Source organism: Conger conger, chromosome 9, assembly GCF_963514075.1.
Source record: "Conger conger chromosome 9, fConCon1.1, whole genome shotgun sequence".
NCBI classification, from domain to species: domain Eukaryota; kingdom Metazoa; phylum Chordata; class Actinopteri; order Anguilliformes; family Congridae; genus Conger; species Conger conger.
In genome coordinates, this window is record NC_083768.1 from 5,007,236 (window position 1) to 5,131,465 (window position 124,230).

Sequence of the window (124,230 nt, forward strand, 5' to 3'; positions counted from 1 at the left end):
AAAGTCGCGTGCCATTCCACAGCGCTGAGCTGCTGAGGAGGAGGAAACTGACGTCATTCCAAACGGTCGAAATGTCGGAATACCCAGTAACAGCGAATAACAGTCGAAGGTCCTGTATTGTACACATTTCCACCGTTTAATTCTAGCTCCTGATATAACAAGATGTTTGTGTCATTTTAAGTTCCAAAACTATCTCTATATAGCTTTACATGTGAATTTGCAGTGTTACAGCCCATCTCCTCCAGTCTGGGCCAGTGGTGCCCAAACGTCTCCTCAGGGACCCAGCTGGACACAGGTATGGGGTAGGCTCCATCTCAAGCACACCTAGTACTGATTGTCAAGGGTTCAAAGCAGTGGAGGCTGGTGACTTCCAGAATTGAGGAGGCCATTTTTTTCCGCTTGCTCACTTCACTCGCGATGGAATGTTCCCTGTTCTCTTATCTGTCTTTGTGCTGGCCAAAGGCATACTATTTGGAGTGTAAGCTACAGTCAGAAAGTTCTGGCTGATGAAATTCATTGTGCAGAGCTTAGCCTTGTGCCTTCCTGAAGAAATGACATTGCTGTAAGTCTATGAGCCTGCCTGATAATTAAGCTGAGAAATGACATTTGGATGTAATATAAATGCCAAGTGAACATGTGTAAAAGGCAGGAATTTTAATTATGTAGTTAAAAACAATTTTGTTTAGCTTACATTTTTCATTCTTCTACAGCTTCAACATGTAATCACCAATTTAATCAAGTTTAGCATATAAAAAAGATAAGATAACACTTTATCATATGTAGTTTTATTCAATATATTTAATATAAAATATGTAAAAATATGGTTCCAGTTGGCTTTATCTAACGTTAACGTTATCCACTAGAGGGCAGCACTCTATTCGTATTTAGAGTGAATTTCCTCACAGAGCAACAATTCGGTAATTTGATATGGAAGATTATTAAATTGACTTGTAATAAAACGAAATGGACTACATTAAAAATAAAACTGTTCAATAAATCCCAAATGGTGTCTAACATGACCTATTGAATTCATTCTCACTCCCTAGTATCTGGAATCTGCATATCTCCAGCCCAAGATCTCAAATTGCGCTAGAATCTTGCCGACTTCCGAGGTAGTTTTAAGCAAAAGTGTTTGGCCAAATGAGCTATAAACTCCAGGGTTCTCTAAATTTCCTGAAAAGCACAAGTTGATAGGACACTCGTAGCCACTATGGCGTTTGTTTGTTTGACTGAAGTGTCTAGCGAATTCTCAAAATGGCTTCTGTGTTGAATAGGAAAGGAAAGGATAGTTGATTCCAAATGAACCAGTAGCATGTGATTGGACGAACAAAATGTCAATCTTTCAGCCCTGGACACAATGCATGGTGAGGCCAGGCCTCCGTTGCCCACCCATTTTCAGTGATCTGGCCAATCACATATTGGCATGAAAAAAAATGCATTACATTGACTTCTATGAGAATCTCATTTCCAAGGGGAGGCCTGGCCTCCCTTAATACAAACTGATAGGGAAATCTGGCCTGTTGCTTTACAATTGCAATATTGGGTTTTAGCCATGGGAAAATTTAGATTTATGAACAAAACTAAAATAATATGAATATAAAAAATAAAAAATATGTTTTTTGTTAAAATAAATAAATAAAATAAATATATTTATTGTTTTTTTTAAATCTCTCTCTTCTCTCAAATTATTGGGGAGGCCAGGCCTCCTCCACCTCTATGGAGGAGCCTCCACTGGTTCAAAGTGTGTGTGCATGTGTGCGCTCCATCTCAAGCACACCTAGTACTGATAGTCAAGGGTTCAAAGTGTGTGTGTGTGTGTGTGTGTGTGTGTGTGCGTGCGTGCGCGCGTGCGTGCGTGCGTGCGTGCGTGCGCTCGCGCGCGCGTGTGCGCTCCATCTCAAGCACACCTAGTTCTGATAATCAAGGGTTCAAAGTGTGTGTGTGTGTGTGTGTGCATGTGTGTGAGTGTGTGTGTGTGCATGTGCATGCTCCATCTCAAGCACAACTGGTACTGATAATCACAGGTTCAAGGTCTGTGTGTGTGTGAGTGTGTGTCTATCTGTGTGCGTGTCTGTGCGTGTGTGTGTGTGTGTGCGTGCGTGCGTGCGTGCGTGCGTGCGTGCGTGCGTGCGTGCGTGTGCAGGTGTGTCTCTGCGTGTGTGTGTTAGGTGGAACACAGAACACACCCCTGACATGGCTGGATGGGGAGCCTGAGGAGCGTTGTGAGAGATAGAGAGCACAGAACCTACTGCTGCGGGAGGCCTGGTCCTGAGAACCCACAGGGCCTGTGCTTATAACACGGTGCAATAACAGGGCTCAAAAAATACAACAAACATATCCATCCATAAATAACCATAATAAGAGCGTTTGTCTTTGGTTGTTGTTCAGATAAATGAAATAAAGCAAACGGGCAGATAAAATGACCACAGTGTACTTTATTAAATTAATTTGGTACCTTGTGTTGCAATAAAATGAAATAAAAATTTACAAAACTCCCAATATATACAAAATTGTAAGATTCTGTAGTTTCACGCATAATATTTACAATAAAATCAAGTACCCAATTAAGTGTTTTTTAAGCACTTCAAACTTCTGTCACACAGTGCAACTCACTCAAAAGACCAAAAAATAAACATGATTTTTTTTTTTTTTTTGCTAATTATTTTTTAAATCTTTTTATACATCACATACACCACACTAGATTATTCAGCACTATAGCCTGTTTAGCTGCCATCTTCTGGCACTGACCTCTATTCAAAAACACATCCATTTCCCCCACAATCAGGACTCAACGCAGGAATGTTGTTTAAACGTGGTCATTTGCATACATTTATGTACAGTTAAAGTATCTTTTTTTTCCCCCCTCTCCTTCTCGTCATAAACTTTCATTGGAGATGAAATCAGTGAGCGCGTTTGTACAGTGTGTATGTTGGCGTTGAGTGGCTTCGGACGTTTTTCGTGTTTATGGTGCCGTCTTTTTCTCGGGTGTTCGTTGGTGGTTGGATAGTTGGTTGTGGTCCGGACTTAACTTTGCTAGTTTAGAATTCAAACAAATAATGTGATAAATTAGGGGCATGTGAAATGAGCTTTGATTCGGCCCTCATAAGAATCCATAAGATTTCACCCTACCCTGACCAGACCAGATCCGCCGCTCACTGTTAGCGTGATTACGAAGCGACGCAGTTCTGTCAATCTGTACGGTTACGTCTGTAACTGCTCGTGACTAACGGAAAGAAGACTATGTCTGTTAAGGTCAGTTTGTGGCAATAATCTCCAATTTGCTGGGAACAACAAAACCACACACCGTGCACTGACGCATAATGAAGGGTAGCCTGCTTCCTCTTACACACACACAAAGAAAATGATTCCTTACGAGGCAGAAAAAAAAGAGGACAAGAGCTTTGTTTTTTTAAGGCAGAAATGAAATGTAACATGAAGCAGTTTATAACGTGAACACACGGCCAGCCTGTTCCCCGTCCCCTCCCAGAGTAAGAATCCATTTTGATGTCAATTACAGCTTTCCTATTCTTGCTCCGTGTCGTGCTGCAGTTAGCGGGTAAATCGAGGCGAAGCTCCCCCCGCAATCGCAGCGGTCTGCCGTTAGCGCTCCATGCTAACGAGGCGCCATCTCGCCAGGAACGCGCAGAGCATGTCTGCAAACAGCGAGCAGAAAATAGACAATACCTGTGCGATCTGCAAAGAGGGGTTAAGTTCAGCACGTCAAGCAGAGGTAGTCGGATGTACATTTAAAAAAACTTTTAATTAATTTTAAAAAAGCGAAATGAGATGACCGAGGCTAATTCTGTACAGCAGGGATCGTCAACGGCTGGGAGTCGGGTGTGAAGACAGTCTGGCCAATCACCAGCACTAATTGTTCAGCTAATTACCCAGGAGAAAAGAAAACCAGCGTGGATTTGCATTTGAGGGTCAGGTTTTATGATACCTGCTGTCCTCAAACTCAAACTAGGTTTTGGTCAGCAGGCTGACCAGCTCATACCCAGCTAGACCAGTTTATGACCAGCTCATACCCAGCTAGACCAGTTTATGACCAGCTCATACCCAGCTAGACCAGCTTATGACCAGCTCATACCCAGCTAGACCAGTTTATGACCAGCTCATACCCAGCTAGACCAGCTTATGACCAGCTCATACCCAGCTAGACCAGTTTATGACCAGCTCATACCCAGCTAGACCAGTTTATGACCAGCTCATACCCAGCTTGACCAGTTCATGACCAGCTCAATTTTCAAGCTGGTCAAGCTGGCATAGCTGGATTTTGTAGCAGGGATGCTTGTCTGTTCTCTCATGAGGCTGCTGCTGCTGACGATGATGATGATGGTAATGATGATGATGATGATGATGATGATGAATATGACCAACTTTCCCAACTGAAAAAAGCTAAGTTAAGCATTAAAATGGGGAAGCCTGTAGCCTATTGGATAAGGTGGTTCAAGCATCGGTGTAGCCACAATAAGATCCACACAGCTGTTGGGCCCTTGTGAACTTAACCCCAAATTGCTCCAGGTGGGATTGTGTATATGTATGTGTGTAAGTGTGAATGTGTGAGTATGTTTGTGTGAGTGTGTCTATGCATGTGTGTGTGTGTGTGTGTATATGTATTTGTATGTGTGTGTGTATGTGTGTATATGTGTGTATGTGTGTGTGTGTGTGAGTGTGTGTGTGCGTGTATGTGTGTGTGTATGTGTGTATATGTGTGTATGTGTGTGTGTGTGTGAGAGTGTGTGTGTGTATGTGTATGTGTGTGCGTGTATGTGTGTGTGTATATGTGTGTATGTGTGTGTGTATGTGTGTGTGTGTGTGTGTGATGTCTCCACGGTGAGCTAGCTTATACAGACCGTTGGGAGACTGACAGGTTTACAGCTTCCTGGTCCCAGGCTCTGTGGTGTGTTCAGGGGCCTGTGAGTGGGAGGAAATGCCAGTGAGGGGATCTGGAAAGGTCATGGGGTCGTAGGTCACAGGGGGGGTCACAGGGTTGATGGGGTCACAAGGTTGAGCAGTGTTTTGGGTCTGGCTAATTAACATCTGCTGGTTTAGATTTAGGACATTTGGGGGGTTGGGGGGGTGGGTTAATGTTCTGAGGTATGATGTGAACCGTGTTAACCCCACAGTGATGGGACTAGGCCCTTAACGCTGCATTGCTCCAGGGGGGGATTGTTGATCACTTAGTCTAATCAACTGTAAGTTGCGTAGGATAAAAGTGTCAGCTAAATAAGAAACACAGGAGAGCTCTGGAGGCAGCGTCCTCTATCTGTGCTTCAGGCGAACAGGAGCCGATGTTTGACTCAAATCGCATTAAAGGCCCACAAGTATATTCTTATTCCTGTTTTTAATCTTTTCATATCATCCTGGAACGTCCCTGTTGTGTTCCATACTGATTCAAGTAAAACAATTGCAATTTTGGTCGAAGTTGTATGTATATTTTAGACCCTAGCTGCTATTTCTCAGACGATTTCCCACGTGACATGATGTGAGTTTTGGCTTAATTATCGGGATGACGTTGCTAAATGTTAACACAGCTGACCACAGGAAGCGGAGGTGGGGGGGGGGAGTTGGGCTCTGGGGTGGGGGTTAGGGACCTTTTAAAAAAGCCTTTGTCACTGCTCTTTGAGAGAGCTGTATGTGTGTTTTAGCCACTGAAACCAGGAAGAGAAGGCTGCTGTGTGTGTGAGCGAGGCAGCAGCAGGGCTTCCCTCTACGGGGTAATAAAAATGAATGTGGTCGTCTCATATTGATTAGCTTCACTTCATAACCGACTGGCCTCACTTTGCTGCTTTAATGGAAGTGATTTCCATCAAAGAGAGCACCCCCCTTTTTCTGCCAAACACGGCCAATACGGCCATTCACAAATCCTGCACCAATCATAGAGCCACGATGCGGCCATTCACAAATCCTGCACCAATCACAGAGCCACAATGCGGCCATTCGCAAATCCTGCACCAATCACAGAGCCACAATACGGCCATTCGCAAATCCTGCACCAATCACAGAGCCACAATACGGCCATTCGCTAATCCTGCACCGATCACAGAGCACGACCTATCACCCATCGCCTCATTCGCCGGCCATCGCAGAGAACAGCCAATGACATCGCCTTGTCTGGCTCCAGTAAACGGTCCGGCCAATCACACAGCCTGATTCTGCTTCACTCTCACAGCACAGCCACTGTTCTCCAGCCTCGTTTAAAAACGAAACACAAACTGCCAAAACTATAATTAGCCAGGTGAAACCAGCAAACAGTGAGAGTTGTGACCCTGAATGCGGACTGTATTTGTAGGGTAAAGGGCCTTGGTCTTTTGTCAATAAATCAAGATGTGTGCTTTCAGAAAGTTTACAAAAGAAGTGGTGAGTTAATTTTGCTTTTTAAATCTTCATTTTTTGTGCTTCAATTTAATCAATATGACAAAAGTCGATTATTTTTTAAAAAACCTATTTGCATGGATACAGATTAAACTGCAACACTTAACTTTATTGTCACGGTGTGCTGTTACTACACATCTTCATGGTACGTGAGTCAAAGGACTCGTGAGGAATTCTACTAAGCGACAGCAGCTTCATCTCCTTTCAACTAAAGGGGGAAATTAAATCCAATACAAAATACCTGAATGTAGCTACCTAGCACAAGTCATGCACTGCACTTATTTTATATTAAAGCAAGCTGTGTGAAAGAGAGGCGAGACTGGGCAGATTTTCAGTGAGCGCACAAGTGGCAGTGGTGGAATTTAACTGTGAAAGGGGGGCGAATAGTGCTCGGTTTAAACTTGTGTTTTGTGCTTCGGGCTCGTTAAACCAGAGGAGGAGGAAATGGACAGCTAGGAAATCCAAATCGACACAGAAATGTGTGTTTGCGTGTTGTATGAAACGCTGGTTGCTCATCTGTCTCAGCCGCAATGCAATCCCCATCACTTTGATTGTACTCCATACATACATTTAATTGGCGGCCATTTTGTTTGGTTTTTTGTAACCATAGTAAATTGCGTAGTTGTCAACTCTGATAGAGCATGTCTTCCTCCCGTGTGGATTCAGTCTAAGGTCCAGAAGCTCGATCATCTCTCAGGCTACGGTTTGTGAGACTGGTTTCCTGACCGGGCGGTTGGACAAATCTGATCGGCTTCGACCAGGGCCGCCCAACCCTGTTCAATCTACCATCCTGTATGTTTTCACTCCAACCCTAACAAAGCCCACCTCATTCAACAGCTAGAGCAGCTGCCCAAACCTGGAACAGGAGACCCATTCCTGTTATCCATTTCTTGTTTTTGTTTTCGCCAAATACCCCGTGTCCGATTGGCTAATTAGTGGTAAGCACCAGTGCTGGCCCACCCACAGGTTAGACCACAGTTCACTGTTTCATACAGGGAGACTTCTGCTGCCATTCTCCAGCTTATCAATAAAATACATTAAATGTATGTCAGATGGTGTAACTGATGGGCTAATTAAGTCATTAAGAGCATACGTTAGCATCCTGCAGTCCTGAAATGGACACTGCCATCCAGGAACAGGCTCATCAGCTATATAAGCCACTTTTGATTGGCCAGATACGGGGCTCTTCTGATTGGGCAGATACAGGGCTCGTCTGATTGGGCAGATACAGGGCTCTTCTGATTGGGCAGATACAGGGCTCTTCTGATTGGCCAGATATGGGGCTCTTCTGATTGGGCAGATATAGGGCTCTTCTGATTGGGCAGATACGGGGCTCTTCTGATTGGGCAGATATGGGGCTCTTCTGATTGGGCAGATACGGGGCTCTTCTGATTGGGCAGATACAGGGCTCTTCTGATTGGCCATATATAGGGCTCGTCTGATTGGGCAGATACGGGGCTCTTCCCAATCGCTTGTTTTTCCAACTCCTCTCGTCTTGTTCTCTGCCTGACCTGGAAATCGCCCGGGGTCCAGCATCTTTAAGGAAATTCCAGCCTGTTAAACGCTCTTTCTAAGACAGTGGTAACCCATCCTGTAGGGTTTCACTTCAACTGTAATCTGGCACACCTGACTCCACTAATTAGCAGCTCAACCGGATCTCTCTGGCTGTTGAATGAGGTGTGCTTTGCTGTTTGTTGGAGTGAAGACCTACAGGACACTGTAGATCTCCAGGAACGGGGCTGGTTACCACTGTTCTGAGCGACAGAAGCTGAAGTTAGTCGGCTCCCGAAGTTTTCTTGAGCAAGAAGGGCGTGAGCGCATCCATTTTTTGCGGAAGCGTTTTCTCGGAATCCGTCGGGATGCGCGCGGAACGATGTGGATCTAACGTTTGAGGAGCAAGGACGTTCCGTAATTCACGACTTTTTGATTTCCGTCTTCACCTCCTTTTCTGGCTTCCTTATTTTCCACTTTCAGGAAGCGGACAACAAGCGACTGGAAAGAGCCCTCTGTCTCTGTGTGTTGCCATGGTGATATTAACGTTGTTTTTTTCCCCCCCTTGTCTGAATGACAGCTGAGACACAGATCACGAAATGAAAAAACGCACTAGCCTATGAACCCGTGTTCACACACTTGCACAAAACACGTGTACATCATCATCATCATCATCATCATCATCATCAACAAAGTGTCCAAGAAGGAACGTTGCCTCTTCCTACCCCTCTCGGCTGGGACGGAGACCTGCCATCGCCTGGGCCTGGCGAAGCGGCTTCACCGACCCCACCCTCCACTTCCCGTTGCCGGTGAGCTTTCTGATTGGCTTTGTGCTGTCCTCTTCCTGTTTCCTGTGCCAATCAGATCTCCAGAGGCGGCCCATCAGACTGCAGCACCACAGACATTCCATAGCCTCTTATCGAAGGTGCCGCGAGGACTGACTTGCCTCTGACTGGCTTTTCCAGTTGAAATATTGTAATGAGGTCCACTCCCAGCCCTGCCCCCCAACCCCGTCCGGTAATAAACAGTCGTATGGCACCTTCCCAAGCACAGCGACCACCTGTCTTCGTCTGTATATTTTTGTATATACAATTTATACTTTACATATTTTTAAATTCAAGTAAGTAACAATTGACCGCTGTATTTGTTCTGTGCTTAGCAGCGACCTATGTTATAAGAACTTTGTGGGTCCGTGATTGGACCTTTTGGCACAAGGAGAACTCGTCTGATTGGGGGGGGGGGGGGGGGGGGTCACACAGCAAGGACAGAATTCCGTGGCCTTTGTGACATCATAAGGCGTGGCCTTCACCTATTGGTTCCTCTTTTGGGAAGCAGGATTGCAGTATGTTCCCATCTGCTGGTTGTTTTGTTGTAAGTAACACACTTCTGGGGATTTTAGGAGCGTGTGTATGTGTGTATGTGTGTGCATACATGCATGTGTGTGTGTGTGTCTGTGCGTGTGTTTGTGGGTATGTGCTTGTGTGTGTGTGTGTTTGTGTGTCTTTGTCTGTGTGTGCGTGCATGTGTGTGTGTTTGTCTGTGCGTGCGTTTGTGTGTATGTGCTTGTGTGTGTGTGTGCGTGTGTTTGTGTGTGTGTGTGTGTGTGTCTGTGTCTGTGTGATCTTGTATGTATGACTGATATAATGTAAACAGGGCTTCAGTATTGGCAGGTTTCCTTGGGTGTCTGTGTGTCAGACATCAGTAAAAAAAATAAAACGGAAAAAAAAATCAAATGGCTTTAAAAACGTTGATCAATCAATAAAACCTTACTTCTTCTTCTTTGTTTTCAAGCCTGTGACAGAATCACCATCAGGTTGAAACTATGTACACTGGGGAGGGTGCTGGTTTATTGCCTTGTCCTTGTCTGCTGTGGGAAACCCTCTCTCTCTCTCTCTCTCTCTCCCTCTCTCTCGCCCCTCCCTCTCTCTCTCCCTCTCTCTCCCTCCCCCCCTCTCTCTCTCTCCCCCTCTCTCTCTCCCTCTCACTCTCTCACTGTCCCTCTCTCTCCCTCCCTCTCACTCTCCCTCTCCCTCTCTCTCCCTCCCTCTCTCTCTCCCTCTCCCTCCCTCTCTCTCCCTATGTCTCTCACTCCCTCTCTCTCACTCCCTCTCCCTGTCCCTCTTTCTACCCCCTCTCTCTCTCTCCCTCTCCTTGTCCCTCTCTCTCCCCCTCCCTCTCTCCCTCTCCCCCTCTCCCTCCCTCTCTCTCCCCCTCCCTCTCTCCCCCTCTCTCTCCCTCCCTCTCTCACTCCCTCTCTCCCCCTCTCTCCCTCCCTCTCTCACTCCCTCTCTCCCTCCCTTTCTCTCTCTCCCTCTTCCTCTCTCTCCCTCTCTCTCACTCCCTCTCTCTCTCACTCCCTCTCCCTCCCTCTCTCTCCCCCGCCCTCTCTCTCCCTCTCACTCTCTCACTCTCACTCCCTCTCTCTCCCCCTCTCCCTCCCTCTCTCTCCCTCTCTCCCTCCCTCTCTCTCACTCCCTCTCACTCTCTCACTCTCCCTCTCCCTCTCACTCTCTCTCACTCCCTCTCTCTCCCCCTCTCCCTCCCTCTCTCTCAGTGCTGCCCCCTACAGGGTGGTCTCGTACTCCAGGCGCTCCTGCATCAACGCGTCGTCCTTGTACTGCAGGCGGGGGGGCGTGGCCCCGCTCTCGGCCGCCAGCACGGCCTTCCGGATGCTTCTGTCCAGCAGGTGGCGCTCCCAGGCGGGGTACCTGTTCCTGCACAGGTCGATCCTCAGCACGGCCCCGGGGCCCCGCGGGGCCCGGCAGGAGGACGGCGTGGAGGGGGCGGTGGGCCGCACCTGGAACACGGGCGCGAATCCGTCCCTCTCCGAGACCCCCCCCCCCGCGCCCGCGCCCGCGCCCGCCCCCGCCCCGCCCCGGTTGGAGCGCAGCGAGTTGGTGGCGCCCTCCGGCGGCAGGGTGAAGCTGCCGGACGCGGGGTCGTCCAGCGCCAGGCTGCCGGAGCGGCCGAAGCGGGCGCCGTTGGGGTGGAAGAAGGCGTAGTACATGAGCATGAACAGCACGCCCGTCAGGAAGCTGCTGAAGATGACGCACAGCGCGGGCACGGCGAAGGCCTCCGTGTCGGCCGGCTGGCGGTGCAGGTACCACAGCGCGCTCAGCGCCGCGTTCTCCAGCAGCACCGCCGCGTAGTACGCCAGCAGCCGCCAGCGCGTGCGCCCCTCCTTCACGTTGAACCAGCTGAAGATGTACACCACGCCCGCCACCATGTCGAACACGATCTCCTCCCACTTGCTGACGCAGAACTCGGTCTCGCAGTGCACGATCCAGAAGGTCATGGCGCACCAGTGCAGCACGATGAACACGGCGAAGTACAGCTGGAACACGGAGGCGAAGAGGGCGAAGGTCACCACGCGCGCCGCCACCGTGAAGAAGTGCCAGCAGAACTGCAGCAGCACCGCCAGGTGGCTGAGGGGCCGCTTGTCCTCCCGGCTGTCTCTCAGCGCCTTCTGGTACGAGGCCAGCGCCCAGGCCAACGACACCAGGGACGCGGCCGCGGTCATGCCTGCAGGAACACACACGCCGTCAGAGTCCTGTGTGTGTTACTGCGACTATTACAGTCTCCTGTGTGTTACTGCGACTATTACAGTCTCCTGTGTGTGTTACTGCGACTATCATAGTCTTCTGTGTGTTACTGTGACTATCAGAGTGTTCTGTGTGTTACTGCGACTATCAGAGTCTTCTGTGTGTTACTGCAACTATCAGAGTCCTCTGTGTGTGTTACTGCGACTATCAGAGTCTTCTGTGTGTTACTGTGTGTGCTCTGTGTGTGTTACTGTGACTATTACAGTCTCCTGTGTGTGTTACTGTGACTATCAGAGTGTTCTGTGTGTTACTGTGACTATCAGAGTCTTCTGTGTATGTTACTGTAACTATCAGAGTCCTCTGTGTGTTACTGCGACTATCACAGTCTTCTGTGTGTTACTGTAACTATCAGAGTCTTGTGTGTGCGTTACTGTAACTATCAGACTCTTCTGTGGGTCACTGTAACTATCAGACTCTTCTGTGTGTGTTACTGTGACTATTACAGTCTTCTGTGTGTGTTCCAGTCAGTAACAGGATGTTGTGTATGTTACGCTACTGTAACGAACAGTATGTTGTTTGTGTGTTTCATAAACTACATGCCTTTTCTCTGTTAGTTTTGTCAGTGGAGTGTCTTCACTGTCATCTCTGCCGGCTGATTACACACTTCGGGTTTTTTTCCCCCAGTATGGACACACACGTTGCCGTGGAGACCTTTCTGGCCCTGGCTGCTGAATGGAATTGTGGGAAGGACTCTGAGTCAGCGCGGCGCTGATTTTCACACGGCCGTCATCTCTCAGCGCCAGGGCTCCTGAGCCTTAAATCCTGAAGGGCTTACCGGCGCTCTGAAACACCGCGTCCCACGCGGCCTTTTGTTTTCGCTCTTTGGCAGGAGCGCAATAAAGGCCTGGGTTCGACAGACCGCTGAGAGTCCTGCCCGGAGAAGCCCTGCAACGCTGCCTTTCTGTGATGGAGGCTGGCTGCCTCTCTACTCCTTTCGTTTATTTATGATATCATCGAAAAAAAATGGCTTTTAAAAGTGTGGAAATTACGAAAGACGGCCTGGCAGCCTTCCAAGCAAAACAGACTTTTTGCAGACGACGCGAGGCCGCTTAATACGTGACCCCTGTCGAGCGGATGTGTCTGCACACGGGCCCTCCGTGCCCTGCGACGGATCTGCACAGAGACTTTGCGAGCGGAAGATGAGCCTCTCTGGCTGGTAATTGGGGGAGTGATAAAAACTCAGCGCCCTCTTGTTTTACCATTTGCATAATTACTCGCTCTGCGTGTCTGTGTGTACTGCCCTGCGAGTCTGTGGAAACACCAGGCAGTTTGCCACACGGGCGCCGAGTCGGTATTTATCCGGCGAATCTTAAAAGCGGGGGAGTGCTGCCCTCTGCCATCAGGGGCAAAACGCTCCATTACGCTCAAACACACAGACGGCCGGCCTGCCCGTTAATTACCGGCGCTGGAAAGCGTGCTTCCGCGAAACCGCAGACGGTAACGTCGAAGGGACGCATTAAGAGCCGTCGTTGTTTCGACTGCGGCACGAGAACATCGGGGAGTGGAGAGAACGAGAGCTAGGATCGCACTTCACCGCGGAACGCTGCGTCTGCCTTTTGTCCTCTGCCACTTCCTGTACTTCACACTCCTGTAAGAGAGTGGAGATGAGCTGATGATGTCACAAAGGGACTGACACGGGAGAAGAGCATTGTGGGACATAATTACTGGGCACTGCTGAGTTTTACTGCAGCTCGTGAAATCGGAAACCCACGTTTGCGTCGGACTCTGTAAACAGGATATTTTTACACTCTTTATCCCCAGTATGAATGAAAAATACTATACGATGGGTGAGTGTGGCTATATATGTTACCTTTTTTCAAGTACCAATGGAGCTGATAATTCTAGAACTACCAGCCAGGACGTATGGGCGTGGCAACAGGGACAATGTATTTCATTGGACAGCTTTATTTAGCTAGGTGCCCAATGTGGGGCAGAACATTCCCACCCAAGTTTGGAATATCCAATTAACTGCTTGTAGGCGTGATCTCCATTGCCGGTTTGGGGAGGAGATGACACCCACAGTTCTCCTCCAGAACACATGGCAACCTGGGCATAGAGGTATTTTCTGAACGCAAAAAAAAAAAAAACAGCTCAAACTAGGTTTTGAAACAGCTGCTAGCTGGTCATTTGAAGCTGGTCTTAGGTGGGATTCAGGCGTTCAAGTCTGATATGGTCAACTCCATCTGCCTTAAAAATAAGAACTTTCCAGGCCAACTGACCCGTCATTAGCATTCAGGAAATGACCTCATAGGTGTCTCACGCATCACGCGTGAGCGCCCGGTCCCTCGGAATGTGAAGCTCAGCGTTTCCACGGCGACGCTTTGACAGAACACCCGCATTGTGACGCCTCAGTGTTCCACCTGACTCCATCACGGGCGGCCATTTTAGGAGTTCAGACTCGCCTGGCTCTCGCGCGCGAAAAGGTCAGTTAATTAGCGACTGTTATCCTCCCGCATCCCGGCTGGAAAGCACACACTGCGCTTCGGAGCGATTAAAAGGGATTAAATTATTAAAAAGATCAGAGATTAGATTAGACCGCGGTGGGAGGCGTCCCCTCTGTGTGGCTGCACGGCTGTGTCTCTGAAGTTAAGTTCTACAGACCTAATGAGGTCACGGAGAAGAGATATTGTCAGAAGACATTAACCCGGAAGAAGGAAAATCCCGAGATCCTACTTCTCTCTGTTGTGATCATGTTTCTGTCATGATCTCATCATTGATCTCTCTCTCTCTCTCTCTCTCCCTTGTATTCAGGTTGTGGTGTATAATGCAGTTTTGTTCACTTGCCGATTAGGAGTGCTTATGAATGCTTATAGCCATTAGTGTGTAGGATGGAAGATGCATTCACACTGGCCAGGACGCACTTGAGTGTGAAAGCACCTATTGATCTACCTCCTTATCTCCACTGTTTATTTCTCTTAACATAATTTGTTTCTTTATTTAACTCTTTATTTTACTCAATGAGTAGAATTTAAAAAAAACTTGATTGTGTGTATGTGTATAGTGTGTGCATTTGTGTGCGTTTGTGCGTGTATAGTGTGTGTGTGTGTGTGTGTGTGTGTATAGGGTGTATAGTGAGTGTGCGTGTGTGTATAGGGTGTATAGTGAGTGTGTGTGTGTGTGTGTATAGTGAGTGTGTGTGTGTGAGTGAGTGTGTGTGTGTGTGTGTGTGTGTGTGTGTGTATAGGGTGTATAGTGTGTATAGTGAGTGTGTGTGTGTGTGTGTGTGTGTATACTCACCCTGCAGCGCCTGCAGTGTGTGTGTCCGGATGATGATGCAGAGCTGCAGCACCAGCTGGGGGGCGCTCTCCAGGAAGGTGGCGAGCAGGTGCAGCATGCTGACGTCGGCGTACTCGTACACCATCCTCCAGTGGTAGCGCCAGCGCTCCTGCTCCCCGCTGCGCCGGCTCCGCACCCCCAGGTACAGCGTGTGGAAGTACCTGTGCGCCCGGAAACCACGTCAGCACACCGCCCGAAACACGTCACACACCACCCAAACATCTCAGCACACCGCCCGAAACACGTCATACACCACCCAAACATCTCAGCACACCGCCCGGAACACGTCATACACCACCCAAACATCTCAGCACACCACCCAAACATCTCAGCACACCGCCCCAAACATGTCCAAACACCACCCAAACATCTCAGTACACCGCCAAAAACACGTCAAAACACCACCCAAACATCTCAGCACACCGCCCAAAACACGTCATACACCACCCAAACATCTCAGTACACCACCCAAAACATGTCCAAACACCACCCAAACATCTCAGTACACCACCCAAAACATGTCCAAACACCACCCAAACATCTCAGCACACCGCCCAAAACACGTCATACACCACCCAAAAAATGTCAGTACATCCAAACAGTACACAACCCAAACAACAGTACACAACCCAAACAACAGTATACCCTCTCTCTACACCCACACCTTTACAGAATCTCTTTCTATCCAGACAAACGCACCAGGAAACATTTTAAATCATACACACTCTCCACACAAAAACATCAGTACCCTGCTGAAAAAAACAGCTCAAACTAGGTTTTGAAACAGCAGTTAGCCAATACACCAGACACACTCTCTACCCAAGCACACTAGTACACAACCCAATCCAATACACACACACACACACACACACACACTCTGTACCCAAACACAACGTTTGCAGTCCTTTTACAGCAAACACACACATTTTCCACCCAGATGAAGGCACCTGTTCATAAACCGCGGTGAAAGTGACAGAGTTAATTAACTTAACGAGCGCTAACGAGAGACGCTTCCTGCTCCCTGCACCACCTCGGCGCACATGATCACTTATTCCCATCCGGAATATCGGGAGCGTCGCTGCACGAGGGTGGAGAGATTCAGCCGGATATATTCCCAGGGAAACTCAAGAGAGCGTGAGTTTAAAAACCCATTAAATATTTCACGATAAAAAAAAAGATATATTTGTGCAAAAATCAGCAGCTGTCTGGAGCTGATCCGGTGCTAAGTCAGTGTAATCACGCTAAAGCCGGGCCCCGGGGCCCCTTAGCCAGCGTTACAGACCCCGATCCCGGCTCCAGCTCTGAGTGGGCCCAGCTGAAGCCCTGGGGTGGAGCCACTGGGCCTTGTTCTAGAGTCACTGGGCCTTGTTCCAGAGTCACTGGGCCTTGTTCTAGAGTCACTGGGCCTTGTTCTAGAGTCACTGGGCCTTGTTCTAGAGTCACTGGGCCTCGTTCCAGAGTCACTGGGCCTTGTTCTAGAGTCACTGGGCCTCGTTCTAGAGTCACTGGGCCTCATCCAGAGTCACTGGGCCTTGTTCTAGAGTCACTGGGCCTCGTTCCCACCACGCTTTTCCTTTCCTCGCTCCTGACCCGGAAATCGATCAGAATCCGCCGCCTTTAAGGACGTTCCGACCCCTTAAACGTTCCTTCTAGGAGACGGAGGTACAAGTCAGGAACTCCCAATCTTTCCTTTGAACATCCTTTGCAGAAGAATTTTTCCGGAAATGTAAATGATCGACCCGTGTGTCCACCTCTCTGTGTCTGCCACGTCTGTAACTGACACGGCTTCGAACTGACGTTTGAAGGAGCGAGGACATTCCATTTGCCTAATTCATGTTTTCTTGATTTCCCCATTTTTACTTATTATTCTTTCATCTTTTCCTAGCCTCTCGTGACGGCCTGTAGCCGGTGTAGCCACAATAAGATCCGCACGGCCGCTGGGCCCTTGAGCAAGGCCCTTAATCCTGCATTGCTCCAGGGGACCATTGTCTCCTGCTTAGTCAAATCAACTGTAAGTCGCTTTGGATGAAAGCGTCAACCAAATGACATGTAATGTAATGTAGAGTGTTTGTACTGGCTGCCATGGTGACTGTGTCTTCAGGAATGAACACATGAATAAGTGTGTGAATGTGCTTGTGGTATTTATTAATCAGCCCACTGTATTGTTCCAGGTGTTTATTGCCTTGTCCAAGGTACAGGCCTGTGAGCTGCTGTAGTGTGTTTAGTGTGTGTGTAATGTGTGTTTAGTGTGTGTGTAATGTGTGTGTAATGTGTGTAATGTGTGTGTAATGTGTTTAGTGTGTGTATGGTGTGTTTTCGGCTGAACTGAAGAATGTGATTTGAATACAAAGTGGAATGGCTGCAGACAGGGGGCCCTTATGGTGAGGTGGGGGGGGGGGGGGGGTTTGGGTGGTTCCAGGGGCCCTCCACCTCACTTAGCCTAACCCCACCCCCCCACCCCGCCACCCCCAGCCCACACACACACTCACACGCTCAGTCACTCACACTGACACAGACACACTCACACACACACACACACACACACACACACGCTCAGTCACTCACACTGACACAGACACACTCACACACACACATTCCCGGGGCAGGCATCTTTTTTTACATTTTTTTCGTAGCATCCTTTTAAGCGCTGCTAGCTGTTTCGGGGCTAATCATCCACATCTATATTTATCGTTTTTTAATTCCCCGCGCGAGGCGGTGTGGCGGGTTCTCCGCCCGTACTCCTCCGGTGAGGAAGAGGAGGAGGAGGAGGAGCCGCACGCAGCACGCCGTGCGGACGTGCGGGAAAATAACGACCGCCTGGGCGGACCTCCGAATATAACCCGCTGAGCACGCGCCCCGTTCCCACGGCAACCTGGCCGCGCGAACGGCCACCCCCCGCCTGCAGTAACCGCGCGCTCCGGCACGCTCCCGACGCCAGCGCCCCGACGCCAAATCAGCCCCTCTGTCGTTAGGGCGGCTGTTTGCGCTCGTCTTTCCGCCGTTCTCCGGAGCGCGAGCTGGTTTCACGCCCACTCTGGTGCCTTTTACTGGAAGCGTGCAGGGATTTAAAATCTCCTTCCTCCACACCACCGCCCTGTGCTCTGTCCTTCACTGGCTAAAGAGTCAACACACCTTGTTCTCACGACCTTATCAGCCAAATAACGTATCAGCCAGCTTGAGCTGGTCAAGAGGTAAACCTGCAGACATTCTGACCCTCCAGGACTGGAGTTAAACCTGCACACACTGCGGCCCTCCAGGACTGGAGTTAAACCTGCAGACACTGCGCCCCTCCAGGACTGGAGTTAAACCTGCAGACACTGCGGCCCTCCAGGACTGGAGTTAAACCTGCAGACACTGCGGCCCTCCAGGACTGGAGTTAGACCTGCAGACACTGCGGCCCTCCAGGACTGGAGTTAGACCTGCAGACACTGCGGCCCTCCAGGACTGGAGTTAAACCTGCAGACACTGCGGCCCTCCAGGACTGGAGTTAAACCTGCAGACACAGCGGCCCCTCCAGGACTGGAGTTAAACCTGCAGACACAGCGGCCCCTCCAGGACTGTGTGAGTGCGTGCATGTGTGTGCGTGTGTGTGTGTGTGCATGCATGCGTGTGTGTGTGAGTGTTTATAACACACACCAAACACAGGAAACCCTAGTGGTCTGTAACAGAATGGAGTAAGCACAGTCCTGTGACAGTGCCACAAGCCAGTGAGCAGCACATTAATGACAGGAGCTAAGAACCACTAATGCAGTCCAGATCAACCAATCGCAGGCACAGAACCAGAACCTAACACTGCCACTTCCTGGACGCGGAAAACACATACATGATGAGTCACAAACCACGGAGCCGGGCCAACCAATCAGTAACCGCTGACCGTGTATGACATCACAATGAGTAGAGTGCTCCCAGACTCTAACCAGAGAGGAAGACCTGGAGCGAGAGGCTGCACTCCGGGGCTGAACTGCCTACACTGGGACTTCATCTGACAGACAACGGGCGCTCACAGAATGAATGGAGATCAATGGAGTTTTGTCAAGACAGTTCGACAAACAAGTCATTTCTAGGAAGACAAAATAAAAAAATATTCCCTTTTCTCACAGATTATGCATGGGTAGGTTGTCAGGACCCAGTACAATTACACGTAACCCGTAATTGTTTTTCATAATCTGACGAAAATCAACTTTTAATCAGACTAGCGCCGGTCAAATGCAAACCACTCTTAGCACAATGTGTAATGTTAGCAGCTAAGCTAATGTTAGGCAGTAATGTCAGTTAGTTAGTCAGCTAGATTAGGTTTAGGTATAGATTAGGTAACCTGTTACATTAGCCAGCTATGTAGTTATAGCTAATGTTGCATTTGCTAACTATAGGTTATTATAGTTATCGAGTGCTTTAAGGTTAGCTTATGTCACGACCATTACTGGTTGGTGAAAAGCGTTACTGCATATGCCTGCTCACTTCCTGTTGTGCGGACAAAAACAAAACTACGGTGAAAGGTGCCAGTTCGGCATCTTCCTGTCCTATACAATCTTTGCTCTTTGCTTTGCTGCTCTTTTCCCCCCTGCAGGTAGACCACTGTACTGCAGTCATCCCTGCTCCTGGGCTTACCCACAGATACAGATTCAAAGCCCAGGGGAGACTGATCTGGGATCGGTTTCTGCCCCTCAGGGGGGGGTGTCAGGTGATGGATGGGCCCCTGGCTCAGCCCACCCTAAATCAGGGGAAGCTCATTATTCAGTCATTACTTTGGGTTCTCTGTGTGATATGGGGGGGGGGGGGGATATAAGGGTCAAAGGGGCAGGGGGGTTGTAAATATAACCCGTCGCATACAAACACGCGATAAACACGCACTAAATCACTGAACCTGTCACCGGTCCCCAAGACAGCTGTGTGTAAGCTCGGGCAGAGCCCTCTGGGGTCCACGGCGTGTTCACACAGCGTTATCCGGGCAGACCTGCGCCCGGCCGATCCCCAGGCCTGAGGCTCAGACAGGTGAGCAGCACCGCCCCAGACTTCCAGGTCTGCAGCTTTTTTAACGGAATGAAAGCGAGAGGTTTCAGACTTCGGCTGACAGGAGTGTTGAGACGTTGATGTTCCAAGACGGATAATACCGCATTGAGGTTGGAGTTCAACGTGTTTCACTTGATACTTGGAACCTTCTGCGTTTGTTAGTGACAATCTGCTGTTGCCAAGATCACGTGCGTGATCAGGTGTGTAATCAGGTGTGAGATCAGCTGTGTGATCTCTGTGTGTGATCAGGTGTGTGATCTCTGTGTGTGATCAGGTGTGTGATCTCTGTGTGTAATCACGTGTGTGATCAAGTGTGTGATCTCTGTGTGTAATCAGGTGTGTGATCTCTGTGTGTAATCAGGTGTGTGATCTCTGTGTGTAATCAGGTGTGTGATCAGGTGTGTAATCAGGTGTGTGATAAGGTGTGTGATCTCTGTGTGTGATCAGGTGTGTGATCAGGTGTGTGATCTCTGTGTGATCAGGTGTGTGATCAGGTGTGTAAGCTGAGAACATTCTAGTCACATATTTGTGATCTTAAAGGGTGTTTAAAATAAATTCATAAAAAAATTAAAATAATAATACAGTTCAGCGTACAGGCCAGTACTATAAAATAATGAACCCCCGTCTGTGTAGCTCATAGCCTCCAGACTGGCACTTCATCCCTGGCTCAGAGAGCAGGATGGGGGGGCGGGGGGGCGGGGGTAAGGGACAATATGGCCGCCTGGAAGAAGAGCCAGGACGGACAGCCAAAGCGGTGGCACACAACCATCACTCACTCACACACACGGCATTCATACATTATCCTTCATCGCCATACAGAAACGTCAGTGACCTCAGAAGCCGTGCCAGCTCTTCAGTGTGATGCTGATAAAGTGGAGACTAATAACATAACGACACAGGCCGCCCGGCCCTGCGCGTCTGGTCCCCCGGAGAACGTGGGCACTAATGCAGGGCCTGAGTCATGACTGGCCTTGCCAACAGTCTCGGAACGACCGCATTTTAGCCAAAAGCAGCTCGCTCTTTGACCTGAATTAACTGCTGTGTTTCTGCTGAAGAATAACTTGTCAAACCCAGGCCGCTATGTGGTCGCCGAAACCGACTAAATTCTCACCTGACGCTAGAAATCTCAGCACCCACACAACGGCTGCGGAGGTATTTTTAGTTCGCACAACGCACAGGTTTGTCCTCGTTCCCGCACAGCTAGAGAGAGAGAGTTCTCGGAGAGCACAGGTTTGTGTTGTTCCCGCACAGCTAGAGTCCACAGTGCACACAGGTTTGTGTTCCAGCACAGCTAGAGAGAGACAGGTTTTATTAACCCTGCAATCAGAGGAGCTGTGATGTTATGAGCTGTCAATCACTGACTCATTTGGACCAATCAAACGAGATTTCCCTCCAGCAAAAGCACAGTGATTGGCTCAGGTCAGTGAGTGATTAAAAGCATACTGTACAGTATGTTGCCCTGCCCACTCAAGTAAAGAAACAGCACTGAACTGTACCTGAAGTATACAATTTTATACTTGAAATACAATTAAAGTTTATATGAATATGTGCTTAATACGGGCATTTTCACTCTCCCCTATAACTCCCGTGAATCTCGATCGTCAAAGGCCCGCTGGTATCCAACGGTAACGGCACTGTACACTTACGCTATAGCACTGCTGTGAACTCCATTAGCAGAGGTTAAAGGTCAGCCTCTCTATGGTAACCCTGTCTGAAGCTCTGAAGCAGCGGAGCTGACCTGTCTGAAGTTCTGGAGCAGCAGAGCTGAACTGTCTGAAGTTCTGGAGCAGCAGAGCTGAACTGTCTGAAGTTGTGAAGCAGCACAGCTGAACTGTCTGAAGTTGTGGAGCAGCACAGCTGAACTGTCTGACGCTCTGGAGCTGAATAACCCGGAGAAGGCCCGCTGTGGGAATGACGACAGCACAGCGTTGGCCAGGCTGTGGCCTCCTGGTGAATAATGAATGATGTAATGCAACGCTGCCCCCCTCCCCCGCCGGGACACGGTGAAGCCCTGGGCGCAGAAGGGGATTGTGGGTAAATAAACATGGGCTGATGTCAGCTCGGCCTTTTCCCAAGTCACAGAGCCGCGATGGTGTTCAGGGGATACAGGGAAATACACCTCACAGGGAAATACACCTCACAGGGAAATACACCTCACAGGGAAATACACCTCACAGGTAAATACACCACACAGATAAATACAGCACACAGGTAAATACACCTCACAGGTAAATACACCTCACAGATAAATACACCTCACAGGTAAATACACCACACAGGTAAATACACCTCACAGGTAAATACACTGAAGTAAATACACCTCACAGGTAAATACACTGAAGTAAATACACCTCACAGGTAAATACACCTCACAGGTAAATACACCACACAGGTAAATACACTGAAGTAAATACACCTCACAGGTAAATACACCTGTCTGCACTCGCAGGTGAATAGACCACATAGTTAAATACAGCAGTCTGTACTCACAAGTAAATACACCTGCACTCACAGGTAAGTTTACCCAGGTATTTCACCTTTAAACCTTTGACTACTGAAGTGAGAATTATTTTTTCATATTATTGGGCTCACCAACAATATATCAACATATCATCCACAGGCCTGATTATGCTTGACATTCTCTGACGCAGGTGGGGTTATCTATTAGATACACCTGTTTAATCTGTAAATAATAGATTTTAAGAGACGGAGGGCGAGTTATGTCGTTTCACACTGCCATTCTTCCTTCTTCATGTCTTATAAAGACAGGTAAATAAAGTAAAGTAAAAATAAAGTAAATAAAGAGGAATGCGAGTCGCTGTTATTCCATCCATATAACCTGCTGAAGCACAGTATGGCCCGTTAGAGAGACGGACACGTTTGTGGTCGCCTGCTGATTCCCATAATCCCACAGTGTGTACGCATCATCTCTCTGCGTGTTTGCCGCTGTTTCACTGGAAGTCCAGGCATAAGCAGGGCGACTGCCGTGAGCTTAGAGCCCCCCGGTCCAGTCAGGGGAACACCAGACCGGTCCAGTCAGGAGGAACGCCAGACCGGTCCAGTCAGGGGAACGCCAGACCGGTCCAGTCAGGGGGAACGCCAGACCGGTCCAGTCAGGGGGAACGCCAGACCGGTCCAGTCAGGGGGAACGCCAGACCGGTCCAGTCAGGGGGAACGCCAGACCGGTCCAGTCAGGGGGAACGCCAGACCGGTCCAGTCAGGAGGAACGCCAGACCGGTCCAGTCAGGGGAACGCCAGACCGGTTCAGTCAGGGGAACGCCAGACCGGTCCAGTCAGGGGAACGCCAGACCGGTTCAGTCAGGGGAACGCCAGACCGGTCCAGACTGTCTGCTGCTAGACTTCCACACCAGTCTGTATCACACAGAAAGTGCACCATCTTCCAGAACAAATATGCACTCATATCCACAGCACAGCTGGGTTAAATACATCATTGTTTTTTCATTCAAATACTTTCCTACACTTTAATGAGCTTGTCTGGCGTATTTGAACTGATGAAATTCGCCCAAAAAGTGCAAACCTCGCCCTCTGGTCATCTTGGTTGCCAGAAATGGCACCAGGCAAGATCAATCGATCACAGAACCAAACAGCAAATCGGTTTTGCTTTTTAGATATTAATGAGATATTAATTTGCTTGTTAGATTAATTAGATTAATTAGCCAGTCTCTCCTCCCTCTCTTCCCTCTCTCCTCTCTCTCATCCCTCTCCTTCTCTCCTCTCTGTCTCTCCTCTCCTCCGGTCCTCCCTATCTCCTCCTCTCCTCTCTCATCCCTCTCTCCTGCCTCCAGTCTAGCTCCACTGAGTACAGCCATCAGAAAACACCCGACTGCTGATGTCATGTGTCCTTCCGTTGTCACGGCAACTGTTCCCCCAGCGGGAGGGAGGATTAAGAGCTGAAGTGGAGCTCTGAGCGGCAAACCACATCAGTCCCGCTCCCTCCCTCCATCTCTCCCTCCCTCCCTCCCTCTCTCCATCTCTCCCTCTCTCTCCATCTCTCCCTCTCACTCCCTCATCTCTCCCTCCCTGCCTCCCTCACCACATCAGTCCCGCTCCCTCCCTCCATCTCTCCCTCTCTCTCCCTCCCTCTCTCCCTCCCTCCATCTCTCCATCTCTCTCCCTCCCTCTCTCCCTCCCTCCATCTCTCCCTCTCTCTCCATCTCTCCCTCTCACTCCCTCATCTCTCCCTCCCTCTCTCTCCCTCCCTCCATCTCTCCCGCTCTCTCTCCCTCTCTCTCTCTCCCTCCATCTCTCCCTCACCACATCAGCACAGCTCCCTCCCTCCCTCCATCTCTCTCCATCTATCCCTCTCTCTCCCCCTCTCCCTCTCCATCTCTCCCTCTTTCCATCTCTCTCCCTCCATCTATCTTCATCTCTCTCCATCTCTCTGTCTCTCTCTCCCTCTCCATCTCTCCCTCTCTCAATCTCTCTCTCTCTCTCTCTCTTCCTCCCTCTCGCTCTCCATCACTCCCTCTCTCTCCATCTCTCTCTTCCTCCCTCTCTCCATCCCTCCCTCACTCCCCCTCTCTCCATCTCTCCCTCTCTCTCTCTCCCTCTTTCCCTCTAACTGTCCATCTCTCCCTCACGGTACAGTTTATATTTTGCCTGTGATGTCGTTGTCACTTTCTCTCTCTCCTCCCTCGGCCCTGTCTCCGATGCCGAGCCGCACACGGTGCATTGTGGGTAGGCACAGCAGTGTACAGCTGGGCGGATCTTCAGTCTGAAGTTGTTTGTTTGTTTAATGGGAGATTCAGCCCGTTAATAATTATAATGGCAGACATTAGCCGAGGAGGAGACGTGTAAATTACAGTGCTGGCCAGGGACACGGCACTCTGCGCGTACACAGTAATCATCGCCAGACCTTGTGTCAGCGCCTTCCTGCGTGGGCGGAGCTTGGGGCAGGGCAGAATGTCCCAGCATGCTCTCTGTGCCGCCCGGCGCGTGTCCGTTACACACCGCCAGCAATGGCCTCCGCTCACACGTCACAAACTGGACCGGCGCGGACACACCGCGCTTTGTTAGAAAAGGACACGTATTTACCCCAAAGGAAGAGAGACTCAGTCCTTTTATCGGTTAGCAGGATAGATGTGGGGCGACATTGCTCAGGCAGTGAGAGCAGTCGTCTGGCAGTCGGAGGGTTGCCGGTTCGATCCCCCGCCCGGGCTGTGTCGAAGTGTCCGTGAGCAAGACACCTAACCCCCACATACTCCTGACGAGCTGGTCAGGGGCTTCCATGGCAGCCAATCGCCGTCAGTGTGTGAGTGTGTGTATGAATGGGTGAATGAGAAGCATCAATTGTACAGCGCATTGGATAAAGGCGCTATATAAAAGCCAACCATTTACCATTTACCATTTAGAAAGGTCTTGGCCGGTTAGTGGTTGTTAATGACTCAAGCACTTGGCCTGTCTACTGTGGAGAAATCAGTCAAGCTGGACAGGTTTACTTTAATCTCAGGTGTGTGTGTGTGTGTGTGTGTCTGTCTGAGTGTGTGGGTGTCTTATTATCCTGTCTGTATCCTCAGGTGTATTTGGCCAGGTGTATGTGTGTGTGTGTGTGTGGGGGGGGGGGAGTTCTCATGTGTCTCCCAGGTGTGTGTTTGTGTGTGTGTGTGTGTGTGTGTGTGTGTATTGTATGTGTGCGTGTATGTGTGCTCTCAGGTGTGTGTGTGTGTGTGCTATCAGGTGTGTGTGTGTATTGTATGTGTTTGTGCGTGTATGTGTGCTCTCAGGTGTGGGTGTGTGTGTGTGTGAGTGAGTGAGTGTGTGTGTGTGTGTGTGTGTGTGTGCACATCTCTGAGGTGTGCTCAGGCACTTGTTCTCATTCTTAATCTGTGACCTACGGAGGTGTGGGTGGTAACAGAGAGACACAGAAAACCCTGGAGCATTGTGGGTAATTCACTCCCCCGTACACACACCTCACTGGGGACTGTGAATCCCGCTCCCTCCACGGCGGGTCTGTGGGTATCTGGGATTGGCTGCGGAACGCGAGTGATCCACTGTAACCGGGGGTAACACTCGTCTTCCGACAGCACGTCTCTCACGGCGACCGTTCATCGCCCTGGTTACGGCCCTGCCTGGCGCCACACTGCTCACACTGATCAGCTTCACTCATTATGTCACCGTGACAATAAGGCTGACGTCACTCAAAGAGCTGGGTCCTGAAGTTCAATATTCAAATCATTTTTCAAAGTTTTTTTCCTTTGTCCTGTGTGGGAAGGAACGGTCTGTTCCCAAAAATCGTGACGGTACAGAAACGGTATCTGTTCTGTATCAGTTCTTAAAGATCAATAGGCGTTGTCATCGTACGGTTTAAATAAAGTTTTCTCTGTGTGTCACTGTGGGTTGTAAGACTGCTTTATAATTTGATTTTCCATTGGATGAACACGAGAAGTGTACTTCGTGCAGCAGGCCAACGGTGTTTCAAGTCTGCCGCAAAATGAACAACTAATTAACGTATTTCCCTCTCCAGTATCCCCTGAACTCGCAGCTGAATCATCGCTCAGAAATGTCTTCTGACAGCGCCTCGCTTTCTCACACATAGCCTCTTATTTTTAACCTGCAAACAGCGCAGCGAGCAGCCTCGTTTTTTAACCGCACGGATTCCCGAGATTAAAGTTTCACATCCTGCTGAAATACGACATAACGGCTCCACATTTACCGCTTTTCAGCATACACTCTTTTTTTCCTCTTCAGAAATGATAAAGCTGTGAATATCAGACGGTGTCGGCGTGATGGATTACTCCGGGAATATGAATAATTAATTCATATCGCTTTGCTGAATCAGTTGTTGAATCGCCGCATGTTCGTGAATCAACCCGGACTCACGGTGCGTGGATGGAGCGCCACTGTGTGTGTAAGAGAGAGAGAGAGTGGGGTTAACAGGACCGTAATATGGGGCCTGTTTCACGCAGCAGGATTACTGTGATTCTCAGGTATGGTAATGGGGGAACTGGATGACTGTGAGATGAAATGTGAATCAGTGTGGGCCCTGGATTGCCAGTTTCCACTTGGCAATGGGGAAAATAATGTAAGTAATGAAAAATAGGATTGAAGTGCATTTTCAAGTTCAAGTTCAAGTGATGAACGCCGAAAGCATGGTTCGTGCTTGATCCGTACGGCGGTTCCGGAGATCCCGGTCCTATAGTGGAGGGGTCCGTACGGAGCAAATACACCCGCATCGGCAAAAATATTTTAACAGCGTGCTCCGTATTGATCCGGATTGTCAAACAACGCTATGATATCGCCGGAACGGACTGAAACGACTGGAACTATGAATGCAACCCCCGTACGGAGTCTCTGGGCAGGACCGTACGAACCCTCCACACGGAGGCTGCCGGATCCAGCAGAAATCAGACGTGAGACGGATGCGTCACTCAGAGTTCCCTGACTTCTTCCTTCACTCTGCCGACCAATAGTCTTTCTTCCACACTGCGGTGCAGCCAATCAGGCGAAGCCTGAGAGTATAACCCCACCAGACCTGGGGAGGACGTGTTCAAAAACGCTTGTTTGGCGGCGAGGAGAGACGTTGAAGTTAGATCCTCAGACATCAAACCAAACACAAACCCCTCGCGTCGCGCTCTATGACTCAGCTTCCATCCGTCTGACTGCGTGCCACTGATGAAATCGCGTGGAAACAGAGCCAGCCCTCCTCACCGCTTCCTCTCGGCCTCATAAAGCGCTTACGGATCGGGAGCCCGCGGTGTTTTTCCTCACAATCACACTTCGATTTAAGAGTTTAAAAGCAATTACGGCAACAACGGGGGAAATGCAATTAGGTTATCATTAATGTACAGCAAAGTGGTGTGTCATTTCCAGGCAGAGATATTTTGTGTTATTTATGTCGCTTCTTGGGTGGTTAGAGCAAAATTATACTCCAGGATACAGTGTGTAAAACCATTCTGCCGGATATTTATAGATCTGCAATTAAGCTGTAGAACAACCTGGGCCACTTTACTGGATGCCAATGCATGTGAACACTGCTAACAGCAAACTTGTGCCAGGTGTTTGTGGCACCAGCTGTATGTAGGTGGTGTTTGGGGCACAGCTGTATGTAGGTGGTGTTTTGGGGGCACACCTGTATGTAGGTGGTGTTGGGGGCACACCTGTATGTAGGTGGTGTTTGGGGGCACCAGCTGTATGTAGGTGGTGTTTGGGGCACAGCTGTATGTAGGTGGTGTTTGGGGGCACAGCTGTATGTAGGTGGTGTTTGGGGCACAGCTGTATGTAGGTGGTGTTTGGGGGCACAGCTGTATGTAGGTGGTGTTTGGGGCACAGCTGTATGTAGGTGGTGTTTGTGGCACCAGCTGTATGTAGGTGGTGTTTGGGGCACAGCTGTATGTAGGTGGTGTTTGGGGGCACAGCTGTATGTAGGTGGTGTTTGGGGCACAGCTGTATGTAGGTGGTGTTTGGGGGCACAGCTGTATGTAGGTGGTGTTGGGGGCACAGCTGTATGTAGGTGGTGTTTGGGGGCACCAGCTGTATGTAGGTGGTGTTTGTGGCACCAGCTGTATGTAGGTGGTGTTTGGGGCACAGCTGTATGTAGGTGGTGTTGGGGGCACAGCTGTATGTAGGTGGTGTTTTGGGGGCACAGGTGCCCTTATAAAAGCAGGGAGGCACGGAGGCACGGTTAGCTGGGAGAGGATCTGATTCTCTCTCTGGTTTTAGTTTGTCTTTGTTAAAGTGACTGGAGTGCAGCAGTGCTTCTCTTGGTGTTCCCGTTCCCGGCTGATGTGTGAATTTGTGCTATTTTCCGGTCCGCTGGCATGACCGAGCGGGAGACTGCTGGCTGACGGGGCTGCAGCAGACCTGAGGCTCCAGCAGGCCTGGGCATCCCGCCTGTGGGGGGGACGCACAGTTTCAGACGCAGCCCTACTCTCTGGTGCACGGAGAGCCCAGCAGTGACATGCTGGCTACATGGAAGACCCGCACCGGGTCCGAACCCGGATCCGGATCCAGTCAGGCCTCAGTGGGCATAGTGGTGTGTGTCATGGGTGCTCACCCCCCCCTCTTTTCCTATTGTTCCCCCTTCTTTGATTGGGGGTATAAGAGGTGTAGCGGGGGCAGGGGGCAGGGGGGTGGTCCAAGTGCAGGGGGGGGTTGGTGGTAGACTGAATCAGTGCATTCTTATTTCATTCATTCATTCATTCATTATCCTAATCCGCTTATCCTGAACAGGGTCGCAGGGGGGCTGGAGCCTATCCCAGCATACATTGGGCGAAAGGCAGGAATACACCCTGGACAGGTCGCCAGTCCATCGCAGGACACACACACCATTCACTCACACACTCATACCTACGGGCAATTTAGACTCTCCAATCAGCCTAACCTGCATGTCTTTGGACTGTGGGAGGAAACCGGAGAACCCGGAGGAAACCCACGCAGACACGGGGAGAACATGCAAACTCCGCACAGAGAGTTGAATTGATTCGAACCAAGGACCTCCTTGCTGTGAGACGGCAGTGCTACCCACTGCACCATCCGTGCCGCCTCATTCTTATTTCATGCACCCTAATTTAATTGAAAATAAAATTAATTTAATTAAAAATTAAATTAGTAATTTTAGACAAAGCTACAATTACCCCTGGAGCAATGTGCAACCTTCCGGGTCCTTGTCAGGCACCTCAGCCACTAGGCTATGAGCTGATACCCTGTATGAAGTGCTTTGAGCTGAACCTCCATGATCTGCGGCGAGCTCCTGCCCTTAAACCCAGTCCCCTCAGACTCTGACACCAGCTCTCAGCTGCGCGCGTCGCGTGCCACACACACACCCTCAGAAACACAGGCGCGGCTGCGGAGGAACGTTTCTGTTCTTCACAGAACAAATTTCCCAGATGGACCCTGAAAAGTTCAATGTTCTTCGGGTTTGCTCAGGTACGTTTTTACAAGAAAAAGAAGGTACAGATGAATGATTGAATCCGTGACTAGTATCACTTCATGTGCCTATAGGGTGTTACCCCAGTGGCAGGCATGCCTTTTAAGGCGTACGTTATTTTTTTCTGGGACTGTAGGCCTTCCCGTAATGGGAGAGGCTTCGTGAATGTGTGGCGCTGTGATGTGTCATCAATGCTGTCCTTTCATTGGCTGATAAGAGTCGGCGTTTGACACTAACGGTGCGTTCACGGCGCCTCGGAAATCGGCAGTCTTCCGACAGTCCAATCGGGAAGAGCCCTACTGAACTGGGAATAAGTGTCATCGTTCCGAGGAGGGATCTCAGGCCCCTGGGATGAGGGCAGGAGTGTAACAGCTGAAGCACGTCAGTCAGAGCTGAGGATTGTGGGAGGTTTTGTTTGGTGACACCCAGTACTCCGAGCATGCATGAACGTGGTGTGGTCGGAGTGGCGTTAATGCCTCGCCCTTTTGTCCCAGTCCTTCCGACGCGAGCAGAGAGCACAGCATCATTACATTACATTACATTAATGGCATTTGGCGGACGCTCTTATCCAGAGCGACGTACAGTTGATTAGACTAAGCAGGAGACAGTCCTCCCCTGGAGCAATGCAGGGTTAAGGGCCTTGCTCAAGGGCCCAACGGCTGTGCGGAGCTTATTGTGGCTAAATGGGGATTAGAACCACCACCTTGCGGGTTCCAGTCATGTACCTTAACCACTACGCTACAGGGTCATGTATCTTAACCACTACACTACAGTCATGTACCTTAACCACTACGCTACAGGGTCATGTATCTTAACCACTACACTACAGTCATGTACCTTAACCACTACGCTACAGGGTCATGTACCTTAACCACTACACTACAGGGTCATGTACCTTAACCACTACGCTACAGGGTCATGTACCTTAACCACTACGCTACAGGGTCATGTACCTTAACCACTACGCTACAGGGTCATGTACCTTAACCACTACGCTACAGGGTCATGTACCTTAACCACTACACTACAGGGTCATGTACCTTAACCACTACGCTACAGGGTCATGTACCTTAACCACTACACTACAGGGTCATGTACCTTAACCACTACGCTACAGGGTCATGTACCTTAACCACTACGCTACAGGGTCATGTACCTTAACCACTACACTACAGGCTGCCCATAAGCACCGGCCCTGCCTCTCAGTGCAGCCGGACTCCACAGACACTGGATTCACTGCTGCTTCAACTCACGAACTAATCCTGCTCTTCAAGCTTGATTAGGCGCAGCATCATGTGTCTTAGAGTCGAGAACATGAACCCACAGCCACAGCCACACTGGTCCTGTTTCAGGAGAAACGGGCCTCTCCTGCATCCCGCCTTCCCAATCACAGGGAATTTCCCGTGCTTCCAAACTCAAAACCGCACCGTCCTCGGTCACAACGCCACCCCGTGATACAATTTTAGAAGTGTGAAATTTCATGTTTTAGGTGCGGAATGGAAGCGTGGCTCGACTTTAAATCTTGAGAACAGGAAGGCGTCGCTGAGTATCTGGTGGGCCTGACTTTCAGACCAGAGCAGTGGCACCCCGAGCACAGATGTGTTCCCCCATCGGCTTCAAAACCTCATACTAAGCATACTAGTCATTCTACATTTGAAATGAAAATCAGCCTGAAATTTAGTATGAGGAGTATAGTATAGAGTAGTATGCAAGTATGCGGGTTTGAACACAGCCCTAGGCTTAGGTCTACATGGCCCCTGAGTTTCAGACAAAAGCAGTCGAGCGCAGATGTGCTCCATCATTACCTTAGACCTACACAGTCTCTGCCTTTCAGACCAGAGCAGCTGCCCTCCGAGCCCAGATCCCCACAGATCCCCGTCATTCACAGCGTTAATATTTCATCTGGGTGAGGACAGCGATGCAGGCGTGTGTGCGCTGACTCTGTCTCTCCCACGGGCTCTCGGTGCCCGGCGTTACTCACCCAAAGCACAGCCGTGTCCGACACACCGCATAAACACAGTTACCAATGCCCGCGAACCCGCAGTTCAAAGCCGGGCTCCGAAATTGTTTTAAAACAGCATTGTTCCGCGAGAAGTAGGAGTGGATACGTACACTTTGCTGGAGGCAAGCATCTATGAATTAATCTTCCCAGTATAATTGCGCCCATATTCCTGGCGCTAGGCTGTACGTTCAACTAAATCTGTTCCCTGTGGTTCCCGATAGCCACTGGCTTTACCCAGCTAATGAATTAAGTTCAAGACCCAGAGTCGTATGTGTTTGATGATAGCAGATGGTTACCTGGGGAACAGCGCGGGTACAATCTTTCAGGTTATAATGGAATTGCGATGTTATGGCTAAACAGTCCTCTGCATAAGGATTTGCGGTTCTTGGTTGGTAAAGTTAACGTGTGTGGTCTAGGGGCTTAGTAACTTGCTGAGGCAATTGAAAATCACGGTTTCTAGACTAAAATAAAATTTAAAAAAGAACGTTTCAAAATGACCTTGGATTCTGTTTGTGCTGCCAATTATCTTACCAGCTGAACAGACTTCACAATGCAAAGTCGACGTGTGTCTTCTCTGTCTAAAAATATGTACCACAGCTTTGAAATACAATTCTGAATTCATCCACGGATACAGGCGGGTTGCTACTAAATGTCAGACCCTGCAACGGAATTGTCTATTGATTAGGCTATGTCAAAACTGCATGAACATTGCATCGGTTTAAATGCCACCACTTCACAGCGAAATGTTGAGTATAAAATTAACTCTGCGTCGTTTTAAATCCAACGAGGTCAGTACGCCTACTCTAGACTTCCCACAAACTATGTTACAACAGGCAAGTTACACTCTATGTCAGGAAATGTGTTCTTGTTGGCTTGATTATTACAACGTGTTATTTATTTATTTTTTAAAAACTGGTTGTCATAATAGGTTTTCATTATGTTGCTGCGATTTCCGACAAATGACTCGGTTTTCTGAAGTGTGGCAGAAATGCGAGCAGATTAGCCTTTTAAGACGCAGCTATTTTTAACCGGCGGCTTGGTGTGACATTTTCCGCGCGCACTCGCATTGTTTCGTCAAACCCCCATCTGCTCCCTGGGCGGGTTTGTTCTGGACCACCGAACCAATGACGTAACGACGATTAGGACAGCCGATCAGACTGCCGATCAAAAACAGCAAGGCATGTGCTCTGTTTCATATTTCCATGTGAAAGATTTGACTGGTGCCACTTCCGGTCCAAGTAATGATTGCAGTGGGGAAAAAAAGAACGCTATAGTAGAATTGAATATCACGCGCGTTTCCCAGATACCTCGGTTTTTAAAAGCACGAGCTCCAGATTGACCCCAATAAAATCATCAGTTGCAGAAGCTATTTTATCAGGTTATCTTTCACCCACTGAGCCAAGCCTTAAACTATAGTTTCATAGGCCTCCCTAAATAGGTTTATAACATTAGCCACATCTGTCCAACACTACAGAGACGCACCTTTTCAAGGCGTTCTGTGTGCAAATCATTCAGTAGAGACTACAATCAAGAGATAGACGAAAACCCCTAATACTTTACTGGGAATGTACAGTAGCCTACAATGAAAAGTTCCTATGTTATCCTATCCTATGTTATTCCTATGTTCATATGTTATCTTAACAGTCCGTGTGTAACCCCGTGCGCCTCCTATACTTACTATGCCACGAATAACACGCAATTCCCCGTTGGCTCGATCTGATTCGATATCAACTTTGCATAATAGACTACAATCCCCATAACGCCAGCACATCACATGCGCTGAACATAACACCGTACACTCAGTGAGCAATTTATTCGGTAGACCTGTACACCAGCTTGTTAATGCAAATATTTAATCAGCTAATCATGTGGCAGCAACTAAATGCATAAAAGCATGCAGACATGGTTCAGCTGTTGTTCAGATCAAGTGTTAGAATGGGATCTATGTTACTTTGACCGTGGAATGATTGTTGGTGGCAGACAGGGTGGTTTAAGTATCTCAGAAACTGCTGATCTCCTGTGATTTTCACACACAACAGTCTCTAGAGTTTGCAGAGAATGGTGGAAAAAAACAAAAAACATCCAGTGAGCAGCAGTTCTGCAGACAGAAACGCCTTGTTAATAAGAGAGATCAGTGGAAAAGAGCCAGACTGGTCAAAGCTGACAGGAAGGTGAAAGTAACACAAATAACCACACATTACAACAGTGGTATGTAGAATAGCATCTCTGAACACACAACACATCAGACCTCTAAGTGGATAGGCTACAACAGCAGAAGACCAATAAGTCTAAAAAGTAAGTCTAATGAATATCCAATAAAGTGCTCACTGAGTGTATGCATGCTGCAATGGGGGGGAGGCAGCAAACCGTTATCTTAATGCAGTATGCGAGACATAGGCCCACATATAACATTCGCTACGTCCCCGAGATGGGCAGGAGGTGCGAACGGGCCTATTTGTGGGAAGAACTTGGTATCGTTCAATCGGTGAATACAAGCATTACATTTTATCACAAGATATTGAAAGGCAAGTAAAAAAAAAAAATCCAGTGGCCTAAAAAACCAAATTCTTTGGTCCAAAGCCTATATCTCCACGCAGTGTCCAACGGTTTCAGCTCAGAGCAGGAGCCTAGGCTATCGGAGCAGCGGCAGAACGACGCGCTCCAGTACCCTCGTAGCCGAGGCCGAAAGCGAGCCACCTTTGCCCCATTAATCGCACCCACAACGAAACCACCTACCTCCATATCTGCCCCAGCTGCAGAGTGTGAATTAGCGACTGCATGAACCAGATGCAGAACGACAGGGACGTCGACCTTTTCTTAGTCCGGGTCGCGTTGGTGCTGCTGGTGCTGTTGGTGGTGGTATTGCTCTTACTGGCGGTGGACGCCTGTCTCTGGGGTGTAGACGGGTGGGCACCTACGTCCCCGTGAGACGCCGAGCCGCTCAGGAGCTTCCCGTCCAGGTGAGCGCAACCGGCGGCGCCCGCGCTCTCCTCGGTGCTGAAATCCTGGACGAACCACCGAAAGCTGAACACCTGGACCGAGAGCGAGCCGAGCGCCACGAAAAACAGCGTGAGGCCGAACCACCAGTACTCGCCGCGGAGGTAGTAGTCGACGGAGAGCCACACGTCCGTGCCCACGTCGGCCACGTAGACCGCGACCGCCGCGAGGATCCAGAGAGCGTCCCAGACCGTCCACTTCTGCTGCTCCCTGCCGAGGCGGAGACACGTCGAGGAGGAGCCGCAGCAGCGAGAGTCCGCATTCACGAAGTCCCCCTCTCCGGTCCCCGAGTCCGGCTGCGATCCCGGGTTCAGCCCCTGCACCGAGCCCGAGTGGTCCGAGTTCTGCAGCGGAGTGAACGCCACGTCGCTCCTTTTCATTTTTATAACCCCATCGGACTTGGCGGCCATTATAGTAGCCTTCCTTTTCCCCAAGCTGCGCCGTCTTTCGCCTCCCGTCTCGCTGTCTTCCTCCCCCGTCTCCTCGCGTCTGTGCGCCAGCGAGCACAGACTGGGCAGGGCGACCTCCTCTTCCGCCGGCCGCAGCGCCGCCTGTTCACAACAAAGCAACACTTCCTCTCGGCAGCGAGTCGGAGCCATATGCTCTCCCATGGCTCGACTCTAAGCTATGACATCATTGCTTTGAAAACTCGTCCCCCGTCCCCTCGCCACGATTTCCTCAGCGCCCAACCACCGCAGTATAGCCTACTAAGAGGGTTGCTACACATAATGCAACCGAGACGGTGTACTAATCTGTAAAGAGGAGGGTTTTTTTTTTTGCATATGCATATCGTAATGAATAGCCTTCGTTCGTTGCCAAATGGCCAAAGCTATAGTGGGGACTATTATGAATAAATAGACAATGCTGAAATATGAAGACAGGCTACACAATGTGTAATAGGCTACGCGTATCCTTAGGAAACCACATATATATAGCCTACTTTTTAAAACAATGTTTAAATTGATCCTCAATAATATTACACCTCTTATAGCCTTGTAGTGAATCCCCAGCCGTTTGGCCCCAAGTTTTCGAACCGGTTTCAGATCGTGGGTAAATGTAGGCTATAAAATTCAGTTCGTGGTTTATTCTGTGCATAACACAAGCGGCGTCGACAAGGGAGCAGGCCAGTGTTGGTCTCTTCCAAAGCGTTCGCAATTAACTGGAGCGAAGCATAGCTCTTCACAATGCGAGCGTCGATTTGGGCCAGTGTAGGTTAATTCGTGTTCAGCTCACAATTTAATGCCTCGTTTTGTATCGATGTGAAGTGTGTTTTAGAGCGCCGGCCCGCAACACGGATCAGCACCATGGATAGCTCTCAGTAGAAAGCATCACGGCGGGTCAAACGGAGCTTTCATCATGTTTGAGGTTTGAGGGGTACCGTGGAAATAGTATTGCTGGTATTGTGGGGTTACGGTGCACGCCACCGACGTCTACGAGGTGTTTTGACAGCAGGTGCTCATGTTCAGTTCAATGACATTGCATACGATTTTAAGGTCAGTCTTGAGTAGGCTACCGTATTATGGTCACGCCCTTCCATTGTGGTCCAAAGGAAGTGGACGATACGGTAACAAGACACAAGCATCAAACTCAACCAACCAAGCAGGTTGACCCGCAATAGCATTGGCATCCGTATTATATATTTTTGTCTTGGTTTGATGATGAGCGTTTACTGGGAAATACCACATCAATAGGTAGGACACGTAAACACCAAGGGGGGAGGCATACGATACGTGCCTCCCACCAACCGCATGAATCCGTAGGCCGAAAAACACAGCTTACGTAGCCAACAATGATCCAGTAGCTATATCACTAAACCGTCCAAATTCGAAAAGTGGTAAGGATCTGTGTCGAAATCCCGTATATGCTGCGTTGGTTGAATCGCATGCTATCGCCACAGAGTGAAATAGCGCCAACTTTTCTTTCAAGAACATCTGTTTAATTCTCTTTTGCCACCGTGAGGTGAGGTTTTCTTGTCTTGAGAAGACTGAAACTGTCGTAAATCGCGTTCAGCAGCTCAGGAGACTCGCTTCAGCCAAAGCCGCGTGAGAGACGCAGACGTACGTTGTCATAGTAACCACGCCACAAACTGAATCCAGGTTGCCCGAGACGCCCCAGGGACCTACACCTGCTGTAGTCCGTAGTTACGTCGTCTTCGGCGGAAATATAATCCGTTTTCTCCTCTTCTTCATATTATATGGCCCGGCTACTCTTCCACATTTATGCTTTGGATGGACAGACAAAGGGAGGAAGAGAGACGGAAAGCAGAAGAGAGAGGGAGAGCGATAGACAGAAACAGAGAGATATAAAGAGAGAGGGAAAGAGGGAGCGAGTGAGGCAGAGAGGGGGAGAAGGAGAGATATAGACAGATCGTTCCTTTCAGATTGAGAGATGGTATCAAAGAAAGAAATAGCATTATGAGGAGCAGTTTCCTCGTAGTTTTATAGCATTCATTTTGTATTTTTTCTTGAGCAATTTGACAACCCAATTAGAAATAGCACAATGCAACAGACGGACGAATCTGTATACTTTCAATGTATGGTTTTATTTTGAAGACAACTTTCCCCAATACTTTTAACATCGGTCATTGTAAAAATAGCAATGCGATACATGTAGTTTTTATTTGTTTAACTTTTATATCCCCAAGTGAAATGAAAAAAAAAAAAAAAAAAAAAAAAATCTTGGTAATATTAGTATCCTAAATAGTGTTGATGAGGTAGTTGAGGATACAGCATTTTGTTTTATCCAGTGCTGCCACCTAGTGGACGTTTGAGCAAAGAGCAAAGAGGGTGCGCCTCTCCTAAACAATGATGTCACCCCTTGGTGTGGAGGTTGGTGGTTCAAGCTGGTGTAGCCACAATAAGATCCGCACAGCGGAAGGCCCTTCACCCCATATTGCTCCGGGGACATTGTCCCCTGATTCGTCAAATCAACTACGATAAAATTCCCAAGTTCATATTGTGCTTGTTATGCTATATTGCAAACAACTGCATACAAACAAGTAACTTGTTAGCTGATCAAATTAACGCCTGAGGTGAATCAATATGCTCCTAGTTGTTGAAAGTGTGGACACCTGGCCACTAAAACTAACCATCAGAAAGATCATAAAAAATCCAGACAAAGAACATGATAAAGAGCCAGACTGAGATTCTGAGATTGCAATTATGGTTGGAATGAAGACCAGCATGCACAGGGGCACTGCTTGACAAGAAGGTTCCATGAATTGGCATGAACTAATGTAGTTGTTGACTAACTGCTAAAGAGAAGTCAGTCTCTACAGCTCTGTTAATGTATTTGTACATCATTGATTCACAACACATGTCAAATGGCTAATAATACATCTAATACAGTTAATGTGCAATGTTTACTCTCATGTAACAAAAATATATGTTTCCATATGGAGATCCATGTGCAGTATATTGGCATACCTGATTTGCTATATTTGTAGCAATGGAAGGCTGTTCTGATCCTATTTTCAGAAATGAACTACATGCACATATACTGACTATGTCAAGACATATATATATATATATATATATATTTTTTTTTCAGATTTTTCCCTTTTTCTCCCAATTTGGTAGCCAATTGTACCTCGTCTGATTCAATTGGAGGTAGTCGTATTAGATGTACCGCCCGCACCCCGTCCCTCGGCGGCCCGAATGAGAGCGACACGCCTTCTTCAAGCCGTCTCGTCTCGTGCCCGTTGCCGTGATTCCGAGGCGCCCGAGGTGCTTTATTGTGCGGCGATCTAATAACCCTGCCAAGTCCCTCCCTCTGGAGCAGCGAGCCAATTATTGCTGCCCCACGTGAGCCGGCCATACTTGGCTTTTTGGCAGGACCGAGAATCGAACCCGGGTCCCCGGTGTGCAACGTCAAGACATATTTGTGAAATAAGAAACTGACATTTGTAATGAAAAATATAGTAATACAAAAATATTTTTGGTCTACCAATTATTGCTATTTTGGGATATATCTTAACTAACTAACATAATGTGTTATTGAGCAAAATAGCAGAGTGCCTTCATATATCCAAATGTTTCATAAAATATTTTTTTCAATATATTTGAAATTATATGCTAACATATTTTCATTGTGTAAGGCTAGAACTTCATTAATAATATAATATTATCATAATTACGAAACAATCCTCAGAGTTGAACATTGTTCATTGTTGTTTTAGCAGGCCAACAATGGCCCCAGTCTATCTGAAGTTATGTTGTGCTGGTATCTTCAAATCATTAATATTCCCTTCAAATTAAGTATGTCGGTCAAATTCACAACAACCTGGATGCCCCATTCATTCATTATTCAAGTATAGGTGCCGTACACCACAGAACCACAGAATAAAAAAACAAGTGCTTATAATGGAGTCTGGACAAGCATTATTACAAAAGATTCACATCGACCATAAAGTCCCTTTAAACATTTCAGTTTCAGGAACCACCATCCGTTAATTCTGAAAGCCATTGAGTAAACCCAATAATATGAAGATAGCTGTGACTGTAAATTTATTTTCCAATGGTAGCCATCACATTTACTCTTAAAATGGCTGGAATTTATGCATAAAATATAAATAACTTTACCCACAGTATAAGTGTTTAGGCACCATGTGTTTATAAAATATCTCCATAGTATCTTGCAATTTAGGTTTTTAACTTTAGTGTATGTATTCCAAAATGAGAAATTACATTATTTGTATGATACATATGCATATGTGTACAAGCACCTCTCTTTTGAGCACCTTTGCCCTGTGGAGAGAAAAAACATATACCCAAAATACAAAGTACATTTGACTTTTGAAGATTTGAGCATTGAACGACAGTATGGTAGCATGTTGGATTACAATAATGCACGTTACTGGATTAAAGTGTGGTTCTAAATTGAGTCGTGCAGAGCACTGAGCTATTGGACAGCGTGGTACAGTGTCATTACGGGATGGTGAAGTGTTGGCTTTACAGTATGGGGCAGTGCTGGCCACACACCAGGTGAAGTTTATCCAGAGACTCCTGCTCTTTGAGCGTCTGGCTGGCTGTGTCCGGCGCTCCACCGGGCTGGCTCTCCCCAGGGGCGCCCCGGTGAGAAGGCCCGGCCTGGGGGTGCACCCTGTTCTCCGCCATCTTGAACTCCACGGAGGCGAAGGAAGACAGGCTGCCGCACTTCATTGCCGTCGTTTGGTGAAGCGTGTCGGAAGGGGACGCCCCCAGCTCGGTCCTCGTCCGGGTCCTGTTCCCGACGTTCCCGACGTTCCCGACGTTCCTGACGGCGCTCGTCCAGCCGCCGTCGCTCAGCTCGTCCTGGAACGGCTCGGAGTCGCTGCCGTGCGACATGTTGAAGTAAGAGCACTTGGGCATCACCGGCCTGGCGAGCTCCTCCAGCTCGGAGGACGACAGCACTGCCAGGGGCGCACGGTGGCTCCCCGGCTGGGAGTAGCAGGGAACGTCGTCGCTCCCGTCGTCCTGCGTGGTGTCCGCCGACGTGGTGTCGACGTTCCCGTACATTCCGGAAGGCACCGGCGGAGACCTCCGGATCAGGTGGTTCTCCTTCAGGAGCCACCGGCCTTTGTCTATCAGCACCCCGTCGCTGAGGTCGTCATCCGCGCAGGGAGCGGGGCGTTCCGGGGACCCGCCTCGCGCCACACCTCCCGTCTCCTCCGCCCCTCCGTCAGGGTCAGAGTCGATACTGCCGGTGGTGTATTCCTCAGCTTTCCCGGGTTCCTCCCGGCTGGCGTCACTCGCTCCCTGTAACCCATCCCGCTGAACTCCGGAACCTTCCCCGTCGCTCTCCGAGGTCAACTCCGCCGACAGCCGCGACGAGCACCCGTCGCTCTCCGACGTCTCCCTGTAGTCTGAGAGGTCCGACACGCTGGGGCTCGGCAGCTGTTTTTGCCCGTACCGGGGCGCGCCCTTCACCGGCCTGTCGCAGGGCCTCTCGGGCTCGATCCGCATGTTTCCCCGGGAGTCGTAGCTGAGCGCCAGGGAGGAGGACAGGAGGACTGAGGTTATGTACTCCAGCAGGTCCCCCGGGATCTCCAAGGAGTGAGAGAAGGTTTGAGGACTGGAGTCCTCGCATATCCCTGAACCGGTTTGGAACTTGCATATTCTCGCCCTGTCGTCAGAATCATCCATCATAGACTCCACCTCCTTCGACTGTCCAGTGGAAGAAAGTTGAAATGCTTCTGGCACTGTGCCCATTTGTGAGAAGCAAACCTCCCTTTGGATGTAGGTGACATCTTTTTCCTGCCTGACAGAGATGGCTGGCTTTCCTGTCCCACCCACCCTCCCTTCTAAGTAACCAGCTTCTTCTAAAGTTGAATGCTGGCATTGCAGAGAACCTTCATCTACACTGATGTATGAAGCGTAATTTCTGGAGATATCATGTTCCGTACTTTTGTACTCTTCAGAGCCTGATCCATCATTCAAGTCATTCTCCTGAAGAGACGGTACACGGCCACTCATATCTTTCCCCTGGGTAGACTGTGCAACGTCATCATGTTCCACTGGAACAGATTCTTCAAGATTGTCGACTTCTTTTTCCTGGACAGATTGTGAGTCATTGTCCTTTTCCTCTAAGATGGGCTCCTCTGGGGTATTGGGCTCTTGGGCTGGGGTATTGATTTCTTTCTCCTGGTCAGATTGTTTGACGTCATGGACTTCCTCTGCAATGGACTGGACAAAGCCAGTGATTTCATCCTCTATCACAGATTGTGCAAAGTCACTGGTGCCTATGCCTTGCACAGATTCCACAAAGCAATCTTCCTCAGTTGCTGAGTCAACAAAACGTTTTACCTCTTCTGACTCTTCTGTTGGTTCCTCATCCACCACCTCCCCCATAACTAAACAGGACAGTTTTTTCTGCAGGTTGCCAGAGATGCCAAGTTCCTTTATCAGCTCTTGGAATCCATACGGATATGTCTCTTGGTTGCGACAGTCTTCTAAGCTTGCCTCAGACAGATTTGGATCTTCTGAGGCACCAAAGTTCTCTTGACTGTCAGCGTGGCTCCTGAGCTCCTGGAAACTGCTCCAGCTCTTCAGTAGCTCTGACGAGGCAGATCTGTGCAAGTCCGAGAGGCCAGTCTTCAGCTCATCCGAGTTCTCTATGCTAGCTAGTTTGTGCAGAGCCATCACCATTTGCAAGGCCTCGGAGACACCCGAGTCCTTCTCGGACATCCGGTCTCCGCCCAGGTTTGCGATGGCTTCCTTCAAGGACATCACTGATAAAAATGCAATCAGCATCTTGGAGGACGACCCGAATATGGAGGCCACCTGAACGGTGAAGTCTGGCGCACTGTGGGACTTCTCAAGGCAAGGAGTGTCGGCGCACGGTGAAACCTGGTTGATCGATTGAATCGATGAGTACAGTTGCTCCAGCAAGGGTTTAATCTGGGGCTCTTGTGCAGCCTCTAAGGCTAAAGGCATTTCTGCTCCTGACTGAACAAGAGCTTCGCCGGAATTGTGCGGTTTGAATTTTGGTATTTCTGCCACTGGGTTCGGGCGGACGTGGGACTGTGATGTTCCTGCGCTCTTCATCGTGTGCTGCTCACCTTCAGTGCCCAGGTGAAGCCTTCCCTCTGTGGGGGCATGTGAGGACGGTCGGTCGGTGATGAGTTCCTTCGGGGGCGACTGAGTTCCGCACTTTGCCTCAGACTCCTCGCAGGAGTCGCTGCTGATCTGAAACTGCACCTTCGCCCCGAGTTCTGTAGCTCTCGGGTCTGTAGCTCTCGGGTCTGTAGCTCTCGGGTCCTCCGCACGGCAAGGGGCATCCTGCGATGGAATTTTCTCCAACCAATTTTCCACGTACTCGTTTACAGCGGAGGGAGAGGCGTCGAGGGCGGGCATCGACACACTCTCGCTCATCTCCTTCGTTTCCCTCGCTCCCCTTCTCTCCTCGCTCATCGACCACTGCTTCACCAGCATCTTCTGGACCAAAACGGGAGGCCGGATGTCTAACAGATCTGTCTTCGCAAATGTGCTCACGTTGAGCTTAGTCTCACTAATGGACTTCCCTTCTGTTAAATTGAGCTCTTTTGAAGATTCTCCCAGGTGCTTGATGTTCAACAACAGGGTGTGGCTTTTGGATATGTCATCTCTGTCCCTCAATGCTTTCTTTTTCTTTTTCATTTGACGAAACATTGCTTGCTCATTTTCTTCTCCCTCCTCAGCTCTGATTCCCTCTTCCTCTCTGTCCCGGGAAATGTCTGAGGTGGATTTCACAAGCCTGCCACCTTTGAGATCCCCCATCGTGCTCTCCGCCAAGGCTCCACCCGGAATCAAGGACAGGGGTGAGGCCTTCTTTTTCACTTTGAGTTTCTCTGATGGCCTCCTCTTTCCCGGTCGAAGGCCACGATTTCCGGAGCTGCCCGCATCCTGCTGGAAGACCTCAGACGGGGACCCCGTGGTGACACAGGCTTCGTTGTCCGTGCAGGACGATAGGTTGTTCCGCATCCTGTAGGAGGGGACCGCGACTTCAGATGACGTGGAGGTGCTGTCAGACTCGCTGCAGGGAGGTTCTGAGAGGACGGAGGGCCTCTCCAGTCGCCGGCCGTTGCCGTTGCCGTCGCCAGAGGAACGAGGGACGGTATCTGTGGAGAACGTCCGGCTGCACACCGCCCTGCTCACGGACTGATGCTCGCCGGCGATCTTTCCATTGCTATAGTAACTGTCGAAGCAACTCTGCTGCTCGTAGACGTGCAGCACCGCCTCCGTGACCTCCCCCCCGTTGCTCTGTATCTGCAGGACTTCCGCCGACCTGGAGGCCCGGAAAGCGGAGCGTAGCTCACTGTGACGGGCTGCCACGGCACGCCGGGGTTTGGGCACGGGCCGGCCGTGGTGCTGCTGGGTGAGACTGCCGTGCGTCTCCGCCACGGTGCCCCCTGAACTCTGTTCGATGTCCGAGCGAGAGACGCCGGCCACGTTCTCCTGAACCTCTGTGTCTGACGCAGACTGGATGCTTTCAGTGGGTGGCTGTCTCTTCCTCAGGGCCCTCGGCCCTGGGGTTTGCACCCTCCTGATTCTGGGTTTCTCTACATCGACTGCCTCTGCATCCTCACCCTCTCTTTCCTCATCAGGATCTCTCGCCACAGCCTGTGGCACGGATGGCTTTACTGTAGCAGTCCCAATCCAGCCTGCATCATCGTCATCAACAGGGTCATCTACGCGACCGTTGTTGGAGTCCAGCGATCCTCTATCCGCCAGCTCCTGTGGTGCAGGTCCCCCTCCCGGCCAGCAGGTGGTGCCGGACCTGGACAGGGTGGTGGTCCAGTGTATGGTCTCCTCCTCCTTTATCATCAGCCGGACCTTCATCTCCACCGTCATGCTGCCGTCTTGGTTTATCCGGCAGGACTTCTCGATGTCTTCGACGCCGGGGGCCGTCAGGGCCCCGCCGCCCGCACTGGAAGCCCCCTGTCCCCCGGCGCAGGCCAGGCCGCCGGTGTCCGCCGTGCTGCTGCTGCAGGCGCGGAAGAGGCCCCGGGACATGGAGCCGTGGATCCGGTTCCCCGAGAACGTCTCCGAAGAGAGGGAGAGGTTCCGGGAGCTCCTCCTGGACAGCGACTTGCTCTTCCCTTTTGAAAGCGGAGGATGTGTTGCCAGGAGGTGAACAGCGGGGGCAGGGAGCGCAGGTGAAATGAGTGGAGGTGTCCAGAAACAAAAGAAAATGAAAGAAAAGTAATTATTTGAAATTTGGAAAAGAAAAAGGTCAGGACAAAATCTACTCTCATGGTGTGCTTGTGATACATTTAACTGCTACAGGACTACGGGACTATGGGACTCTGAAACACTCTGTTAGAGGTTATTTAACAGTGGATCGTGCTATGCAGAATAGAAGTCCTGAGTTCACAGTCAAGACAAAACTGCCAGCTCACAAGACAACAGGACCTGCAGTATGTATGACATGAGCAGAATTGTATGCATCCTTCTGATTAACTATGTCCTCAACTAATCAATTAGCAGCCAGCATTGTATATTTTACTTCTTATGACCTTCACAAGCATGTATCAGATCTTATAAGATCACATGTATTGTATGTTTTGCTCTAGCTAAAATGAATTTAGGTGAAGGGGTTAAAAGTATCCTTTGGGGGCAAAAGGGCCATTTTTGATGAGTGTAGATACAGTACATTTTGAGACGCCTCGCTCTAATGAGTCAACAGAGGCAGACACACTTCCGTTTCCAGTGACCAGTTGGCTTTTGGTTGCGCAATTACTGTAGAAGCCATCGGTACGGAACTTTTAAATGTGTTTCGGGGCATCCTAGGGCTGTGGGGATCCTGTGTTAAACCACGTCACAGAACTCTCCAGAAAACAGGGTTAGATTCTGGGACTCACTGGGCCTTGGCTGCAGCCGGCCTGGCTCCGGGTGAGCCGCGCTCCGGGACGTCTGCGGGGGCTTCTGGAGGCTGTATCCGTCTGGCCTGAAGGGCTCAGCACCCGAGGATGCCACCACCGCGGAGCAGAGGAGGAGAGCTGCTAGGCCATCCACCTGCAGGGCATTACGATATATCATATTACATTACATTATATTACACCACAGTGCATTATGATATATCATATTACATTACATTACATGTATACTGTATACTGTTATAATTCTGATCATTTCTTCTTCTTTTTTTATTAATCCCCATTTCCATCATGATTTTGATGCAAATGTCGAGCAAATGTCTGGTTCATGTCAAAAGCAAATGTCCAGTTCATGTAAAGCTGCTTGGCTTCATGTTTATATTGTAATTTGGCACTGCAAAATGTGAAATTGAAATTAATAGAGCTTATATTTACTGGGGTTGTGTCTGACTGACATTAAGAATGGCATGACATTTTCCTTCTAGACTGGCCTTGAAATCACTTCCTGACTGGCTGTGAAGTCCCTTCCTGACTGGCTGGGAAGTCACTTCCTGACTGGCCCTGAAGTCACTTCCTGACTGGCTGTGAAGTCACTTCCTGACTGGCTGTAAAGTCACTTCCTGACTGGCTCTGAAATCACAACCACAGAAGAAGGGCTCCTCACCCTCCTGCCGTCGGTGGTGTAGAGCTTCAGCACTGGGAACTGCATGAGCTCAGAGATGTGCTCCAGCAGGGCCTCAAAGCTCATGGAGCCGACCCTCTGCAGCCCCACGGTGCGCATGGAGCCGGGGTCTCCGTTCCTGAAGACGGCCAGCGCTCCGGCGCTCTCCCGCTTCGCCCTGCCCGCTGCCGGCTGTGCCGCTCGGCGCCCCCCGGTGGCCTGGAGGGCCGAGTTCCACGGCACCGGCCTCTTCCTGGCCGCCTCCAGGTCTATGGGCTTCACCCTCCGGCGGTCGGAGCAGAGGTAGGACTTCCCGTCCTCCAGCTGGTCCAGGGACCGGACGGCGCGGGTCCCCTGGGGGGTGGTGATGGTGCGCACGCCGAACGGCAGGGGCACCTTCCGGGACAGGCCGTCCAGCAGGGCCTCGAAGGACTTGAAGGTGCGGCCACTGACGACCGCCCTGAAGCCCGAGAACTGGGGGTCGCCGCTCTTGTAGAAGCAGACGCGCTTGGGGGCCAGGGGGTCAGAGGTCACGGGGGGGTCAGAGGTCACGGGGGGCCCAGACGCCGCCGTTTGCCTGCCCCCCACGGTCGCATTCCGCTGGGGGGGGTCCTTGCCACTCATCATTAACAATCCCCTGAAAGAGACGAAAGACGCTGTGTGATGCATTTTAATTTTAATTTTATTTATTAACTCATCTCCTTAAAAAAAAAATTCTAAAATTCTAAAATTGCACTTACGATGACTGTCTTTTTGTTTAGAACCGCTCTTAATGAGTATTTTACTAGTTATGGATGTGATGCTTTAACTTGTGGAAGAACCTATGCACTTGTAAGTCGCTTTGGATTAAAAGCTTCTGCCAAATGACTGATGTTAAATGTAAAAATGTACACTAACATTTACTATCAACACTGATACAATGTTAAAGCAGTGCCTGCACTGCACGTGTCTTTATTGAGAAACTGTGGGAGACGTTTGCGCCTTTGTCTTGGAGTGAGGGTTTATTGGCCCAATATGAACAGCGTAGTAGAAAAGGTGAGAGTCACCTGCCTTGGTATCCTTTTGAAGCAATGCAATATATTCACCTTTATAGAGCCATTTGTTTATTTTTTTTACATTTTTGCCAATGAAATGAAAATTAATTATGCTGATATTCGGACCATATGTGGCTGTAGCTCGGTCGGTCACAAGTTTCCCTCCAAATTACTGAGCTGATGCTTTTTATCCAATGCAACTTACAGGTGACTCGACTAAGCAGGCGACAAGCCCCCCTGGATCAATGTGGGGTGAAGGGCCTCGCTCAAGGGCCCAACGGCTGCACTGATCTTATTGCAGAGCACCGGGGTGGCCTGTAGCATAGTGGTTAAGGTAAAGGACTGGGACCCGCAAGGTTAGTGGTTCTAATCCCGGTGTAGCCACAATAAGATCCGCACAGCCATTGCGCCCTTAACCCTGCATTGCTCCAGGGGAGGATTGTGTCCTGCTTAGTCTAATCAACTGTATGTCACTCTGGATAAGAGCGTCTGCCAAATGCCAATAATGTAATAATGTAATTGTGGCTACACCGGGGCTTGAACCACCAACCTTCCAGGTCCCAGTCATGCTCCCCTTAGGCACTGTGCTGCAGGCTGGCCTGTGCCCTACATTAAAAGCGTTACCTGTGCGTTTGCATCCTTCACGGTGTGAGATCACAACCATGCGATTAGAATGTTCTTGTGTGAGCGTTCTAATGCTGATGTAACAATCACGACTGGTGACTGAAAGCAATGGAGTTCAAGAACACTGACTTTCCAAAAATACTCTTCAAAAAGCTTTTGTATGTGTTCTCCTGTAAACACAGGGAATACAGTGCTTCCTGTGTGCATATGATGGCAATATTAACTAAAGCCATTCTTCAGCACCACCTGAGAGACATACGCCTATTGTGAACACGAAATACGAACGATCATTTTCGCATGACAAATCAGCCAACTGAATGGGAGTAATTTTGTTATTTATACCATTATTGAGGGACCAAAATAAGGGTGGGAAACGTACTACACCAAATAAAGGTTGACCTGACCAAAATATAATCAGATGACATCAGGTTTCACTATATTATAGTTGCAAAATATTGTTCTAATAGATTATTTTATGCAAAATCCTGAGCTCACACCTTGAATGAGAAGCAGCTATTGAGGTACTCTGGAATAAACCTGCATATTCAAACATAATATGAGTCATAATTGGAATGGAGAGAGCCAGAGAGAAACCGAGATGAGAGAGAGAGAGAGAGAGAGAGAGAGAGAGAGTAGATTCAGGTCACATTTAGAGCTTTCTTTCTGGAGATAATGTAGTGCATATTTCTTTTCTTTTCTTTTTGTTTTAGTATACTTCCAAAATAATATTAGGTATTTGTCCTTTTTTAAAGCAAAAGTAATGTCAGAGCATATAGAGTCTGTACACAATGAGGTCCAATATTAGCACCCACCAAAATCTGTCTTGTTGCTTTTGTCCATTAGGAAATATATATAATAAATATATAACTAAATAAATGAATACATTTACTTGTGTCCAAAATATTGCTTTGTCACGATTTTGTTTTATTCCGATGCTTAACAGTTGACAAGAGCATACTTTGTTATGTAGTCTCTAAAACATGAAACCAAAAGCAGAATCCAAAACAACGATAATAAACCTTGACTTCAACTGGTCCACGCAGGTATAGTTCTGTTTCGTTGATAGTAGAAAATCTTACCTGGTTTCACATTTTCGGTGAAGTAAGTGGGAAATGTGTTCACGCCGCCGGCCTACGTTCAGCAGTCCTGTTTCTGAAAGCCGCTCAGCGCGCTCCCGTGGTTATTTTTGGGACTGTCTGCATCAGCACCAATTTGCGTAATCTTTGCTCACCATTAATCAGCCCTTAAGCAGAAAATAGTGCATGAGCGCGCCACCGAGCGGCGCGATCCGGGGAAAAGCTGGGGCACGTGAGCGCGCTGCAGCAGCAGAGAGAAACGTGTATCTACTGCGCACTTGATTAGCTGTTTTTTTTTTTTAGTATTGACTTAAGTTTACAATCAAGTGAACATAGTACAAACATAAGTCGAATTTGCCCTGCTATGGTTTGTACACGATTGTTCAATAAACAAACAAACAAACAAACAAACAAAACAAAAAACACTCAAATTCAGGCTGGGGTCAAGACAACAGCCGCGGGACCACCACAGGAATATGGTTGAGATTATTTTAACTTTTATTTTGCCAATGACTGCTCAATGCTTTGTTTCTCTAGACATGAAGGATATTCTGGGGGAGGTGATTAGGAAACTTTGTACGGTTCACCACACCTTACACACGTTATTTCCCATAAACGGATGTCCACTTGGCCGTCGGTGGCTCGTGCGGCGTTCATTTTCTTGCCGTAATAAGATTTGAGCAGCCTCTGGGTGACACGGATTATCAGGTTTAGCCGTTATCTGACAGGGTGGGATGGGGGTTCCAGCGAGAGTTTAATTCACAGCAGGAGAAGGGCTCTTATTGGCTCTGACGAAATACTCAAACCCACCAAATGTGCAGCTGCGTTCGACCACAGCCTCCCGGAGGAACACCTGGAGCAGGCTTGGTGACCTTTGTCCTGTGGCGGCAAAATCGAATGAGTAGGATCCTTCATGTGTTCAAGCAGTGACAATAAATATATTAATTAACTATATTATTTATATTACATTACATTATTGCCATTTGGCAGACGCTCTTATCCAGAGCGACGTACAACAAAGTGCATACCCATAAGCGGGGATAAGTTCGCTGAAAGACCCTAGAGGGAAGTAAGTCTTGACTCATCAAGATAGTGGTTTCTTTGCTCTGTTTATATAGTAAAAATCGGCGGACACTAGCTACCAGACACCAATGGATTCGTACTTAAATGTATAAATCAGTAATGCAATTTAATGTGTATTTTTTTCCACATCGATCTAAATGCTATGCGTTCTTGCTCGATTGGTAAATCGATGATCACGATCGCCTTGTAGACTAGTCTTGCCTAGTTTTGCTGCGCCTGCGTAGCCGGCGTACAAAGGTGTTTTTTTCCCCCACTGTTCGTTTTCGTTTTTGAATCAACTTTTAAGGATTGTTTTTACGTGTTAATACAAATCAGGATGGGGAAAAAAGAAGATGAAGTCATTAGGATAGCGAAGAAGATGGATAAGATGGTGCAGAAAAAAAATGGGGTAACATCATTTTCGACATTAGCCTAGCCACTTGCAAACGTAATCATTTGCGCCTGACTGTCCTTTTGATGCCGGGCTAGTAGCAATCTAGCTAGCCTAAGTCAATTTAGCTTGACGAACGTTACTTCAGGATCTAGCCAAACTAAATAAAATATGTAGAGATGGCGTTAATAATGTGTATTGGTATTTTTAGTTAACGGAATATAAAGCCCAAGTTATCTTGTCGCGGATTGTCTTATCCTAGTATATAATTAGCTAGCTAGATAGCTAATAAGCTAATGATGGCGAGGTGAGAGCTTGCCTTGGCGTGCCCGCGTCGTACTACTTGTAACGGTATACTTCTAGAAGATCCCGCTGATTTAGAATAGAGCAAGTTAGCTAATGTTAGCGCAAAGTAGAATATACTCCAGCGTTATGAAGGGAGTGTATCCTTAAGATGCATCTAACTACGGCATTGGGGAGCTGACTTAGCTAGCTAACTTTAGCTTGTTTGCGAAAACTATAGCTAGCTAGCTAACATTTAATAACAGCCATTACAGAGTAAGGTCCTAGTTGGATCCTATTCCCTTGCATAAGTTAGGACAAAAATCTTAAAGCAAGTTAGCCCATTGCTTTACCGAGAGCCGTGTTGTCAGAACGCGCCATTTTAGATAGTCTTGCTAGTAACATTCGCTAGTTTATTCACCGCCCTGGTGTAAAATCCAGCTTGAAATACCAGCAGCCAGCTGTTTCAAACATAGCTTGAGCTGGTCAAACCTTGTTGAGTATGGAGCTGGTCTAACTGGTCGATCAGCAACCAGCTGTTTCAAAACCGTTTTTTTCCCCAGCAGGGCGATAGACTGTTGACAGTTGTACTTAGTTAACGTTAAACGTCTAATTTCACGGTGCTCTTGAGTGAAAAAAAGATGAAAGCTGAGTGGTCCGATATATAGCGAGTGGTGTTTACAGTTGTGCATACGTTAGCTGGTTATAGGAACATGTGCTGAATTAACCACCAGTACTTCTTGCAGTCGGGAGCGTTGGACCTTCTCAAGGAACTGAAGAACGTTTCCATGACGTTGGAGCTTCTGCAGGTGATGATAGCTAGCTACAAACACTAATGTCTTAACTTTCAGCATACTAGCTAATGTATGTCTTTCACTGCGATGTGACTGAGAAAACTGTTTATCATCTCCTTGCAGTCCACCCGAATCGGGATGTCCGTGAATGCCATCCGCAAGCAGAGCACGGACGATGAGGTCACGGCACTGGCGAAAGCTCTCATCAAGTCGTGGAAGAAGCTCTTGGGTTAGAACTTAAAAAAAGATTTTAATTTTTTTTAAACCGGTTCAACGGGCTAGATTTAGTAAAACAGAAAGCGGGGAGAAACTGCCGGATATGTTTTTTGTCGTAATGTTTGTATGCTTGATAATGTGTCATTACATTCAATCAAAAGGATGTTTTCCTTGACAAAACTCTTTTTGATTGATTAAAATCAGCCAGAGACAGAATACTTGTAGCACCAGACTTGACGTCCATGACGCCTTGCCCACCCTTCCCTTAATATTTGAGGACTGCTGTTTGATTGACAGACGCCCCTGCAGGAGGAGAGAAATTTTCAGAGGAGAAGAAGGAGGATGAGGCCTCGCGCCAGTCTTCAAGCCCCGCCCATTTCACAGCCACGCCCTCCCAGGACAGCCCTGAACCTCAGGAGGAGAGGTAACCGTAACCCAATCAGAAGCCTTCACCCTCTCTGTCTGAAACCTTCACCCTCTCTCTGTCTGAAACCTTCACCCTCTCTCTGTCTGAAACCTTCACCCTCTCTCTGTCTGAATCCTTCACCCTCTCTCTGTCTGAAACCTTCACCCTCTCTCTGTCTGAATCCTTCACCCTCTCTCTGTCTGAAACCTTCACCCTCTCTGCCTGAAACCTTCACCCTCTCTCTGATTGAACCCTTCACCCTCTCTGTCTGAATCCTTCACCCTCTCTCTGACTGAAACCTTCACCCTCTGTCTGAAACCTTCACCCTCTCTGTCTGAAACCTTCACCCTCTCTGTCTGAAACCTTCACTCTCTCTCTGTCTGAACCCTTCACCCTCTCTCTGTCTGAAACCTTCACCCTCTCTCTGTCTGAAACCTTCACCCTCTCTCTGTCTGAAACCTTCACCCTCTCTCTGTCTGAAACCTTCACCCTCTCTCTGTCTGAAACCTTCACCCTCTCTGTCTGAAACCTTCACCCTCTCTCTGCTTGCAACCTTCACCCTCTCTGTCTGAAACCTTCACCATCTCTCTGTCTGAAACCTTCACCCTCTCTCTGTCTGAAACCTTCACCCTCTCTCTGTCTGAAACCTTCACCCTCTCTCTGTCTGAAACCTTCACCCTCTCTCTGTCTGAAACCTTCACCCTCTCCGTCTGAAACCTTCACCCTCTCTCTGTCTGAAACCTTCACCCTCTCTCTGTCTGAAACCTTCACCCTCTCTGTCTGAAACCTTCACCCTCTCTGCTTGCAACCTTCACCCTCTCTGTCTGAAACCTTCACCCTCTCTGTCTGAAACCTTCACCATCTCTGTCTGAAACCTTCACCATCTCTCTGTCTGAAACCTTCACCATCTCTCTGTCTGAAACCTTCACCCTCTCTCTGTCTGAACCCTTCACCCTCTCTCTGTCTGAACCCTTCACCCTCTCTGTCTGAAACCTTCACCATCTCTCTGTCTGAAACCTTCACCCTCTCTCTGTCTGAATCCTTCACCCTCTCTCTGTCTGAATCCTTCACCCTCTCTCTGTCTGAAACCTTCACCCTCTCTGTCTGAAACCTTCACCCTCTCTGTCTGAAACCTTCACCATCTCTCTGTCTGAAACCTTCACCCTCTCTCTGTCTGAAACCTTCACCCTCTCTGTCTGAAACCTTCACCCTCTCTCTGTCTGAAACCTTCACCCTCTCTGTATGAAACCTTCACCCTTTCTCTGTCTGAATCCTTCACCCTCTCTGTCTGAAACCTTCACCCTCTCTCTGTCTGAAACCTTCACCCTCTCTGTCTGAAACCTTCACCCTCTCTCTGCTTGCAACCTTCACCCTCTCTCTGTCTGAAACCTTCACCCTCTCTGTCTGAAACCTTCACCATCTCTGTCTGAAACCTTCACCATCTCTCTGTCTGAAACCTTCACCCTCTCTCTGTCTGAACCCTTCACCCTCTCTCTGTCTGAATCCTTCACCATCTCTCTGTCTGAAACCTTCACCCTCTCTCTGTCTGAACCCTTCACCCTCTCTCTGTCTGAACCCTTCACCCTCTCTCTGTCTGAACCCTTCACCCTCTCTGTCTGAAACCTTCACCATCTCTCTGTCTGAAACCTTCACCCTCTCTCTGTCTGAATCCTTCACCCTCTCTCTGTCTGAAACCTTCACCCTCTCTGTCTGAAACCTTCACCCTCTCTCTGTCTGAAACCTTCACCCTCTCTCTGTCTGAAACCTTCACCCTCTCTCTGTCTGAAACCTTCACCCTCTCTGTCTGAAACCTTCACCCTCTCTCTGTCTGAAACCTTCACCCTCTCTGTATGAAACCTTCACCCTCTCTCTGTCTGAATCCTTCACCCTCTCTGTCTGAATCCTTCACCCTCTCTGTCTGAATCCTTCACACTCTCTGTCTGAATCCTTCACCCTCTCTGTCTGAAACCTTCACCCTCTCTGTCTGAAACCTTCACCCTCTCTGTCTGAAACCTTCACCCTCTCTCTGTCTGAAACCTTCACCCTCTCTGTCTGAAACCTTCACTCTCTCTCTGTCTGAACCCTTCACCCTCTCTCTGTCTGAACCCTTCACCCTCTCTCTGTCTGAACCCTTCACCCTCTCTCTGTCTGAACCCTTCACCCTCTCTCTGTCTGAAACCTTCACCCTCTCTGTATGAAACCTTCACCCTTTCTCTGTCTGAATCCTTCACCCTCTCTGTCTGAAACCTTCACCCTCTCTCTGTCTGAAACCTTCACCCTCTCTGTCTGAAACCTTCACCCTCTCTCTGCTTGCAACCTTCACCCTCTCTCTGTCTGAAACCTTCACCCTCTCTGTCTGAAACCTTCACCATCTCTGTCTGAAACCTTCACCATCTCTCTGTCTGAAACCTTCACCCTCTCTCTGTCTGAACCCTTCACCCTCTCTCTGTCTGAACCCTTCACCCTCTCTCTGTCTGAACCCTTCACCCTCTCTGTCTGAAACCTTCACCATCTCTCTGTCTGAAACCTTCACCCTCTCTCTGTCTGAATCCTTCACCCTCTCTCTGTCTGAAACCTTCACCCTCTCTGTCTGAAACCTTCACCCTCTCTCTGTCTGAAACCTTCACCCTCTCTCTGTCTGAAACCTTCACCCTCTCTCTGTCTGAAACCTTCACCCTCTCTGTCTGAAACCTTCACCCTCTCTCTGTCTGAAACCTTCACCCTCTCTGTATGAAACCTTCACCCTCTCTCTGTCTGAATCCTTCACCCTCTCTGTCTGAATCCTTCACCCTCTCTGTCTGAATCCTTCACACTCTCTGTCTGAATCCTTCACCCTCTCTGTCTGAAACCTTCACCCTCTCTGTCTGAAACCTTCACCCTCTCTCTGTCTGAAACCTTCACCCTCTCTGTCTGAAACCTTCACTCTCTCTCTGTCTGAACCCTTCACCCTCTCTCTGTCTGAACCCTTCACCCTCTCTCTGTCTGAACCCTTCACCCTCTCTCTGTCTGAACCCTTCACCCTCTCTCTGTCTGAAACCTTCACCCTCTCTCTGTCTGAAACCTTCACCATCTCTCTGTCTGAAACCTTCACCCTCTCTCTGTCTGAATCCTTCACCCTCTCTCTGTCTGAATCCTTCACCCTCTCTCTGTCTGAAACCTTCACCCTCTCTGTCTGAAACCTTCACCCTCTCTGTCTGAAACCTTCACCATCTCTCTGTCTGAAACCTTCACCCTCTCTCTGTCTGAAACCTTCACCCTCTCTGTCTGAAACCTTCACCCTCTCTCTGTCTGAAACCTTCACCCTCTCTGTATGAAACCTTCACCCTTTCTCTGTCTGAATCCTTCACCCTCTCTGTCTGAAACCTTCACCCTCTCTCTGTCTGAAACCTTCACCCTCTCTGTCTGAAACCTTCACCCTCTCTCTGTCTGAAACCTTCACCCTCTCTGTCTGAAACCTTCACCATCTCTGTCTGAAACCTTCACCATCTCTCTGTCTGAAACCTTCACCCTCTCTCTGTCTGAACCCTTCACCCTCTCTCTGTCTGAATCCTTCACCATCTCTCTGTCTGAACCCTTCACCCTCTCTCTGTCTGAACCCTTCACCCTCTCTCTGTCTGAACCCTTCACCCTCTCTCTGTCTGAACCCTTCACCCTCTCTGTCTGAAACCTTCACCATCTCTCTGTCTGAAACCTTCACCCTCTCTCTGTCTGAATCCTTCACCCTCTCTCTGTCTGAAACCTTCACCCTCTCTGTCTGAAACCTTCACCCTCTCTCTGTCTGAAACCTTCACCCTCTCTCTGTCTGAAACCTTCACCCTCTCTCTGTCTGAAACCTTCACCCTCTCTGTATGAAACCTTCACCCTCTCTCTGTCTGAATCCTTCACCCTCTCTGTCTGAATCCTTCACCCTCTCTGTCTGAATCCTTCACACTCTCTGTCTGAATCCTTCACCCTCTCTGTCTGAAACCTTCACCCTCTCTGTCTGAAACCTTCACCCTCTCTCTGTCTGAAACCTTCACCCTCTCTGTCTGAAACCTTCACTCTCTCTCTGTCTGAACCCTTCACCCTCTCTCTGTCTGAACCCTTCACCCTCTCTCTGTCTGAACCCTTCACCCTCTCTCTGTCTGAACCCTTCACCCTCTCTCTGTCTGAACCCTTCACCCTCTCTCTGTCTGAAACCTTCACCCTCTCTCTGTCTGAAACCTTTAGCCTCTCTCTGTCTGAAACCTTCACCCTCTCTCTGTCTGAAACCTTCACCCTCTCTCTGTCTGAAACCTTCACCCTCTCTCTGTCTGAAACCTTCACCCTCTCTGTATGAAACCTTCACCCTCTCTCTGTCTGAATCCTTCACCCTCTCTGTCTGAAACCTTCACCCTCTCTGTCTGAAACCTTCACCCTCTCTCTGTCTGAAACCTTCACCCTCTCTGTCTGAAACCTTCACCCTCTCTCTGTCTGAAACCTTCACCCTCTCTCTGTCTGAAACCTTCACCCTCTCTGTCTGAAACCTTCACCCTCTCTGTCTGAAACCTTCACCCTCTCTGTCTGAAACCTTTACCCTCTCTTTGTCTGAAACCTTCACCCTCTCTCTGTCTGAAACCTTCACCCTCTCTCTGTCTGAAACCTTCACCCTCTCTGTCTGAAACCTTCACCATCTCTCTGTCTGAAACCTTCACCCTCTCTGTCTGAATCCTTCACCCTCTCTCTGTCTGAATCCTTCACCCTCTCTCTGTCTGAAACCTTCACCCTCTCTCTGTCTGAAACCTTCACCCTCTCTGTCTGAAACCTTCACCCTCTCTCTGTCTGAAACCTTCACCCTCTCTCTGTCTGAAACCTTCACCCTCTCTCTGTCTGAAACCTTCACCCTCTCTCTGTCTGAAACCTTCACCCTCTCTGCTGTATCCTCAGAATGTGTGCCGTCTACTAAGCTTTGCAGTTTAGTGTGTATTGCTTAGTATGCGATGCCAGTGTGTAAAGACTCTTCTATACTATACTGGATGTTCTGCCCTGCTCGGCTGTGCTTGCTTTGCGATTGAAGGAGAATGTCACTGAAGCTGCACCTCCCTTTTAAAGTGGAGCTGTGAGTCATTCATGGGACCAGAAAGGTTGTTGACTTACTGAAAAGTATGTTCCTGAATCCACTCAGTGAAACTGGAAATAAGTCTTTCAGCTTTCTCATCCACTATACTTGATAGTGGGCGAGTGCGCTGATTTGGCCATGATCTCACCATGCCGCCATCTCCTCCTCCTCTCCCTCCTCCTCATCTTCCTCCTCCCCTTCCTCCTCTTCCTCTCCCTCTCCCTCCTCTCCCTCTTCCCCCTCCCCCTCTCCCTCCTCCTCCTCCTGCAGTAACTCAAGCAGGGGGGGTGAGGCTCTGGACGTCTCCTCCAGCGGTCTCATCACCACCTTCCCCCGGGCTCCGTCCACGTCGGACTCGGTCCGGACCAAGTGCAGGGAGCTGCTGTGTGCTGCGCTGCAGGCCGGAGGTAGATCCGTGCGCATTCTCAATGCTCACCCCCCCCCTCCTGTAATCACTGCATGGTATCTCCCTCTCCGTCACCATGGAGATTGATATTACCCACCTATGACTGCAGGTAGCTCCATACACATTTTCTATGCTCAGCCCCCCTCCGGTAATCACACCGAATGGTATCTCCCTCTCCGTCACCATGGCGATTGATAGTAACCCCCTATGACCCGGGGAAGGGTGGCTTGCCCTCTGTAACCAGGATGGTGTCGTGTTCCGCAATTTTGAGATACGTATGCACCTATTCGACAATGTGTAAAGGTGCACAGACATTCTTGTCATGACGATGGTGCCATGATAGACCAGAAAACAGCATTATATGTCTCACTGCATTTCAGTGAATATGGTAAACTCTCTCTCTCCCTCCCTCCCTCTCTCTCTCTCTCTCTCTTTCTCTCTCTCTCTCTCCCTCCCTCCCTTCCTCTCTCTCCCCCTCTCTCTCAGATGACTACATCACCATCGGCGCAGACTGTGATGAACTGGGAGCACAGATCGAGGACTATATCCTTATTTAACCCTGAAAAGGTTAAAGGTTAAAAGTTAAACCCTGCGTTTAAGCAGTAGCTGTGTCCACAAACGCCTCCCACTCACCATTTCACCCTGATCCAAATGCTTTTCTGTGCTCTGTTGATCTTGCCTGGTGCGTTTGAGCCTGCAAGGAGGAGCAGTCGTCCCGGGTTTAAACTTTTGGGATCATTTTGTTTGTGCCAATATAAAAGGCATTAGAATCGAGAACGCGTACGATTTCAACCCATGCTCTGAGGTGTAACACGCGATGATTCTCCCCGTGAACTGAGCAGGCCGAATTTCCTTGACCGACCCGCACGGATCTTCCAGGAGTTCAAACACACAGACGTGAAGTACAAGAACCGCGTGCGGAGTCGAATCGCCAACCTGAAGGACGGGAAGAACCCCAACCTGAGACGGAACGTGCTGTGCGGGAACATCATGCCCAACCGCATGGCCCGTATGACCGCGGAGGTGAGGGGTCAAAGGGCAGGGTGAGGGGGTCAGGGGTCAGTGTGCAGTCTCTGAGCGTGTTGACTTTTGAGTCACTCAGTGAGCACTTTATTAGGTTGACTTTTACGAGCAGATTGTAAGTGCAAATATTTATTCAGCCAATCATGTGGCAGCAACTAAGTGGATAAAAAGCATGCAGACGTGGTCAGGAGGTTTGGCTGTTTCTCGGGCAGACTGTCAGAATTGGGAAGAAATGTGATCTAAGTGACTTGTGACTGTGGAATGATTGTTGGTGGCAGACGGGGATCTCCTGAGATTTCCGCACACAGCAGTCTAGTGTTTGCAGTGCTGTGGCTCCTGAGTGTAAAATGGCGGTGCTGTGGCTCTGCAGGAGATGGCCAGTGACCAGCTGAAGGAGATCAGGAAGAGTCTGACGGAGGAGGCGATCCGGGAGCACCAGATGGCCCGCACTGGTGGCACCGAGACCGACCTGTTCACCTGCGGGAAGTGCAAGAAGAAGAGGTGCACCTACACACAGGTACGCTCAGTCACACCCACACACACGCGCACGCACACACACACACCCACACACACGCGCACGCACACACACACACACACACACACGCACACGCACACGCACACGCACACGCACACACACACAGGTATAGGTCCTGTCGGTCATGCGCAGACACACAGGCGTTGACTGTGTGCTCCACACTGCCCCCTGCTGTCACCAGCATGCACCAACATTGAAAAGCCCTGTTGTGCCCACATGCTCCCCGTCTGAGAACCTGAATCATTCTTAAGGCCCCGCGTTTACTCACAACATAATGTGTACATGCACATCATAAACACTGATTATGTTCTGAGTGAAAGCAGGAAGTCAAAGCTACTCCTGTCTTCTCCCCTTCATTCACTGTTGTTCCGGTCTGATCTGGTTTGTTCCGGTCTGATCCGGTCTTATCTGGTTTGTTCCGGTCTGATCCGGTCTGTTCTGGTTTGTTCCGGTCTGATCCGGTCTGTTCTGGTCTCCCCAGGTCCAGACCCGCAGCGCTGATGAACCAATGACCACGTTTGTGTTTTGTAACGATTGCGGGAACCGATGGAAGGTGAGTTCCCTCGCCGTCTTCAACGTCTGTTCATGCCGTTAAACCGTGGGTCTGATATTCTGCAAGAAATGTCTCACTAGATACTGTGAAAGTGAAGTGTCTGAGATATTCCTCCGTCTTGTTGAAGTATCCATAGCTCTATTCATGCTTAGACGAGATTAAACACACTTTATTTATCCAAGAAAATGAATGCTGGACAATCCTACGTTCATCCTTGAAATGACTGTGAAAAGGAGTGTTTTTGATCTGATCTGAGAGGAACCCTCGGTACGGTTGGTGTTCACCGCGCTGACTGAGCGCTGAGCGTAACCACGTTTCCTGTGTGTCTGTGTGTCTGTGTGTCTGTGTGTCTGCCTTTCAGTTCTGCTGAAGGTCACAGGTCACAGAGGTGGCAGCGTTGCCGTTTTTGTACCTGGAGTTATGAAACGAACAGGAACTTCACGCCCAATGAAGCCGCAGAAGAACACACCAGCATTTTACAGCAGAGCAGGGGCCCGGCCCCCCCCCAGGGCCACCCTCTGCGTCTTAACCTCGCGTTAGACCAGACTTTAATAGCTTTTAAAAAGATGACAGGACTGCCAGTGATGTTACTGTAAGATTTAGTTTCACTTTCGATTTCAGTCAGGATTTATTGTTCTAGTTTGTTGTATGTTCATTCATGTCCATTTTAATGTAATTAAGTTCCTTAGTTAAAAAAAACAAAAAAATCTCATTAAAAAAAATAAATCGACAAAATGTTTATTTGTTTGGATTGGGACCCCAGTACCCACTGACTGAGTCTGAAAACCCAAATATACGTGCATTGGTAACAGTTTGCAGTAAGGTTCCATGAATTGGCATGAACTAACGTAGTCGTTAACGAACTACTACTGAAAACTTAATAAATGCATTAACGAATGAAAACTTAATTTCATGCTTAATGTATTTGTCCGTCATTGGTTACAACAACTACAGTAGTCGCTGCGTTAAAGTGTGACCCGTGCATCTTCTCTGTGTCCCCCGTCTTGCTGTTCTGAACGGCTGTGCAAAGGGTGGATTCACTCAGTGTTCTCACCAGCGACGCAGGTGCAGTCTGAAGTTCCTCATCAGGAACAACCCAAAAAAAGTTCGATCAGCGAGGTGGGGGCTAATGAAATATTTAAGAGCAGAAGTGGTCGTGAAGTCCAGTAAAGGGTCAGGACTTGTGCTCTACTTGGTTTCACGGCAACAGACGTGGCCAGCACAGGCCATGTTCCAGTTGCGCCCCTGGTCAAAAAAACCTTTTACAATTAATATCTTGGTGAACAGAAGTGAACCTCTCTTCTAAATGGTACGAGGTTAAAAAGTTCAAATCCACACATTGGAACAGAGCCTTAACAGATACCAGATCATGGGGCCCATCCACACACTGGAGCAGAGCTTTAACAGATACCAGACCATGGGGCCCATCCACACACTGGAACAGAGCCTAACAGATACCAGACCATGGGGCCCATCCACACACTGGAGCAGAGCTTTAACAGATACCAGACCATCTCATCCACACACTGGAACAGAGCCTTAACAAATAACAGATCGTATTGATCTCATTGAAATGAAATATCTCAAAATAATGAAACCAACCAAGGGGAATGATTGTGCTTTATTATATTTTAAATATATTGAAATGCCCACTTTTTCAGTTAGTTTCCACATTAAGTAATCTACCCCCCCCCCCCCCCCATCCCCAATACTGTAAACATTAACATGTCATTAATTCAAAATATTTTTTTATTTTATTTTTAAAGTAAACTCTGAAGTCAGCTTCAAAGTAGCACGTTTTATATCTGAAATAAAGAAAAAAAAGCGTTAATAGGCAGTGTCGTCTCTCCAGACCTGTGGTTTGGGTCGTCCGAGGTTCGGGGTCAGGTGAGGTCGATCTCCCCGATTGCTCCACCAACTCAAATTGTACATACACAGCAGCACCTTTTGCTCGACGATGAAGAGCCACCCAGATCCAGGACCCCCCCCCCCCCCCCCTCTCTCTGTGGCAGGATGTGGGGGTGGTTCAGTCGTCCCTCCGTCTCAGAACCCAGACACACACCCCCCTCTCTCTCTGGCAGGATGTGGGGGTGGTTCAGTTGTCCCTCCCTCTCTCTCTGGCAGGATGTGGGGGTGGTTCAGTTGTCCCTCCCTCTCTCTCTGGCAGGATGTGGGGGTGGTTCAGTTGTCCCTCCCTCTCTCTCTGGCAGGATGTGGGGGTGGTTTTTGCAGAAGCGTGACGTTGTTTGACGCGCGTGACCTCTCTCTGTCCCGCTGCGGTTCACCGCTCCGCTCCGCTCCAACCGCCACCCTCAGAGCAGACCCGCCTACTCTTGACTCTTGATGTGATGATTGGTTACATCCCGGGAGGAGGGCGGGCTTTACCGCCCTGAACCGCACCGCATTGGCCAGGCTCATCACGGAGTGGAAGGCTGGTGACGCCACCCCCCCCCCCGTAGGTGATGCAATACCAAGGCACTTCACCAAGCGTAGGCCTCCTCTTTGAGTGACACGCACGTCAGGCAAAATGACAACAACATCAAGTAAATTAAATACATAAATAAACTTGGCAACTCCAAATTCTTTTTTGACTTCAATCCGAGATTGAGAGAATAATAAATATATATATATATATATAACAAAATATACACTTTTGAACTGAAAATGTCCTGCTTGGTGACACTTGCAGAGTTGAACAGACCATAGACTCGGACAAAACCAAAAAATTGTCAAGAAAAATATTTGTACAGCATCTCTGAAGGAATCGCACTCACCGAATATTAGCTCTTTGAGGCTGTTGGCAGGCCCATGTATCTCCGAGTTTATACAGGAACTGATCTTATGATCATAAAAATATACAGCCTCACTTAATACCCCTGCTCTGCGTGTGGTCTGCGTGCTGCGGTCACAGTGATCTTTAATCGCATCGCGTGGTTTCTACCCGGCTCGTCAGGTCTTCGAGCTTAGCGATGAGGAGCGCCCTCAAGTCCAGTGATCCAGAATGCATGTGCATATGCTCGTCTTGACTCGAATAAAAAGCCTTCCACAAATGATTCCCAAACGTGCTCTTCAGAAGGACGACCCATAAATCTGGGAGGTGAATTGGCACGGGGACACGCATCCATATTCATGAGCGATCTGAGAGTGTTCTGCGGGCTGATTTTCCCTTTGAGTGAGGTCGCTTGTTTTCTCCTGTTCCTCGCTCCTGACCTGGAAGTCGATCGTGGCCCGCCATCTTTAAGGACATTCCCACCCAGTTAAATGTTCCTTCTAGGAGCTAGAAGGAGAATCTTTCCTCTGAGGAAAAGGAAACGTCAGGGCACTGTTCTGAGACTTTGCGGAAGTATTTTTTCGGAAAGCCTGACGTATGAACGATCGACCTGTGTGTCCACCTCTCCAACTGCCACTGCCTCTGTAACTGACGCGGCTTCAAACTGACGTTTGACGGAGCGAGGACATTCCATTTGCCTAGCTCACATTTTCTCAATTTATTAAAAACCTTCATTTTCAGCCTCTCCCAATGGGTGGAGCTAGGAGCAGGAGAGGGAGAAAAAGAGAAAGAGAGTAAAAAGAATAAGCGATTGGAATGAGACGGGTTGTGAACGTAAGCCTGGTCTCCCAAGTGCAGATCCAAGATCAATTTGGCCACACAGCTAAGAAGAATTTTATTTTTTTATTAGCTTGTTTTAAGTCACTGCTTAAGAGGTGAAATTGTCATACCCCGTTGGAAACTACCTCATTCGCAATATTTTTTTTATCTGGTTTAGCAAAAAAGTAATAGAAATAAGAAATATTACGTCACGAAATAAGAGTAAAATACTTGTTATTTTTTGGTTTTTGCAATGCAAAATACAAACCTAGATTGAAATGTGAAGATACTGTAAACTGACCTGCCATGAGTGTTCAGGGAGCAGACTAGATCTGCATCAACGATCTCCAGTCTAATTATTTACACTGTCTGAGGGTCTACAGAGGCAAAACATGGACAATCCCTGTAGCCTGCTCGAACGACACGTCCAACGGGTGTCTCATCGCAAGCCTCTTTCCCGGAGCAGGTTAGAAACTTTGTCTCCTGCCCGGGACGACCTTTCCCTGCTCTTAAAATTTGGAGTTGCCGAGTGATTTCGAGTGACTCTGTAACCCAGGGTCTGTCACATACGAGCACAGCCCAGGAGTCACCAGCGCTGATTCTCATACGCGTTTCTGTGCACTTTAGCACGCGCACACACACACACACACACACCACACCACACCCCAATTAACCCTCCCCCCCGCCCTCCCTCCCAATTGCTCATATTTTTTCCTCTTTCAAGCCAAAAAATAATAGCCATTGAGGAAACAATCTACAATTTGAATTTACAGATAAAAAAAAAAAGCCCACAGGCTTTTGTCCTCTTCCTCCAACACAATAATACAAAAACATATTAATAACACAAAGACATATAAAGGTCAGACCATAACCAGTATCCTTTGGCGCTTTTCGCGGCTTTGTTGTTCCGATGGCGTTGACATTTATTTATTCTTTTTCTTTTTCTTCTGGAGCTCGCTGGATCTCCGCTGGAGACCTGAGATTCACCTGAGCTGGGACACACCTGTAGGGCGGCCCCCGCCCACTAGGGGGTGGGGTTGGGCAGGAGAGGGACTCCACGGCTCAACTGTCTGACACGCCCTGCACGAATGAAGTCACATGACTAAGGGAGGTTTTAGAGGTTTTTTACGGGGCCTGGAGGTAAGATTAAACTGTTCGGTCTCCAGCAGGGTTTTGTAGGCCGATGATTTGATGGAGCTAAGATTCAGGGGACTGTTCTGAGACCGTCTTCAGTTGGAGTTTGTTGGTCGATGAGTTGATGTAGCTAAGATTTGGGAGACTGTTCTGACACTGTTTTCAGCAGGGTTTTTTAGCCCAGCGGATTGTAGCTAAGATTCGGGGGACTGATCTGAGACCGTCTTCAGCAGGGTTTTGTAGGCAGGTGAGCTGATGTAGCGGGGATAAGAGTCTCTCTGCATCAGGGTGTAGATCTGGAGCTGAGCATCGTCGAACGTGTGCGCCGTGGCTCCTGCATGTTCCTGTTGATCACTTCTCGAACCCGTGAGTCCAGACTCACCTGGAGATTAAAAAACTAGATTCATTATAAAAGTCAGAAAGACATAACAAGACATGAAATGGTAAGAATGGAATATACTGCAATATACTCTACATAAGCAGTATCATGAAACATTTATTTCACAGCAACAGGACAGTGTCTGAGAGGCCATTATTGGTATACGTGTTACAATTAAAATACATGTATTTCAATATATTGTCAGATATATTCCCTTTCCCTGAGTGTTAAGATCCATGATGTTGCACCCAGAAGTGCATTATCTCACCAAAATAATCATCAATGCACAAAAAGGTATGTTATTCTACCCACGTTGGTCAGGAGTGAACCTGAGGATTACCGAGTTAGTTGGAGAACTGCATGGTTAACGACTGAATACTGATTAACAACTGAGACGGAGCAGAGGACGCCGGGACTGCGGAGGACTGGGGGGAGGCGCGGACCTCTTTGGGCGACAGGATGGAGATGTAGTCCTCGTAGACGACCCGGGCGCGGTCCTCCACCCCGGCCTTCCCCGCCTCGGCGCGCAGGTCCTCACAGGCCTGCCAGAACAGCATGTTCTCCTCGCTGAACTCCGTCCGCAGGAAGTCCCGGAAGGAGCACCTGCCGGCCGGGCACTCCATCAGCCTGTCGAAGGACTGGCCCCAGGAGAGCACCTCCTCCGCCGAGGGCATGGGCCTGGGGAGGGGGGATGTCCTTTTAACGACCGCACAATTCACCGCCACAGAAATGGCCAGTACAGGCCACGGTCCCAGTGGAGCGGACCACCTCAGCGGGGCGGTTTCTAGATGACGCTTAGGGACGAGCTGAAATCAGAACGTACTACGTCCTCGTTTAGTCGATTCTTCATTACCGCACGAACGAATGTCTTAAAGCATATACTCCATAATATTTATTAAATTGTAATACTTCACAACCAGTTGTTTTCACACCGAATACTTTTTCCCTGGAAGATCTGGATTGAGAGTGCGCGTCATCGTGTGCCAGTGGGCGAGAGTGTGGCTGACCTCTGGCTGCAGTCTGCGGCTCCGTCCGCCTTGGGCCTCGTAGGAGGACCTCCGGTTCCTCTCGTTCCCTCCTCGTTCCTGAGAGCGGAGCGGGCGGTAGTAAAACACGGAACCGGACCGCCGGAGCAGCATGGGCAGGGTGAGGAGTGGAGGGAGAGAAGGAGAGAGGACAGTCACTGCCAATGGGAAAGAACACTTTCCTTCCACTCTCATTCTTTTTTCTCTCCCTCTCTCATTCTTTCTCTCTCAATCACGTGCTCTCTATCTGTACCTGTTTCTCTTTCTCGCCTTCTCTTCCCCCTCCCCCATCATCCCCCTTTCCCTCTTTCTGTCTTTCTGTCTTTCTCCTGCCTTCCCTCCTCTTTCCCCCTCTCTCTTGCTCTTTCCCCCTCTTTCTCCCTGCCTCCCCCTCTCTCTCTCTCTCTCCATCTCTCTCTCTCCCCCCTCCTCTACCCCACCCCCCCTCTCTCTCCCTCTCTCCCCTCCTCTACCCCTCTCGCTCCCTCTCTCCCACCCCCCTCTCTCCCCCCCCCCCCCCCCTCTCTCCCTCCCCCCTCTCTCTCCCCCCCCCTCTCTCTCCCCCCCCCCTCTCTCTCCCTCTCTCTCCCTCTCTCCTCCCCCCCCCTCTCTCCCTCTCTCCCTCTCTCCCTCCCCCCCTCTCCCCTCCTCTACCCCACCCCCCCTCTCTCTCCCTCTCTCCCCTCCTCTACCCCCCTCCTCTCTCTCCCTCTCTCTCCCTCTCTCTCCTCCTCTACCCCACTCCCCCCCTTCTCTCTCCCTCTCTCCCCTCCTCTACCCCACTCCCCCCCTCGCTCTCCTCCTCTACCCCACTCCCCCCCCTCTCTCTCCTCCTCTACCCCACTCTCTCCCCTCCTCTACCCCACTCCCTCTCTCTCTCTCTCTCCCTCTCTCTCTCCCTCTCTCTCTCCCCCCTCTCTCTCTCCCCCTCCCTCTCTCCCCCTCTCTCCCCTCTCTCTCCCTCTCGATGGCCCTGAGCTGTAATGTATGCATCACAGCCCATTTCTACAAACAGCAGAATCCATAATTCATTTCACAAATGCAAATGGCCTCCGTGTGTTTGACGGAGAGAGCTTGTGGCAGCAGAGCCGAGCGTACAGCCCGGCGTGTGCAGGTAAAAATGGCTGCATTTATATAGCGCCTTTATCCAAGGCGCTGTACAATTAATGCTTCTCATTCACCCATTCATACACACACTCACACACCGACGGCGATTGGCTGCCATGCAAGGAGCCGACCAGCTCGTCAGGAGCATTTGGGGGTTAGGTGTCTTGCTCAGGGACACTTCGACACCACCCGGGCGGGGATCGAACCGACAACCCTCCGACTGCCAGACGACTGCTCTTACTGCCTGAGCCAATGAGACGACTGCTCTTACTGCCTGAGCCAATGAGACGACTGCTCTTACGGCCTGAGCCAATGAGACGACTGCTCTTACTGCCTGAGCCAATGAGACGACTGCTCTTACGGCCTGAGCCATGTCGCCCGCCAGGAGGTCTACCGCTTTCAACTGCCCTACTGGTAGATCTCCAGCAGCAGGGTTGGAGCTAGAGCGCCCCCTCCTGGTCAGACCTATGGCTGAGGGGCACAGAAAACAGCCCAGCGCCCCCTCCTGCTCAGACCTATGGCTGAGGGGTACAGAAACAGCACAGCGCCCCCTCCTGGCCTCCCCGCGGTCACGCACCAGGAGCAAGCTGCAGCAGCAGCACCAGCAGAAGCAGCAGGGTTGGCCCTCGGGCCCCCGGGTCGGGCGGGGCCTGCATGGAGCCCGTCGCGTCCTGCTGCCCCGTCTGCCGCTTTCGCATAGCCATCCGCTGGGATCCCATGGGCTGGAGAGACACGGAGAGAGACACTGAGAGACACTGAGAGACACGGAGAGACACTGAGATCCCATGGGCTGGAGAGACACGGAGAGAGACACGGAGAGAGACACTGAGGTCCCATGGGCTGGAGAGACACGGAGAGAGACACTGAGAGAGACACTGAGCGGGGTCCCATGGGCTGGAGAGACATGGAGAGAGACACGGAGAGAGACACGGAGAGACACGGAGAGAGACACAGAGAGACACGGAGAGACACAGAGCGGGGTCACTGAGAGACACGGAGAGAGACACAGAGAGACACGGAGAGAGACACAGAGAGACATGGAGAGAGACACGGAGAGAGACACGGAGAGACACGGAGAGAGACACAGAGAGACACGGAGAGACACAGAGCGGGGTCACTGAGAGACACGGAGAGAGACACAGAGAGACACGGAGAGAGACACAGAGAGACATGGAGAGAGACACGGAGAGAGACACGGAGAGACACGGAGAGAGACACAGAGAGACACGGAGAGACACAGAGCGGGGTCACTGAGAGACACGGAGAGAGACACAGAGAGACACGGAGAGAGACACGGAGAGACACAGAGCGGGGTCACAGAGAGACATGGAGCGCGGTCACAGAGAGACACTGAGAGACACGGAGTGGGGTCACAGAGAGAGACACGGAGCGCGGTCACAGAGAGAGACACGGAGTGGGGTCACAGAGAGAGACACGGAGCGCGGTCACAGAGAGAGACACGGAGTGGGGTCACAGAGAGAGACACGGAGCGCGGTCACAGAGAGACACGGAGCACAGTCACAGAGACGGCTAGTCGCTAAAGGCCCAGACACACCAAACCAACGGTCGGCGTCAGAGCCCCCGGAGGCGTCGATGAGAGAGCTCTCACCGACGTCCGACGGCTCCGACGCCGATTCAACATGTTGAACATGGAGCCCTCCAAAACACGCCGACGGAGTGTCGGCGTGCGGGACACACCGGAAAGACTCAGGCCGACCGTCGGTTTGGTGTGTCCGGGCCTTAAGGGGCTTGTAGTCTAGTGGATAAGGTGCCTGTAGCCTAGTGGCTAAGGAGCCTGTAGCCTAGTGGCTAAGGAGCCTGTAGGCTAGTTGCTAAGGTGCCTGTAGCCTAGTGGCTAAGGAGCCGGTAGCCCCCTCCAAAGCAGCAGAATAGGCCAACCCTCGCGGCTATAGTGATGCTATCTGCAGAATTCTGTTCCTGGTTACGGGTTCGGGAAAATTTCCCACAGCCCTAGCCGCACTGCAGTGTGTCTATGTTTTGGATCAAGGATATGTTTTACTTTACACTCTGTGTTCTTCTGTATTCGCTATATTTAGTCAATTTTTTTTCGCTATTTTACGTTGACGGCGTTATTTTGCGTTATCATCATTCATCTCGGGTTATCCTTTGATATGTAGGCTACATTTAGAGATGTTTATTTTCATTTAAATGTGGGTTATGATTACTGCTAATGTGTATTTTCAGCATTAGTTTACATCATCCTTGGCAGGACATACGCTATATAGCAGGGGAGTGTTTGGGGTGGGCTGGGGTGGGCGTTGCCTACCCAGAGATAAGCCTTTCCCACCCAGAGGAATCATCTGCCCATCCAATGAAAACTCTGAAATTTTACGTGTTAAACCTCACTGTTATCGCTATTTTTAGTTAAAAAAATAAAAATAAAAAAAAGAACTGTGAAAAGTGTTAGTGCAGGTTGGTACCAGTCTCCACCACGGCCAGAATATTTCGTCCCACGTGAGGCCTGTTTTTGCTTTGCCTGTCGCAAATTTGGTGTGTCCGATTCCGGAGGAGAGGAAACGCGAATACATTAATTGGAAGAGAGCTCTTGAACGAGACGGCGGTTTCCTTAAAGATGCCTCTAGTATTCCTCGCGTGACAGGAATACCAGCGTCGCTCAGAGACAGGTGAAAGTATCGTGCAGCTACCGGGCCAAACCCAGATAGAACAGAACAGGTACTATGTTAAAAGCAGAGTCGTTCAGTTTCTCAGTGTAAATGAGCTAGCTCTCCGTGGGCACCGTCAGGGGGATGGGGATGAGGCAGGTATTTTAATTAACCGTACTTTACCGTCGCTAGATATCAATTGCATTCTAGGAGTTCCACATTCCTTTACACACACAAACAAAACAAAACATTCATTGCATTTGGTAATCATATTGTTCTATCCTAGGCAGAACTATGCTAGTTAAAAATACAAATGTTCATCATACAGGCACTGCTGCCGGACCCTGTGCATTCTATTCTATTGTAGCCTCCTGAAGATCCAAACCAAAACGTTTTCCTCTCTAGTTCATCATACAAATGCTGATCATGAAATCAAAATCAAAATTTGATCGTTTTTTTTTTTACAAAAACTGGATGCTGTAATTGTATTCCTTGCCCCGTTCTCAAAATTAAACTACGCCCTTGTTTACATACCCTATTTAGGAAAAGCAACATTTTTGTCGTTGCCCACCAAAATAATCCAAATTCCCACCCAAAAATGACATGCTAGAAACACACCTCTGCTACATGGTTCGGGTCTGCATTGTTAATAATATCGATCTATTCAACAATATTATTCATTCTGTGCCGGCATTTGCAATACAAATGAGTGAGTCAGGCCACTTGGTAGCTACTTTAGATCCATTATGCTGTGCGACCGCCTTTAGGTAGGGTATACACGTCAAAATTGACGACACCTGTCAAATTAAAAGGCTGATATGTCCAAAAAAAGAAGAAAAAAAAAAGAATTGGGAGGGTGGGGGGTAAACTGAGAATTAGTATCTGCAACACTGGTGAATTTCACAGCCAAATACGAATATAAAATGATTTTTGTCTGTGAAATACGACCGGTCATTGCAAAACACATAAAACACACAAGACGTCACTGACACATATGTTGTAATGGTGGCGCGCATGGAGCCTATGCATTCGTTTACGCCGAGGACATCGCATGCAGAACGGTACGCTGCGGATCGCTTGCCTACGCAAAGCACAGAGGCTTGTGTAAAATTTCGGTGGGGGTGTCAAAATCACCAGTAGCAGACATTGTTCCAATGAAAAAACCCTGATGGATAGAACTGTGAGTGTGTCAATGCTCTCTTGTTCGAATGAAAATAAGCGATTGAAGGCGTTAAAGTATCATCAATCCGAACACCGGAAAGTGACACCATGGAGATTTTACAATCCAGTCTCATCTATACTGGACCGCTGAAACTAGCCTACCTCTTTTTTTTTTGTCGCCCACCGGATCTCAATTATCAAGTCTTTTCAGCGCGTATAACGCATTCTCCACGCTCCGTGTCAGTATATTTCAACGATATAGGCTACATATAATTTTATACAAACACTTACGATATCACCATGGATGCCGAAGATTGAGGGAATCCGTTGCCTTGATTACATCCGTTAAAACAGGACTTTTCAGACCGGCTGCTTGTTGTCAATGCGCATGCGTTCTCCTTACTAAGTGCTAGTAAGGATAGCGTAAAGACTCTGTATATTACAGTTACATATAGCCTATAGCTGCATGCTTAGGCTCGTAGTGGTCCTCGCCTTATAGAGTGACATAGACATATTCAACCTAACTGTATTAGTCTACTGCGAGAAAAAGAAAGTGCGAATGCGTCAGGATAGCTGCTTCAGTCGGGTGAAGTGATGGACCACGGAGTTCGGCGTCTTCCACCGAAACTACCCTTATTGCCCTTGCTTTATCACACCCGTTTCCATGGTGACCTACCAAAGCCGCGAGTGTTGCTCTGTAGCCCAGCGCGTGGTGCACTTTGTGTGACACATTGCCTCCATGCGCTGAGCTGTCCGTTCGGCATTACACCGCGCAGTTTCCCCATAAAACACTGTAGTTATAGTTGCGCTGTCCGTGGTACTGAAAAAAGTTGGAACTGCGCCCTCCCCCCACCAGTCGCCATGACAGCTTCAGATTTAGAAGGCCCATCTCACACGAAATACGTACTTTCAGAACACGATAGTGTTTCCCGCAGTGCTGTATACAATCAATTAGGGTATTTTCTTTTCTTTTGGTTATAAGAGAATGGGACGGTATATTTAGCACACTAACATATCTACTAGGATCCAGTAGGCTACATGACCACTATCATATTGCCAAATCTGGAAATAAATAATCTAAGTGGGACTGACTCTTTGTCCGAAACGTTATTGAGCTCACCTTATACTGTAAAGTATAATTATTCAACCGGTGTAAACAGAAAGTACCTGTGCCCACTATTCCACAATTTGTTTTAATAAACAATCTGGATCCAGAATTACTGGCATGCTTGATGAAAAAGAGAAACAAACTCCATAAAATAAACAATACAGAAAATGTACTATTTTGTTTAATATTTTTGATATTTTGCTTGAACATATAGAAGATGATGTAGCTACTTTTATTCTGATATAATGATTTTTGAAAACCTGTTTTAGGAATATGTTTTCTGAAAAATATATATGGGTCAAAATTGTAAATAAAATAAATTAAATTGCCTATAATATTCTACGCTCTGTTTTTCCATCTCAGTTTTAAAGGTACAAAAGGTAAGCTATTTAAACATTGTTAAAACATTGTTACAAGACCATTGCAATCCCTTCCGATCATTGACAAAGGCTCACTGACATGTTGACTCACTCTCTGCCTGGGTTTATAGTCCTTAAATTCAGGTTTCAAAATATGCAGTTGACGGGCCGGCACTCTGTATCAAAACATTGTATAACTGTACAATAATTCAAGCTCATTGGTTGAAAATTCATTCTAATTGCCACAGCCAATGGTGCATCAACGTCAGCGTCTTTACAGAGAAGGGGGGGAGGGATAAACAGTGTTGTGGTTTGAGGGTGTTTGTTGATGCATTTCCTCTCTTGACCGTCGTGAGAAGTCCAAAATGACCTAAGGAACTGTTGTGTGGCTGACCATCACTTTCCCCGGGGAATACAGACGTGGTAACACGCGTAAATTCCCTTAGTCACCCATTGCTCCACTGCCTTGGGGAAGGCCACGGCCGGAGTTACACACGCCTCTTGGACAAATTGTGCAATGCTCAAGCCACGGGCTCACGAGTACGCTATAAATACATACATAAGATATTAATGCTGACCTTCTTTTTAATTGGCATCCCGGAGAAGTTGATTGGTACGGCTTGCCGTGAGGTGAGGGCGTTTTGGGCTGTGTTGTTTGGAGATCAGCTGCCTGGAGAAGCTCTGATTGGTGCAAAGATCTGGGGACGTCGTGGCCTTTCGGGGGAACTGCTGAGTGAAAGTGCTAGATCATACCTACCTTCTGACCGCCTACCGTAATAAACTCTACACTGGTTTTTATCTAGACATGAAAAGACTGAGACAACAGCTCAGTTGACTGTTTATCCTAATGTTTAACTTTTTTTGATAGCAAAAAAAATCCTACAGCCTCTTCAAGAATAATTTATATATTTTTAAATATTGATTTCTTTTTTTGTCATTTATTAAAAATGAGCCGTGATTTATATAAATATAAAATAAAATATTATTCTAGGTCACCCATGGAAATGGGAAGAAAGAAATATTTTTTTTTCCCCCCTTTCAAATCACGAAGAAGCTTTCAGCAAATGCACGCCCTTATTTTGAAGGAGCAAAGATCCCCATGCAGAATTAATGGCGTCCTTTTCCTGCCTTTGAGATCACAGAGCTCATTGGCTGTGAGCGGGCCATTGACACAGCGCCTTTGTTGTGACGGCGTCCTGTGAAGAAGCTCTAAAGACTGGGATGTGTGGGCCTGGAAAGGCCAACTCCTTTACAACAGAGAGGCCCACAATACAGCAGCCACCGCAGGACAGGACACAAGCACATTAGTGTCAATCTTCAGATGAAACTTTCTACTGGGCCTTTATTCTCCATATAAACTAGCTCTGGTGAAATGGACATGAGTTGTTTGGATACCGTACAGCATATATAAATATGCACATATAAATGTATTTGTCACAGCGATTGGCTGCCATGTAAGGCATCAACCAGCTCATCAGGAGCATTTAGGGGTTGGTGTCTTGCTCAGGGACACTTCGACACACCCAGGGCGGGGGGCGCTGTGTCTGCAGGTTTAACTCCAGTCCTGGAGGGGGCCGCAGTGTCTGCAGGTTTAACTCCAGTCCTGGAGGGGGCGCAGTGTCTGCAGGTTTAACTCCAGTCCTGGAGGGGGCGCAGTGTCTGCAGGTTGAACTCCAGTCCTGGAGGGGGCAGTGTCTATATTTAGTGTCTGAAATAAAGCAGGAGGGCAGAACTGCGTGTTTCTGTAATCATCGTGGTGTGAAAGAGGCCAGCTGCTGAAAATAGGAGCATGTTGTTCCTCTCTCGCTCCGGGCTCCAGGAGATCTTTGTTTACCGAAAAATATCAGCCGAAAAATATCAGGCGGCTCGGCGGTGCTGATGAAGCATAGGGTGGAGAGTCTCTGCTGGAGGGACCCATGCTGTACACCCATAGGGCCAGCTCAGCTCAGCTCAGCTCAGACTGCAGCCTCACGCTGTACACCCATAGGGCCAGCTCAGCTCAGCTCAGCTCAGCTCAGCTCAGACTGCAGCTTCACGCTGTACGCCCACAGGAGCAGCTCAGCTCAGACTGCAGCAGAATGGCCATACTCACAGTGTGCCGTTTTGTGTTTTTGGGAAAACGGAAAATCGTAGATGGCTGTTTTTAGAGGAGACTGCTATCCCTGCCCCCGTCTCTTCCCCTTCTCTCTTTCTCTCTCTCTCCTGCTTTCTCTTTCTCGCTCTCTTCTGCTTTCTCTCTCTCTCTCTCTCTCTTCCCCCCCTCCCTCTCTCTGCTAAGATTTCTCTGTCTGTTGTAGCACAGCCCAACCAGCTGCAGTGTAATCCACTTAATCCTTCACAGAGTGGAAATGCTTCCATAAATAGCTTTGGGATTTCAAGAAATAATAGTACATTAAGACTTCCGGTAGAGATCTTCTTAATGAGGCGACAGAAAAAAAGAAAAAGCACAGATTGTCAATATTTGCTGTGAACCGTGACATCTGTGCTTCTTACACTTTGTGAAAATGCCTTTCAGCGTGCCGTATGAAATGATTTAATTGCAAAAAGACTTTCATTTGATCCATGCAGTTTTCACAGATATGTTCTCCATTCTCCCGTGTGACCAGGAGCTGTTACATAACAATGATTTGAGTGTCCTTATCACAGGCTCTTCTTCTTCGCGGGTTCTGTAATGGAATGAGTGAAGAGGAAGCACTTCTCTTGCACAGTCCTCCAGAAAGGTTTTCATTGTTGTCGTGGCAACACATCAGTCAGAGGGACTGGATCATGGGAAGGCCTGGCATTGTGCACGGATGTACTGTGGGCAGAATACCTCTCTGCTCTGCGCCCTCACTTCCTTTTTTGTTGGTATATTTTTCTCTTTCTTGATTCTATTTTTATTATTATTATTATTATTATTTTTATTATTATTATTATTATTATTATTATTATTATTATTAGTAGTAGTAGTAGTAGTATTATTGAGGGTGAGCCACCGTAAAAGCCCTTCTGGGTTTCTAGCCCGATCCCTGCATTGTTTATAACCATATTATTATATTATTTTGTTTTATCAGCATTGTTTTCTCTTACTCTTACTTCATGTTATGCTTATGTTTTTTTTTTACAATGTACAATTAAGCATACAAGCAAACATACAAGGGGCCTGTTCTACAAAGTAGCATTATTGAGTTAGCTGGATAACCACACTGAGTAAAACCTGGAATAGCTCTTTTTTGTTCCAGATTTGGGTGGGTTACAGTCATGTGGCTAACTCAGTAATCCTGCTTTGCTTTAAGCTTAGGCCCAGGCCTCATGCCCCTGAATGACACACCAGCAGGTCAGGGGGACCACTGTGACCTGGCTCTGTATTAATAAAGCATATCAGGAGTAAAAGCACTGATCAAGTATCAGACACTCAGCACTTCTACAGAAGTGAGCAGGTGAATGGCAGGTGAGCAGCAAGTGACCAGCAGGTGACCAGCGGGTGAGCAGCAGGTGAGCAGCAGGTGAATGGCAGGTGAGCAGCAGGTGAATGGCAGGTGAGCAGTGGGTGAGCAGTGGGTGAGCAGCAGATGAGCAGCAGGTGAATGGCAGGTGAGCAGCAAGTGACCAGCAGGTGACCAGCGGGTGAGCAGCAGGTGAGCAGCAGATGAACGGCAGGTGAGCAGCAGGTGAGCAGCAGGTGAACGGCAGGTGAGCAGCAGGTGTGGGTTGAGCTTACCTGGAGGGTGAGCACCTCCTCGTTGGGGCGCTCCTCGGCCTCGCTGTCCGAGTTCTCCGGCGTGCGGTTCCCGTCATCGTAGCGGCGGGCTGCGGAGAGCCTCCACATGGGGAGGGCGCTGCCGCGGTCCCCGCTCACGGCCAGGGCCCCCGCGTCCCAGCGGAGTCTGAGTCTACCGCACCTGAGGCATCGCACGCACCCCTCCTGCCCCGGGTGCCACATGTACACCCCCCCCTCCCCTCCCCACGCCCCCCACGGCCCCCCGAGCCCGCTGCTGTCACCACGGCGACACTGACCCGTTCCCGTCCCCGAACCCCAGGGGGCTGAGAGAGGGTGCGACAGCTCCTGTCCTGACCAGCGCAGTGGAGAGATGTTTTTTCGCCGCAGGGCAGGGCAGGACAGGGCAAGGCAGGCTGGATTAGCTCCTCCTTCTGAAAGTATTCCTGATCCTCAGTAGACTTTAGAACATCTCACTGGCTAAGCAGATTAGCCCTAGTGGTCTGAGCTGTGTGTGTGTGTGTGTATGTGTGTGTGTGAGTGCTTGTCTGTACGCTGAAAACGTGCATGTGTGTGTGTGTGTGTGTGTGTGTGTGTACATGCATGTTTGTGTGTGGCTGCAAACAAGATGGTGTTTAAGGTGTCTTCAAACTAAAACAATTAGCATGTTCATGCCCATGTTTGCTTGGTGTGCAGCATCACACTCTCACCCATGTACATCTGTGTGCCCAGAAAATATCCGGATGAGAGGTGTGGTTTTGAAAGTAAGGAATCAAAACTGTTTTCAGCGAGAATCAGACAACTTTCCCAACATTGGGAAACAGGGGTTGGCCCCTGCTTTTGGATAGTGGCTGAAAAAAACACCACAAGCTATGTTTTGAAACAGCTGGTACCTGGTTGACCTGCTTTACATGGTTTGACCAACTCAAGCTATCTTTTGAAACAGCTACCAGCTCAGACAAGCTACCAGCACTCGCTGGTTTACCAGCTTATACCCAGCGAGACCAGTTTATAATCAGCTTGACCAGCTCCATTTTCAAGCTTATCGAGCTGGCATAGCTGGATTTTACAGCAGAGTAAACATTGAAACAGGAACTAAAACCAAAATGAAAGAAGAACTGAAAACAGCTTATCTTTGGGTACATTCGCAGCATAAGTGTGAATATGGCAGCTGTCGATGAATGATCTTCACCATTCATTAGAAACCAACTCCAAAAATACGTATTATCATTGATATAAATATTCTGCATTTTATAAGTGTTTGCTTTATTCTAGTCCTCCTTGCCTGTATTATTTTGGGGGATTTTTGGGGGATTTATGGGTTGGTTTCGAACTTTCTATTGTAGACTAGTCGAATAGCAATAATAGCGCATGGATTTTTCTTATTTTACCAGCTGGGCATATTACACTAGCCGCTTATCAACTGTACAATTTATTCCACGGAAATGTACGTCGAATATCTGGGGGGGAAAGAGAGAACATACAGTATTTCTCTCACATACAGAAAATATTTGTCACTTGAAGCAGCAGCTAACTACAGCAACAACATCCTGTTTCTGTCACGTGACTGCGTCTCATTCTCACATGACCAAGCGTGACGTAGCTGTGTCTGTCAACTGAGAAACCAGTGGTAAGAGGAACAGCTACTATTTATTTTAATTTCGACTATTTAATACGGATAACGTAATATAGCATTTGATGTGCTTGTGTGCTGTGAAATAAAGAATTGAGCGTTCATTGATGAACGTTTTTGCCGACGATGTTGCGTCTGAAAAGACGCATTTTAAGCAAGGCCAATTGAATTACTATCTGCATTGCAATGGCTAGCGAGGCAGCTAGCTAATAGCGAAGCATTTTCCCAGAGGTATCTAGCTGTCTTGCTACTGCGTTTGCAATGCAAATTGTTTGCCGTTCCTTGTGAAAGTAGCTAATGGTATAATGCAGCGATGATATGGCGTTTGTCTAGTTAACGTTTATCCCCCGTTCTTATTGAGGCTAATAACCTGTTTTAGGAAGGGCACAAGTCGATTTCAAATACTGTCGTGCGTACTGTGATGTAGCTATGGGATGCATCTCGATCACGTCGTTAGTCTAGTCGGCAGGACATTGGTTTAACTCCCGTTTTTCTTTCTGTCGATTACGTAGGGTTTATGGGGCTCTGTTGCTATCAGTGATGGGTTCAACACCGCATCACCTTTAATCCAGTCTAATGTTAGATCAGTGCCCTTGTTGGAAAGACATTGCAAGGTACGAATACAGTTTTGTACCATTTACAGTCCAAAGACACGTTTACTAATACAGCCCAAGGTTGTCCAAATGTTTAATCGAGGTTACTACATATTCTCTTGCGTGTGCTGCGAGTGTTTTACATTGACACCGGATGTGCGCATTGCTGTGTGCGATCGGACTGTATATTAACCTGTGTAAAAAAATAAAAAATAAAAAAAAACCCGCAGATTTTTGAGCTGCAACGACAGGAGAGAAAACGGACCAGATCTCAGGATGGATATCCGAGGAGCGGTGGACGCTGCCGTCCCGACTAACATCATCGCCGCGAAAGCTGCGGAGGTGCGGGCCAACAAGGTCAACTGGCAATCCTACCTCCAGTGAGTGATGTTTTTAATACCTACTGTCAATAACACTAGTCCCCCACACGCACAGTGAGTGACGTTAAAGGTAGAAATAGGTAATTTCGGACTTCTAACGGTCAAGAGAGGAATAGCAGCAACAAACTCCTTCAAACCACAACACTGTTTATCCCTCCCCCTTCTCTGTTAACGCGCTGATGTTGAAACGCCATTGGCTGTGGCAATTAGAACGGATTTTCAACCAATGAGCTGGAATTATTGTACGGTTATACAATGCTTTGGTACAGTGTCTGGCGTCAACTGCATATTTTGAAACCCGAATTTAAGGACTATAAACTCAGGCAGAGGATGAGTCAACATGTCACTGAGCCTCTTTCAATGACAGGAAGGGATTTACAATGGTCTTGTAACAATGTTTTCACACAAAGATCTTACCTATTGTACCTTTAATACTACATGAAGTGATTGCAGTATGGTATTACATTAATCCTACCCTGACATAGTGTTCGCCTTGCATTGCATTGAGTGACCACAACATCCACATGTCCATGTGTTTCAGGGGGCAGATGATCTCTGGAGAGGACTGTGAGTTCATCAAGCGCTTTGAGATGGCTCGTGCAGAAGAGAAACAGGCCATTCTGTCCAACGAAGGGCATCAGGTAACCAGTGATTGTGTGTGTGTGTGTGTGTGTGTGTGTGTGTGTGTGGGTGAGCATCTGTGTGAGAGTGCAGCTTGTGTGTGTGTGTGTGTGTGTGTGTGTGTGTATGTGTATGTGTGAGCAGGTGCACTAGCCTCCCTGGTGTTTCTGTTCTCAGTGTGCGAAGACGTTCCTCAACCTGATGGCTCACATCTCTAAAGAGCAGACCGTGCAGTACATCCTGACCCTCATCAACGACATGCTGCAGGTATGTACACACACATGCGCACACACACATACACACATACGCACACACACAGACGCATGCATACGCACACACACCGCTCACACACGTATGCGCACACACACACACACACACACACACACACACACTGCTCACACACACACACACACAGACACATGCATACGCACACACACGTATATGCACACACACACACACACACAGACGCATGCATACGCACACACACCGCTCACACGCGTATATGCACACACACACACACACAGACGCATGCATACGCACACACACCGCTCACACACACACACACACACACACACTGCTGCCACACACATACGCACACACACACACACACACACCGCTCACACACACACACACACACACACACACACACACGTATGCGCGCACACACACACACACACACACATACACACGCACTGCTGCCACACACAGACGCATGCACACGCACACACACACACACACCGCTCACATGCATCCCTTGTTATACATAGTCCCTTCATTTTAGGGGACCAAAAGTAATTGGACGGCTGGGTTCTCAGCTCTTTCTGAATAGTTTGGTGTATTCAATCACTTCCTTGGTGCAGGGGGAAGAAGGCTTTCAGTATCTAGTCTTAATGCTACGCTTTTAAGGCTGTTATTGGTATTTGTCAAGATGAGGCCCAGAGCCAACGACAGTCAAGGAAGCCATTTTGAGGCTGCAATGCCCGTCTGGTATTTTAGTCTCGGCGTCTCCACTCTTCTGTCCCACGCAGGAGAACCACCAGAGGGTGAACATCTTCTTCGATTACGCCAAGAAGACCAAGAGCACGGCCTGGTCCCACTTCCTGTCCATGCTGAACCGGCAGGACCTGTTCACTGTCCACATGGTGAGTGCGTCCGCCCACCGGTGCTATCGTGCTATCGTGCTATCGGCGTCGTGTTGAATGTTTACACAGTGCACTCGCAGTGTGAGTGTTTGGGCAGTGGTACGTGTTCTGTTCTTCTGGCTCTGCGCTCCGGCACGCTGGATTTGAAATGAAAAAATGAGTATGGGGTTAAAGTGCAGACTGTCACCTTTAATGTGATTCACATCCTTCTATTTATCCTTAACTATCTCGATTACTTTTGGTTCCCTAAAATGTAAAAGGTAATGCGATTCCTACATGGATCACTCCATATCTATGTAAATACGCTCACTCTGTACTTTAACCTCACATTTATTGTTTCATTTCAAGTCCAATGTGCTGGACTACAGAGCCAAGAGAACAAAAATTGTACCACTGTCCAAATACTTATGGACTGCCCTGTATGCTGACCACTGCTGCCAGCTGTGTCATCTTAGCTTTCTTCTGTGCTCCTAACCCTGTATATGAGCAATTACTAAACGCAGAATTGTGACCAATGCATTTGTACTGTTGAGCCGTGGATGCAAGTCCTGGTCAGTACTTCAGGTTCATGGGGTGGCATCGAGTATAAAAATGCTTTATTCACTAAATATATAAACATGCAACATGCACGTACAGCACACGCCTTTTGTGTTCCCGTTTCATATGTGCAGCGGCGGCGTTCTCCTGTCACAAATAAGCGCAGATCTTATTTATTCTGTCCTGTAGGTGGCGGCACTACCCACATTCTGTAGGCCCAAGGTACTGTCCTTCCCTCAGTGAAGTCTGCGAGGCGGAAGCTTGGAGAACTAGAAAACTTAATAGCGACAGCTTAGCAAACTAGCTAGCTCAGTAACATAGATACAGATAGCTTTGATTTAAAAAAATACATTCAAGAAAAGCTGCCAGTGAATTAGTATGTACGCGTAATCTGTGGTTGGCTGAGCCCGAACCTGCTGCCTTCCAGGCGTCACTGAGGGCGGGACCGTACCATGGGCGCCCTGCGACATTCTTTCGAGTCTATTTGTAACAACGCGATTGGCTTATGTTAGCTGAGAATGTCTTTACTATGGTATGTGGCGTTGTGAATGTGTAACGTGAAAGACGGCGAAGAGGTTTGAGTGTGTTTCAGAGGTGTTCTGTGCAACGCTGTGTGAATATTTCTCTGGGTTCGCCACTGTCATCGCGGGGCTGGTTTTATTTTAATTTTTCTCCCCTGTGGGTGGACAGTGAGTTGGAAACCCGATGTTTAAACCCATATTGTTCCCAGCTGAAGACTGAGGACTCTCGCCTTTATCATCAAATACTTTTTATTATTAAATTACTCTTGACAGCTCGCATGAAAAATAACGTTCTGCCATAAAACCCAATACTAGTGACCCACAGAGACCTTTGCGTTGTGAAAGTCTACATAAACTTTAACCAGGTCAGCTGAAAATCGTGGTACTTTTGACACAATTTACTATCACAGTTTAAACCGATCTTTTCGCTTACGCCGCGTTTAAGCGTGGTCTGTGTGGGGGAAAAACAAACGAAGCGACACTGTACGCCTGTGCCGTTTTGAGTAACATTCCCTCTGTGCTTGGCCATGGAAAGGTGAACAGGTTGCCATGGCAGTGGCAAATATATTATCTGTGTGCGAAACGCGGCTAAATGGCTGACGCCCTTGACTTTGTAAATCCACCTCCATTGTTCTACCGCCGCGGAGTCGACGGAGACAAACATGCACACAAACACAACCTAAAGAGTGCCCTGCACTTTAGACCGTGGTAAAGATTTGCGTTTGGTGAAAATAGATTTCTCCTTTCAGGGAATTAAATGAATTGGAAAGGGGCAGATTGCCTTCGTTTGCTGAAGCCGAACCAGGGTACACACGGTGATGGGCGAGTACGTTTGTGAAGCAGGCTAGCGGCGATGGGCCGCCCTGGGACATTGGTGTGAAAATGGCCCGTCTCGTTTTGTAGCCACAGGCGCAGGGGCGATCCCGCGTTCGTGTGTGAGCTCCTCGTAATTACGACCTGTCACACTTTCAAGTGGTCTTGGTCGGAAATAAACGCAGAAAATGGACGCACGATGGAAGCATGTTGTTTTTGTGGCTCGTATATTATTTTTTTTTTTCAATCAACATCTCATGCGCTTGGGCTTGCTCGCTTTAAAAAAGCTGTAGCAGGTAAACCAAAAATAATAACATGCTAAAATACTAGTGCTAAATGCTAACAAACAATAGTAAATATGCACCAAAAATATGAATGCGCTTAAGTAGACATGGAAATATGACCTTGTTGTGTCGGTCATGTGCTCACAACTTTTGAATACGATATTTCCGACACTACGTGAATACAGCATTAGACGGGGGTGGGGACAGGGAAGGAGGAGTTACCTGACCTTTGACCTTTGACCTTTGACCTGTGCTGTGTGTCCTATCAGGCGGCGACGATCATTGCGAAGCTGGCCGCTTGGGGTCGGGAGCTGATGGAGGGAAGTGACCTGAACTACTACTTCAACTGGATCAAAACCCAGCTCAGCTCCCAGGTGTGTGCCCCTGTCTCAAACAGGCCTCTGACCTATGACCTTTCCACTGTGAACCCGCAGACACTACCATAGATATTAAACCCAGCTCAGCTCCCAGGTGTGTGCCCCTGCCTCAGACAAGCCTCTGACCTATGACCTATGACCTTTTCACTGTGAACCCGCAGATACTACCATAGATATAGCGCTAGATCCACCAGATGGCTGACTCTTTATAAAAAAAAAAAATTAAAGTCCAAATACAGTGTGGCTTCATTCAACGTGCAGTCAAGAAGCTGTAAATTAAATTAAAATTAAATTAAGAAGCATCACAAACTGTATGTAGGTGAAAGGGAGACCCGATGTAAAACAGGAAGTGAGCCTCTGATTGGTCAGTGATATCAGTGGCAGCCCCTTTCCTTGCATGAGTTCTCCTCCACCTGCATATCTTAAAACAAAATGGAGCCGTCGGGAGTTTGGCAGAGCGACACGTCATTTCCGGTGTTCTTCTCATGCTCATGTGGTCTTTACAGGAAGTGATGCGTATTTATGTTGGAAATGCAGGATCTTCAGCTGAAGCCAAAATTGTGTGCTATGATTATTTTAGTCTCTCCGGAGCTGCAGCTCTTAGCTGAGTGCGAGTGTGTGCGAGCGAGTGCGCGCGTGTATGTGTGTGAGTGTGCGTGTGTGTAAACGTGCATGTGTGTAAACATGTGAGAGAGTGTGTGTGTGTGTGTGTGTGTGTGTGTGTGAGTGTGAGTGAGTGAGTGAGTGAGAGAGTGAGAGAGTGAGAGAGTGAGAGAGTGAGAGAGTGAGAGAGGGAGAGAGGGAGAGAGAGAGAGAGAGAGTGTGTGTGTGTGTGTGTGTGTGAGAGAGAGAGAGAGAGAGAGAGAGAGAGAGAGAGAGAGAGAGAGTGTGTGTGTGTGTGTGTGTGTGTGTGTGAGAGAGAGAGAGAGAGAGTGTGTGTGTCTGTGTGACTCATGCGTTCGGTTTTAAACGGCGCTGTTTTGTGTGTTGTTAGAAGCTCCGTGTGACAGGTGTGTCAGGTGCAGAAATGATCGCCATGTCTCACAGTGAGGTAAGACGGTGCCTCCCTGTGGTGCCCTGACTCTCTCTCCTCAGCCTGGGAATGCCCCTGTCCTCCTGCTCTGCCGCTCTGCCTCACTGCTGCCTGTCCTCTCCTCTGGAGTGTGTGTGTGTGTGTGCGTGTGTGTGTGTGTGTGTGTGTGCGTGTGTGTGTGTGCGCGTACGCACATGTGAGAGAGTGCATGTGTGCGCCTGTGTGTATGTGTCAGAGTTAGTGTGTGTGTGTGCATGTCTGTGTGTATGTGTGTGCAAGACATGTTTGTGTGCATGTGTGCGTGTGTGCGCACGTGTGTGTGTGTGTGTGTGCATGCGTGTGTGCATGCATGTGTGTGTGTATGTGAGTGCAAGACACGTGTGTGTGCATGTGTGTGTGTATTTCCAGGGCTTTCTTTTCTCAACAGCTTCATAACTGTCCTGTGAAACAAAAAATGTAATAACACACTCACTGCTAACTCTGATTCTTTAACAGTGGTAACCATTTCTTCCTTTTCGCCTCCTGTCTCCTCTCCTCTTCTTTTTCCCTTCTTATTCTCTCACTCTCTCTCTTCTGGAAACCCGCTGTGTGTTCTGGAGCGCTGTGCATGTTCTGGAACTCTCTGTGTGTTCTGGAACGCTGTGCATGTTCTGGAACTCTCTGTGTGTTCTGGAACGCTGTGCATGTTCTGGAACTCTTGTGTGTTCTGGAGCATTCTGCATGTCCTGGACTGTCTCTGGTTTTTTCTGGCCTGAATAATGCACACTCTCTCTCTCTCAGGTTAATCTCTGCTGAACTCTGTCTCTCTTCCCAAAGTCGCTGCTTGTGGTCTTGTCCTGTGATGTGCCTGGCTCAGGTTGTTGTGCTGTGTGGTGGTGTGGCTTTGACTGAAATCGCAGAAATTCTGTTCTGAAAGCGCTCGTTTCGGCTTCGACTGACATGAGTGAAATGTTATGAAATAAAATTAAATCCTGTCCTGAAAGCTGTCTCTGTTTCTTGCCCTGGTTCATTATGGAGTGAATAACTCGGTCTTGAGCATCAGTACCCGAATTCAAAGCCTTGGGTTCTTACGCAGATAAAACCTCAATTTCCCTTCTCCTTTGAATCTTTAATGGGGGCTAATGGATATTTGTGTAGATTATTGTATTTTGCATATATATTTTTACTGTCTCTCTCTGTCCCAGAGCTCCCAGTATGTCCAGTGTGTGTCACTGGTCTCTCTCTGTCCCAGAGCTCCCAGTATGAGCAGTGTGTGTCACTGGTCTCTCTCTGTATCTCCCAGAGCTCCCAGTACATCCAGTGTGTGTTACTGGTCTCTCTCTGTCACAGAGCTCCCAGTATGAGCAGTGTGTGTCACTGGTCTCTCTCTGTCCCAGAGCTCCCAGTATGAGCAGTGTGTGTCACTGGTCTCTCTCTGTCCCAGAGCTCCCAGTATGTCCAGTGTGTGGCAGGATGTCTGCAGCTGATGCTGAGGATTAATGAGTACAGGTTCTCCTGGGTGGAGGCTGACGGGGTCACCTGGTGAGCCAGGGCCTCAGGGCCCTCTTCTTTATTTTATTTATTATTCATTTATTTACATTATATTTATTCACAGCAATGAATCATTTTGTTACATGCATTACAGTATGTTATGCTAATCATGTTACATTCGTTTGGTTATTTTATGTAATGCAAAATTAATTATATTCTTTTATTTTACCTTCCCTTGAGTTGTCTTGCATGTTCATTATGACATTTCTTTCTTGTATGTTATGTTATATTCATGATATTATACTATTGTGTTTTTACATTACAATATGTTGCATGACATCAGGTCATGTTATGCCATTCACAGCAGTAAGAGTATATGGGAAATGTAGTTTTCTGCATGTTTTGCAGCATCACCGCAGTCCTCAGCAGTAAGGGTGTGTGGGAAATGTAGTTTTCTGCCTGTTTTGCAGCATCACGGCGGTCCTGAGCAGTAAGTGCGGGTTCCAGCTGCAGTATCAGATGATTTTCTGCATCTGGCTGCTGGCCTTCAACCCCCAGCTGTGCGAGAGCCTGCGGCGCTACAACGTGGTCCCCGCGCTCTCCGACATCCTGCAGGAGTCCGTCAAGGAGAAGGTCACCAGGATCATCCTCGCTGCGTTCAGGGTGAGTGCGAGCGAGCGAACGAACAAACAAACAAACAAACGTCTTAGTTATCTTTGTGGTGCTTTGAATAATATTTGAGGTTGTTAATTTGTTGAGTTCTGGCCAGGTCCTCTCTGCGCGCGGTGTGTTCTCCCGGTGTTTGCGTGTGTTTACTCCAAAAATAGATGCGTGTCAGGTTTGGTGTGCTCCTGCCGCTGCCCTGAGCTATTAGGCCGAGAGCGTGTAAGGGAAATGCGGGTTGCTTTGGACAGAGCGTGCCTGCTGTGATGTCAGCGGTCACGTGACCCCCCCTCCGTGCCTGCAGAACCTTCTGGAGAAGTCGGCGGAGCGGGAGACCCGGCAGGAGTACGCGCTGGCCATGATCCAGTGCAAGGTGCTGAAGCAGCTGGAGAACCTGGAGCAGCAGAAGTACGACGACGAGGACATCTCCGACGACATCACCTTCCTGCTGGAGCGGCTGGGAGAGAGCGTGCAGGACCTCAGGTCAGCGCCCCCTACTGGCCGCTCCGCACACCGCGCCCAATATCCCCCAAACTGGGGGACATAGTCTCTGTAGCAGGGCTGCCTAACCCTGTGTCGAGAGCTCTACTGTCCTGTAGGGTTTCACTCCAACCCTGACAAAGCACACCTCATTCAACAGCTAGAGCAGGGCTGCCCAACCCTGTTCCTGACAAAGCACACCTCATTCAATAGTATATGGTTCCCGAACGTTCTCTCCAAACGTTCTCCAGGTTCTGAGGTTATCTCTCTCCTCCCGAACGTTCTACCCCCTTTGTCCTCCGGGTTCTGAGGTTCTCTCCTCCCGCGCTCCAGCTCGTTCGATGAGTACAGCTCGGAGCTGAAGTCCGGCCGGCTGGAGTGGAGCCCCGTGCACAAGTCGGAGAAGTTCTGGCGGGAGAACGCGGTCCGTCTGAACGAGAAGAACTACGAGCTGCTGAAGTGAGTGGGGAGGGGCTGCTGCGGTCGCTGTGGTTACCGGGTCGTTCGGACCGCGCGTTCTGGGGGGAACCGGGTCGTTCGGACCGCGCGTTCTGGGGGGAACCGGGTTGTTCTGACGTCTGCATGTTTTGGGAGGGACCGGGTCATTCCGACCGTTTATTTTGGGAGGGACCGGGTCATTCTGACCGTTTATTTTGGGAGGGACCGGGTCATTCTGACCGTGCGTTCTGGGGGGAGCCGGGTTGTTCTGACGTCTGCATGTTTTGGGAGGGACCGGGTCATTCTGACCGTGTGTTTTGGGAGGGACCGGGTCATTCTGACCGTGTGTTTTGGGAGGGACTGGGTCATTCTGACCGTGTATTTTGGGAGGGACCGGGTCATTCTGACCGCGCGTTCTGGGGGAACTGGGTCGTTCTGACGTCTGCATGTTTTGGGAGGGACTGGGTCATTCTGACCGTGTTTTGGGTCGGCTGCGGTCGCAGGATCCTGACCAAGCTGCTGGAGGTGTCGGACGACCCCCAGGTCATCGCCGTGGCAGCGCACGATGTGGGAGAGTACGTGCGGCACTACCCTCGAGGGAAGAGGTACGAGAATGTTTCTGAACGACCTGAAAAAGGTGATGTGCCAGCCTAATGGAGCAGCCTGTACCACATGCGTTATCCTAACGTTATGTGAGTGTTGTGTTCATGTTATTGAGTCCTGACTGTGTTAACCTAACGTTATGTGGACGTTGTGTTCATGTTATTGAGTCCTGACTGTGTTAACCTAACGTTATGTGAGTGTTGTGTTCATGTTATTGAGTCCTGACTGTGTTAACCTAACGTTATGTGGACGTTGTGTGAATGTGTTTCAGGGTGATCGAGCAGCTGGGCGGTAAGCAGCTGGTGATGAACCACATGCACCACGAGGACCAGCAGGTCCGCTACAACGCCCTGCTGGCCGTGCAGAAGCTCATGGTGCACAACTGGTGGGTCCTGCTGCCACACCGTACAAATACACTGTATAATACACCGTATCAATACACCTTATAAATACACCGTATCAATACACCTTATCAATACACCTTATAAATACACCGTATCAATACACTATCAATACACCGTATAATACACCGTGTCAATACACCGTATAATACACGTCTAAATACACCGTATAATACACCGTACAATACACCGTATAATACACCGTATCAATACACCTTATAAATACACCGTATCAATACACCGTATCAATACACCGTGTAATACACCGTATCAATACACTATCAATACACCGTATAATACACCATATCAACACACCGTATAATACACCGTATCAATACACCGTATAATACACCGTATAATACACCGTATCAATACACTATCAATACACCATATAATACACCGTATCAATACACCGTATCAATACACCGTATAATACACGTCTAAATACACCGTATAATACACCGTATCAATACACCGTATCAATACACCGTATAATACACCGTATAAATACACCGTATAAATACACTGTATAAATACACCGTATAATACACCGTATCAATACACCGTATAATACACGTCTAAATACACCGTATAATACACCGTATCAATACACCATATAATACACCGTATAATACACCGTATAAATACACCGTGTAATACACCGTATAATACACCGTATCAATACACCGTATAATACACCGTATCAACACACCGTATAATACACCGTATCAATACACCGTATAATACACCGTATCAATACACTATCAATACACCGTATAATACACCGTATAATACACCGTATCAATACACCGTATAATACACGTCTAAATACACCGTATAATACACCGTATAATACACCGTATAAATACACCGTATAAATACACCGTGTAATACACTGTATAATACACCGTATCAATACACCGTGTAATACACCGTATCAATACACCATATCAACACACCGTATCAATACACCATATCAACACACCGTATAATACACCGTATCAATACACCGTATAATACACCGTATAATACACCGTATCAATACACCGTATCAATACACCGTATAATACACCGTATAATACACCGTATAAATACACCGTATAAATACACTGTATAAATACACCGTATAATACACCGTATCAATACACCGTATAATACACGTCTAAATACACCGTATAATACACCGTATCAATACACCGTATAATACACCGTATCAATACACCGTATAATGCACGTCTAAATACACCGTATAATACACCGTATCAATACACCGTATAATACACCGTATAATACACCGTATAAATACACCGTGTAATACACTGTATAATACACCGTATCAATACACCGTGTAATACACCGTATCAATACACTATCAATACACCGTATAATACACCATATCAACACACCGTATAATACACCGTATCAATACACCGTATAATACACCGTATCAATACACCGTATAATACACCATATCAATACACTATCAATACACCGTATAATACACCGTATCAATACACCGTATAATACACGTCTAAATACACCGTATAATACACCGTATAAATACACCGTATAAATACACTGTATAATACACCGTATCAATACACCGTATAATACACCGTATCAATACACCGTATAATACACGTCTAAATACACCGTATAATACACCGTATCAATACACCGTATCAATACACCGTATAATACACCGTATAAATACACTGTATAAATACACTGTATAAATACACCGTATAATACACCGTATCAATACACCGTATAATACACGTCTAAATACACCGTATCAATACACCGTATTATACACCGTATAATACACCGTATAAATACACCGTGTAATACACTGTATAATACACCGTATCAATACACCGTATAATACACCGTATCAATACACCGTCTAAATACACTGTATAAATGCACCGTATCAATACACTGCACATCACTTATTGCTCATGCTTATTCCTTGCATTCATACAGCACTTTTCTCACTTTTTATCAGTGATGAGGGGGAAGCTCACCTCAACCACCAATGTGCAGCCCCCACCAGGGTGATGCAACGGATTCTCTAACTCTCTTCTCTGTTTCTCCCCCTCTCTCTCCCCCTCCGTCTCTCCCCCTCCCTCTCTTTCCCTCTCTCTCTCTCTCAGGGAATATCTGGGCAAACAGCTGCAGTCATCAGAGCAGCCCGCAGCCGTTTCTGCCAGGAGCTAAAGTGTGTGTGTGTGTGTGTGTGTGTGTGTGTGTGTGTGTGTGTGTGTGAGAGTGTGTGTGTGTGTGAGAGAGAGAGTGTGTGTGTGTGTGTGTGTGTGAGAGAGAGTGTGTGTGTGTGAGAGTGTGTGTGTGTGTGAGTGTGTGTGTGTGTGTGTGTGTGTGTGTGTGTGTGTGTGTGTGTGTGTGAGAGTGTGTGTGAGAGTGTGTGTGTGTGTGTGTGAGTGTGTGTGTGTGTGAGAGTGTGTGTGTGTGTGGGTTTCTGTGTGTGTTTCTGTGCAAGTGTGTGTGTGTGTGTGTGTGGATATATCGTGGTTACACACATTTGTTGTGCCCGTTGCTGTGTTCATGTGATTGTGTGTATGTGTGTGTGTGTGTGTGTGTGTGTGTGTGTACATGCACACGTATGATTGTTACACACACGCTCATTATACCCCTTGCTGTGTGTGTGTGTGTGGTCTCATTTGTGATGTGTCTTGTGCTGTGTTCAGCCCATCTCTGCGTGTGTGTGTGTGTGTGTGGGGGGGTGGGTGGGGGGGTGGGGTCTCATTTGTGATGTGTCTTGTGCTGTGTTCAGCCCATCTCTGCGCGTGTGTGTGTGTGGGGGTGGGTGGGGGGGTGGGGTCTCATTTGTGACATGTCTTGTGCTGTGTTCAGCCCATCTCTGCGTGTTTACACTGTTTCTGAATTACGTGGTGATGTCACACGGGTTCCTGTGGCACTGACTGTACATTATGTTACAGATTATTTATGTCAGAGTTCTTAGCCACAATAGATGTATCCATTCCGATGAAATAAAGTCATTTAACTTAACGCACTCACACGTGTTTGCGTGGTCTTTCTCCGGCGGGTTTTGGGGGAGCGTCGCATCTGTGGATGAGCCCCAGACATTTTCAGCTCTGTTCTCCTACGTTCTGCTGCTGTTACTGGTTATGACCTGATCATTCGCTCAGCTCCGGACTTCAGCAACCTGCCCAGACTGTGTGAGTGTGAGTGTGAGTGTGAGTGTGACTGTGAGTGTGCGTGCGTCTGTCTGTCTCTGTCTGACTGTCTGTCTGACTGTGTGAGTGCGAGTGTGTGTGTGTGTGTGTGTGTGAGAGTGTGTCTGAGACAGACTGAGTCTGTGTGCTGAAGGATGCCCCCTCATCTCTTGGATCATTCTCCATCTCGTGCAGTCAAGGCCTCTCTAATAAAGCACTTTTAACGGCAATAAATACTTTTTCAGTGCAATCAGCCTCTATTCAGCCCTGCTGCTTTATGAGAAATGGCTCATTAGAGATGTCCGCATGCAGGAAAGACCCGAGTTATGAAGCTGCTTCTACTGCAACTGTCATTCTGCAGTTTGCTGCTTTTAAAAATGGCGTCTTGCAGAAGACTGATGGTGTTTGAGAGGAGACGCTGAAACACAACGCAATGTGTTTCTGATTAAGCGCTTTCTGGATGAACGGCTAAAGCGTTCAGAGAGGAAGGCCAGGAAGTGAAACGACTCTGATCTGTCCTTGCAGACTGATACTCTTCAGCGTGCTATTACACACACACACACACACACACACTCGTGAGAGAGAGAGCGAGAGAACAAGTGAGAGTGTGTGTGTGAGAGTGAGTAATAGGATGTGTGTGTGTGTGTGTGTGTGAGAAAGAGAATGAGAGCCAGTGAGAGTGTGTGTGTGTGTGTGTGTGTGTGTGTGTGTGTGAGGGAGCGAGTGAGAGAGTGAGAGAGTGGGTGTGTGTGTGTGTGTGAGGGAGTGAGTGAGAGTGTGTGTGTGAGTGTGTAAAAAAAGGTGGACCTGTACTCCAGTTTAGTTTTGATGACTTTGGGTCATATTTTGGGTCAAAATGACAAAATAAAATGGCTACTATTCTTGAACCCTTTTGACGACAGGCATAATCCTGGTGTCTACTGAAGGGTGACCCTTTGAGGTTTGTTTTACCAAGAGTCAGAATTAAGTGTTACTAAATCGAAGCTCAAACACAGTGCAACTGGAAGATTTTTTTCTCACTGCAAAGATTTCCTGTTTTTGAGCGGATACAGATTATATTTGTAGCAGTGCCTGGCGTGCTTAGAAACACGTGGGAACCAAAACTCTGGACAAATCCCCTTTCAGATTTTATGGCAATATCACCACAAATGAGCATTCTGCCTTATTTTTTTTTTATAAGCTATGTCTAAGCAGTTTGGAGGACAAAGAACATTTGGAGACTCCAAAGGGACCAATGGAAACTAAATGTTTTTATGGCTCTTATGAAGTGTAAAATATTGGATTTTGCCTACTAAAGTATTCAACACAGATGAAAATCAGAAAAGGAGAGATATGGGGGCTCCAGACTCGCTCTTTCTCCGGGTGTGGACCGCATACGGAGAATTGCTGGGCAGTAATTGTCCACAGTTGTGACGTCATCCAGCGCGAGCTGCTGGAAACGCCGGGGAGCGCTCCTCGGGGAGTCGTTCACGGAGAGCGGCGGCGCACGGACGGGCATCCTCAAAGTTGGCACCGCTCAATGTACCGGCGTGCGTTTGTTTTCGTTTTTATATTATTTATTTATGTTTTTACTATTTATGTTCCTGCTTACCGAGGAAGACGGGAAGTTTAGAAAAACATTCAGATAGACTAGCGGGTATGTAGCAAATCTTATTCTGTTTTATTTAGTTGAGAACTGGTGTGTGTGTGTGTGTGTGTGTGTGTGTGTGTGTGTGTGTGTGTGCACGCGCGTGTGTTAGTGTGTAGGTGTGTGTGGTACTTTTGTTGTGCAAATAAGATTTGTTGTTTATTTAAGTTTTCCCCTGTTAATCGCCATTTCCTATTCACACTTGAGGTGTGTTTTTTTTAGTTCCTCTTTTAAGTCTCTCGGACAATGGGCAGCGGTGTCGTGGAGATCTTTAAGGATGCCAGGTGCCTTCCGATCGTTTCCGAGGAGTTCTCTTTACCTGATAATTACACCGATGGGACCAACGCCAGCGGTGCGAACGAGCCGATGTCCCCGGTCATGCCCCTAATCACTGCGGTCTACTCCGTGGTGTTTGTGGTGGGATTCGTGGGGAATTGCCTCGTAATGTATGTTGTCATCAGGTAAGAAGCGCGTGTTTTGCAGCGGACGTCAGTGCTGACAGTTAAGTAGTTTTTCTTCTGTCTTGTACTGTATTTTATGTACCTCTGGAGAGATTTCTAAAAAACAATTTCCTATGTACATATTGTCCATTTGTGGAAATTACAAAATAAACGGAACTGAACTGAATAGTTTGATTAAAACCACATACGCTTTCTTGGTCGCTAATTTGAATATGAATAATAATGGCAAAATAAGCTGGTCATAAGACTGATCTAGCTGGGTATGGTGTAGCTTGTCTGAGCTGAGAGCTGGTCTGAACTTTTTGTGCCTTTATTCACGGCGTCCCCCTGCAGGTACACGAAGATGAAGACGGCCACCAACATCTACATCTTCAACCTGGCGCTCGCCGACGCCCTGCTGACGTCCACCATGCCGCTGCAGAGCGCGTGGAACCTTCTGGACTCCTGGCCGTTCGGCGAGACGCTCTGCAAGCTGTGCGTGTCCGTGGACTACTACAACATGTTCGCCAGCGTGCTCACGCTGACCGCCATGAGCGTGGACCGCTACGTGGCCGTGTGCCACCCCGTGCGGGCGCTGGAGTTCCGCACGCCGCTCTGCGCCACGGCCGCCAACGTCGCCGTCTGGGTGCTGTCCTCCGCCGCCGGGATCCCCGCCCTGCTGCTGGGGGGAACCGAGACCGCTAACGGTGGGGCGCTCTGCACACGCACGCACGCACACACACACACACGCACGCACACACACACACACACACGCACACAGAGAGAGAGAGAGAGAGAGCGCACTGGGGGAACCGTGCCTTGATCAAGTTTTTATGTAAAAGGTAGTCAGTTGCATTTTTAAATTAAAGAAATTTAAATTATTTAAATTTTTTTTTTTTTCTCTGTAAAATTAAATCTTTTGGAAAATTTATATTTGGAAAACTTAAATGTGTTCTTTTATACTAACACACACAAAAAAATAAGCATATATATATATATATAAAGTCTAGGGTGCCTAAGACTTCTGCACAGTACTGTAGATCATTACATTTGTAAAGTGCTTTTCTAAACACTCCAAGCCCCTTTACCGTGACGTGCGGATCCTGTGGTTTCTTCTCAGGCACCACGACGTGCGCCCTGCGTTTCCCGGACCCGTACGAGTTCTGGGACGCGGCGGTGAACGTGTGCGTGTTCGTGCTGGGCCTGGTGCTCCCCCTGCTGGTGATGGCGGGGTGCTACGCGCGCTTGGTGCAGCGGCTGCGCGGCGCGCGTGCTCTGTCCCGCGCGCGGGGGCGGGGCCGGGGGCGGGGCCTGCGCCGGGTCACCCGGCTCGTCCTGGCGCTGGTGTGCGTGTTCGTGGCCTGCTGGACGCCCATCCACGCGTTCGCGCTGGCCCGCGCGCTGGGCAGCGTGCCGGACTCGCCCCCCGTCGCCGCCGCCTACTACGCCTGTGTGGCGCTGGGCTACGCCAACAGCTGCCTGAACCCGCTGCTCTACGCCGTCCTGGACCAGAACTTCAGGCGCCGCTTCCGCCACTTCTGCCGGCCGGCGGGGCCGCGCTCCCATTGGCCCAGCGGCAGCCGGGGGCGGAGCAGCCTCCGGGACTCCGCCCTCCAGGCCGAGGACACCGATGGGCCCGCGTGACTGACCGCGGGGCTCCGCCCCGTCCCTCCCCATCGTCGCCACGGCGACCCCAACAGCCCGGGCGAGACGCAGGTCACGACCGCCCTGTGAACCCCTGTGTGGCCCTTGGCGTGACTCAGGGTTAAAGGTCAGAGGTTTACATTCGGCTATACATCATAATGTAACTTTTTTTTTTATCTCACTCACTCAAATAATTTGAAGTTTGAAGGAATATCAAGTTATCTAGACACGGAAGTTGTTCCCTAAAGTAGAGGTGACTCGAGTGTAATTAATTGTGCAGTATTTCATTTTAAAAGTGTTGTCCAGTTTTTTTTATAACATCCTGAAAGAGACAAGGTCTTGTTTTTTTGTGGAAACATCGTATGCTGTGTGGTGGGGCACCTCTTCTCCATTATGCTTGGAGCGCCATAATAACTACAGACTTATAATGAGGATACAGCCTGTATCCTGGGCAGCCTGTAGCGTAGTGGTTAAGGTAAAGGACTGGGACACCCAAGGTCGGTGGTTCTAATCCCGGTGTAGCCACAATAACATCCGCACAGCTGTTGGGCCCTTGAGCAAGGCTCTTAACCCTGCATTGCTCCAGGGGAGGATTGTCTCCTGCTTAGTCTAATCAACTGTACGTCGCTCTGGATAAGAGCGTCTGCCAAATGCCAATAATGTAATGTAATGTAATGTAATGTAATGATACATTACACACAGACTTATAATGAGGATACATTACACACAGACTTATAATGAGGATACATTACACACAGACCTATAATGAGGATACATTACACACAGACCTGTAATGAGGATACATTACACACAGACCTATAATGAGGATACATTACACACAGACTTATAATGAGGATACATTACACACAGACCTATAATGAGGATACATTACACACAGACCTATAATGAGGATACATTACACACAGACCTGTAATGAGGATACATTACACACAGACCTATAATGAGGATACATTACACACAGACCTATAATGAGGATACATTACACACAGACCTATAATGAGGATACATTACACACAGACTTATAATGAGGATACATTACACACAGACTTATAATGAGGATACATTACACACAGACCTATAATGAGGATACATTACACACAGACCTATAATGAGGATACATTACACACAGACTTATAATGAGGATACATTACACACAGACCTATAATGAGGATACATTACACACAGACCTATAATGAGGATACATTACACACAGACCTATAATGAGGATACATTACACACAGACTTATAATGAGGATACATTACACACAGACTTATAATGAGGATACATTACACACAGACCTATAATGAGGATACATTACACACAGACTTAAAATGAGGATACATTACACACAGACCTATAATGAGGATACATTACACACAGACCTATAATGAGGATACATTACACACAGACTTATAATGAGGATACATTACACACAGACTTATAATGAGGATACATTACACACAGACTTATAATGAGGATACATTACACACAGACTTATAATGAGGATACATTACACACAGACTTATAATGAGGATACATTACACACAGACTTATAATGAGGATACATTACACACAGACCTATAATGAGGATACATTACACACAGACCTGTAATGAGGATACATTACACACAGACCTATAATGAGGATACATTACACACAGACTTATAATGAGGATACATCACACACAGACTTATAATGAGGATACATTACACACAGACCTATAATGAGGATACATTACACACAGACCTATAATGAGGATACATTACACACAGACTTATAATGAGGATACATTACACACAGACCTATAATGAGGATACATTACACACAGACCTATAATGAGGATACATTACACACAGACCTATAATGAGGATACATTACACACAGACCTATAATGAGGATACATCACACACAGACTTATAATGAGGATACATTACACACAGACCTATAATGAGGATACATTACACACAGACCTATAATGAGGATACATTACACACACGGGGCATAGCTGGGTCTCACTGCAGAGGTACATCTACACAGAAAGCTCTTGTGTTCTGTTTGGTTTTGCCAATTTGACAGGGCCTGTCAGTCCTAGATGTCTTATGTGTTTCTTCTGATGCGTTTCGATCGTCACTGATATGACCAGGAGAAGCTCCTTTCAATACTGTATGTAAATATTTGTGTGTCTGCATGTGTATAATGGGAGTTGATTGCACTCCATCTCTGGACAATCACCTGGCCTTATGCAACGTGTCAGAATTATGGCTGATATTAATTCATGAGCTGATATTGGTGGCTGATGTTAGCAGGTGCTTGTTATATCGCCGTTCGACATGATAAAATAAATCGGCTTGTGAAATTAGCTTGTGATTTTCCAGTCTATATTGTGTATGTTAAATATACAATTATGCAAGTTTCTAATTAACAACAATTTGTCCATACTGCCTGTTACTGTACATGTGGAATTACTTCTCAATATTTTACTTTGAAAGGTCAACAGCGGGGTGATATTATAATACATCATATGTGTCGATTGTAATTTAATATAGTTATGCTATATTTTCCCTGTTTTATATATAATGTTTGATGTTGTATGTGTATCCAGAAGCCTAAATCTATAAATCTATTTTGTATGCAGTCTGTGAAGTTGTGAATTCATTGTTACAATAAACTGTTATCTCCTGACAGAAATAAATAAACAAATATGAAAAAGAAGAAACCATCTTTGGGCTTTACTTAATTTTTCAAATTGTTGCACACAATGTTTTTGTACAGAGCAGAGTGACTTATGTAGGCTACTATACTGATTATTTCTTAAGGAAACCAAAATGTCTTGGATTGCGGTTCACAAACGACATTAAATCACAGACTGTATAAAGAACAGCATTAAATGCGGTTCACAGACGATTCAACCATCACGTGGTATATATTTTTTGATGACGTCAGCGTGAGGTTGTTTCCGGGTGTGGGAGCGTGTATTATTGTGTTCGGGGCAGGGATTGGCAAGGGGGATTCTTTGTGCATTTTTGCCCATAAATTTGGGAGCCTCTGGGTTTTCTCCATAGACTTTTGTCAGTCCAGAAAATAATGAATCGCATTTTCGGACGAGGTAAACCAAGAGCACCACCACCAAATCTCTCGGACTGCATTGGAAATGTAAGTTGTCAGTTCATAGATATCGCTAATGTTAGTTAGCTTGCTACCTAACAATTTTGCTGTCAGAATACAAACAATACAGTGCTTTTGGGTGCTGGCGTTAGCTAGTTATTTCGCTAAAACGATCGATTAGCCATCTGGTTAACCTGCTGCACTATTCCCATCTAGTCTATAGTTTGTGTAATAACCATGGGTAAATGTAGCCAGATTAGAAACAGTCGTTTTAGATTGCGGCATGCATTATTACTAGCCACGGTTTTGTGGTGAATCGCTAGCTAGCTAACTTAAATGGTTAAACTTATTCTTTGCCAATTTTGCCGCTAGCTGGTTCTAACACGCAAGCTATACATGTGTATCGTAAACGAACGGCCTTTTGCTTAAATGACATATCATTCTACAGTTGTTAGCAAAAAGTTGGAGGGAATTATTTGATACATGAATCACTTAGCCTTTGTTCCAAACCACTGTACACGGGATTTATTCTGCGTCCTTCGCAGACATTGCTAATTACAGTTCTATGCATGTGTGCGGTTACAAGCTTTGGTTTTATGAGAAGGCTATGTAGTTGAGCTATTTCATTTGGTGAAATAACTTGCCTCTTTATTTCCACGTAAATGTCTATGTATGTGACTTTTCAGCGAACCTGTTTTACCGGTTTGGGCTTCTTAGCTGCGATGTTACAGATAAAAATAAGTGTGCGGCCTAGTTGCGCTTAACGAACCCACTCTGTTCCGTCGCCGAGTTGAAAATGCTGTTGTAAGGAAGCTTTCCTTCCGCACCACGCCCGTCATGCACCGGTACTCCGCAGGTGGACGGCAGGGCCGAGTCCATCGATAAGAAGATCGCCAGGCTCGACGCGGAGTTGATGAAGTACAAGGACCAGATGAAAAAGATGAGGGAAGGACCGTCCAAGGTAAGCCGTCGCACCGGAAAGCCAACAGCGGTCCAGTTCCTGCCGATAACATCTTACTCTAATCCATTTCCCAAACCATCCATTTAGCAGAAAGAAAAAAAAACACGTTAACGTTATGTTGTTTTATCTCCTGATGCTGCGCTTCGTCTAGACATTAGCTTTACTGGAATTAAACATTTTAAAACACAGTGTATTGTAGTATTGTTGTTATTAATAATCATAATTAATAATCTTTTCCAGAACATGGTGAAGCAGAAGGCCATGAGGGTTCTGAAGCAGAAGAGGATGTGAGTGCCTTTTGTTTTGACTCTGACACGTGAAATGGCCAATAGTTTCCCCCGTGGGTACATGGGAAATGTAGTTTACCAGTCTTGAAATTCAGCTGTACTGCGCTGTGCTAATATTTGCAAGCTATTCACAGGTCACCGTGGGTGCGGTCAGCTTCAAGCAATGTAACGTACGAGATAGCCGGCATAAAGAATCGGGACTACAAACGTTCAGTCCCGTAATGGCGGTCTTTGTGGTTCTGGCCCGCAGGTATGAGGGGCAGAGGGATAACCTGACACAGCAGTCCTTTAACATGGAGCAGGCCAACTACACCATCCAGTCCCTGAAGGACACCAAGACCACGGTGAGCATACACCGACATGGCCTCCCCGTGCCACGTCGCTGGCTTATTAAAAAAGGATGTTCATCCGTGGAACAGAGAGAGGGACTCGTCGTCTTTTGTTTGATGCACCTACCGTTTGGGAGCTGAAGCTGCGGACGTGGTCCTCGAGGGCCGAGACCTGCCGGTTCTCCCGCCCTCACTTCACCTGGGAGTCGGGTGTAAAGACAGTCTGGGAAATTGGCAGCGCTAAGTGCTCAGTTAATTACCCAGGAGAACTGGAAAGCAGGGCTGGATTTGGATACAAGGGCCCGATTTGAGGATCCCTGCGCTAGACTTTAGGTGAATGGGGTGAGCCTAGATGGCCGGCTGTCATGCAGTGTCATGTTCGTGACGGGCTTCTTGGCCTCTTCCTGTCAGGTGGAACTCTCATGTTCTCACGTGGCTTGGTAGGAGTGACATCTTTACTGAAACATATGTATGGTATAATATTAAAATGGGTACACAGCCGTCTTAAAATGGGTACACAGCCCCCCCCCCCCCCCCCCCCCCAAAAGGGTCCAAAAGTTGGCTGCACTGTCGTGAAGTATATTGTGTACAGCAGACTTTGTTCTGTTACTCCATTAGGAATAAAATGGCTGAACATGTGAATGAGTGTGTGCTTGTGTTCCAGGTGGACGCCATGAAAATTGGAGCCAAAGAGATGAAAAAAGCGTACAAGCAAGTGAAGATCGACCAGATCGAGGTGTGTGTTCTTCCTGTTCCCATCAAGCGTCACTTCTCACAGTATATATCTGTCTGGAAGACACTTATGTCCACTGGACATGCTTAAATACTGTCTGTCTGTGCAGAAGGGCATTTGCTGTCTTGAATCTTTCTCAAGTATACAATGGCTTTTGGGTTTCAATTCCGCAAATTTCATGCCAAAATCTTTAACGATGACACTACATTGAATCTGTTCAACAAATTCAACAAATTCAACAAATGCTATTCAATATAAGCTTAATAATAAAACTTAAAGCTTATGTACCAATACTACTTCTAGTACTAATATTAATAATAATATAATGCACCGTTCATAAAGTTGTTGTAGGCTAAAGTACGCACAGTTGGTGCTAATGTGGTTGACATGGTGATGATGAGGATGCTGATGCAGTTGCTATTGGTGTTGGTGAGGATGTGGATGCGGTTGCTGTTGGCGATGGTGTTGGTACTGATGCAGTTGACATGGTGAATGTGTTGGTGTTGATGCTGATGCGGTTGCTATTGGTGATGGTGTTGGTGCTGGTGCTGATCCGGTTGCTATAGGTGTTGGTGCTGATGCAGTTGTCATGGTGATGGTGTTGGTGCTGATGCGGTTGACATGGCGATGGTGAGAATGCTGATGCAGTCTCTCTGTCTCTCTCTCTCTCAGGACCTGCAGGACCAGCTGGAGGACATGATGGAGGATGCTAACGAGGTGCAGGAGGCTCTGAGCCGCAGCTATGGCACGCCGGAGATCGACGAGGACGACCTGGAGGCGGGTACGTCCTGCGCCCAAAACGCCTCACTTCCTCCCCTCATCTCCACTGCTGTCTGTGTGCTCACTGCTGTCTGTGTGCTCACTGCTGTCTGTGTGCTCACTGCTGTCTGTGTGCTCACTGCTGTCTGTGTGCTGTTCAAACTTCTGATTTTACATCAGTGTCCGATGGTCATGATTCTAACTGTGTGTGTGTGTGTCTCTCTCTCTCTCTGTGTCTGTCTCTGTGTCTCTGTGTCTCTGTCTCTCTGTCTCCTCAGAGCTGGATGCTCTGGGCGATGAGCTCCTATTGGACGATGACAGCTCTTACCTGGATGAAGCCTCTTCTGCTCCCGCCATCCCAGAGGGCGTGCCGAGTGACAGCAAGACCAACAAGGTGCGACCAATCAGAGCTCTGACCACGCCCACGGGCCTGTCAATCAGAGCTCTGACCACACCCACGGGCCTGTCAATCACAGCTCTGACCACGCCCACGGGCCTGTCAATCAGAGCTCTGACCACACCCACTGACCTGTCAATCAGAGCTCTGACCACACCCACAGGCCTGTCAATCAGAGCTCTGACCACACCCACAGGCCTGTCAATCAGAGCTCTGACCACGCCCACGGGCCTGTCAGTCAGAAGACTGACCACACCCATAGGGCTGTCAATCAAAGTACTGGCCACGCCCACACACATGTCAATCAAATCACTGGTCACACCCACAGGCCTGTCAATCAAATCACTTGTCACAGCCAGCAAACTGTTTAGTGTTTATAGTGTTTATGCACAAAATATAATGTATTGTACATGTATAATTACAACACACTCCACAGCCAAAGACCAAGTATATCTGTCTGCTGTTGAGGCATTATAAGAATTGACCTGTAGATGGCGATGTTGTTTTTTCCTCTCATGAGGCCAATTGCATTAATGACTTCAGTAAGCAGGTAGATAATTGAAAATGGGCACAGAATCTAGGAGTCCCTCTACGAGTAAGAAACAGAGATGCTAGAAATGAACAAAGATGCCCCGTTCTGCTGTTGTTGAAATCCCATTGAATGTTGTTGTCGATCTGTTCCAGGACGGCGTTTTGGTGGACGAGTTTGGCCTGCCGCAGATTCCGGCTACATAGGAGGCTCATTGAGGCGACGCGTCAAACCCTTTTTTTAATGTAAAATAACATTTATATATAAAAATGTCACAAATGTGGCCTGCTTGCAGTCAAACATTGAATTTGAAGTGACGGGTGAAAAGTATTGAAGCTGTTTTATTTAATTTTTTTCTTCTTCATCTATTTAGGTTCGTTAGCCTGTTCCCCTGGCTCCTCATTACTGTAGTATTTAACTGTGGCCCGGACACTAAGCTGCTGTGTTGACGATTACATTTTAAAGCTTCAGATTGTTTCTGTCTGAAAATGTTGCCTTTTTTTCTGTAACATAAAATGAATATAATAAACATTTTAAATGAACGTGGGAAGAGTCTGTGGTGCTTTTAAACATGTTCAGCGCACCTCGGTGGAATTCTCTGGAAGCTGTTTTTTGCAAATTTAGGCACACTTCCTGTTAATTAACTTTTATTACTGTATTATTACTGTAATTAGTTTTATTCAGTTTCATAGCACTGGTTTAGGGATGAATATATCATAAAATATAAAAAAATGTGCAATACATTTTATAATACATTGGTCTGAAATATCTTTACCATTATATTCTTTTAAATTCCACATATGTACAAAATGTGTGTTATGTCGAATCCAGTTATCCTCAGTCCTGGGCCTGGAAACCCACAGACACTGCTTGGTTAAGTTCTCACCTTAAGATCAGCGGCCAGTTTGAAACCAAGAAACCAGATGACCTGAGTTCATAACAATATGAACACGTCTCCAAGTATATATTCCATAAAACTTTATAATATTGTAATACTTGTATATTTGTTCACACCAAAGCCTTTTTCCCATCCACTCCATGGAAAACGATTTGAATTTATATTTTATGTCATCGTGTACCAGTGGGCATGTTCTCCTTCAATCAATATCCTTTTCATTCAGTGGGGCCTATAAGTAATTTTGATCAATTTTTTCCATGGTGTCCCTGTGTTCCAAAATGCACTTGTTCTGAAATCCATGGACTTTTTATATGTTATGTATATTATTGTATTTATAATACTGTTTCAGATCGTTTTTAATTTCACATTGATGTCCCTAAACAAATATGAAATGATATGTTATTGATTGCGCTTTGGTTTCCCTTATTTAAATGTTTTCTATGAATGAGATAAAAAAAAAATCCCACTTTCGTGATTTTCTTCGTTTTCCGGTGTGCGCAGGAAGTGAGTGCCGCGCTTCCGGTACTGCAGACATGGCCGAGAATACAATAACAGTGACTGTTGCCTACGGTAAAGTTTTGGTTCCCTTATTTTTACGCCTTTATGAAAATAAAACATTATTGACCGCGACATAGTTTTAGTATTACGGAGGTAACTTAACTCCTGTATGTTAATTTATAATTTCGATTTGTCTCCCTGGTTGTGCAAACCAAGTTGACCGTGAGTTCGCTCTTGTGGAAAATGTCTTTGTCGGCGAACAGTAATCGTTTTGATGAAGCTACAATGTTAGCCTGGATATTGTGCTTACAGTGAGGAGTGTTTACAAACGGTTAGGTTCATATACATTTCATATTGTCGTAGGCACGGCCAAGCACGCCATCACGCTGACTGGGAAGGACGGCGATGAACCGGTGTTAAAAGATCTGTCAGAAACGCTGGCTGAAATGACCGGAGTCCCAATACCATCGCAGAAAATCATTTTCAAAGGTGAGCTACAAGCTGGTTTTCGTGCGAGGACAACTCTGTACTGATCTGCACAGAAAGCGGCGTTAACGTGGATCACATATTATCTCTAGCCTACTGTGCTAGGTGGATTAGCTTCTGGGAATACGAACTTGAAGTGCGTGATTCACGCACGCCAACACGAAGTTTGGACCTCAGTCTCATTGTTGGCACCGAGCCGTTATTTCTTTGAATAACTTGTAGTACTTTAGGCGTGATCTGTTTACTGGTTTGCGCGGATTTGCGTTTGAGTTGTTCCATTTGCACTCTCCAGGGAAGTCACTGCGGGAGATGGACTCTTCCCTATCCAGTTTCGGAATAAAGCAGGGCTGTAAACTTATGATGATCGGGAAGAGGGTGAGTTAACGCATTTGTCAGATCCTTCCGTTACAGTTGGTGGAAAGGCAGCATGTATTGTTATTGATTCATAACTTGTGTGCGATATTTTATCTTTGAATGTTGAACGGAATGCTTTTCCATGTCAAATTCTTTTTGTTGCATTTTGTGGTAAATGTCAAAAGCCAAACGAAGCAAAGTCTGTACCGAACTTCAGCTAGGCAGTACAAATGCCCCTTCAACAGTTACTCAGAATCCCAGAAACGGATATGCACTGTACAAGCGTGTGGCGTTATGATGTGTCGGGTAAAACCATCTGGCATTGTTGCTCTCCCAATGACAGAACAGCCCGGAAGAAGAGACGGAGCTGAAGAAGCTGAAGGATATCGAGAAGTCCGTGGAACTGACGTCTAAGAAGCTGGAGAAAGTGGACGGAGAACTGACAGGGCTACGGAACGTGAGTAGTGAAGTATTTATTTCTTTTTTTCCCCCCCAATTATTGAAAAATTAATAATTCATTTTTGAGGGCCCCAATTTAGAGTTGGCAGTTGCACAAGACCCTGGTCTCTGCAGTACCACCAGTTCAGCTGGTACTGCCCTCCATCAGTGACGCCTGGAAGGCAGCAATTTACGTGTACCTACTACTTCGCAGGCAGCTTTTCTGTAATGCATTTTTATCAAAACTATCTTGTGTCTGTGTTACTGAGCTGGTTTGTGAAACCTGTTGTGCTTAGTTTATATTAGATCTATAAGCTGCTGCCTTCCAGGCTTCACTGGGGGAAGGAGAGTACCTAAGTGTTTACAAGCTGTTATAGTTGCCCAGTGAGGACTTACGAAGTGCTACGGGCCGACATGGCTCAGGCAGTCAGAGGGTTGCCGGTTCGATCCCCCGCCCGGGCTGTGTCGAAGTGTCCCTGAGCAAGACACCTAACCCCCGAATGCTCCTGACGAGCTGGTCGGCGCCTTGCACGGCAGCCAATCGCCGTCGGTGTGTGAGTGTGTGTATGAATGGGAGAATGAGAAGCATCAATTGTACAGCGCTTTGGATAAAGGCGCTATGTAAATTCCAACCATTCACCATTCACCATTTACCTTGGGCGTGGAGAAGCTTATTCTCTGGACATTTCAACCGGCTGTGCACTCTTCTGCGGAGTCCCAGGCGCCAGGCAGTGATTTCAGCGACAGGGCGCTGCTGTGGAGGAGCGCCGGCACACGCAGGTGACTAACGCGCCTCTCCGTCACGCTGTCCCTCAGGGCTTCCTGGCGAAGGACCTGCAGGCCGAGGCCCTCAGCAAGCTGGACCAGAGAGTCAAGTCCACCGCCGAGCAGTTCATGAAGCTCCTGGAGCAGATGGACACCATGGTAACGCTCCCCAAACCCGCACCGTTATCTGACGTCGTCACGTTTTCCAGACACTTTGGACCACCGGCCGTGTGCCCTCGTGTCTGTGTGCGGTGACCCCTGCACTGGTGTGGAGAGGGGGCTGCGGGTTTTACTCAAAACTGTGTGAAAGGCACCGTAACCTCAGTCCCAGTCCTGTAGTGGATGGGAGTGTCCCATTTATTTATTTATTTAGTAAGCCTGCCTAATGGTGACAGGACTGGTATAAGGTGTTTGGTGTAAGTGAAAGCGTGATTCACACTGGGAAAAAAAGAACAAGTATTTTAGTCTTACATTGAGACTTAAAATCTTATGTCTTTTACTTTTTTGGTAAATAAGATGAAAATATTGCCGGAGGTAAGACAGGTCAAGATTTGCCAACATTTTATGTATCAAGCAAATATTTTCCAAAAATCTTATCTTAAGTCTTATAACACGAATAAAAATCTTAAGACAGTGACCTTTTGTAGTGCACTCAGCCCGTGTATCACATGGTCCTGTTTCAGAGTTTCCCAGAAAACTTCAGCGACTGCCGGATGAAGAAGAAGGGACTCGTCAAAACGGTTCAGGTGAGGGAACACCGCCCTGCAACCATGAGCCTCCTGGGGACCTTATTTATCTGTGTCACTCGCTCACACACTCACTCCTCACACTCACTCACTCACTCACTCACTCACACACACACTCACTCACTCACTCACTCACTCACACACTCACACACTCACTCACTCACTCACTCACTCACTCACTCACTCACTCACTCACTCACTCACTCACTCACTCACTCACTCACTCACACACACTCACTCTCTCACACACTCACTCACTCACTCACACACTGTTTTAAGTGTCAAACCCAAAAGTAACTGCTGATTGTAAGGAAACCACAAAAACCTGCAGTTAAGCCTGCAGACACTGCGCCCCCTCCAGGACTGGAGTTAAACCTGCAGACACTGCGGCCCTCCAGGACTGGAGTTAAACCTGCAGACACTGCGGCCCTCCAGGACTGGAGTTAAACCTGCAGACACTGCGGCCCTCCAGGACTGGAGTTAAACCTGCAGACACTGCGGCCCTCCAGGACTGGAGTTAAACCTGCAGACACTGCGGCCCTCCAGGACTGGTGTAACGTTGTTTGTTTAAGTTTGAGACCCTAGGTCTGAAGAAAGGTTGCTTTGTGTGTAGCCTTGTGGACTGCGGTCCGGACTTCACGCCTGTGTTTCCCGTTGCGCTTTCCCAGGACTTCCTCGCTCAGTGCGACCGGATCGAGGCGGGAATCTCTGACCACCTGGCCAAGATCCAGTCCAAGAACCTGGCCTTGGCCGACTGAGGAAGAGTGTGAGGAAGAAGACGTCGCTCTTCCTCCCCTGCGGTCTGCGGCCCACTGCTCTGTGAGCAGAACACAGACTGGTGCTTAGGGTTCATCTGACTGCAGTAAAACCCTGAATATATTTTTATGGAAATTACTATTTAAAACAATCTCCCAAAAAAAAAAAAAAGCATCATAACAAAAGCACCACCAAGACATTCTTGGTCAGTGAATCGACTTTGTGGTCCTCTTTTTTGTTTGTTTGTTGCTGTTGTCGTCATATTAAGATTGCGTGACTGATTTTGAGCACAGACCTCAGCTGTGTGTGTGTGTTTTACAGTACAGACCTGTGTGTGTGTTTTACAGTGTTTGTGTGGGTGGCATGTAATTCGGCCGTGAGTTCTGAAAAAATGTACCTGCAAATAATGTCCTTTCTTGTTGTTGTTGGGACAGTAGAGGCTAATTTATGCTTCGGCGACAGAGTCGTGGGAAATGTCTGCAGACAGAAGTGATGCGAATTCGACACTTTCGACGTCAAACTGACACTTTTCAGCGTCAGCGACGGGAGTCCTGTTATGATTGGTCGACTTAAATGAAGACAAAAGGTTTCCATGGTGAGGATACTAGTTTACTACTAGGCTACCTGTTTTATTGAATGAAGAATTATGAATGTTAGCTAGCAAAAGCTAGCGCCTCTGAACTATAAATGCAAGACACTTCATCACCGAAGCATAAATTAGCCTTGTGTGGCTAAACAGTGTGATGTCATAGAGAAGGAATCGGTACTGTTCCGCAGTAAAGCAGTCTATGGTGCTGGGGTGTCACCTGACCATGCTACCTGTGCTAACCTGCCCCTTTTCCGTTTCTGTTTGATCAATCCTGTTACCACCTGCCCGTTTATATGACTTAAAGGGGAACTGCAACCCAATCTGATGTTACTGTATTTTATTGCTGTCTAGATCAGACCTGGGTGAAATAGGTAGTTGTTTTGGATTAAAGTACTTCTCTTAGCTTTACTGAGCCTTGTCGAGCACTGAAAGGTGTTTGAATCCAACACGATGGTGTATTTGACCCAGGTCTGGTCTGGAGTCCTGCATGTGAAACACGCCTCTGAGTCACTACAACACAGAGGGGGCGTGGCTGCTGTGGTGATGTCATTTGTGATGTCACTCAATAGATTTTCAGGTGGGGTACTCACTCCGACTGTGTGCTACACCGCCTGATTTCACCAGTTCGCTTATCATCTGAACCAAGCCGGTAAAGTAATGAGTGATGTCAGGTGGAGTTGAGTAGCGCTCGTCGAGAGTATGGTTGTATGATAAAATGGTTCATCATTTCCTGTAATGACATTCTCAGTGAACAGTTCAAATTTTACCACAGAACAACAGTCGGCAAGACAGTGACAGCAGGGATGTTCGCTTTCCTCCCGGGTAATTAAGTGAACAATTAGTGTTGCTGATGGCCAGACTGTCTTCACACCCGACTCCCAGGTAAAGGGAGGGTGGACACACCTGACTCCCAGGTAAAGGGAGGGTGAACACACCTGACTCCCAGGTAAAGGGAGGGTGAACACACCTGACTCCCAGGTAAAGGGAGGGTGGTCACACCTGACTCCCAGGTAAAGGGAGGGTGGACACACCTGACTCCCAGGTAAAGGGAGGGTGAACACACCTGACTCCCAGGTAAAGGGAGGGTGGAAAAGCAGCAGGTCTTGGCTCTTGACGACAGTGATTTGAGTAACAGGGTGTGAAAGGGGTGTCCTCATGATGACCTCTGACCCCCTGATCTCAACTGTATCCTCAGTGAAATTGATGCTGAACAGCAGCAGGTCGGTCGCTGTACCTTATCGGTAGTGTGCAATACCCTGCTGTTTGTGTGTTTTAATAAAAAAATAAAAGCCTTTCACCTCCCCCTCCGTGTTAAACCTTTAGAGCAGGGATGGGCAAGGCAGGCTGTATCAGTTTCTGCGTTTCAGAACAACTTCTGCTCATAATTATTTAAAGGTACAATAGGTAAGATTTTTGTGTGAAAACATTGTTACAAGACCATTGTAAATCCCTTAATATCATTGAAAAAGGCTCACTGACATGTTGACTCACCCTCTGCTGGTGTTTATAGTCCTTAAATTCAGGTTTCCAGCACAGGTTTCAGAACATCGTATAGCTGTACAATAATTCAAGCTCATTGGTTGGAAATTGGTTCCTATCACCACAGCCAATGGTGTTTCAACATCAGCGCGTTCACAGAGAAGGGGGAGGGACAAACAGTGTTGTGGTTTGAAGGCGTTTGTTGCAGCTCTTCCTCTCTTGACCGTTAGAAGTCCAAAATTACCTATCGTACTTTTAATTAGCCCAATCATTTACGTGCTCTGTCGTTTATAGCCACGTTCTGTGACGTAATACAGCAGCTGTTAAATGTGGTCTTGTAGCATTCTTTTGCCGTCTAATGTACCAGTGAATCGGTCGTGGTGCGTACGGCTAGTTAGCCGATTGAGCCAGGGTAACTGGTGGCAGCAATCCTGCATTAGAGCAGGGATCATCTAATCTGCCCCTCGAATCCAAATCCAGCTTTGGTTTTCCCCCAGGTAATGAAGTGAACAATGAGTGCTGCTGATTGACTAGACTTCACACCTGACTCCCAGGTAAAGGGAGGGTGGACACGCCTGACTCCCAGGTAAAGGGAGGGTGGACACGCCTGACTCCCAGGTAAAGGGAGGGTGGACACGCCTGACTCCCAGGTAAAGGGAGGGTGGACACGCCTGACTCCCAGGTAAAGGGAGGGTGGACACGCCTGACTCCCAGGTAAAGGGAGGGTGGACACGCCTGACTCCCAGGTAAAGGGAGGGTGGACACGCCTGACTCCCAGGTAAAGGGAGGGTGGACACACCTGACTCCCAGGTAAAGGGAGGGTGGACACACCTGACTCCCAGGTAAAGGGAGGGTGAACACACCTGACTCCCAGGTAAAGGGAGGGTGAACACACCTGACTCCCAGGTAAAGGGAGGGTGAACACACCTGACTCCCAGGTAAAGGGAGGGTGAACACACCTGACTCCCAGGTAAAGGGATGGTTAACACACCTGACTCCCAGGTAAAGGGAGGGTTAACACACCTGACTCCCAGGTAAAGGGAGGGTTAACACACCTGACTCCCAGGTAAAGGGAGGGTTATCTGCCCTTGGAGGACAGGGATTTGATGATCCCTGCTTTAGCGCTTTTTTTTTTCTTTTCTTTTTTTCTTAAAGCAGGTCAAATTAATCACTTGAGTTGATAAGACTTTATTTCAAAAGTTGTCGGTTACAAAATGTAAAAATCCAGTTTAACCAGGTCATGAGATAAACAGTCGATTTTATTTATTTATTCATTTTCCTTCTTTTTTCACATTCAGGATTGAGGTTCACACACACACTACAGTACACACACACACACACGTCTTTCTGCTCCCGAGACCCGTTAGTGTTTAAAGTAATTACTTTCTTTTTTGAAATATGATTGATGGGTGAAACATGACAACCGGACAGGAGGAGCGATGGGAACCCAAGCCATGGTTTTACCCCCAGGAGTGCCACAGTGCCGCCATTTTGTTTTGAACCCCCCCCCACCCTGGAACCTGGTGCTGTGCCCGGTGTTCTGGAAGGTGAAACCCTGGACTAGCGCGGGGTGCCTAACCCTGAAGACGACAGCGGGGACGCGGTCGCGTCCGTTCGTGTTCTCGGCCCCCCCGGGGGCCCCTAGTCGTCCCTGTCCTTGGCCCCGTGCTTCAGGATGCGGGTGAAGGCCACGTAGTTGAAGTTGCCCTTCTTGTCGATGGGCGCCTCGCGGAAGAGCTCGTCCACCTCCTCGTCTGTGAAGCGGTCGCCCATGGTGGTGAGGAGCTCACGCAGGTACTCCTCCTGGATCACACCTGGGGGGGGGAGAGAGGGGCGTCAGCTCCGTAACCCGCCCGTGCGACGCCCCGTTACCCGTCCCTGCTCCCGCCAGGTGCGCTCACCTGTGCCCTCCTCGTCGAAGCAGGCGAAGGCGTTGCGGATGACGTCCTCGGGGTCCGTGCCGTTCAGCTTCTCCCCGAACATGGTGAGGAACATGGTGAAGTTGATGGGCCCCGGGGCCTCGTTCATCATGGCCTCCAGGTACTCGTCTGTGGGGTTCTTACCTGCACAACGAGAGCAGACCAATGACCTCATCTCCTTCTCCTGTTGATGCTTCTAGAACACCCTCTCTCCCAACTCACCCAATGGCAGGACTGACCCCACCCCCTCTCTCCCAACTCACCCAATGGCAGGACTGACCCCACCCCCTCTCTCCCAACTCACCCAATGGCAGGACTGACCCCGCCCCCTCTTACAGCACACCCAATGACAGGGCCGACCCCGCCCCCTCTCTCCCACCTCACCCAATGGCAGGGCTGACCCCGCCCCCTCTCTCCCAACTCACCCAATGGCAGGGCTGACCCCGCCCCCTCTCTCCCAACTCACCCAATGGCAGGGCTGACACTGCCCCCTTTCTCCCAGCTCACCCAATAGGGGGTGGGGTCAGCCCTGCCATCTCCCACCTCACCCAATGGCAGGGCTGACCCCGCCCCTCTCTCCCACCTCACCCAATGGCAGGGCTGACTCCGCCCCCTCCCTCCCAGCTCACCCAATGAGGCCAGCATGTCGTGCAGGTCCTCCTTGTCGATGAAGCCGTCTCGGTTCTGGTCGATCATGTTGAAGGCCTCCTTGAACTCCTGGATCTGCGACTGGTCGAACATGGCGAAGACGTTGGACGTGGCCCTCTGGGGGCGCTTCTTCGTGGTCTTCCCCTTCGCCCGTTTACTCGACATCTTGGCTCTGCTGCTGCACCTGTAGTGGTAAAGGTACATGACTGGGACCCGCAAGGTCGGTGGTTCGATCCCCGGTGTAGCCACAATAAGATCCGCACAGCCGCTGGGTCCTTGAGCAAGGCCCCTTAACCCTGCATTGCTCCATGTAATCAACTGTACGTCGCTCTGGATAAGAGCGTCTGCCTAATGCCAATAATGTGATGTAATGTATACCCCGAGGGCAGCCGTTTTTCCAGCACTGAAATATGCCGTGCTTTTGGCAACCACAAACCCCGTTAAACGGGTAAACGGAGCGAGCCTTTCTGAGCGGAAATCTAATCCACGGGTGTTCACAAATGCAATGAGGTAATCGAAAACGACGTCACGGCTACACACAGTATCCCGGCAACAGCGACGTTAATGGGTCAGGCACAAGAAACCGAACATGGCACACAAATGTCGTTTCTCATTTACCGCGCTCAAATTGATAAGCTGCCGTGTAAACCAAAGAACTAATGAGCTAATATGCTAGGAATCATTTGTCTAATAGATAAATAAAAGAGAAACGTGACTACATTAGGGATACTCTGAAAGCATGCGATTCCACGCAGGTGTGTTTCCTGAGTTAATTAAGGTTTCAAACATCCCAGTTGTGTTGCGGAAATTATTTTTATTTTTTTTAAAGATTATTTCGGAAATCAAGTCTAATAAAAGAGAGCTCGGAATGAGGGGTGGTTGTTGGCGACATTTGGCCGGAGCATTATCGACCAAGACTGCGGACCATGTTGATGTTTAACGAGGAACACTGGTCTAGGGTGATGTTGACATGCAAGACGGACCATAATCAAGGGTGATTAAATCAGACAATCATCAATTCGGGTCGAAGGATCGTGATGTCCGTACATTAGTTTGCAATACAATGCAAAACCGATATGCAGTCAATTGTTTGAGTAGCTTATCAACGCATTGCGTGAGGTGAGCAGCCATTTTCATCGTGAAGTCCCGATTGTGAACTTTACGGAGTGGGTTACTATGGTTTACGTTTCGTTTACGTTATATTGGCAGTTAGTTACCTGTAGGCTACGTTGCTTCCATTTCCACATTATCTTAAATGATGAATAGGCTGTCATTCAGCGTTAACATCAGTGAGCTACGCTAGCTTGCCTATATAAACGCTCTCTCTGAGACAAGATTAATGAAATCCACCAATTGGTTAGTTATTTAGCCAGCACCATCTAGATCAGCCAAATCAGACGGAAACTCCCAGCATTCAAAACAACGAGCCGACAGGGTAGACCTAATTCACTTAATAGCTCACTTAATCCAGACGGGCCTGTCTAGTCCTCACAAACACTGACATTTGAAGTTACATAATGATTCGTACATCACCCAGCTAGTTGTACAGTCAGTTAATAACATAGTGAACACGTAGGAAATTCTAAATTTGACGACTGTAAACAACCTTGGTCAGGCTACACAACATCAACATCCCAATTTGCGTCTGCCTGACTATACCGTTAGGCCCGTTACCTGCGCCTCCTACATCAACGACAGTTCTGAACGAGCGTTACGTAATTTACAGCTTTACGATGACAGACTTGGCGAAGAGGGCCACAAACCCTCACGAATAAAAAGTTTAAATCGACGTGGCACATACCTGATACCCGACACAGGACACCGTAAAACGCGGACAATTCTCCTGCCTTTTCAATCGCTCCCTAAACTTCCGGCTACGACTTAGAACAATCCAATTAACAATGTTGGGGGTCACGCACACTAATACCATTGCGAAATATGTATCAGACTTGGATCAAATCTTGTATCAGTAATATTTTATATGTTTCGTCTAATTTGTTCGTTGGAAAGAGTCGTCATTCAGGATATTCAAAGAACTCTATACCAATCCCTCATCTCTTGAGGGTCTTTTGGTTCAGTCCTCTATCTCCCACCTATCCTGTGGACCGGGCTCATAGCGGCGGATCCAGGGTCAGTTTTATCCATTCTAGGCCATACACGATACAACTCGATTCTGTGTTTTATATGAATCGGACGCTGATCGAAGATTTGGCATCCATTTTATTTTATTTTTTAAGGTGAATAATATGGATATTTTTTTTCCTTTTTTTCCCTTTAATTTTTTATGGATATCAAATTCTGGGTTTCACAAAAAAACGAATACAATAAACTAAAATAATAATATAAATACACATCAAAAAGTGCCTACTTTTACATACAATATTGTGATTTAGTCAGGTGGGTTTTTGAACAAACTGTTGACAGACAATGACAGTTCATAGGGAAATGGCTTTCATGTGCCAGTTGAAGTCTTGGACGCTTGTGTGTAGACTCTTTCGTCAGTCAGTGACTTAACCGGTGCATTAACACACAGAACCACACAAAATGCAAAAAAAAGTCAGCTGAAGAAAGTGGAAATATTATTCGCCAGAAAGTTTAATTCTACCTTTTCCAATATAAATGGCATAAAATATCAAAATCCATTGTGTAGATTTCAGATAATGACACAAAAGTCAGGAACTGGAAAAAAAGAAGAGTCGTTTTAACTGCATTGCTTTCTGATGCCACTAGAGGGAGGCAAATCTCCTCACTAAATTTGGAATTGAGCGCCACTTCATTTCGGCCACTGAGCTGAGCCAGCAAATTCAGCAGTGACACTCTGCCAGCCTGGTATTTCGGGGGATCGGGTCTGGTGTTTGCCCTTCTGCTACTGTATTCTGTGTGACTGGGGTGACCGTCTTCTGTAAAAAAGCGCTCTACAAATAAGACAGAATTGAATTGACACGACCCCACAGTCACAATCCCGGTACAGAAGCAGCGTATGACGTATGGAAGCAGTGCAGTGTCATGCCTTGGGTATCTGGGTTGAGGTGTTGTGTAGAGGTTGCGGGTTTTTCCCCAGTTGGGGCAGCGCCATTTTAGGGTACTAGCCTGGATTTCCTCAGGATTACCTTACAGTCGACTGTAAGCAGTGTACCTTTCTCTGGGTAAAAGTGTTCTGTGTTTGATCGACTCTGAAAGAGTTTACGCGAGTCTACTCCAGGTTCTGCACAGTGCACACTGCTGGCTGATCGCCACTGTCTTCTCTTACACTGACATTGCAATCATTCAGCAGACACTCTTGTCCAGAGAGATTCACACTGTTTCCTCATACAATCCATTTATAGACCTGGGGCCTATTTTACAAAGCGGAATTGCTGAATAACGGCAATGACTAAAACCCAGAACCCTCCCAAATCTGGACCTAAGTAAAAAGAGCTGTTCTGGGTTTTACTCAGCGCAGTTATCCAGCTAACTCAGTAATCCTGCTTTGTGAAACAGGCCCCTGGATATATTTAGCTTTTCAGTTAAAGTGCCTTGCTGACAATAGTGCCCTGTTCAATATTTAGATCCTCTTAATTATGTAATTCCCCTGATTATATTTGATATTACATTTAAATCTGACGCAGCCAGGAGCTGCAGACTGCATGCTTGAGAAAATACTAATAATGAATAATAATAATAATAATAATAATAATATACACCTGTACTTCAGCAAGAGTCCAACACAAACTGTAAGACCTGGGAACATATTTTATGAAGAAACATGACTGATACACTAAAATCTGGGTCTGGTGGGGGTGAGTTGGTCTTGGGGGAGGGGGGGTGTGAGTTGGTCTTGGGGGAGGGGGGGTGAGTTGGTCTTGGGGGAGGGGGGGTGAGTGGGTCTCGGGGGAGGGGGGGTGAGTGGGTCTCGGGGGAGGGGGGGTGAGTGGGTCTTGGGGGAGGGGGGGTGAGTGGGTCTCGGGGGAGGGGGGGTGAGTGGGTCTCGGGGGAGGGGGGGTGAGTGGGTCTTGGGGGAGGGGGGGTGAGTGGGTCTCGGGGGAGGGGGGGGCTGTCAGGCACACACTGACGAGGGGGGGGCAGATGTGACAGAACTGAGGGACGGGTGTTCAGTGACGTGGAGGGAGGGGCTATGTGTGTGAGGCACCAAAAATACTCTATACCCCCCCGCCCCCAACAGACTCCATGAAACAGCACCTGAGAAGTGGAGGAGGGGGTGGTTTGGCGGATTTCAGATCTCAGTCCTGTAAGATCAGGACCCTTATTTATACAACCCACAAAGCGAAAGGTTGCTGGTCTGAGATCAGACCTATTTTAAATAACTTACTGAAATCATTCAGTCACTTGTTAAATGGCTGCAGGCTGCTGACTATTTATGTTGACGGTCAGATATCCCACATATTCAGAACATATCTTCATATGATAGCAGGTTTCAGGTAGCATGTTTGCTTGAACATCTCTGATGGAATCTGAAAGATCAGGTCTGATCAGGATTGTCTGAAATACGGTCTATTGTGGCCATTCTCAACTCTTTGATTATTTGAGATCAGTCTCGTTATACAACGACTCTGGAAGTCTGGAAACGCGAAAATGATATTAAATCCGGTCTGCCACACAGTTCAGGTCTGTAACGCAGGTTCTCAGTCAGCTCTGAAGAGTCTCTGATCTCATCTGAACACGATACGGTCCAGGGTCGCGGTGGAATGGAGTCCTACAGTAGAGTTACAGCCTGTCCTTCAGTGCCTTACTGTGCAGCGTGAATCCATCCTGACCAATGAATGACCAGATCAGGCTACCTGACATCACATTCCAGATGACACAGGGGGGCTTGACTGCCGTTGAGTAAAAGACTAATAGACTATCATCCCTAAAGTTAGAAATCCATATGCAATCAAAACTTCTTGAATGGCCATTGGCTTGCTTAAAGTTGCTCGCTCTCAGTTCGAAGATTCTTATTGGTGCGTGCGGTGGGCTAAAAAACACGTCCTACTTATAAGATAGTATTTTCTAGCCTTCATAACTTGGTCCGTTCTCAAGCAGCTGTCGGTATTAGACGGTTTAAAAGTATTTCTGTCTACCAATGTAGTGGACATTATGAAAAAAATTCTGGCACTGCTCAACGAGCTAAGCTCGGGACAATACACTTAGAATACACCCCGCCACAACAAAACAAATATTTTGACCGTTTGAGATCCGACAGTCATTTTCTCCGCTACTGTAAATGTGTCGGAGAAGTGCACTTAAGCTTCCCTTTCTCCTTGGCGGCTATATTTAACGGGGGTCCCTTTCCATAAAAGGTCGCGACTGTGTCCCTTGCATTCTGCCGAGTAGCAGCGTTATTTTTGCCCCGCGAGGCACAGTCCTGCCTGCCGCCCGCTGCCTCGCGCTGCTTAGCCCGAATCCGTTCTTAGTTGCCTGCTTTTGGATTTATTCATCTCGCTCGTTTTTTTCCCATTTTCTTTTTCAAGTTCGTATCGTTTCTGTTTCGGTAAGTGGCAAGACGCAATGACAGCGAACTCAAAATGTTTATTTCCCGTTGTGACATGGATGCTGCGTTGTGAGCGTTACTTAGTTATTTTACAGTCAGGGTTATTATTAGCGTGCTTCTGATTTATGGATTAACAATAACTGCTGCATTCAAAACTTTAGCTGCTGATATTTTAGATTGCATGGTGTGATATGTAGTAGCTACAAGTGCATTTACAAGTTTTTCCATTATCCATTGTTCAGTCAGACATCTTGATGTCTTACTAAAAGGTTGAAGTGTCTCTTTATGTACCAACAAATCTTCTCATAGAATGTATCTAAAAAGCAGTCCCTCCAGATTATTTTACCATTTGTCATCAGACAATGTACTAGTGAAGACATTTGTAACTGGGTTTTGATTTTGTAAATATAAATTAAGAGGATATGTAAAAACAATCCCTCCGTGAGCTTCAAAGCCTATGGAGAAATAACTGAACTGTTCTTTGAAACCCTGAACTGGAGATTGGAACATAACTCGTGGTTCTCTTGAAACGGTCAGTGTTTTACGATGTATGCTGAGGTCAGTATTCAGTTGGCGATGAAGACAACGCTGAAATGCGCTCTTTCCATCCTGAATGACAGTGTCCAACTTAAAATGTCCAGCAGAAGGATTATATGTTTTCCAAAGGACGTGGTTTTTTATTTTTTGATGCGCATGAATGAGTGGCTTCCATGGGAACCTGAGATTTGGGTTCCGTCTTAAACTCGGGTCGGGTCAGAACCCTTTCACAGACGGGTCCAGACTGAGCTGAAACCAAAGATAAGGACTTGTTTCGTTTCCACGGATATGCGCAAACAACATTTGATTGTCAGTCATTTCCAGCAATGAGCCGCATTTATAGAGTTAACGTATTTAATGGAGCATACCTGTGACGATCAGCGATGCCCATGGAGGGTGTGTCTAACACTGATCACCTGGTGGAAGCGCTGCTCCCTGTGACCAGCCTGACCCCACAGGAATGGCCTCTATTACCCTATTACTCCATCCATCCATCCATCCATCCATTATCTGAACCTGCTTATCCTGATCAGGGTCGCAGGGGGGCTGGAGCCTATCCCAGCATACATTGGGCGAAAGGCAGGAATACACCCTGGACAGGCCGCCAGTCCATCGCAGGGCATTTACTCTATTACCCTATTACCCTATTACTCTATTACTCTATTATGCGGGTTAATCTCTGCAACATGACAAATTGGGAGATCTGGAGATCTATTCTTGTGTTGATAACCCACTGGAGAAATTGGACACTTTTTTCAGAATTGTTCAGGATTGTTTTGGTCGGTATTTGATCTCAGTTACTGCACATATTGGCTCGGGTGGTAAGAGCAGTCGTCTGGCAGTCGGAGGGTTGCAGGTTCGATCCCCCGCCCGAGCTGTGTCGAAGTGTCCCTGAGCAGGACACCTAACCCCCAAATGCTCCTGACGAGCTGGTCGGCGCCTTGCATGGCAGCCAATCGCCGTCGGTGTGTGAGTGTGTGTATGAATGGGTTAGTGAGAAGCATCGATTGTACAGCGCTTTGGATAAAGGCGCTATATAAATGCCAACCATTTACCATTTACCACATATGGGGTAGGTTACCAATAAATCCCAGGTAACCAGCAGTCAGAATGCTGAAAAAATAAGGCTTACAGAAAATTTTTTGACTATAAGCCATGTTCTGTGCATTGCCTGCTGTGGTGGGAATATAATCTGTATATTGACTTTACAGTTGAGATAACCTATTTTTTTTTTACAATTCTTCAAAACCACATTACTGTAAGGTTTAGAATTGGCAACCTTTTGCTCTTATTTTCTGAAAATCAAATTAAGTGAAAACACTTGTAAATGCGATCTTATGATGCTTCTAATAATTGCACTAAAACTTTTGTATTGGCCAGCTGGTAACATAACTAACACTAGAGTATTTAAACGATTTCTAAATAAAAATGGCTGTAATCATAACAATACTAACATATTGCTAACAGATCTAAATCAACAGCTCCTCCAAAATAAAGTCATGAAGACCATAACCTGTTGGCCTAGTTAACAACAATACTAATAATTTAACCATACTAATAACTAGCCGTACTTTAACTCATTACGCACTCAATTTTCAACCGTAATTGCAGAAGGCTCAGAGGGTCGCGGAAAGTTCCCAGGTTCTCAGACGGAAGCGGGCAGGATGTCAACGTCAGCCTCAGCGTCAGCCGCGGTGGCGCACAGCCACAGCCACAGCCACAGCCACCGGCGCTCCGAGCGCCGCGTGCAGAGCACCAAGGTGGAGAAGTCCGTGAGCCGAACTCAGCAGTCCAGCAGCCGCGTGTCCTCCGCGCGCTACGTCAGCGGGTAAGCCACCCCGGGTCTCAGCATGCTGCCATGGAAACGGAGCCGCTTTACGCTTAGCCGAACTTTTTTTGCTGCATAATGCGAAGTTCACGCCAAAAATTACGCGTCATTTTGTGACGTTCCTGTTTCACGCAGATAGAAACTGAAATGATTACCTTTGCTCTAAGGCGCAGATTTCAGAACTGCTTCCGTTGTGCGCTGGTGTGCTGTCTAACAATATATAAGTATTACTGTATATTTAAGTCCATGTGCATAAAGGTTGTGCTCTCCCGTCTGCTGTTTTATGTTGTTGGAAGTCTATGAACGCTGACCAGTGAGGCAGCAGAACTAGACTGCCATAAGTATTTCAGAGAATTCAACCTCAGTGTCTGCTGGTTTTAGAGGATTCCTTTCAATCAGTAGCCCTTGAAAACAAGGTGTGTGGCACACTTTAGCCCAGAAGAGCCTTAAACCCAGACACTCGAGTGCTGAAAGTACTGTCATCGGCAGCCCTGGGGCTGGGGGTCCCTGATAGAGGCCGCTGTAGCTGGTGTCCGTGTGTCCGTGCCCAGTTGGTGGTGCTCCACGCTCCCAGTGGGAGAATAATGTGTTGCTCACGCGGCCCTATCCTGTGTTTATTGGCCCCGCCGGGCTGTAACAGGCCGAGGCGCAGAGTGAGGGGGGATCGGATGGGCTGTGTGAAATTCAGAGATCCCTCGCCCGCCTGTTTGAGCGGTTTGACCCCGGGACCCTGGCCCGTGTGAGAGCAGGCCGCTGGGCCCGCTGTGCTCTCCGGTTTCTGAGCGCTGGACCGACCGCGGGCGGGAAACAGCACTGCACTAGCACTGTGGTTTAGTTTAGTTTAGTTTTACCTTAATTTAGTTTAGTTTTTACCTTAATTTACTTTTCTTTACTTTAGTTTTTGTTTAGTTTAGTTTAGTTTTACCTTAATTTAGTTTACTTTACTTTACTTTACTTTACTTTACTTTAGTTTAGTTTAGTTTTGTTTTGTTTTGTTTTGTTTAGTTTTTGTTTAGTTTAGTTTAGTTTAATGTAGTTTTAGTTTAGTTTAGTTTAGCTTAGCTTAGTTTAATGTAGTTTTAGTTTAGTTTCATTTTGGGATTGGACAAAATCTAAAAGGCTTGCACGTGAAGAAATATCCCCATCTTTAATCTTGGTTTTGAAGGTGAAGGGGTTACTGCCCTTCAAGGAAGAGGTTCTGGGTTTGAATCTCGGCCGACCAGATCCTCTCTGTGTGGAGTGTGCATGTTCTCCTCGTGTCTGCGTGGGTTTCCTCTGGGTACTCTGGTTTCCTCCCACACTCAAACACGTGCATGCCAGGTAATGTGTGCTGCTGCCATTGCCCTTGATCACAGCACTGAGTTGGTCCCCGGGGCAAATATAGAGGACAAATTGCCCCACAGGGTTCCAAAATTGAAGACCTTTTGAGACAGCCATGCTGATGGCAGAGTGCTAGTGCTAATGGCTAATGGTTAATGGTTAATGGCTAATGGCTAATGGCTAATGGTTAATGGTTGGAAAAGGACAGGCTTGTTTGACAGACCCAGTGGTAGGCTGCTAGTGCTGTGCTCAGCAGTGGGGGTCATTAGACAGTCTTTGTCTGACGGGGGCCCGTGCCAGGGACATGGTGTTGGCAGGTGGAGAATGCGGTTCCCATGGCGGCGGGCCAGCGTTATAACAGGACATATGGGCTATTTCTGTCAGGCAGGGATGGTCCACATTACTGTTTGACATGTGCAACACGGCTGTGGGCTATCTGATTGGCTGATGCCTTACAGGTTGAGAGGCCTAGTGTGGAGACGTGTGTGTGTGTGTTCTTTCATTAGTTTTTGGTCGGTTCCCCTTCTACATTAGGTTTCATTACATTAATGGCATTTGACAGACGCTCTTATCCAAATACAGTTGATTAGACTAAGCAGGAGACAATCCTCCGCTGGAGCAATGTAGGGTTAAGGGCCTTGCTCAAGGGGATCGAACCACCGACCACCCAGTCATGTACATTAACCACCACGCTACAGGCTGCCCCTTCTAATCACATGTCTGTGTGTGTGTGTGTGTGTGTGTGTGTGTGTGTGTGTGAGACAGAGAGTGTTTACAAGATTGTGTTTGTGTGCACATTCTTGCATGCATTTTTTGGTGTGTTCCCCTAATCACACGTCTTTGATATTACAGAATGTCCATGTTTTGGGTGTGTCCTCCTTATAACAGAATGTGCAAGTGCATGCTTGTGCTGCTATGTTGTTAGTGCACACACATGTTTTCCGTCTCCTTCCTGTATGTTAACATGTGAGTAAATAGAACTGCCTCTTGTAAGTTACCATATGTTTGCGTGTCGTATGTTATCTTGTGCTTCCCCTGAGATCACGTGTGTTTCTGTTGTGCTTTTCTGTAGCCGGTCTAATGTTTGTCCTCACGTTCACACTTAATTTGGTGCATTTATGGCACAATCGGGGTTGTGAGTTGAAAATGTGATTTGTGAACTTATTTTTCTGTATTTTTTGTTCTACGTTGTGATCAGCCCGTGAAGCAGACCAGACAGCCCTGGGTGTTTAAAAATCATTTTCCGTTCCGTTGGCACGGGAACGCAGTTATTCTTGGACTGTGCTTCACATGGGGCATCGGAGAAATGTAATTGAAATTCCGCTGTGTTTGTCCTCCTTCCGTGCTTCCGGAACGTCTCCAGGAATGTTGTACGGAATTGTCCCCTTTGTTCCCGGTTCTGGACTCGGTGGCCGTTTCCCTCTAATCCTCCGGGATCGGTTTGGGAATGTGTCTGGATAGTATCCGTGTGCCGCGTTTACACCGCGGTGCCCAGGCCAGAGCGGGCCCGGGGGTTTAGTGTGTGATCAGTGCTAATCCCGGAGATCAGAGACACACGCTCCGGCTCCCTGAGGCGGACGCTCATTAGTGTTCAGACACTGCCGGCTCATGAGCCCACTGGGGTTGTGCTCTGCTCTTACTCCCTGCTCCTCTACTTCTGTCTGTAAACCCTTTTAACCTTTTCACGAGTATAGTTTTTGGAATTTTTCATTTTATTTTCCCAGAATAATTCAGTCAGTGTTGTAGAACTCAGTACTCTAGAACTGGAATTGCGTTTGAGTGCTGGCAACTCGTTTGCGATTACGATTTCTTTAAGAACATCCTAACCGCATTGCTGTATTTGCGATGTTACTGTGGTGCTGTCTGTGGCTGGCTTTAGGGCCTAGTCTGTGTTAATGCTATTCTGTAGTGTTACTGTTGAGCCCCATGTATTTTCAGCTTCATCACTGCTCTAGCTTTTGAGGAGACTGTGAAGGACAGGTCACACAGCATGGATGATTTGGGGTGGGCATGTGTCATGTATAGGTGGAAAAAGCTGGCACGAGTGTGTGTGTGTGTGTGTGTGTATGTACAGTATGTATGCGTGTACTCTCTCTTCCTTTTATAACTCTTGAAGTTGTGTGTGTGTCTGCGTGTACCTCTATGTGCATGTGTGTGTATACAGTATGTACAGTATGTAGTATGTAGACTTTCTCTTCCTTTTATAACTCTTGAGTCTGTGTGTATGTGTGTGTGTGTGTGTGTGTGTGGTGCTTCTGGATTGTTGCTATACTGAGCTTTTTTAAACTCAGAGGCTCATGTCCTTGATGTCCAAGCTCGCCCAATGAGGTCCAGGGGAACTGTGGGCTTCCTGTGATTGGACAGGAGGCTTGAGTTTGAGATCCCGCCGCCAGAACACCATGACCTCGTCCAGCTGTGAACCTGTGTGTTAACACCATGACCTCGTCTGTGAACCTGTGTGTTAACACCATGACCTGGTCCAGCTGAGAATCTGTGTGTTAACACCATGACCTCGTCCAGCTGTGAACCTGTGTGTTAACACCATGATCTGGTCCAGCTGAGAATCTGTGTGTTAACACCGTGACCTCGTCCAGCTGTGAACCTGTGTGTTAACACCATGATCTGGTCCAGCTGAGAATCTGTGTGTTAACACCGTGACCTCGTCCAGCTGTGAACCTGTGTGTTAACACCATGATCTGGTCCAGCTGAGAATCTGTGTGTTAACACCGTGACCTCGTCCAGCTGTGAACCTGTGTGTTAACACCATGACCTCGTCCAACTAAGAACCAGCTTCTGGAGCTGAACACTAGAGTTGCTGTGGATGCATTTGAGCGACATTAAGAACAGGAATCTTATTATAGCATGATGTTTTTGGTATGCTTTCAATTTCTCCCGGCATTCCGGAATCATTACATTGGAAACGCCCTCCTTAACCCCTAATGAAAATAACTCCTGCTCCTAGCAGCTGGGAATTTAGCGGCCTGTAGCGTAGTGGTTAAGGTGCATGACTGGGGCACGCAAGGTCGGTGGTTTGATCCCCGGTGTAGCCACAATATGATCCGCACAGCCGTTGGGCCCTTGAGCAAGGCCCTTAACCCTGCATTGCTCCAGGGGAGGATTGTCTCCTGCTTAGTCTAATCAACTGTACGTCACTCTGGAAAAGAGCGTCTCCCAAATGCCATTTCTGTAATGTGGCAAGAACTGTCCTCATGAGGCCCATACTCCAGTCTTAAAATGCTTCTAATGGCCAACGTCAGACTGTAGGTGGAGAAACGACCTAGACCTGACGTCTTTTTTTTTTTTTTTGGAAGTTTGAACTAAATGTTATATTTATCGATGGGGATTATAACAGCCATATACTGTAACTGTCTCGTTAATGCATTTCCTTTTGGCTGCCAATTGTTACCACAGTACATGCAACCTTTGCATACCGTTAGCTAATGTCAGCGAATGTGTGTGATGGGCAGAATGAAGTATGAAATTGCTTTCCAAAGATAACTGACGGTAGCTAACGTGGGCCTTGTTGGACGTGTATCGGATTTACTGGAAGCCTGTTCCCCTGTTCCTGAGTTTAACTTGGTGTTTTGAGACAGTTTTTGGACAGAACGCTGAAAACAAAAATGCAGGCTTTTAGGCAGGGGTGCAAAGTCCAGGGGTCAGGAAGAAGTCCTGCTGTGTGTTTCTTCCGCCGATGAACCCATGAACCTGGATAGTGCACCTCTGCTACTGGCTACTTCTAAAACTGACGGCGATGTGTGATTTGTTCAAATTCAAAGTTTGCTCTCTACTGTTTTTGTTTTAGTCACTGGTCTACCATTGGCTAGTTGTTTTAATCACTGGTCTACCATTGGCTGTTTGTTTTCACTGCTGCTCTGTCATTGGTTGGTTGTTTTAGTCACTGGTCTACCATTGGCTGTTTAAAGTGCCAGAGTAAACCGCAGAACAAGCTCTTTTTACTTTCTGGACCTGGTTTTCCCACCTCTGTGCTTTGGTGGTTTTGTGTATGTTAGTGGTTTTGCGTGTGTCGGTGGTTTTGCGCGTTGGTGGTTTTGTGTGCTAAGGTGTTTATACTCGTTCGGGTGGTTCTGCGTGTTGGTGGTTTAACGGGAGCGCTCTCTCTCTGTCCCGCGCAGGATGAAGGCCTCCATGCACTCACTGAAGGGGGGGGAGGAGTTGGTGACG

The 124,230-nt window shown here is 47.9% G+C and overlaps 10 protein-coding genes across 14 annotated transcripts in view; 6 read left to right on the plus strand and 4 right to left on the minus strand.

The window, feature by feature from the left end:
- Positions 1–10,432: 10,432 nt before the first annotated feature.
- On the minus strand, positions 10,433–35,052 carry LOC133137411 (XK-related protein 4-like). Of its 2 annotated transcripts, none has more exons than XM_061255677.1 (3): positions 34,382–35,052; positions 14,709–14,908; positions 10,433–11,037 (listed from the first exon to the last, which is right to left on the minus strand). In XM_061255677.1, exons 1-3 carry the CDS (start codon positions 35,050–35,052, stop codon positions 10,433–10,435), a joined length of 1,476 nt encoding a protein of 491 aa, XP_061111661.1. The 2 variants fall into 2 exon arrangements, with proteins under 2 accessions (XP_061111661.1, XP_061111660.1); XM_061255676.1 differs by having other exon boundaries at positions 10,433–11,391.
- A 4,539-nt stretch (positions 35,053–39,591) lies between these two features.
- LOC133136721 (oxygen-regulated protein 1-like) lies at positions 39,592–46,260 on the minus strand. The gene is made up of 4 exons (XM_061254385.1): positions 45,640–46,260; positions 44,961–45,114; positions 41,425–44,198; positions 39,592–40,785 (listed from the first exon to the last, which is right to left on the minus strand). The coding sequence occupies exons 1-4, from the start codon at positions 46,258–46,260 to the stop codon at positions 39,592–39,594; spliced, it is 4,743 nt and encodes a 1,580-aa protein (XP_061110369.1).
- Positions 46,261–49,639: 3,379 nt separating this feature from the next.
- On the plus strand, positions 49,640–60,023 carry LOC133137118 (transcription elongation factor A protein 1-like). 2 transcript variants are annotated; one of them, XM_061255171.1, is made up of 10 exons: positions 49,640–49,841; positions 50,852–50,914; positions 51,023–51,128; positions 51,413–51,539; positions 56,881–57,005; positions 57,491–57,547; positions 57,873–58,027; positions 58,398–58,544; positions 59,044–59,115; positions 59,477–60,023. In XM_061255171.1, exons 1-10 carry the CDS (start codon positions 49,770–49,772, stop codon positions 59,483–59,485), a joined length of 933 nt encoding a protein of 310 aa, XP_061111155.1. In that variant the 5' UTR covers positions 49,640–49,769; the 3' UTR covers positions 59,486–60,023. The 2 variants fall into 2 exon arrangements, with proteins under 2 accessions (XP_061111155.1, XP_061111154.1); XM_061255170.1 differs by having other exon boundaries at positions 49,641–49,841; positions 56,869–57,005.
- A 3,432-nt stretch (positions 60,024–63,455) lies between these two features.
- Positions 63,456–65,261, minus strand: LOC133136588 (regulator of G-protein signaling 20-like). The gene is given in 4 exon segments (XM_061254221.1): positions 63,456–64,160; positions 64,163–64,220; positions 64,661–64,895; positions 65,225–65,261. Coding segments are annotated over 3 exon segments (417 nt in total). The 5' UTR covers positions 64,892–64,895; positions 65,225–65,261; the 3' UTR covers positions 63,456–64,032.
- Positions 65,262–76,808: 11,547 nt separating this feature from the next.
- On the plus strand, positions 76,809–89,577 carry LOC133136587 (V-type proton ATPase subunit H-like). Of its 3 annotated transcripts, none has more exons than XM_061254220.1 (14): positions 76,809–76,928; positions 77,755–77,904; positions 78,446–78,545; positions 78,703–78,792; positions 79,554–79,667; positions 82,092–82,196; positions 83,194–83,250; positions 84,656–84,753; positions 85,173–85,365; positions 85,670–85,848; positions 86,179–86,304; positions 86,787–86,888; positions 87,158–87,271; positions 89,444–89,577. In XM_061254220.1, the coding sequence occupies exons 2-14, from the start codon at positions 77,801–77,803 to the stop codon at positions 89,505–89,507; spliced, it is 1,446 nt and encodes a 481-aa protein (XP_061110204.1). In that variant the 5' UTR covers positions 76,809–76,928; positions 77,755–77,800; the 3' UTR covers positions 89,508–89,577. The 3 variants fall into 3 exon arrangements, with proteins under 3 accessions (XP_061110204.1, XP_061110202.1, XP_061110203.1); XM_061254218.1 differs by lacking the exon at positions 76,809–76,928 and adding an exon at positions 77,429–77,545; XM_061254219.1 differs by lacking the exons at positions 76,809–76,928; positions 83,194–83,250 and adding an exon at positions 77,429–77,545.
- Positions 89,578–92,474: 2,897 nt separating this feature from the next.
- LOC133136722 (kappa-type opioid receptor-like) lies at positions 92,475–94,195 on the plus strand. The gene is made up of 3 exons (XM_061254386.1): positions 92,475–92,572; positions 92,906–93,258; positions 93,672–94,195. The coding sequence occupies exons 1-3, from the start codon at positions 92,478–92,480 to the stop codon at positions 94,193–94,195; spliced, it is 972 nt and encodes a 323-aa protein (XP_061110370.1). The 5' UTR covers positions 92,475–92,477.
- A 2,968-nt stretch (positions 94,196–97,163) lies between these two features.
- On the plus strand, positions 97,164–101,859 carry LOC133136868 (charged multivesicular body protein 5-like). The gene is made up of 8 exons (XM_061254675.1): positions 97,164–97,370; positions 98,179–98,283; positions 98,524–98,570; positions 98,821–98,914; positions 99,564–99,635; positions 100,305–100,413; positions 100,670–100,785; positions 101,473–101,859. The coding sequence occupies exons 1-8, from the start codon at positions 97,302–97,304 to the stop codon at positions 101,521–101,523; spliced, it is 663 nt and encodes a 220-aa protein (XP_061110659.1). The 5' UTR covers positions 97,164–97,301; the 3' UTR covers positions 101,524–101,859.
- Positions 101,860–102,717: 858 nt separating this feature from the next.
- Positions 102,718–107,167, plus strand: bag1 (BCL2 associated athanogene 1). The gene is made up of 7 exons (XM_061255546.1): positions 102,718–102,785; positions 103,077–103,202; positions 103,492–103,574; positions 103,897–104,010; positions 104,808–104,915; positions 105,440–105,502; positions 106,171–107,167. The coding sequence occupies exons 1-7, from the start codon at positions 102,749–102,751 to the stop codon at positions 106,258–106,260; spliced, it is 621 nt and encodes a 206-aa protein (XP_061111530.1). The 5' UTR covers positions 102,718–102,748; the 3' UTR covers positions 106,261–107,167.
- Positions 107,168–109,498: 2,331 nt separating this feature from the next.
- On the minus strand, positions 109,499–112,801 carry myl12.2 (myosin, light chain 12, genome duplicate 2). The gene is made up of 4 exons (XM_061255100.1): positions 112,695–112,801; positions 110,875–111,077; positions 110,228–110,389; positions 109,499–110,140 (listed from the first exon to the last, which is right to left on the minus strand). Exons 2-4 carry the CDS (start codon positions 111,056–111,058, stop codon positions 109,968–109,970), a joined length of 519 nt encoding a protein of 172 aa, XP_061111084.1. The 5' UTR covers positions 111,059–111,077; positions 112,695–112,801; the 3' UTR covers positions 109,499–109,967.
- A 3,383-nt stretch (positions 112,802–116,184) lies between these two features.
- LOC133136725 (myomesin-1-like) overlaps positions 116,185–124,230 on the plus strand; it is a 39,929-nt gene continuing 31,883 nt past the window's right edge. The window contains 3 exon segments of the mRNA XM_061254391.1: positions 116,185–116,363; positions 118,512–118,728; positions 124,182–124,230. The exon segment at positions 124,182–124,230 is cut by the window's right edge and continues 101 nt beyond it. Of these exon segments, the coding sequence (XP_061110375.1) occupies positions 118,565–118,728; positions 124,182–124,230 (213 nt within the window). The 5' untranslated portion in view covers positions 116,185–116,363; positions 118,512–118,564.

Excerpts from the sequence above, each read along its gene's own strand:
- LOC133137411 (XM_061255676.1), bottom strand. The coding sequence starts at position 35,052 with ATGGCCGCCAAGTCCGATGGGGTTATAAAAATGAAAAGGAGCGACGTG. Across the intron at positions 14,909-34,381 it reads CAGCTGGGGCAGATATGGAG|GTACTTCCACACGCTGTACC; the intron begins GTAGGTGGTTTC and ends CCGGGCGCACAG. Across the intron at positions 11,392-14,708 it reads CACACTGCAGGCGCTGCAGG|GCATGACCGCGGCCGCGTCC; the intron begins GTGAGTATACAC and ends GTGTTCCTGCAG.
- LOC133136722 (XM_061254386.1), top strand. The coding sequence starts at position 92,478 with ATGTCCCCGGTCATGCCCCTAATCACTGCGGTCTACTCCGTGGTGTTT. Across the intron at positions 92,573-92,905 it reads GTAATGTATGTTGTCATCAG|GTACACGAAGATGAAGACGG; the intron begins GTAAGAAGCGCG and ends GTCCCCCTGCAG. Across the intron at positions 93,259-93,671 it reads GGGAACCGAGACCGCTAACG|GCACCACGACGTGCGCCCTG; the intron begins GTGGGGCGCTCT and ends GTTTCTTCTCAG.
- LOC133136587 (XM_061254218.1), top strand. The coding sequence starts at position 77,508 with ATGTTAGATCAGTGCCCTTGTTGGAAAGACATTGCAAG. Across the intron at positions 78,546-78,702 it reads TGTCCAACGAAGGGCATCAG|TGTGCGAAGACGTTCCTCAA; the intron begins GTAACCAGTGAT and ends TTCTGTTCTCAG. Across the intron at positions 85,366-85,669 it reads TCATCCTCGCTGCGTTCAGG|AACCTTCTGGAGAAGTCGGC; the intron begins GTGAGTGCGAGC and ends CCGTGCCTGCAG.
- myl12.2 (XM_061255100.1), bottom strand. The coding sequence starts at position 111,058 with ATGTCGAGTAAACGGGCGAAGGGGAAGACCACGAAGAAGCGCCCCCAG. Across the intron at positions 110,390-110,874 it reads CGACATGCTGGCCTCATTGG|GTAAGAACCCCACAGACGAG; the intron begins GTGAGCTGGGAG and ends CTCGTTGTGCAG. Across the intron at positions 110,141-110,227 it reads CTTCGACGAGGAGGGCACAG|GTGTGATCCAGGAGGAGTAC; the intron begins GTGAGCGCACCT and ends TCCCCCCCCCAG.
- LOC133136868 (XM_061254675.1), top strand. The coding sequence starts at position 97,302 with ATGAATCGCATTTTCGGACGAGGTAAACCAAGAGCACCACCACCAAAT. Across the intron at positions 97,371-98,178 it reads TCTCGGACTGCATTGGAAAT|GTGGACGGCAGGGCCGAGTC; the intron begins GTAAGTTGTCAG and ends GGTACTCCGCAG. Across the intron at positions 100,414-100,669 it reads CGAGGACGACCTGGAGGCGG|AGCTGGATGCTCTGGGCGAT; the intron begins GTACGTCCTGCG and ends CTGTCTCCTCAG.
- LOC133136721 (XM_061254385.1), bottom strand. The coding sequence starts at position 46,260 with ATGAGTGGCAAGGACCCCCCCCAGCGGAATGCGACCGTGGGGGGCAGG. Across the intron at positions 45,115-45,639 it reads ACACCACCGACGGCAGGAGG|GTGGATGGCCTAGCAGCTCT; the intron begins GTGAGGAGCCCT and ends AATGCCCTGCAG. Across the intron at positions 44,199-44,960 it reads CCGGCTGCAGCCAAGGCCCA|GGAAGAGCAAGTCGCTGTCC; the intron begins GTGAGTCCCAGA and ends CGCTTTCAAAAG.
- LOC133137118 (XM_061255170.1), top strand. The coding sequence starts at position 49,770 with ATGGGGAAAAAAGAAGATGAAGTCATTAGGATAGCGAAGAAGATGGAT. Across the intron at positions 51,129-51,412 it reads GTCGTGGAAGAAGCTCTTGG|ACGCCCCTGCAGGAGGAGAG; the intron begins GTTAGAACTTAA and ends TTTGATTGACAG. Across the intron at positions 51,540-56,868 it reads CCTGAACCTCAGGAGGAGAG|TAACTCAAGCAGGGGGGGTG; the intron begins GTAACCGTAACC and ends CTCCTCCTGCAG.
- bag1 (XM_061255546.1), top strand. The coding sequence starts at position 102,749 with ATGGCCGAGAATACAATAACAGTGACTGTTGCCTACG. Across the intron at positions 103,203-103,491 it reads GCAGAAAATCATTTTCAAAG|GGAAGTCACTGCGGGAGATG; the intron begins GTGAGCTACAAG and ends TGCACTCTCCAG. Across the intron at positions 104,916-105,439 it reads TGGAGCAGATGGACACCATG|AGTTTCCCAGAAAACTTCAG; the intron begins GTAACGCTCCCC and ends GTCCTGTTTCAG.